Raw genomic sequence first — 121,896 nt, 5'->3', positions numbered from 1 at the left:
CTACACATCTGAAGAATCTCATCACAGAATCATCACAGAATGGCCTGGGTTGAAAAGGACCTCAAAGATCATCTAGTTTCAACCCCCCCCCGCCATAAGCAGGGTCACCAACCACCAGACCAGGCTGCCCAGAGCCACATCCAGCCTGGCCTTGAATGCCTCCAGGGATGGGACATCCACAGCCTCCTTGGGCAGCCTTTTCCAGTACATCACCACCCTCTGTGTGAAAAACTTCCTCCTCTTAAGTTTAAAACCATTGCCCCTTGTCCTGTCACTATCAGGCATGTAGACAGCTGTTCCCCCTCCCGTTTATACACTCCCTTCTAGTAATGCAAGGCCACAATGAGGTCTCCCCAAAGCCTTCTCTTCTCCAAACTAAACAAGCCCAGTTCCCTCAACCTTTTGTCATAGGAGAAGTGCACCAGCCCTCTGATCATCTTAGTGCCCTCCTCTGGACCCGTTCCAGGAGCTCCAATGTCCTTCCTGCACTGACAGCCCCATGCCTGGACGCAGTGCCCCATATGGGGCCTCACATGAGCTGAGTAGATGGGGACAATCAACTCCCTCTTCCTGCTGGCCACCCCTTTTTTAATGCAGCCCAAGATACAGTTGGCCTTCTGGGCTCCAAGCGCACACTGCTGGCTTATGTCCAGATTCTCATCACTTTCATCCTTCATTATTCATGGAAATGAATAATGGAAGATCAAGGCAGGTATTCAATCCTAAATGTCTCCCACTTGCAGCCAGTTTCAATATCAGTGTTTGAAGCCTTTACGTTAATTGCTGCACGGCCTCAAAACTGTTAGTGTCCAGACCTGTTTCTGTCTCTTCTAATTAACGCAAGTCAGCTTAAAACTATTGTATGCTGGCTTGTGTGTTAAGTGGATAAAAGATGTCTGTTTGATGTTTTCTCTTGAAAATGTGGAAATATCCTTGGTGCAGACACCCCTTAGTTTGTGCACAATAACCACTAACTTCCTTGAGCTGACTGGCAAGTTTCACTGTTTTTGCCTCCTTCCTCCCTAGTGAACATTTCCATGGTAATGTGTTTCAGTGTCACTTCTGGGCCTGATTTCTCAAAATCTGCTTGAGCAGACACTTGCATTGGAAATGAATCACATGCCGCCACTCCTTAGAAAAGCACATGACTGCTAATGAAACGTGCTGCTATTGGCCACTAGAGATTATGCCTGGAGCTAGTAATTCTGCAGCTAGGTGCTGACCCTGAAAAGAGATCTCCTGAGGACTTGTAGGTGCTTTTCTCAGTATGAGACTGAAGAAGCAGAGTTTTCCTTTTCATAGAAAGTAAAGTGTCACATATGCAGACACAGCTGCTCCCCATTAGACTTGTGCTCTAGACTTTTCACAGCTCTACTGCCCCTCCTTCAAAGAGAAGAAAGGAATATTTCCTGGAGAAAATAAGGCGTTAGAGTCTGGGTACGATGTCATTTATGGGAATCGGAAAGGGTTTATAGGTTAAAACCCACTGAAGCTAATTGGAAGGTTTGGATAAGGTATGTAGTTAACACAGAGGAAGAAATGAGTATGACTTCAGCTATGAACACTGAGCAGTATTTCCCACCCAGGAGTGCTCATTTCAAGACATCCACCTTTCAAACTCCTCTCCTTCCAAAGACCAGCCAGGCTTTACTCCGTTAAGATCTGGTGATTCAACACTTGTGGCTGCTCGCCCAAATGCTTTCTTTAAATGGGAACATAAGGACCCAGCTCATAGCACGGCTCACTCAAAAATACTTCTTTGATACCTTCAAGAACTACTCAGTATTTCTGTAGGCTCATAAAGGTCTCACTGAATGGGTGCTACTGCAATCCCTACGGCATTTTGTTCTGGACAACAGCAGCATCCCGCAGCCACGTGCTGGGCGACAACATGGCGGCGCCGCGAGGCCCCGCGCCCCCTCCGCACGCCGGGCGGGGCCTTGCTTCCCCCGCCTGCCCCCGCGCTGCTGCCCGGCCCTGCCGCGCCTCATTGCTGGCCCGAAGCCCCCTCCTCTCGGCGCTCCTCTAGGCTCTTGGCGGAGCTTCGCCTTAGGGCGCGGAGCACATCTTCGGGGTTCGCCGGAGCGGCCGTGAGTACGGGGACGGACGCGGGGGGGCGGTAAGGCGGGCTGTGCCCCCGCTGAGCCCTGCTCGCCGCCGGGAGGGCGGGGCGCGCACAGCCCGCTCTGAGCCCTCAGGCCCGCGGTCGTCTGTGTCTGCTCGTGTGCTCTCCGACTTCTTTGCGAGGGGAAAAAAACACCAAAACCCTCACATAAAATGATGAATCGCCGCAGTTCATGGGTGGTGTTTGAGGAGAAGCCTGGTGCTTGGCTCGAGCTGCCTCAGCACCCGCTCCTCGTGGCCGGCACCTCGTCTGGTCTCGGGTCAGGTCCGGGCTGGCACCGCTCGATCAGGGATTGAAAATCTTTGGGATTTTATGGCTTTTTGTTTGAATTATCTAGAAAGGAGAAGAAAACAAGGCTCTGTAATACGACCCATGCACTGCTTGTCATCACTTGCTCACTTTAGGCTTCTTTCAGCACGAGTCCTGGCTGATGGGGCTGTGTGTTAGTTGCAAAGGAGGTGGACCAGATGGCCTTTAAAGGGCCTTTCCAACTCGCACAATTCCATGATTCTGCGGTTCTTGAGGATGTGAAGGATGGCACACGGTCAGCTGAAGTCCTCTGCATGGCAGTCTGCAGATGTCAGCCTTCCAGCGCACTCCCTTACAGTTGCAATAAGTGATGAAGTTACTGTAAATATCTTTGCTTGATCTCATCCTCTTCATTGAATAATCTGCCTGTAGCCCAGGTTCAGGCTAATTTTAAATTTCTCAGTGGGCAAGGAGCCTACTCCTTCCTTTCCCGCCTTCACACCTAGCTGTCAATCTGCAGGAGTGAATTCAGGCCTTTTCTACCAGCTTTTGTACCTGTCCTTCTAGTTCTGGCAAGTCAAATGTGGTACAACAAAACTTCAGAGCAAGGAATTCCAAAAGGAGAGTTATCTTAGTGCTACATCTGTGACCATATGGTCAGGACACCCTCAGTCCTGTATTATCTCGCTGATGTTGACCATGGGGAATTACCACTGTCTCTCTGTCCTTTTATGAGCTAGTGGAACAAGATAGTGGAATGCATTGGAGAGTTTATGTTAAAGGTACTATGCACAAAGAGGTAATTTGGGTAGAATATTAATACTTTGCAGGTACTGCTGCACCAGTAAATAAGCTCCTTGCAAAGATGTTCCCATGATAGGAGGTGTTAATGTTGTCACCAACGCCTGTGGCTGAAGGCTGAATCTCTTCTCTGCCGTGTGAGTCCCTGCAGTTTTCATAAGCTCTCTGTGATCTTTCCCAGGTGTTCTTTTTGCATATCAGAAGCCTCATTGCTGGGAGCGAAGTCAAACCACCATGAATCAGAATGGAGTTTTATAGAATGGTGTCATTGGTTCTTCTCATGAAATTTAGTGAGAGTGTAACAGAAAGACAAATCGCAAGAACTTTTTGTTGCAATTTCTCTTCTCGTGAGCTCCTTAGAAATTGGTGGGCCTTTTTCAATTAAGAGAATACAAACGTGAGTCCATTGTGTGAGAATGGGATCAGAACGAGTTAGCAATCACATAAAGCATAGTAATTTGTGAAGGAGGTTATGCTGGGTGACAGCAGCTAATGCACTGGAAGTCAGTGGAAATATTCCCAGCGTAGCTTCAGGTTTGTTGCAGCCCCAGATTGCACTTCAGCAAAGCGTTGGAAGCATAGAATGACATTCTTCAAATCTTTTCTCTGCAGGTGCTGTTGAGTAATGCTCTTTGCTTGTTTATGGGGAGAACTAAGAGTAGGCCATGGAGATTTCATAGGAAGGTAGCTATCTCAATGCGAGTTGGTAAATACTGAATGAAATATTATCTGAAATGGTATTTGGGAAAAGCTAATGGAAAGCTGTGTTTCTATCTACAAAGAGTGGTTTTCTTCTTTCCCCCAGCTGATAGTAAAACATGAACCCTATAGTCCAGCCTGTAATATCTTTACTCACTTTTCCATTTTCCCACAGTCTTAAGTGTCAGCTACAATATCTTTTCCTGTTCATTCCTTTGAAGCCTGCCTTAGCTTATTCTGGCCTGTGTTGGTGATGGACAAATCCAACATCTGTTTGAGCAGGATAGGTGATTAATGGAGAATGTGTGTGCACGCTATTTCAAAGAAGATAAATGGGCACCTGGGGCAGTTTATGCCTGTCAGCTGGAGGAGGGTACAAAGGAATGCTGCCAACTGAAAAAAAACAAGTGGAAATGCCAGCAGATCAAATAAAACAACTGAAAGAAAAATTCTTGTAAGGTTGAAAATGTAGATTTTTAGAATTGAATGCTTAGCACTTCTGAGTGGTCTTTTTTATCGGTTCTCCCATGCCTTTAGCCAGTTTCTCGTATTGAAAAACTTTCTTGTAAATAGCACAATATCGTGTAGGATAAAGGAAACCTTACATGAGAAAAGATGGCAGTATTTTCAACTTCAAGACATTTAAAAGCTAGAATAAGACAATCTATGTAGCTGTTTAGCAGATGTAAGTAACATTTGTAAACAATGTATGTTCTGTTTAGCTGCATTTCTGCTAATGGGAAATAGAAAATTGGAAAGCACTGAAGGTTAAAAAAAAAAAAAAAAGTTCAAAAGAAGAAAATATGAATTGGGAATTTCCGTGGGTGAAGTTCAGAAGGAAAATTTAGTCACAGAGCTGCCAGTAGAAATATTTGTTGCTTACTATGAAATAATTTCTATTATCCCTGTATGTATTTATGGACTGTTAAAACAAGGTAATCTGTATGAATAATACTCAGTTATCTTCTGTGGAGTAAGGTGATTTTATGGTAGGTCATAAAAGGAGCCTGTGGAGAGGCAGCAGTGCTCTGCCACTGCACCTGTGTTCCTGTGAGCCAGGTGAGTCTCTGCAGGCTGCTCATTACGAGATGCTTTTTCTTAGAACTTCAGGTAAGTTGTGTAAGTTTTTTTCCTCCCTAGCAGATTAATTACTTGTGGGTGTTCTTTAAAGGATTTTTTCAGTTTTAAATTGGGTTGCTTCTTTTCTTATATATTTCTTCATTATTTGTGTGCTTACGAATTTCAGGATTACTGTAGTGGTTAAGTCTTCTATATCATGCTTGCAGTGCACTGTTCTTTACTTATTCACTGTTGCTTATTTAAGTTTTTATCCAAAATTCCATCATCTGTTACTGTGAAAACCTTTTGGGGGAAATGATAGTAACTGTCACAATTCCCAGTTTAGAGTGGAGAAGGTGGAGTGAGAACAGTATTCCTATATTGATACCAGTACTGTGAAGAGCTCCTTAAAGTGCAAATGTAAATATTTGTATCTTCTAACTGTAGTTTTGAAAAACAGATTTATTCTTCCAGGCTGTAAATGATTCACCAAGATGTTTGCAAAAGCAACACGGAATTTTGTGAGAGAAACGGACAGCGGAGGTGATTTGATCCCTGTTTCCCATTTGAACGCCTCAGACAAGCTGCAGCTTCTGAGCTTAGTTACAAAGAGGAAGAAATTCTGGTGCTGGCAGAAGCCCAAGTATCATTTCTTGGCAGTCTCGTTGAGTGATGTGCTTACTGAAGACAAACCTATAAAACCAGGTAAAGCTGTACTCAGGCAGCACTATTATTGCACATGAAAAGAATACAAAGCCTAACTTTTTTCCTTGTTATTCCCAGTCCTGTTACTAGAGGGCTTCTTTGCTCTGAATTATTCTCTATCTTTAGAACTGAGATGACTGGATCTTTTTCTCCCTTGGCTATTTGTTTAGCTAAGAACAGTACTGTTAAATATTTAATTTTTAAAAAAATCTAGATGGGCTACTGCAACCAGGTGCTGCAGGTTGTCAAGCCATACAGTGTTGGTATTTGTAACACTGCTCTCTGCAGCCTCAGGAATTCCCCTGGGTTATTTTGGGAAGTTTCTGGTACACAATAATGGCGTGAAACTGTACTGTGCTCCAGGTGAAAAAGCACTGGACAAAGGCTGGTGATAGTAGTCCAGAGAATGCTTACAAGTTTTATTGTGGCTTCCTTTCTTCTTGTAGAGACTGTTAAAATTATTTGATCCTTGTACTTATTTCACCATCCAGCTGCACCAGACTCACCAGCTAGTAGGAGCTATGATCTGGAATCCCATATTTCTGGGCATGTCATGATTCTGAAGGTAGATAAACAACAAGTCCTTCAGCATAGATGTTAACTGTGACTAACGTGGAAAATTAGCTGATTCTGAGACTGCCCTTGATTATTTTTTTTTGTCCTTTGATTTTGAGACTCAGATTTTGATTTAAGCCAATTCAGAATTTCCATTGATTTTCAGTGAGCTTTGGGACAGGCTTGTTATGAGATGTATAGAGATAATGGCAGAATATTAAGTCTGTTGCACAAGCAGGTATACTTCAGGTTTTCCTTGTAGCTGAAGTAAATTTGTCATGCTTTGTAAGTCTTGTTAGTGCTTTTTAGTGTTTGAGTTCAGTATTTGACGCCTCAGATATTTTCCTAAAATGGCAGAACATAAAAGATAGCTAATCAAAGATGAAAACACAGAGGAAGCCACTAGCATGATGTGGGACTGGAGCACCTTCCCTATGAGGACAGGCTGAGGGAGCTGGGCTTGTTCAGCCTGGAGAAAAGAAGGCTGCGGGGTGACCTCATTGCAGCCTTTCAATACCTAAAGGAAGCCTACAAACAGGAGGGGAATCAACTCTTTGAAAGGGTTGATAACAGCAGGACAAGGGGAGATGGTTTTAAGTTGAGGGAGGGGAGATTTAGGTCAGACATCAGGGGGAAATTCTTTACTATGAGAGTGGTGAGGTGCTGGAACAGGCTGCCCAGAGATGTTGTGGATGCCCCGTCCTTGGAGGTGTTCAAGGCCAGATTGGATGGGGCCCTGGGCAGCCTGGTTTAGCATTAAACGTGGAGGTTGGTGGCCCTGCATGTGGCAGGGGGTTGGAGATTCATGATCCTTGAGGTCCCTTCCAACCCTGGCCATTCTGTGATTCTGTGAAGCAGAAGTTGCAGAGCTGTGAACTTACCCGTTTATTTGCTCATTGCTGTTCTTGCCTTCACTGACATTAAATCTTTGTTTTCTCTAACTTTTTGTTTATCTGATGACTTCAGGACTGTTTTAGCACTTGTCTTAGTGGTAAGCAGTTACTTTTATTGTTTTCCTAGTAATTGTGGAATCTGACTTTGCAAAATATATGGGGAAATTTGAAGATGTTGTCCAAGGAGGTATTGAAACTTCATTTGGAAAGATCAGCCTGGGAGCCAGAGCAAAGGGCTGTGTGGAAAGCCAGTCCTCCTTTGGGAACCTGAGGAAACAAGAGGTTGACTTGCAGCAGCTTATGAAAGATGTCAAGGACAGGTATGTTTTAAATGTGGGCATTGCAATGGCCAAGAAAGATGACTGAGATGAAAAAGATTAGATAAAGTACTTGTGTCAGCTGTGATCACTGAACAGCTGAATCTGTAGCATTGGCATATTTCAAGAATTATTTTCATTGTAAACTCTCATTTGTAGGTGAAAAATGCAACACGCTAATGAAAGTTTCCAGATTTTGAAATCTTGGTGGTCAAATCTTTCCTTTTCATTTTATAAACATCTCTCTGCAGTTTCACCTTGCATGTTGGCATAAATTACAAGGTGAAACAAGGGTGAAGTCCTCCCAGCTTTGGGGGACTGTATTGAAGGAGGAAAAAAGTGGTTTGACCCCAGGATGTTAGTGAGATAAATGGTGTGGAAACTGAGTTCAGAACTGCCAGTATTCTTGTAAGGAAGCTTTAGAATGGTAATATATTTTTGTAGAGAACTTTAAGAGGAAAAGTAGTAGGTGTGATCAGTGTACATTCTAGTTATTGAACAAAATACAGTTCAGAGAACTATTGATCACTGCTTTACACTACAATAACAGAGGAAAAGAACAGATATTCCAAATGATAATTTTAATTTTAGAAAACATGCAACACTTCGTGTGCTCCTCTGGAATCTGATTGCCTTTGCAATAAGTCATGGGCAGAAGCCTACCTGGCAAGCAGCTGAGAAGCCAGAGGTTCTCTGCTCTGCGGTGGAATTCTGCCTTAGGGGAGTTGAAGGTGGTTTGTTTGTTGCAGCGTTGTACAGCATTGTCTGCAGGAGGTGGTGTAACACATTCTGATAGCCTTTGATTCTCTGAAGATGTGGATGATAACTTTTTGATGTCAGCACAAAAGTTATTCCAAGCAGTGTAATTTTCTTTAGTACCACTGATGTCCTAGAAACATTCAATTTCCTGCTCTCACAGAAATGAGAGCCAGATATTCCTTCTCTCTTTAGCATTCTCAAGTCACCCAACTTGTTTTAAAAAGGCACCTTGCTATCTTTGTACAAAATGCCTTATTAAAAGCAAAAAACATCTGGGCTAAGTGTGTATAATGTACCAGGCCTCTAAAATTAGTATGCATCTACTATCAAAAAAATACCATCAGCCAGGACTTAGAATCCTGTTACTTGTTTGTGTAAGGACTTGGAAGAGCTCTGCAGTTTGTTTGTATGCTGGAGTTGGAAACGCGTTGAGATGCTGACTTCTTATGAGGAAGGTGGGCACGTACACAATCCCACTGGGGTGCTTAGTGGCTGTGGCAGTGAAACAACCCAGTTCAGTGTGTGCATCTCTGTACAAGGAGCAGTTCCTTAGTTCACACAGCGAGTTCTATGCTCACAGCTTGTTTCAAATTTACAATACCAATTGTATAATTGATATCCAGTAAGCCCAGCTTCTGCATAACATTTCCCACTGGAAATTGTGTCATTTCCTTACAAAAAACACATTCTATGATTTATGAGACATCCTGTCCATGGCTTCTGGCTTTTGTCATCTCTGTGGATCATGCTGCAGAATTCAGTATTTGGGAATGGTGGTGCTTGGAAGCAAGTGATTTTTGGATGCAAAGCATTATGGTACTTATGTTTACCAGTCAGTCCTTGTGGGATGAGAGTCAGTTAAGTGTTCTTGATTTCATCTAATGATGTATATTGCTTGTGCTTTTTAGAGCAATTATTATTTTCCTTATTATTTCTATAACCTAATGAAAATACAGTAGAAATTGTTGTTCTTGTGTTAGGTTACTTAAGTCAAGGTTGCATATAAATAACAGAAAACACACATTAAAAAATGTTAATGCTGATAAAGCTTCTCTACCAAGTCATGGGAGCCTTCAAAATTCTGAAAACTGAAGTGCTGAATGGCAGCAAATCAGTTTCCTGTTGCTTCTCAGGTGAACCCTATAAAGGAGAAACCTGCTGGTCTTTAATTAGATTCCAGGTGCTGTATTGGCTCTCCTTTTCAGAGCGGGGCTGACAGCTGAAGGGTGTGGGATGAGATCCCACCTGATTTGCAAAGTGACATTCTGAATGCAGAATGCATGTATTAATGCAGTATGCAGTGCAGAAATAAAGGGTTCTATTAGGAATATGATCTTAATATATTTTGTAATGGATTATCCTTTCCATTTGTATTACCTTGTTGTCTCTAGTTCAAAGTACTGATACTGACTGAGTTTAGGGCAGTCTTGTGCATTTAACTTAGTTAGATTGCTGTGCATTTAAGAGTATATTTTATCTTCTTTAAGACTATCAGTACCTTCTTGCGTAAGATCCTCACAGTGAGGCTGATGAAGAATGGGTAGATGAGCAGGCTGGTTGAACAGTTGGTCCTGGAGGAGGGTGATCAGTGCTACAAGGACAGACAGTTTGCTGACAACACCCGGTTGCAAGGAGTGGCTGATAGAGCAGAGGGTTGTGATGCCATCTAGAAGGACCTTGACAAGATAGAGAAATGGGCTGACAGAAGCCACGTGAAGTTCAACAAGAAGTGCAAAGTTCTGTGCGTGGGGGGGAGTAACCTCGTATGTACCAGTATGTGTTGGGGACTGTTAGGTCACACTTGAAGTATTGGGTCCCATTCTTGTCTGCCCAGTAAAGAGAGATGTGGATGTATTGGAAAGAGTCCAATAAAGAGCCACAAATGTATTGAAGGGACAGAAGTGTGTCTCCTTTGAAAAAAGGCTGAGAGACCTGAGTCTGTTCATCCTGGAGAAGGCTCACTTGGGGATGGATTCTCATCCATGTGAACAAATACTTGAAGGGAGAGTGTAAAGATGGAGCCAAGCTCCTTTCAGTGGTGCCCAGCGACAGGACAAGAGAGAGTGGGCATAAACTGTTGGAACAGAGAAGTCTCTGTTCGACTGTCAGGGCCTGTGCTTTAACTGTGTGGGTGACAGAGCAGTGGGCAGTCTGCTCTGGCTGAGAATTCCATTAATTCATTTGCTTTTACCATCTCATGAAGTTGTGTTAGGTGATGGAGACAAGCTTTGGGAGGACAGTGACAGAAGAGAAAGAGATAGGGTGAAGTGGCAGCAAATGGCAGGCATTTGGTGCACATCAGATGCAGAAGGCTTTTTTTTGCCATTCACACTTCTGTCATCTCCTGTGAATGATTCCTAACACTCATTAGCATGTTAGTAAAACAGGATAAATAGTATAAAATATGGCGCAGTTGAAAATAAATGTTTTTCTACTATCACAGATTGCCTTTTAATTTGTACTTTCATTGATTCAATCGGTTGTTGTTCACACTGAGACAGAATGTTCGCAATGAGACAGAATCTGACTATGGTAAAAATTCAGCCCAGAGTCACACTCTCACCCAGTTTTCACTGACTTGACCTGTCCAGGCATTCTTGCAGTCTCATTCTGATGCACACCTTTTGTTATTTATTCATAACAACTCCTCAAGCACATATAGTATGATGAGAGAGCCATGCATCAGTTTTCTTTAATGTGCTGCATCAGCTGTATGAAGTCACGGTTATGAGACAGTGTTGAATAAAATCAGTTGTGTGTCTGTTATATAAAACATAAGGAAGATGCTGAATAGAAATCACAGGAACTGTCACTTGTACTCTCTAAGGAATTCTTGGGTAACTTGTTCTGTAAGGTATTTGTCAGGTTATTCTGTAGGAAAAATTGTGAAATGCCATCAATAAGCTGACTACAGCAAATACTGGGTTCTGGTAGGAGTAAAAGTAGGTCAGAGAGGTGATGTCTGAAACAGATTAACAAAAGAAATACCTGTCTCTGCTTGGTGTTATGTGCAGAGTGAAGCGTTGGTGGATTTTACTCCTTGGCACTGATCTAAAGGTCTTTACCCAGAAAGGAACAAAGCGGAATAAGGGCTGACACTGCAACAAGCAGCAGTTGGATGGAAGAAGTCAGACTGCTGATGGAAGTGAGGAAGACCAAACAAGCAGAGGGATTCTGGCAAAGCAGCTGAGAGATGTTTTGAAGGGAAAACATCCATGTGGTGTGGGTGTCAAGGGAGAATTGGTGTTTGGGCAAGGTGGTGAACACCTTACTTGGAGGATTTGTGGGATAGGTTACTGAGGAAACTAAATAGGTTTTGATGGAGAAACGGTTCTAGCAAACATTCTCTGTGCCTAGTCCAGTCTGAGATGCGTGCCCCAAGGGAAGAATGAGGTCTCAGCTCTGAGTTTGAGAAGTGTGAGACTTAAGGTGGGAGAGCCTGCTGTGGTGCTAGGTGTTGTCTGCTTTTTCTTATTTCTCTGGTTTCTGCTGTTCTCCTTTCCTGTTCCTCACTTGCAGCAGATTGCCTTTGTGACAGTTTTCTCCGCTCCTTTCCTCATCCAAGAAGGGGAAAAAAAAAAAACTGAAAAAAGCCTTTGCATTATAGGTTAGTGAAAATGTTAAATCCAATCAGATGTGAAGTGAGACCAGAACTTAAATTTTCTGCTCGTTTGATGTGCATAGTAAATCATTGACCTCAGGAAGGTTATTTGAGAAAAACAAATAATGAAACAAAAACCCCATAGTCCTTATCTTTTGAATTGGTCTTTTTATACCTACTTACACTGTGTGTGTTGATAATAGGAAATCAGCATCTCATTTTATTGTAGTGTTTCCTTTTGTGTACCTTAGCTTCTCACGAGGGGAACGAGTTCAGCAGCAGTACAAGTCACGCAGGATTGCTATGCAATAGATGGTCAGAGAGATGGGAAGAATGACGCAGGGCAGGAATAAGAGCTCCAGAATGTGACCTGCAAAATAAAAGAAAGCAAGCACTTCCATGCACCTGCATGCCTGTGTTCTCAGGGACTTAGCCCACTCGTCTTGCTCTTCTTGATATTCAGAGTGTTATGCTAGCAAATGAGTTCAGCCCTTGCAAAAATATATTCAGATGGAGCAGCCATTGCCCTGCGATACTTTCAGCCTTGCTTTTATGGTCAAACTTTAACCCTGGTGCAGTTTGCCCTCAGTGACTGTTTTCAATACCAATTTAGATAAGCCAGTTACTTGTTTACCTCATGTTGTCTCCTGTTTGAGTCACTGTCCTGTGCCTTCCTGTGAGGAGGACAGGGTGTTCTGCCTTTCCCCAGGCCGTGCTGTGATACCCATGATGTGCCCTCACATGTAACATCGGGGCCTGAGTGCATCTAGGGAAGAAAGCTTGGTTCCAGAAGTCATGGAAGGAGTTTTGAAAGAAAACCTGTGACTGTTTGTAAGGGTGTTGTTTTAAAACTCTCCATCCTGTATTCTCAAAATGCAATGGGAAGAGGCATTTCTGTCAGCTTTACAGCTGAACGCATCGCACTAAAGTCACTTGGACAGGAGACTGTGGCTTGTGGCACGCAATGCAGCTCCACGTGAGTGACCTGGAATCACCTCTGAGGCAGTGTCCCTGGAGGCGTGCTGCCCTGGGGACTGAAGCAGACCTGTGCCCGGTGCGGTTGCTGTGGCTCATCCAGCAGCAAATCAGAAACTTCTTCACTGACCCACGCTGTGAGTTGAGCCATCTCTTCTGAGGCACTCACGTCACTGCTCTGCTGTTGGCTCTTTACTTGAACTTCAGAGCCAGGAGTGTGAGGAGATGTGAGACAGATTTACCTCAGAAAGAATACTGAGGTAATAAATGGAAGAAAAAGTCTCCAAATTATTTTGGTCGTTCATTTGGTTATGATTAAATCAGGCTTGGATATGCCTCCTAGGTTCGTAGAATCATTAAGGTTGGAAAAGACCTGCGAGGTAGTCTGATCCAACTGTCAACACATCCCCACCATGCCCACTGACCGTGTACCTCAGTACTCATCTTCACTGTTCTTGCACACCTCCAGGGACGCTGACTCCACCACTTTCGTGGGCAGCCCGTTCCAATGCCTCACTGCTTTTTCATGCTCATTCAGAAACAGCAAACTTCTGTTTTATTTTCTGTCTTTGAGTGTTTTGATTCTTTTGCTCCAGTATTTGGCTTATCATGCTCTAAAGCAGTAAAAAATACATCATATGAAAGCAAGTGAGAGATTGCCTTCATACTTGTTTCTTCATTATATTTCTTCACCTGTGGCTTCTTAGGTCGTATATTAAATTTGCAAGCTCTCTCTACCTTAATTTATGTGTTCAGGATGCCTAGCACACCTCTTCAGAGTCATAAATAATTATTGTGAAGTATATGATAGGCTTGATGGAGTTCTGCGAGATACAGTGTAATTAATAGCTGTGCTTTGGCAGACGCTTCTAAGAATGGCAGTGTTTGTGATGGCGTGACAGTTCTTCCATTTCTCTTAATCCAAAGATTCATTGCATTCCAAGCATAAAGCATGGCTTTTCACCAAAAGAAAGGAAGTTCTATTAATAATCTGAGGAATGTTTGGGGGTACTTTTCTAGTGGCTGCTGCATTGCTTCAGAGGTATTTTCTTTCCTGTGTTTAAACAATCAACTTTAAGGTTTCCAGACAGTTCATTCCAACTGATTGAACTTTCATATAAGCATGTAACTCTCCAAAGATCAAAAATTGCCTCAGGCTATTTTTAATTTAATAAAGAGCCAAGCTGACTTCAGGCTTTTATGGACCACGTAAATCCCAAACTCCAGAATGTAATAAATCTAAAACTTTTTAATTAAAAGTGGAGATATCTTGATTTAAATAAAGTGGAGTCTTTCTGTCATATTTTTGGGGAATTGCCATGTAGCCTCATGAATAGCCACTTCAGTAAAATAGAGAAAAAAAAAGGCTTCAGCAAGGGATAGCAATCTTCTGACCTTCCAGATGTCTTGCTGGAGTTCTTTGCTCGTAGAAAATACTTCATCTCATGTGAGGACCTTTCTGGTGGGTATTTTGCAAAAGTATAACATAATGGACATATCTTAATCAGGTTATTGCTTAGAAGGTAGCCAGATGACTTTTTTTTTTTGGAGGATGAAGTCAGGAATTCAATATGTATATTAGGGCTTGCTGCACACTACTGACATTTACAGCCTTGCTGCTACAAATAACAAAAGAGGACATAATGATTTTGTGCAGACTGCTCAAACAGAAACCATTGTTATTTTTTCATGAAAGCTTCTTGAAACAAAAGAACATGTTTTCTCCATTCTGGTATTTGTTGTTAATAGTGTCTTTTTTTGTTTCAGAATGATAAATTTAAATAGTAGTTTACTGCAACAAGTAATAGAACGAAAGCGTGAAGTACTGTGCATCTTGAGGGAGAAGATAATAACAACACAAAGGTGTACAATATCTGAACATGTCCAGACAGAAGAAAAAGTCAGCGGTCTGCTGGGATGCAGTACGAAGATAGTGCAGGTAAAATGTATCAAATCTGTAAGGAATAGAACATTTGTCTCATTAAATCTGCAGATTATCTGAGTTGCAATTGATTTCTCCGTGCCAAATAGATTTCAGAATATTTTTCTGTAACGTTTTAAACTCTGTCAATGGCAAGAACTCACTACATTACTTAGCTGTGAAACTTTACAAATGTAAAATGTATTCCTCATTGCCTCACTGGCAAAAGACGTTATCTCTTAGTGTGGAAATGGCATTTCCATCAATGTTACAACCTTATGATTTCTCTGTAGAATCCTGTCTACAGCAAAACGTAAACCAACAATTCAGTGAAAGTTGAAGAGCAGAAAGCATTACTGAAGCAAATTCATTTGAACAGCAAAGGAATGATATATCAGAAATGCTTGCAGTGTTAGCAAGTTTAATAATATTTCTTGGGAAACTACTATATTTTTGATCATGGGAGTAGAGATTAATTGCGTAGTGAGGACACTGTGAATTGAGAAGAAATTGCCAAAGTCATAAGATATGACAAATCACTTCTATGTGCAGAGTCTTGAGTGGCAGACACTTGGGAAATGCATTTCAGCAACTCTGTACAAGTGCCATCTTCCTGCACCACTTACGAGTTGGCCAAAGGGATATCAGGATAGGAGAGGGTAGGACAGGACACCAAAGAGAATGCCAGTTTTGGTGACAGAGCTTCACATGGCAAAAGCTGCACCCAGGACTCAACTTAGAACAGAATGGCAAAGTTTGAGACCTGCACTTGGCACTTTGGTGCTCCTACCTTGCTGCTCATTTTGGTTTTTTTTTCAGATGTCAGACGTGTGCTGTGGGTTAGACATCATGAAGCATGTCCTTTCTCTGTTTTTTTTCTGTACTCATTTTTGTGTTTAAGCTGCACAACAGCTGAATGAAATAATCAATTAATGTTTTTTAGGTTTCAGTGAGTGACAGTGGAAGTATGATGAAGGATTCCAGCGTGATTCTCGAGATTCCTCCTGCAACCACTATTGCCTATGGTGTAATTGAACTGTTTATAAAGTGTGATGGGCAGTTTGGTAAGTAAAAGCTTGTTTTCTGTGATGCACCATTGAGTTGTGGGAAAAAAACCTGTTGAGCAGTGTTTTTTGCATTCCCCTGTAATCAAAGGTGATGATATTATATAGCTTCCACTGCCGTGGTTGTTACTTCCACTTTGAAATGCAACACTTCTGATCTGCTAATGCTCTTTTGTTTGTTTACCTAAATTACAGGCTCATTAAGTAATTTAGGTTTCAGGGAACCACAGGCAGTACAACCCCAATGTAGGGCCAGCTTTAAAGGATCCAAGTTCGGTATTAGATCAGATTGTTTGTGTCCTTGTCTATTTGAGTTTGGAATATCTCCAGAGGGAGATTCTATAGCCCCTCTGGGTGGCCTCTTCTCATATTTGACCACCATCAGGATGAACTTCCTATTTCCCCTTAATATCTAATAAGAATTTGTTGAATTTCTCTCTCTTGCATCTTTGTCCTGTCATCATATGGAATAGTCGGTCTTTGTTTGCTGTAGGTAGCAGAAAGGTCATCTCTTATCTTTATTTTCTTGAGGCTGAACAAATCCAGTCTCTCAGCCTCTTATCCATGATGTTCTTCAGCTCCTAGCAGTCTTGGTGGCATTGCTACAGTTAATCATAGAATCATAAAATGGCCTGGGTTGAAAAGGACCACAACGATCATGCTGTGTGCAGGGTTGCTGGCTACTAGACCAGGCTGCCCAGAGCCACATCCAGCCTGACTTTGAATGCCTTCAGGGGTGGGGCATCTACAACCTAATATACTTCTGTATACATACAAATGTCTTTCCTGTACTGGACACAGCACTCTAAATGAAGTTGCTCAAATGCCAAATGAAGAGTCACTTTGATCAGTCCTCTAGCTACACTCTTGCTAGTGCAGCCCAGAAGCAAGGAACCTCAAGAGCTGCAAAGGCACCTGGAAATCCTTCCAGGTTTGATCTAAATGTAGAGTCAACCAGGAATGTGTAGACAGCAGTCATACTAACAGAAGAATTGCTCATAAAATCTACTACTAGAATTCAGACTTTTTTTTGTCTAGTTGACACTTTTGTATATAGATTGTTCACTGAATGGTTGCAGAAATTTTCTTGCTATCTCTTTTGGTTGTGCGTTCCTTATTTTAAATGTATTTTTTAATTGGTTTGGTATGTAGATGAGGTGGTAACTCTGCTCTGTGGTATCAGCTGGATTTTTCTTTCTTGCCTGTTCTCAGTTAAACTCCCTGACTTAAAGGAGGTTTCAGGGGATGTTATGCAAAAAGGAGAGGAGTCGGGCGGGCTGAGTAGGACTGGAAGTTAAACAGTGGTGGTGTAGAAAGAAACATGAGGTACAGTTGAGAGATTTGAATCTAGGGTGCGCTTTATTTAGATAAGAAATGCACGTAATAGTCTCCATCATTCTCCTTCAGATGAATTCTGATATTAAGAAAGCAAGTAGGTTCAGGAATATGTGTAAGTACCACATAACTGTAAAAAAAAAAAAAAAATGTGGAATTGCTCTGCCGTACTGTGAACACAGAGATACCCTAGAGGGCATTGACTCCATGGTCATAACAGAACTCTAATTCACTGAAATCAGGTGCAATTAAAGCTATTGTATGATAGCATGGATGTATAGCTGATAGCTGATATATAACCATGAAGTTACAGCTGATAGCCTGCTTACATGATTTCAAGATGGAAAATCTTATCTTTCTAGCTGATAATTAATATGTGAGTGTTGTTAATGATCTGTAATTCTCTGCTTTTTTTTCTTCTGTTTTTTTTTTTTCCTTTTTGTCTCACATTGAGCGTTATATCTCAAGCTTCAGAAACATCACAGCTTGTTTCATGTTTTCTCTCAAACGATGTCCATCTTACTTTTTTCAATTAGTACTGTGTCATTGAAAAGGTTAAGTGGAGGAACTGACATCAGAAGTGGGGGTTTCTAGCAAGAGTAAGTATGGTGGAGCTCAGCCTTCAGCTTCTTAATGTCTGAGCAGTGGTCAGTGTCTGTTTATGGAGATAACAATTGTCTTCGAAGTTAAGGCTGGGGACTGATGCGGTCCTTTCTCATGGGATTGGAAGCGGCCAATAGCAGGTGTAACATAATGGGGTTTTCTTCACAGCTAGTTGTGGAATAAGGTGCATCTATCCTTGTTCCTTTTTCTTTGCCACTGACAGACAGCGTTGGAGTTATTTGCTACGGAAGTGTGGTGCTACTGGTGTGTAAACTTTCTTAAAAATGCCCTGGCTAATGTGACAGGACGTTTTTGAGCATAAAAAGAAAAAGGAAAAAAATAAGTCTGATCCCTTTCCAATTTCTTTACCACAATGTTTTCCTACACTCATTCCATGTGCGTTTGATTTCTGCAGGCTAATTTTCTCCTTGAGCTAATAGCTGTTTCCATTAAATGCTGCTCAGTTCTCTCTCTCTTCGTTTTACCACAAGCCCTCTTGTTCTCCCTTCTCAAAACAGGCTGTGGCACCTGACTGGCCAGCATTGTTCTCTTCATTGTTGTATATTTGTGATGTTCTTACGACATGCCTGGGAATTAAACTGTCCTAATCTTTACAGCATCTCAGTGCATCGTCAGTGAATCATTTTTATTGGTCATCTTTGTATTTCTTACATTTTTTGGTGATGTTTTTGCCAAGATCTAACTGCCAGTGGAGATTTGTCAGCGAGGTCTGCGATAGAATCCAACAGAAAAAAGTATCACAGTATTAGATGTATTCTTTCTTTCATGTCTTTTTCCTTCTCTGATAAAATTTATAGGTTATAAAATTAATTAACAGTCTTGTTAGTACAAAGCAAAACAGTCCTGTTACAAGATTTTACAGCAGATGTGCACTTTGCACGATACTGCGTGTTATTTCCTTTACTGTCTTCCTCTTTTTTCAGTGCAGGTAGTTTATTAGCCCTATCTCCTCCTTCAGGGTTCATGTGAAAGCCTTATCATCATCAATGAAAGTTACACGAGCATGTTGGCCTTGTGATGCCTTTGCCACCGTCCTGAGTCTTGTTGCTTTGGGAAGTTCTTTAATTTGGGTTAATCACTTTCTGCTCCTCTGTATCTTGCTCTTCTCTGTGAAGGGTTATGCAGGCATAAAGGTCTCTTTCATTTTCCGCGGCAGAGATTTCTTTGTCTGCTCTCCCTTTGAAAAAGCTTTTTGCTGATGGAGTGCTCTCCATGCTTTCTCATCTGCTTTCAATGTCCTTAATTTGGTGAGACAGGCTGTTACAACTGTGGGAAGGTTATATTTAGGTTCTGTGCCCGGTACATGTGAGCATGTGCTTGATTAGTTACGTTTTTCCCTTTGCTGTCAGGTACTACTTCAGAATTGACTTTCTCTTGCTAACCTGCCTGTGTTCTCCTTAGGCCTGCTTTGGAGTGCCAGGGCTATGGTTTAAAATCTTACACTTAACCCTCTAAAAAAATTATAAAATAATGCATAGAGCTTTGTGTTATGCCCCAAAGACTCAGAGTCTGACACGTGAGCACAGAATTCACATGATACTGTAAATTTCTCAGCAAAACTTCTACAAAGGCTCCTTCCTTTCAGGAGTCCCACAGCTTCACAAAGCTGGGGCAGTGAGGAGCAGTCTAGTAGTAAGAAATAGGCAGTCTTGCTTGGGTGAGGTAGAGCAGTGCTTGGAATCCCAAGAGAATGTTATGAAGATGCATCAGAAAGGGGAATAGACCAAGAGTATGTTATTTTCTCCATCTTCTTGCAAAAGAGACAGTGTATTGAAGGGTTAGTGAGCGTGGCTAGAAGTCCTTCAGAGACCCAGAAGAGCCAATGAATTTTCACCTGCCTGGAGGTCTCGAGTGTGGATCTGTATCTTGACTCAGAAGGAGGTGTCTGTCAATGCCAGACCAGAACAAGTTCTGCAAGGGATGCTCTGAGAGCTTGTTTTAAATCCCAGGAAGTGCTTTCATGTGCCTCCATTGTGTGTGGATTCTGTAGATGGTATTCTAGTGCATCTCTTATTGATAGAAATCACAAACAATTCCTATCTGCATCTCTTGCACGCAGCACTTGGGTTCACAGTGTCTATGAGAGGTTTTCATGTTACTTGCTGGCTCCAGTACTTCATGGAAACTGGTGTCACATTTTGTGGCTGACGGCTGCAGCACAGGGCCTTTGCTGGTGCATTAGGGCTGCAGTAATAGCACGCAGCAAGCAGCCACTGGCATTATCTCCATTTAGAAGAGATGATGTGTGGAGAAATTGTGTGAGAACACTTGATGATGTAAGCTAGCATCTCGTTCAGTTATTGCTTGTGTGTTTTGTGACATTTTTTTAAATTGTATTTCTGATTTCAGAATTCTGTCTGCTAGATGAACAGCAAGGAGGTTTTGAAAGAGAAAGCTCAGAGGGTTCGGCGTCACCCCACTCAGTGCTGTTCAGTGACACTTCGTTCCTGTATCACCCAGATGCTGTTGATAATGGGATGCACTCTGGGGCTGACAGCCCCATTCCCAGCCACGCTTCTTTAAGTGTGTTGAAAGAAGGTATTACCAGAAATGTTTTATGTGATTACATTGCAGGGAGTTAAGTGACGTGATAGAAGGAAATAATCTGGTAGGATAGTACATAAGAAATGATGTTAGAAGAACAAAAAGACTTACTTCTGTAATGGGGACATGCAGGGAACTGGTCCCTGGCAACAAACTGAATCCCTTTGCCATAAAACCCTAATATTTTAAGATTGTATTTATGTCAGTTCTGTTATATTGTGCATAACCTCTATGAAATCAGTGATAATTTGTGCTTTCATACAGAAAAGTTCACTGAAAATATTTGTTCATGATCTGGAAAAAACTCTGAATATTCCTCAATTAAAGTCTCAAAAATTACCAAGGCATCCACTCCTTCTCCTTTAGTTATTCTCTTTCCAGGACCTAAAGGGAGCCTTCAAACAGGAGGGGAGCCATCTCTTTGAAATGGTAGATAACAGCAGGACAAGGGGAGATGGTTTTAAGCTGAGGGGGGGAAGATTTAGGTTGGATCTCGGGGGAAGTTCTTTACTATGAGAGTGGTGAGGTACTGGAACAGGCTGCCCAGAGAGGTTGTGGATGCCCTGTCCCTGGAGGTGTTCAAGGCCAGGTTGGATGGGGCCCTGGGCAGCCTGATTTAGCATTAAACGTGGAGGTTGGTGGCCCTGCATGTGGCAGGGGGGTTGGAGATTCATGATCCTTGAGGTCCCTTCCAACCCTGGCAGTCTGTGATTCTGTGATTATTTTCTGACAAGCTTGAAAGGAATGTTTCATAACAACTAAGGCTGGTGAAATTAAAATATGCTACAAGTGGAAGTTTGTGAATGGATGTAATGTGCCAGGCACAACATGCTTTTTGTAGGGGTGCAGGAGGGGTGAGATTAGCACAGGAATGGAAAAAGAGGTAACAAATCAAGGCCTCTGAACACACCTTGCTTTTCATCAGTTCTGGGTTGAGCTCTTACAGCTGTTTCTGGTGCTGAGCATTATTTTTGTTATCTCTGAATTTCACCCTTTGTTCATGACTTTTCTACAGACTGACTTCTACCAAAATGGATGTCTGTTGTCCTGACAGTTCTCTTATTACTTACTATTGAGTTGTCATAAAGGAATAACTATCTCTGTGTGTTTTGGGGAAAAAAAAATTGTGAAAAAATAGTATGCCACTGTTGCAGTTTGTTTTAGCTTAACATATCTTCTTGCCTTTCTTTGAAGACTTGGAGACTTTAATTAATTAACCTGAATTAGGTAAAAAATGGAGAAGAAAATATTTCTACCAGCGCAATTTAAAGCAGGTTTCTTACGCTGTTATTTGGATGGACAGTTAGGTCCAAGTACATCGTATTGCATCAGATGCAAAAAAAATCTGCCTGTGGGTGAGCTGTTTTGTTGTCTCTTTTTTTAATAAAGAAATTTTCAGATATAAAAGGCATCTTACTGGAGAGACATCAAGCAAAGTCTCTTTGCTTCTTTAAACAAGGTTAAGAATGCTTTCATGCCCATATTTTTTGGAATGTGATAGAGCACGTTCCAGTCTTCCAGTTGACACTGTTGACTTGAAAACTTCTTTTGTTTTACCTAAGTGGTCAATTTTGATACATACATATGATATTTTGTTGTAGAGTTGTAACTGAATGGTGGAAAAGAAAAGCACTGAACTCTCTTGTGTTTCTGTTTATAACTGTAGTGAATTCAGTATTTCAATCAAGAAAATATTTTTGTCATGAAGCGTAACTGGTCTTTCTGGGAACTGAAGGTGTGTAATGCTTGGTTCCCTCTGTTGAAATAGAAGGATGCTTACAATTGAGCATCACAACAGAAGCCTCCAGTTCTGTGTGTGGACTCAGAGCATTGACTGGTAATTGGCATTAACCCGTAGTTCAAAAAGTGAGGTTATGAGCAGAGCACTGCATTCTGCCTTAGAATGGACATTGTCTGGAGATGAACATCCAGGCTGTACACTTAATGTATGGTTAATTCAGTTAATATTAAAATACTGACTTCCAAAATACAGAACGTATGGAATGTTAATCCTTAGCAGCAGTATTTTTTTCCTCAGAATTTTCGTGGCCATTCTGTTGGCTGATTAGGGAAATATATTCAGATGTGTTCCAGCCTTTCATTATAACTTGCACTGATTGAAATCAGGGTGGCAAGATGCGGTGATAAACTAGCTTATGAAATGCATAGCAAAAACATTAACTGTTTTTACTGGCACTGGTGTAGCAGTACTTAGTTTTATTTTTCACTGCTTTTTTGGGAAAGGTCTGTCACAGCTGAAGGCTCAGTTCCAACCCTTTGTGAAGCTGCCAGAAGACAAGCAAAGAGCTTTATATAAAAGTCTGTGCGAACTCCTGCTGCATGAAGAAACATTAACTGCCCTGGAAGATGTGGTAAGATAAAGAAACTTTTCCTTGCTTCCTAAAAGTAATTTCAGAACAGAGTGAGCGTTATCTTGCACTCAAACTTTTCTCTTTTCATGGAATCATAGAATGGCCTGAAAAGGATCACAATGCTCATCCAGTTTCACATAGCATAGACCCCTGCTATGTGCAGGGTCACCAATCACCAGACCAGGCTGCCCAGAGCCACATCCAGCCTGGCCTTGAATGCCTCCAGGGATGGGGCATCCACAGCCTCCTTGGGCAACCTGTTCCAGTGCATCACCACCCTCTGTGTCAAAAACTTCCTCCTAATATCTAACCTAAACATCCCCTGTCTCGGTTTAAAACCATTTCCCCTTGTCCTATCACTATCTGCCCTTGTAAACAGTCATTCTCCCTCCTGTTTGTACTCTCCTTTCAAATTTGTAAGGCCATAATGAGGTCTCCCTGGAGCTTCTCAAGAAGTTGTGTTTTTTTCTTTGGCTTCCAGTTAGATGCTCTGTGTGCAGGAGACAAGCCAGACCTGAAGGAGTTAAAACCTGCACAGCAGCAGGACCTGGCTGACTTCCTCCAGCTGGTGGGGTGCAGTGTACAGGATGAGCTATTGTTGCAGAATTATCAGCTTCAAGATGAAGAACTGCTCTCAGCTGTTCACCTCCTCATCAGTGCTATCTCTGGTATGTTGTGAATGAAGGAGAGCCTTTTTGTTCCATCCCTTCTAGAAAGTCCCTCTGCACAAAATGTGGCTCTTTTCGAGCAGTTGATGAGCTTAGCAAATGTAATTGGTTCTGTTCTTTTTCTGGGATCTGTATGATGCCAGGCATTCCTAGCTGTGAATTAAATTCAGCCCTTGATCTCTGGCAGATTTTACTTGTAAAATACACATTCCCTTAAGATTACTCTAGTTTCTGCTGAATGTGGGCATTTCCCATTTGAGAAGCTAATTTCTGTTCTTGCTGCATGCCAGAGTTCTTCCTGCCCAAATGCTGAGAATTACAAATGAGGTGGTGTCTTCTCTGTAACAGTTGAGGGCCAAACTATATTTAGCAAAAATGAATTTAACATGGAGACACTGCAATTAAGAGTTATCCTGCAGCCACTGAAAAAGGAGATTAAATATAAATGCCAACTAGGTGGTGAGGATGGCATTTATTTGACACCAGTGTTAATTACAGGTCACCTGCAGAATCCAAGATAGATTCTTTCCTGGCTTTTTCTCCTCTCTGTCAAACATAAAGGCTTACCTGACATTAAGGTTAACAAAGGAATCCAGTGCAATATGAGCTAGAATTGGTACAGTGCAGCATTTCTAGATGTGACGCTGTGCAGCAGAGTATCAGTTTGCATCCATATATGAATGGTACACAGATAGGAAAGCTTAACTAATTTGTAGATAGGGAAAAGAGATAGAAAACAGCCACTGGTGTGGTAATGCTTGTCAGATGCTATTAACAGCAGAGTGCAGCTAATTGAGCATGCTGAATTATCACCTGGCTTTGGACATGACGCCTGCTTCTCGTGTCCAGGCATAACTGCAGCTGGATTAAGATCCAAAGCTGTTTTATGCCTGTTGCTTCTCTTACGGATTTCAGTTACGAAGTTGAAGGGCACCACAGGGACCATTCAGTCCATCTCCCCAGGGCAGAATAAGCTACATCATTCCTCTCAAATCATGTTTTGGCTGAGGTCAGCATCTACAACAGGTTTTGAGAACAGAGGTTCTTGTTTCATTCAGAGCATAAATCATATGCCTGCCTGCAGGCTCCCAGAAACACTGGGGAAATACCTGGGGAGAGGAAGAAAATGCCAGGGAGGAGATCCTTCCCACCACTACCTTTCTGTCAAGGGCAGGGTTTGCTTCCACCCACTGCCCACCCCCTTTGATTCTACAATCTAGGAAGCAAACCGGAAAGGTCTGGATCAGCCTCTTCCCTGTGTCCAGCAGAGCGCTTTGTCACAGCTCTCCTTGGTGTAGAATCTCTTTGTTCCTGTTCCCAGGGCTCTGTACCTGCGTGGGCCTCAGAAATGCAGCCTGCTGTTGCTGCTCAGCAGGAGAGCCCAATAGCAGAGCTCCAGCAGCCAGCCTTGTACGCTGCTCACTGGAAACAATCTTTCCCTATTAATGTCTCCTTCACAGAGCTGTCTGATTACACTCTTGTCCTGCTGCGTGCCTGCTCTGATCTACAGGTTGTTCCGGCATTGTGTTGCTTGGTGAGTAATCAAAGCGTGCCCGTGTAGCATGCGGGCACCAGCAGCAGTAATGGCTGCGTTCCCTGGCTCACTGTGTTCCCACCCAAGAAAGCAGATGTCAGGCTCCAGTGTGAATTTCAGCTTGAAGCATTGCTTGGACAGGGTCAGAGCCTGACAGTGGCAAACAGTGTGGGTAATTTACTGCAGATGGGTACCTCATTTCTGAAGCATTTCTGTATTTTGGTCACTCTGTGAGCTGAGAGCAAAAATAATAGTAATTTTAACTTGAGTTTTAATTTTCTAGTAGTCTCCATAGCCCATTTAAAAACCTCACTAGCGATAATCACCTGCCCTTGGGGAACAGAAACTCCACTTTGATACCAGTGTTGCTTGAGCCTTGGCAGATTCTGAAGTTTGAAATCTCAGAGGCCATTCATTAAAACTATTTAAAGAAGGCACAGGGTTGACATTTGCTCTGAATTTCGTAAGGTCAGTGACAAAAATTACAGTAGAACCCTTTAGATGTGTAGAGAGAAGATGAATGCTGGAGTTTTTCAGAGTAAGAGGGTTAAATGTAATCTGTGGAGCAGCTCTTTGCCATAGTAAGTCAAAACTGTCTTTCTAGGCAGTAGTGAGTCACCTACTTCATCATGGTTGGAATCTGGAGGGTATTTGGGAATCCATTAAAACTGCTTCAGGTTTTGGTGCCTGCATCAGGACACTTAAATTGTTGGCATTTGGGTTTCCTTGGTACTGTAAATCCCAGGTCTGTCCTGGGGGTGCTGGTATCCCCAGCATCACGAGGGTGAACCAGGGCGTGGGTGCTACCAGGCTGGGGGCCATCATAAATCAATGGAGTATTTGAAACATAACTGTGGGAGGTGAGCTTTGGTTGGGGATGAATACGTTGTACTTGTCAAGGCTGATGGAACAGGGAATCTTTCCCTTTTACACTGCCTTGTACGCTCTCCAGTGGCTTTGTAAGAAAGAACTAAGCTGTGTGACACCAAACAGCACTGCTTGAAAGGCCTTTTTAATGTCTTTGTTTCTCTTTTTCTCTCTCTCATAAATACAGCCTTACATCGCTTCAGCTGATGGCACCTTGGCACTGAGCAGTCCTTTGGTGGCAACTCTCACTGACAGAGGAAGATTTGATGTTGTGCAAAGGCTTTTTGCTTCAACGAACATTAATTTGGAGAAGACAGAGTCTTCTGTAAAAGCTGTAACTATGAGAGAACCCAGATTCTTCCCACTTGTTCTTTATGTTGCGCTTTGCGGGCTTCACAGTTTGAGTGGGGCTGTAGAGGAGCTTTTCTGAGCACTGCCCTCCCTGTTCTTCCTTGTGTAGCTTTGCAGTGTAGCGCTGATGCTTGTGAGCATGTGAGAGCCCTGGGGTTGAGTTTTCAGGGCTCTGAAGCCAGGTGGCACAGGGCAGCACAGGCAAGGAGTGAGCACACTGCTGCTCTGCAGCTCCACTAAGGTTTGTCTGCAGTGGAAAATACATAAATAAGTAAATAAGGGATGCAGGGGAAGAAGGAAAAAAAAGATGAGCCTGGAAGAGAAACTGAACATAGCTATTCTGATAGTTGTCAGAACTGCAGAGCAGTGGAAGCCTGATTGCTTGCATTAATATGCGTGGGAGAAAACTGCAAAGTACAAACTGCTTTTTGTAAGCAAGCGAGCAAAAAGGCTGTGGAAATGTAGCATCGTGCAATGCAGTACGTGCTTTGCTCACTCAAGACCTGACGTGCAGAATACCTTCACTCTGGAGGATGTGAAGTGGAGGGCACTTCATTAGGTTTTTCTTCATTAAGTGTAGTTTGGCTTTATGGATGTGAGCTGCACACTGCAGGAAATAATGAACTCTTTTTTTTTTTTTTCCAAAACTGAGACCACCTTAGGGATTTCTACCTCTTTTCCAATAAGTTTTTACTAAGCTTAGCAAGTTTCAGCTGCTTACATTGTATTTTGAACTTTCTCTTTGAGATACGGTGATGCCTTCTGGTATGTGCATAGCAGAAGTCCTTGCTGCACTCCACAAAGCAATCATTTTACCCATGTGACACTTCCAGTGTTTTGCTCGTGTCTTTCACTAACAGCAGAGCTTTATAGCACAGTTAATGTAAAGCACTTTGTGCTTTGAACTGTTCTGCCTTTTTTTGATCATAATTTTCTGTGATCATGGAAATGGGACAGAAGTGCAGGAGAGATCACTGTAAATGCAGGAAGCTGTTCCAATGAAGCAGGCTCTTGGTGCTTTTAGCCAGCACTGGGGGATGGTTGACACTTAGGCACCTGGAAGGAGAGGTGCTCAGACTGAGGTGGTGGTGTTTCAGTGTCTCATTTGTAATGTGAGTGTGAAGTGAAGCTGATGGTTTTGGCCCAATGCTGCACTGGTGCGTACGGAAATGCCCTGAGAGCACCTTACCCTGCTTGTGTGAGTTGTGTGTCTGTACATGGGAAGGTTTGCTTTTGCCAACTGCTTGTAAGCAAGTTGCCTCTGTAATTGTTTTATCAGAATTTTGTATTTAATGTCATGGATGTCAGGACAGTAGAATAATTTTAAAAGTCAATTTGCGTGATTTCCATTCATCTTTTTTCTGATTCCAGTCCTTTTCTTGGCTTTGAAAGTTGGTGCGTGCAGACAGCAAGAAGATGCGTGTGACTCCACGTAGTGCTGCTGTCCACGTACCCTGATTTTACTCTTGTTGTAAACCTTGTATGTGCTGCACTTAACTGCTTTCAGGGTTGGTGGGCTGTACTGAAGGGGATGAGGGGGTTTGTGAGGGGATTTGTTTGCATAGGAAAAAGACCCCCAGGTATTCTATAGAAACTGTTACAAAAAAAAAGGCATTGGTTGCACAGGGCAGCCACCAGGCGTGGGTCTGCCCTTTTCTGTGCTCTCTGTCCTTCTGAAAGTAGCATCTTTCTGCACATGAACATTCAAAATAGCTCAGGCTGGGGATACGTAAATCCAAAGAGGCAGCAGCAGCAATGAGTCTCTCTCCATCTAAGTTTTGTTCTCCCCTTCCCTAAGCTAAATGAGGAGAGCCTCTTCAGGGACCCTGGCTGCACTGATCCAAATGAATTCAGATTCTACTCAGCGCATCCTGGCTGAAGCAGTGATTGCTTGTGACAGGCTGGCCTCGTACAGAAAGCGCTCCTTCAAGGTTAGCTGGGGTCTTCCCTAGAAAACAGAGGTGGTAAGAGGGCACTGGGGTCCTTCAGGAGAGGTTGGCGCTTCATTTCACTCTCAGCTGTCTCTCCCTTGTTGCTTCCTGATACACTTGCCTTCTGCAGAAGGGGGAAGACCCCTCAGCTTTGCATTTCAGAATCACATCGGGACAAGGGAAGGTGAGGTCAGCAGTTGCTTTTCAGTCTCTTTGATTTATTTTTTATTTTTGTCTCCAGCAGCCTCAGCCTTGATGTAACGAGTAATGAGTGCTCACCTTGTGGTGCTGCAGGCCTCAGCTGCCGGAGCTTTATGTATGCTGGTGAATTACAATGTGAACATAGGAGACTGACACCCTTAATAGGGTAGTGATTAGAAAGTAAGCAGCCCCACTTTAGCAGTGGTATTTATAGGATGGTTGAAGAGGCCCCAGAGTGCTCTGCATAGGATCTGGAATGGGTGCATTCAAAAGCCAAAAAGTCACATTTCTGAACTGTGACCAACACCTTCCTTTCACGAGAGAATCTCCATCCTGTTTTCACCCCCTTGAAATGAGTTTCAAATGTTGAATGCCATTCATTTCCCACCCTCCGAGCTGTAGCTGAGTCCCGGAGCTTAGCACAGGAGCACAGCCCTTCAATCTGGAAGGAGGGCAGGGGAATTCCACAGCACTGCTTGCCTTTTCTTCCTGGTAAGCCTTCACAGCCTGTGGAGATCATCTCTTAGTTAGCTACAAGTCACAGAAAGACAAAAAAAAAATCCAACAAAAAAGAGTGTAGTTTTTCAATATTAAATCTTTATTATATACAAAAATATTTTGTTGGGAATTAAGAGAATTTCACAATTTGTACATTAATATTTTTACGCTTGGCTGTGTTTACTGTGAAAATATTAGCTGTGAAAAAGACAAATGGGGGTTTTAGAAAACAAGTTACAATTTAAAAATGTCCTATGTGGTAGCTGATCAATAGAAAGTCAGCCTGGTATTGAGTCCCACCTCCTAGGCCTGCTCTAAAGCACTGTATTCAAACAACAGTTAGCTGCTACTAAGTCAGCTTCAGTTTTGCACTAGAAAATTTATTTAATAGTTAAGATTGTTTTGTAGGATATTTTCAGCTAATAGAAAGTGTTTCTTTACAGGAGAGCAGTTCTTCAACATTTACAAGTTTTAAATCCAGTTTAGTTTAATATTCTGTAGAAGGAAAAAAAATAATTCTTCAAAGCTTCCAAGAGGGAAAAACAGATATGAGAATAAGCAAGGGAAAGAGATGTACACTGACACTTCTAACACACATATTTAAATCAAAACACTTAAACAAGGTTTGATAGTTCTTAGCCCAGCTTGGGGTGAGAGGGTGCCAAAGTTTCTGCTTTAAAACCTAAGGAAGAGGTTCCTCCTTACTTTGGGGTACTCAAGTGTTACATACAGGAGATGCATGCTGCAGGAGTCATGGCCAGGGAAAGCTCAACATGCATTTTCAGTGGGGGAGAAATCCCTTTCTGCATCTCTCTCCATAAGTAATGGCACAAGAGGAACCAACACAAATTGGTCAAAAAAACCCAAAAAAAACAGAAGAAAAACAACCCACAAGAATTTTGCAGCCAATGATTTTGCTGCCACTCCCAGAACTGTACAAAGCGGTGTCATTAATGCTGCTCTGCACATCATACAAGATGTCAAATGACTGACAAGTTACTGGGGCTGTAGGAAGAGGTCTACCATACTCCAGGTGAGTGCTGTCTACCCATGGAGTGCTGACTTGCATCAGCTGTGAAGACAGCCGAAGCTGTAGGGACATGCATTACCATGGAGCTAATGAATAAATGGGAGAAAATGGTTCCAGGACTACTTTAACCCTATTATCATTATAGGCTGGTCCTATTCCCCATCCAACCTCTGCATAAGCAGCGAAAGAAAATCCATACCCGACTACTATGAGAAAAGGTTAAGAATATTGAGAACAAAATTCACACTTACTTTAAATGTACTGTATCCTATAAAATATAAATATTGCTGAAACTCTCCTTTAAAAAAAGAAGAAAAAAAATCTATTTGGAGGTAAAACTGCTACACAGCCTTTACCAAGCTGGCATTTTTATGTAAGCAGGTAAATTCCAGCTCCAGTACCAGTAAATGAACAAAGAATTCAGCAGTTTATTGTGTCAGTTTGTGGAACAGTATCCCACTGTGGTCCAAAATGGAGAATTCAAGTTAGCAAATACTGTTTTAAATACTTGCAGTATATTAATCCTAAGTTCTATTTATCTATTTCTATATATCTATAAATCAGTGTGCAAGTACACTAATACTATTTGGAAGCCAAAGCTGCCTCTGAAAATTTGTTAATTTTACATTTTTTTTTAATGCAATACGATTTTTTCTTTTGCATCCTGTACAGGACTGCCAACAGCCACTTCCACTGTTCTTAAGTACCAATGCTTACATTGACCACTGTGTCCTCTGAAGGAGGCAAGGTGAGAATCCCAGACAGTTCACATTAGAAAGATCGTTAAAGATGCGAAAACCAAAAAGGGTGGGGGAAAAAACAAAGAAACCAGGGCCTCTCCACCTTCAAGCATGACAGTCCAGCAGAGAAATCAAAGTCCCTTTCACTGAAGAAATCTTGTTAATGGCCCAGGAGATGTTTTCTGTAAGAACTACAGGGATATTTAAGGCAAGAGGTCTGGCAGACTAGAAGTCTCTTGTATCAAGTGACCACTATCACAGATAAATCAATCTCTGAACACTTTTGCAGAAGAAGCATTGTTAAACTTGGCAATAACAACACAATGCTTTAACACTTCAGAATTTGGGTGAGGCAAGAAACCCTGCACGAAGTAAATACTCGTATTAGCATGATAGATGTGACAGACTTCCACCTGTAATTAGTGTTAAAACTGTACCTACAGGCACAAAAAGTGACTGGGCAACTACTGCAGCAGGCACTGTACATGTTTTGAGAATTGGCATCTGCCTCCAAGTTCAATCTGAAAGATGAAGATAGATGAAGACTAGATGGGAAGCCAAGGAATAGGGAGAGAAGTTCGGGTTGGATCATGTTCACAGTAATGGCTTGTGTAAAAACATAACCCAGCTCTCCTCATTTCCGGAGTTGTGTCTACCTGTCCTTCTCCACTGGTCCTTTCTTAAACACAGCAGAGAGGCAAACTTGGCTTCAAAGGGGCCCTAGCCTGGAATTTTCTGTCTTTAAAAGTTAAAAGAAAACGTCCTGTTTATTATCTGAATCAGTCTTAAAAAAAAAACAACCATACAAACAAACCATGGAACACTTCCTGAATGCTGAGCTGCCGGCAGTTTGTACAGCAAATCACTCAGGTGGGATTTGAGAGGACACAATCAGTTAGGACAGAAGATAAGGAAAAAAAAAGTTCCATTTGAATCTACCAAGGATGTGACAGATAATACAAACACAGATTCAGAAAGAGTCAATCTGCTATCCTGCAGCTTTTGTATGACTGAGACACAGAGCTGCACTGATCTGAGAACTCTGCAGCCTGAGTGTACCAAACCGGGTGTAAGGCTTATTTCCCTTGCCTGTGTCAGTACCTGATACTGCTCCAATTTTACCTCCATTTTATGCTTACATTATTAAAGCCCTTTGTAAGTCTATGCAAGATGACATATTACACCAAACTTTAATTGACTGCATGTTGTCACATGACTTAGAACCTAAAGTAGACCTGCAGGTCTAACAGTGAGAGACAGCAAGGTAATCACGTGGGTATAAATGCACCAAACAGTATTTACATTAAGGTTGAGACTGGTGTAGAGCTTGAGGAATTTTTGGTGCACTTAAAGAAATAACTTATGGGTATTGGCATATTGACTGCGGTTTTATGTATAGCTTTTCATACAGAGGGCAACAACAGTGTTTCTTCTATAAGTCTCTCTATATGTACAGAATTTTACAGCACCTCCATGCACTGTTTAAAACATAGAAATTACAGATAAATATAGAACTTTTAGATTGAAATATCTGTATATTTAGAAAAATATACATTAGTAAACACAACAAACCAGGTTGAGAAGTGTACCAGTTCTAAAGTCTCACATGCAGGTACATTTCCGGATTAAGTCATGGGAGATAGAAATGTGGTTGCAGACATGAGCGTTTTTGTTTCACCATCCACATACATACATATACACAGACAACTATTTGATAATTCACTTTTCTAATCTACTTACTTAAATATTTATCTTGTGATACATACCACATATCTTAAACATTTAGCAGCATCTTCGCCTCGCTCAGACACACCTATCGTTATTAACAGTCAATGCAAAAGTTTTCCTGTTATCTGGAAAATGAATGCTCAGTACAGAATGAGAGACTTGACATCCTAGCTATTTATCCCCCAGGAATACTTCAAACAGCTCTTATATGAAATGGCTTCCCTTGCTCAGAACTCGCCTTTCACACCATCTTTTTCCTCACAGTGCAACGCGCAGCTCCCTGCCCAACTTCTGACTTTGCACACTATAACAGGTGGAGTCTGGCACCACCGTGTACGTGACCAACATGACATCCTCATTCCAAGACTCTCCAGGAATGCTTTGGTTTAATAAAAGTAACTTATTTTCAATCCAGTCACCCTACTGGGCAACAATAATCTAAGCAGAATATCTGATGAAAAAAATAATTCCCAAACACTACACACCTGCCAGCATGGACTCTCAGTTCGTATGATTTAACAAACAGATGCAAGGAATGTATTTTTTCCTCCTTTGAACTCGCATGTGACCATCCAGTTAAAACCTGCTCTCACTTTGATAACGGTTCTTGAATGCAACCTTAGCAACCCACTGCTTATTGCCTCAGATTGTACTTCTCATTAGCATCTATATTAACAGCAGCAAAGGGTCAGCTGCTGGGCTCCACGGTGCTGACTTAAATGTGCTTGATTGCTGAACACCGAGTGGAGCTTAAGCGAAAGCTAAAGCTTCAGGCTTCAGCAAATGCACAGCTACGTTCAGACTGCTTACTGTGTAGGCCCTTTGCACAGTGTGATCTCTGAGGTGGAAATAGGAGGAGCGAGGTTTTCGTCACTGACGCTTGGTGCCCATGTCTCATGGGATTCTTTTGGCTGAGCACCTGTCTGAAAAATGATGACAACAAGTGGTGTTTGCAATATGAACCACTGTGGGGTGGAAACTGAAGAATCATCTCATTCCATTTGTTAAGGAATAGTGAGCTCAGCCCACTTTTGGCATCACAAACAGAGTATTTTCTAACTCATAATGAAAAGGCATCGCATCTGTCCGGGAAGCACATCTTATTTACAGCACATGTAGGTCTTCTATGACACAGTATACAAACACAGTTCCATCACGTTAAGCTTATAATGCCAAAACGAAACCACTGAAATAGTCAAGCAACGGCACTGCTGTCTTTGCTGCCACATGAAACACTCCATTTCTCAGAGCAGTCTCTGAGTGACAGGATCACAGAACACATCTCTGGGAAAGGCAAATAAAGGGCTAGTGCTGATGCTGCCACACTTAAAAGCTCTACCCAGCTTAAATAAAACCAGAGCAAACAAAACCAACAAAGCAAAGTAGTGGCACAAATTTTCCTTTGAAACTTTCAGATTCCCTCCATAAGACTGAAATCTCCGTGTTCAGAGCCACGACAGCCCATGCTTACACAGCTCTGACAAACATTTTCCAAATGCACTGCGATCTTAAGCTGCCTCCTGCCAAACAACCAACTTCATCAGCTTTAAAAATCACCTGAGCATATAGGTGGGGTGGTTTTGCTTTTTGAGATGTAAGCTTTTCTTATATCAACAGATTCTCACGTGCATGTAGAAGGCTTTAAGAGCTCTAGGAACCAATACTGCTTTACAGTGTGCAGGCCTCTTTTTCTTCAGAACAACCTCTGAGGAAATTGCCTTTTAGAGTGTTCTGTATCACACTTTGGTGTTGAAAAAGAATTCAGAAGCAAGGTGCCTGTCATCAGATGGAAGAGAAATTAAGCAAATAGATGACTTCTGTTAGCCTGGAAAGCGATGGTGAATGTTGCTATATACAACAGCTAACAGGGTAATATAAAATGTGATCACAAAAAGAGCGTGTCTCAGTGACAAGCTGTATTTTCGTTTTGTTCTTGTCAAGCAGAAACTTACATTAGCATAAGCTTTGATCGATGAACCTAACGTGACTTATGTCTATGAGCCTACAAAGGGGAGAACTGTCACCAAACACAAAAAGTAGTATGCTGTAAAGCACAAAAATTATGAACAGCATGGCTTTTTAGCAGTAAGCTTCCAATTTACAAGCTACCTAATGAAAAAATCAATTAAAAACACAATGCAACAAAGAGCACAGAAATTCCATTACATCACGCTCAAAAATACAACAGTTGATCACACAAATTTTCCAAAAGAGAACACAAGATATCTCAGGAAATTAAGCCACAGATCACTATTTAAACATCAATGATGTCCTAAGAAAAGAAAATTCTAGCTTGGGTTCTTTTTTTTTGTTTGTTTTTTGTTTGTTTGCTTTTTTTAAAATCAATGTGTTTTCACACGCATGAATACAACAGTCCTAAATACTAAGCTTTACTCTACAAGGCTCCGCTATCAGGTTCTCTCTCCAGCTATTCAGCACTGCACTGAATTACCTTGCATACACGCTCCCTGCCGTAGGTACTTCCACCACAAGAGGCTTCACACGGGTTGGCTCCCAGGAACAGCTGATGAGCAGCATGCAAGGTATTGCTTCGTGTGATTTCAAGAAACACGTAAGGGAACCTACAGAACAGTTGTCTAAATCAAGAGACACCAGGAATTCGTGAAACATCGAGAATGCTTCAACATTCAGCAGAAAGAAGCTGGAGCAATGGAGCTGTGTCACTCGTTGCTTTTAGCATTTGAAATTCTACTCCTGTCAAATCATTACTTCAAGGAAAAAAAAAAGAAACTAGTGTTGTTTTCTAATAGGAGCTATAGACTTTTGACCGGTCAAACACTGACATTAACAAGTTCTACAAAAATTGTTTCAAGTATCCTCTTTTTAGTCACAGTGAAAATGTAAGACCAAGATGTAAATGTTAAAGTGAAGGACTGAAAGGTTCTCAGATGAAAAAGGCAAAGGTACTAAATCAAAACGTATAAAATGCTTAAACGCATTTCCTTCATGTGATATGAATAGAAAGGTTATCTGTAAAAAGTTAGAAAAATTAAAATAAATTACATATTTAAGTACACTTTCCCTTCAGCATTATTATAAAAAGTCAGAATAGTGTACTTCTGAATATACACAGAGTAAAAATGCGCAGGCGCCGCAGTTATCATCGCTATCTACACCACATCTTGTCACATTAGTTTGTTTCCTGCAGTTGATTTTATTTGTTACTTAAGCTCATCTTCAGCAATCTCAGTACACCCAGCTAATCGGGACCCACTGTGGTTCCAGCCTCAGTTTCTCTATAGCAGTCTGCAGCTTCTCAAAGGCTTTGTCTAGGTTGTCATTTACAATGGTCAGATCGAAGTAGTGGTTGTACGCCCTCTGGATCCGGGCACTTTCATCCACTGTTTTCTTCAGATCAGTGTCCTGTTGGAAGCATTTGGAAGTTACTAAGAACAGAAGACCTGCCACATCCTTACCAATGGAGAAGTACCAGTTTGTGATGTAGTATGAATGACTTCATTTAAAGCTTGATACTGCTACGTATTAATAAAATATTTACAATAAAGCCACAAAACCCTCAAGCTAAGATGCACTGATGGGACTGACAATTTTATATTTGATGTCAACAGTGTTAAATATGGAAACCAAATACTGCACAGCTGGCCATTTTTAAGGAAGTCAATAACAGCACATGAAAGGGGCCCTGTGTGCACAACAGACAGTTTGTCACTTTGTGGAGGCGACTGACAATTCAGTCACAATAGGTAATGCTTTGGGAGTAATTGGGTCGGTTATGTACATTTATTTATGCCTCTTTTTTCTTCCCTACAGAAAGCACCAAAACCCCAAGAATTTGAATTAGCGTGCAATGAAAGATCATGAAAGCTGCATTTCTGAATGAATCTCAGATCTTTAAAATGCCACTACAGTGGTAAATACAAAAGCCAAAATTAAGAACTATGTGAATAGCCTTCCTTTCACAGTAAATGAAGGAGGGAAGCAAATGCAGCACCACAGGAGCCAGAGTTCTTGCAGCGGCCTGGGAAGCCAGGAATGGCGTAGACAGACCCACTAGCAAACGATGTATGCAATACTTTAAATGCACATTTCTTCACTTTGTTCAGGAAGCTGCAGATGTCCAGCATCACGATGCAGAATCCGTACAGATTTATAAAGTGCATATTTTAAATGTAACTATCCTCTTTCTTATTCACAGGGGAAGTAAAACAAAAGCAAGGATGTCCCTTAGGGAATCAAATTTTAGGAAGGGCAGGAAATTACTTTTATACTTGTCTGGACATCTTAATCTTGCCTCTTGATTATACAAGGCAAAAGTCAGTGTTTGGAGGAAGGAGGAAACAAAGCACCCACAGACATACCAGAATCCATAACAACCTGAGTCCACAACTAGGGTTTCTCAGATTGTTTACAGAACAGAATCTCACAGGTTTCAGGAGAAAAAAAAAAAAAAAAGACAAATCCCACATTCCTTCCGTACAAATTAAATCTCATTTTATAGCTTGGAATGCCCCATCAGCATCACACAAGGTATTACTAGTATCTAAGCTATACAACCACAGCTGAGTTGTCAGCATGCCAGGGCTTTTCCCAGAAGGGGAAGACGTACTGCTGAGCGTAGAGAATCATTTCATTAACTGCCCAGCCTGAGCTTTATTTATTTTTTTGCACTGGTCGTGCAGTGGGAAAGTTCAAACCCGTACAGAACATTTATAATTTGCTATGCCTCTCATTTGTCTCCGCTGGGTCTCGGAAAAGGAGACAGGATCTGAGGAATAAAATGTACCACTTTGCTTTACGTGACAAATCCAAGGAACATCACAGGAGGAGAAGCTATTCAATGCTGCTTTTTCTGGCAGCTCTCAGCCATTTCTGGTGCAGCGTGTGCTGCTGCAGCAGTGCTAGTGAGGTCCAGTTGAATTCTGGTTGCTTTGTTTGGCTTTTTTGTTTGTTTATTTTGATTCTGTTTTGTTGGTTTTTGTTTTTGTTTTCCAAACAGTCTGTAATGTCTTTCCTAAGGATTACAGATTACCTTTTTAAGGCACACCCATAACATAAAGACAAACCTGAAAGAACAACTGTGCTGGGGGTGAGGTGGTGAAGGAAAAGCACTTTATATAAAAGAACTTCTCCTGCCATCAAGGTATCTATAACTCACTGTAAATAATCAAAGGTGGCCCTTCCTAAAGTATACATTCCAGGTAATTCTTGTAATCAACACTGTCTGTAAGAGGGCTATTTTTAAGGAAGAAGCACTCTGCCTTACACATAGTGTTTAATTAATTCCTAGTAAGTAATCAGCAAATATCTTGCCTTACTTTTCTTGAAGACTTCAGTTTTAGAAAAAAAAATTAAATTAAAAAAAAAAAATAAATACAGAACATCCTGTTCAAAGCAAAGTAAGTATGAAATAATCTGCTTACAGTGAGAAGTTTGGTTGTAATTCCAGCATCTACCACTGCCTTGTGCATAGCACGCAAAGTCTCCAACTCTGGAGCAGCAATGAACACTACATAGGGCATGAATTCCGAAGTCCTCAGTATTTTCAGGGCCTGGAAGTAATTAAAAAAGAGAGGGGAAAAAAAAGTATGAGAATGACTCAAACATCCCCTTTACTTAAGGGGCACTGTAAGACTATTATGTTACAACCAGAAGAAATACAAGATGGAGGAAGATTTTTATTTCAGAAACTCCTACATCGCCCTTTGAAATGCTCAGCATCATTTTTTTTCTTGGTTAAAAAGAGCAACTGCTGCTCTGCAAGGCTCCCACCTCCATGCAGAATCTGTTTTTTCCCACCATCTTTATAACTTACTCCAGCTCAGTTCCATAAACACACAAATCCAGTTGGCAGCATAATCTTTCAACCAGGTCAGAAGCCTTCGGATTTAAAGGCATGCCTCATCAACATTATACTCCACATTTTCAGTGTAACATTATGAATGATATACCTGTGGATTCACATCCAAAATGCAGGTCCTTCCTGTCTGAACAACTTCAAGGATAGAATCAATTTTAGTGCCATAAAGATTTCCTTCATATTCTCCATGCTCTAAGTATCTGCCAGCTTTAATATCCATCTCCATTTCAGCTCGTGACACAAATCTGTATGCCTGTCCATCCTTTTCATCATCCCTTGGCTTTCGTGAAGTAACTGAAAAAAATTTAAAATACAAACTGAATGTTAATCTTTTTGTACTTGGAATACATGCACAAGATTGGGCTGCCTTTAAATTATGGAGATTATGATAAGGAATTAAGTGTAATTATCATGGTTCCATATACAGAGTCATCAGTTATTCTAGCATACATTCCAGAACTGTGCACAGCCCTTCCCATTCTCTTTATTTCTGTTCTTTGCTACACACTGCTTACCCTTAGATATTTATTTTTCCTTTGCATTACTCCTACAAACCGTATACAATATGCATTTATACCATCTTCTTAATTATTGACTGAAAATAGTTATTTAAATGACTTGCAAATGAAATGGAACTTCAATGAAATGGAACTCACAAATGACAAACTGACTTCTGAAAACCAAGCAAATACACGTCAAGATCCACCCAAAATATTATGTCCTACTCCCCCCAAAATATTATCACATACGTCATAACTCACTGTTATTCAAGGCAGAATCACCTGAAGTAGCTCTAAGAAAAATTAGCTCCAATGCCAGAACAAGCCCAGCCACAGCAATGAGAAACTTGGTGGAGGCCAGCTGATGCTACTTCCCAGGACAACTTACCCTTCGCAGCGAAGAATGTTCACTGCACAGAAATTAAAGCCCACACTTAAGTGAAACATGAGCCAGCTTAGATATTGGCCCACAATTAACAGCACAGATATTATTTAAGCAAGAACGTGGAATTACATTATAAAACAAAATACCAGATTATTACCTACTTTGCTGCCCTATCACTGTATTACTGCCCACTATTTGCATTCAATTAGATTTGAACTCTGGAACGTATTTACAGTAACAGTGAATGGATCCCTTTGTAATACTGTGATACAACTAAAAAGCATTCCCACCTCTCCAGTGATTTCTATCAACTTAACTATTACAGAGAACTCAAGAATCTTCTGAAGCTGTTAGTAATACAAGTGCTACTCCAACACCTAACCTTAGACAAGATTCCACAGTCAGACTGGAAGTCAAATGATTGATACAATATTAAAAAAAAAAAAAAAAAAAAAAAAAAAAAGGAGCAGTTTGAAATAAACCTTGGAGTGTGAGCTGTGATCGCTCATAGGCAGAAGATGACTTTTGAGTTCAGCTACCCAAACTGCAGGAAAAACCCCTCAAAAAACAGCCACTTTTGCAGGATCTGGGCTCAACACTAAGGACGTGCTTTACCCTATGGCATCACAGATCCATCTCAGCCATCTTCCAACATACATAAAAAACGTCTTTTGTGAATAATCAGAAGTTTCTTCTAGTCAAAGAAACTGAGGCCTGATTACGCTGACTACTGATCACCCTACTGAAAAATCTCAATATAAAGTAGAAATGTCACATACAACAAACTGCAGATTTAATGCACACAGTGAAACCGCCAGGTGCTTGGGAAAGTGTATTTTGATACCCTGAAGGGTATTCAAGAGCTCCAAGTGAAAGCATTTTAACAGCGTTACATTATTGATATGCAGATACAGTGTTTTAGAGACATCAGTAATTTTGAGGGCTTTTTAAAAAGGAGGAAAAAAATTGAAGTAACAAAGTTTCATATTATTTGCCAGTTAATAAACAATGGCATTTCCAAAGGAAGATTTCATTAAAAAAAATAACACTGTGCCCTCAACCTTTTTATTAGTTTCACATAAGGCTTGTGCACTAGCCAGTTCTAATGGTTACACAATGAGCACACGAGGAAAGAGAGGTTCTCCCCTCACACGGCACAATTCATCTCATTTAAGACCTGTTCCTCCTCTCCTATTATCAGCACTACTTCTTACCAACTGGAAACAGGAGAAACAAATTGGCTTTGAAATTCTGAAGGGCAGGTGGCAGGAGGAGAATAGTAATGCAGCTAAGGGTCTCACATCTGTGTTCAAACAGAAGACTGACAAGTTGTGGGTTTTTTTTTAAAAAAAAGCAAACACCACCAGCACCCGTCCTGTAAGTGAGCAAAAGTAACCAACTGTAGCAAAGACAAGAAAACAAATATTTCAGTAATGGAGGAGGAGAGGAGGTTCTTTTTCTGAAGATGATAGTAAAAAAGAAAGATCACAGGTTTGAGGCCAGATGAATAAAACATCAGATAATTATACGGGCCTTAGGGATCACAAACACTCCCATTTTACTGGAAGTTTACATCTTTCCTTTCCCTACGCTTCCAATACTTCAGTAACAGTTTATAATGCCTAGGATGCTTCCACAGACAAAAAACAAAACAGCAGACCTGAGAAACTCCACTGGCTGATTATTACAGAAGACTGCTAGCAACTTCTACGGTCCCCTCAAGTGATGGCAACTGACACTGAATGAACCCAGCAGATACTTAAATAGTGGTTTTCAGCAGCAGCAGTTACAGTTAATTGGTAGTTGCAAATACCTTAACTGTTGTCATATGCTAATTCCGTTGTCTGAAAAGATGAAGAATGCTTTTTTCTTCTGTTTTCCCACAACAAACAATTCACATACTCTGAGAAATTACTTCTACCACCAATGAATGGGATAAACTTCCCGTATTTTTCAGATGAGAAACTCAAAATGTGGTATTGCACCAGGAGTGCTGACAACTTACATGGCACTGTAGTTCCAAACCTAGTAGGATTCAGTACTATAAACCTATTCTTCAAACTTCTTCGTCCCACTCCTTGGGCCCCAATTAAGACCAGTGTTTTCCTCTGAAAAGGAGGCATTTTGGCTACTTCTTCATAGATCTGGATTTCGTGACGATCAAATTCTATATTAAGAAGAATACAAAAAAAAATAGTTAATACCTATTCAGTAATGTAAGAAGAAAATGAGTTCTAACAGCCACTTATGTCCAGGTGGCTTCTGAATATCTCCAAGGAATGTTCCACAACCATTCCACGCCAGCATTCAGCCTGTGCCAGCATTTAATCACCCACAGCATAAAAAGTGTTTCCTGATGTTCAGAAATCCCTGAGTTTCATTTTGTACCCACTGCCTCTTATCCTCTTGCTGAGCACCACTGAAAAGAGCCTAGCTCTGCTGTCTCAGCTCATTCCTTCAGGTATTTCTACACATTGATGAGACCTCTGCCTTTAGCCTTCTCCAGCCTAAACGTTCCCAGTTCTTGTTCAGTCCCTCTTCATAGAGGAGATGCTCCATTTCTGACATATTGGTGGCCTTTCACTGAGCTCTGTCCAATAACTCCATCTGTCTCTTCTTCTGGGCAGCCCAGAGCTGGACACAGGACTCCAGGTGTGGCCTCACCAGTGTTGAGCAGAGAAGGATCACCTCCCTTAGTTCACTAGCAAGTTACAATTTTTTTTCTCTTTTAACACAAAGTTCTTCTCTGACTTCCACCTATTGAAACATGTGTACTTGGCACCATTTTGTCTACACTGGTCACAACTGTTTTTAAACAACAAACCTCCCTGACCAAATTTCACTGCCTAGCCAAATATTTCACTGCAAATCTTTCACCTTTGGATACACCAGACTATTCAAGTTTAAAAGCATAGAGAACTTCGATTCGTATGTAAAATTCAAAGATACCTGCATTTCTTGTAGTAAGATACATCATCTTTTTCTTTTTCTTGCTGCTTATTGTTCCGCAGAAAGGCCCTACAGATAAAAATTGAGACAAAATCAGCATTCTTGCTCAACATTTTTCCTGAAAGTATTTACATATCTGATTTCCATGAACACGTGTAAGTTTACATTAATTGCACTTGAAAAGACTATTTTCAATAAATTATTACCTTCCTTTTTCCAAAATCATCTATTCTAGGGAAGCACATTACATCTACTTTCATATACATTATGGAGTGTAGTCAGAATAGAACACAGAAGAAAAAAGTTTTCCAAGAAAGTTGAAAAATCCTAGAGAAATCTTTCAAAAACACCTATTAACTTTTAATGCGTATAATAAAAACATCTTGAATAAAAGAGAGTAATCCGTACAGCTTTCCCACCTCACTCAGCTTTTCATCAGCAGGCAGTAAAACTGATTCATGTATCTACAAAGACTAAGCACATACTTTAGCCTCTGCCCTTCACTCAAAGCCAAAACCATGCACACATAATCATAAGCATTTAGCAATATTCCCATGCAACAACTTTCAAGTATCCGAGAAGATAGTAAAAGCGAAACAAACTGAGTCAGAGCAAAACATAACCCTGAAATCTCTTAAACCTCACCTGAGTTGTCCCAGTCCCTTCTCACAAAAGCCTTCCTCTTCTCTTCCAGGAACTGGCTAGGAATGAGTCCTGCACTTCCTCCTTCTTTGACATGGCTAGCCTGAAAATTAAAAAATAGAAAGAAAAAAAATCAGAGGAGACATGTAAGAAGCATTTTTCTCATGACATCTCGATGACTGACTTTTACCCTGACCAAATTTCCCAGTGGTGAAGGTTCTGCAGTAGCTGGTTCCCATTCTGTTAGCCTCCTGTAGCCAGTCATAAACTTTCAGCATAAAAATCCCAAATGGAACTCAACAGCTACAGTTCTCAAATGACAAAACTCAAGGCACTGTAGTACACAGTACCTTTATTTTGTATTCTTGAGCAACTTCAAACAGATTCCAGCATAGCTTAATAACTGTCATTTTACAAACTGGGAATGTTACGTACAGATCTCATCAATGCCTTCAAGCTTCTGTACTACGTAACTAGAGATTTAAATCTGAGTTACATAAGTATTCCTGGTAATGAAAGCTTGGCTCAGAATTTCTAAAAAAATCATTTAGTGGCAGGCTCAATTCTCTGCAAGCTTAACGTATACAAACACACAGTTATGAGATGTTACACTTTCCCATACCCAGCTGGCCTGTCACTTGCTAGCAAGACCTGTTTGCTTTTCGAGATGTATGCTTTTACCTAGTAGTGATTCTCTGATTTTTCACAGTTCATGAATTCCCAGTAACAGTCTACAGTTTACAGAATGGCCAAGGAAAAAATCTAACTTTCTTTCCCAGTGGCATAACCTGCAACCATACTCATATATTAGTTTAATATATTTCATTTTTGCCACTCATCAAGGTGTTTATAAGCACACTGGATTTATTTCTGCTGGACACCCACAAGTTACAAGCTGAAGAATTTTGAAAAATTTATTCCAAAGACAGCACGTAAGCTAAATGTCAAACTACTCTGAAGTTTGAGATTGCTCCACTTCTGAAGTTAATTAGCTTGGCAGTAATAAATTTTCTGCATCCCCTCACATGATGAGCTGTTTATGTTTGAAACAGTGCTGAGCACTTTGGTTATGAACATGTGTGTGTTCATAAAAACAGCAGTAACAGTAAAAACACAGTGCTACATGAGCTATTTATACCACTATAATATATATATTTATATGCACTACTACTGCAACTGCTTATTTTTTGCACTTCCAATACTGAGAGCTTGAAACTGGATTACAATGTAAATATTTTTCTTCTATCTGCTGTTAAGTAGCTTAAATTAAAAAGTTTATCATAAAGGAAATTAATGAAACTTTTTCTTTTTTAGTATTGATTTATTTACCAACCTGCCACCAATTTGGATCTTCCCGGTTTACAATCTGAAGAATTTCTCCTTTAGAAAATTTCAACCCTGCTTCTTTGCATGGGATGAGGTTGTCGTTATATGGATTATAATCAAAATGACATTTCACAAAAACCTGAAATGTGGAAAAATTTACAGTGCTTAAACATTACAAAATCCATTCTTACTAACTCATCTGTCAAGTTGAAGCAGTGTCTTTACCTACAGCATAACAAGTTTGATGTGATGGAATTTGCATTTCTCAAGTAAGAGGCAAGTTATGGAAAAAAACAAAGAGCAAACCAGCTGAGAGAGCAGAAGTCATGTGCAGTGCAAACCTTAGCTAAGGGAGCTGCAAGACAAAAATAAAAAGCCAGCTGCTCGACTGGACAATGTATTTGTGCTTTCACTTCAGTATATGCAACTTAATTACTAATCTAACTTTGACTTACTTAAAAACACAAACATTTCTCAGAGCTCAAACTCTGTTCTCAAGGTTTGTTTGATCCTAAGAATTACGTTTGCTATTAACTCAATGTTTTAAGACCAACAAAATATGCTGAATGTAAACGTAACTATTATTTTCATGGGCATTAACATCCACCACCTGAAGGAGTCTTACAGGATGTTTCAAATGCTCTCATTCAGAGCAACAAATCACTTCTGCACTGGCTAAACTGACCGTCTACAGCAACCGCAGAAGGATATGGAGTAAGCACTACCCAAGTTGCTTCCTAAAGTCAACTCATCTGTTGAATGCAATATGTATACCTGAATTCTATGAAACACTACCTGGACACGGATCATTTAAAAACACAGGCACTTTACTGCAGTTCATTGTGACTGTGGCGAGGTCATCAGAGGTGAAAGAAACAGGTTTGCATGAATACAAATGCTTATCAGTCTAAGATACTAATAATTTTTTAAGCAGACATCATCTCAGTACACTGAATAATCTCATTTCTAATATGTACTTTAAAGCAAATACAAGTATTTCCCCTTTTGCTAGCATTAAATACACACACAAAAATCTCAGAACATGTCTGCTCCTAATGTTACTCACTCAAGTACCAAGTAGATCTTTTGACAGAAATGTTAGAAAGGAGCTACTGACCTGTTGAGGAATAACCGTGTCTCTGTAACTGGGGAGAATCTTCAGAGTGACACTGCCACTAATATTTTTCAGCAGTTCCTGCAATTCTTTTGGATTGTTTCCAACCTCGTGGCCGTTCACCTCTTTAATAATGTCACCTACATGCAGAAGACCTTGTCGATCTATCATTCCACCATGGAGAATTCTTGCTATAACCAGATCATTGTTCTCAACTCGAAATGTAACACCCTGAAAGAAGTATTAACACCTACTTTACCACTGTCTGAATTTCAATTGCATTTTACCATCATCTCAAGCAAAAAATATACATCTACGGGACACTGTCTCCCTCAGTGATGTCAGACAATAACACAACGTAAGAGTCGAGTAAGGTAAGTATCAAGTGACAGAGTACTTTCAGACAAGATTTTCATTGTTCGTGATTGCATGCAGTCCTGTCATTTTCTATGAAGACCCAACAGATGTTGCATTAGGCAGTTAGGCTAGCAGGTAAATCTGCCCATCGACTGCCTGTTCGTTAGGCCATGATTTCCTAGGGAGAGTAGGGTAGAGAACATACAGATCTCCCTATTCCTACCTCTCAATCATGACCCATTAAATTACACAGTATAATAAAGCTAAGAATTAAAACTTAATGCAAGAAATTAGGCACATGCAAATGCTTTCACTTACATTTTAATTTAAAGACTTATTAATCTTCAATCACTCACCAGAGGTTCTCCTGCTCTTTTGTGAATTCCAAGAATACGAATAGCATCTACTGGAACAATCTGATTGTTCACTGAAGAATTATTGACTTCTGGACTAGAAGGAGGGGAATCATAACATTTTGAAGCCACAATATCATGCGCTTCCAAGAGTGACTACAAGGGAACAGAAAAAGCTATTTTTAAAATACTGAAATAAATATTCTTAAAAGAGATTTTGCTGATAACCACTGAAAATGCCATTTTAGAATCTGATTTGAAAACATATTTCATATGGTATACACCAAAAATCAATTTTTATATTCGTATGAAACAGAAGCACTCACATGTCCTGCTAACCCTACTGGCTTGGCAAATACGTTCTCTTATGTAAATACAAGTGATTCTTCTAAAGAAAACACAGAAGAAATATAATTTTTCTGGGAGGCAAACGTGAAATTACAGGGAAGAAGATGGAAAAAGGAGTAACTGCAAAAGAGCTTCACCTAATGAAACAGTATCCAAGCAAATGGTTAAAGTAAACAAACAAGCAGCTGCAAAAAGATGAACATAACTCATTATTACATACTTGTGTTTAATGTAAAAAAGATTTCCTCCACATTAATTTGGAAGTAAGGATAAATTAAAGATAATTGCAGGTATGTAAGAATTACTAGCAATCTGCAGAATGAGTACTTTCTGCTTGCAGAATTATAACAGCAAATTAATCCAAGTTGACAGAATTCACTTTTGGAAAGCAAGAGCTTAGATCTCATAATTTATGGCATATCCAAACAAATACAATAATCTCTGGAAGAGTATGGAATTTATATTTTATTTTCTTATTAAAAAAAGTGTTTTAAGAGTTAAAATATTTCTAAGACAATATGTACAGGTAAAGCAAGATAGAACTTGTGTATTGGATGGCAGAGGCTATGTTAAGGAAGAAAAGGGACACACTACAACCACCACATAACGCAGTCCATTAAAAAGTGTCCAGTGATGCACAGTCTCTCTGACACATAGCAGAAAGAAAGCAAGCAAGCAGGAGAGATGGCTGTTAGGCCTATGTTATCGTAAGCAACATAAACAGCTTTGTTTCAAAAATGATCTGATGAGACACAGTCATAAGTTACATTACTGACCGGTGTCAAATAAGCAGATAAAGAGAACAGGACATCATAGGGGCAATCAGTGGTAGTGACACATATGCCAAAAGAAATCAGCAAACAGTACTAGAAAACAGGAGGACAGGACTTTGAATTTAACAATTTTGCTATGCAGCCTGTTCCACTTTTTTGTAAGTAACCTCTAAAAAGCTGTGCAACCACATTAACACAGTGCTAAGCTCAATGTGAAAATCCTCAAAGCGCCATTAGCAAGCAGCCATTTTACACTGCCCACTACAAAATGACCCTGCTGATGTTTTAACTTGAGATTAGAGGAGCGACTAATTCTGCTACTAATTTTGCCCCTGCTTTTAAGACCGTGAAGGCTTGTGGCTGCTCTGGTATTGTGGACATAAACCAAAGCGAATGAAACAGAAAAAACCAATTATTTCTTTAAATCAAGCAGCAGTCAGATGGTAGCAATTCCTAATTCTTCATCATCTAAGATGCATCCAATCCAAAAACCAAGAGAACAGATCTCTGTTTGCCCACATGTGTGAGCAACATGTTTTACCCTTTTTACATTTCCAAAATGAAACCGACTAGTATTAGCTATGTCTTTTGACACATTACCACAGACAAAACAAAGTAGATGGACCTGTGTGATAATTCTAGTTTTCTCTTTTGGTCACATGCTAGAAAACAATTGCTGCCAAAATTTGTGGCCACAAACCAGTCAGTTTCTCACAAAGCTCACACACAAGCATTCTGTACAGCTCACTGCCCTGAACAGTTATCTAATTTATGGATTACAATTGGATCCACTGCCAAAAAATGACTACTAGACAAACAGTGCCATTCTTTTCCAATTAACATGCTCCATAATACTCTTCAGTTCTTAAAAACTTTAAAAACTCATCTCATTGTTCACATTCTCATCCTATTTATTCATTCCATTTCATGGACAGGCATGAGTTCTTTCAACTGCTACTTAACCATCTGTCAATCACAAAATCTCTTCCCTGCTATTTCCATGATAGCTGAGTCCAGAAGGACTATCAGGGACTGTAAATTGCTGCCCATAATTACAAAATGATTTGAGACAAGAAATATATTCATTTTCAAAACAAAACCAAAAAACAACCTCATATAGTTCATTTACTATATTCCCATAACTAACTCTCACTTCCAAAACACAAGAATAGATAGTCTGGCAAAGAAGCAGCTCAGGGGAGACCTTATGGCTCTCTACAGCTGCCTGAAAGGAGGTTGTGGAGGTGGATGTTGGTATCTTCTGCCTCATAACTAGCGAGGGGACTAGAGGGAAGTTGTGCCAGGGAAGACTCAGGCTGGATGTCAGGAAAAAGTTCTACTGCAAAAGAGTGGTCAGGCACTGGAACGGGCTGCCCAAGGACGTGATGGAGTCATCATCCCTGGAGGCGTTCAAGAAACGTTTAGATCTTGTGCTAAGGGACATGGTTTCATGGGGAAATATTGGTGGTAGGTGGACAGTCGGACCGGATGATCTCGGAGGTCTTTTCCAGCCTCAGTGATTCTATGATTCTACATCAGGTTTAAAGGACTGCTTCCATCAAGATGGGTCATGGTGTATTGTCCTGAGGAACATTTACAAGAAAGACATTTACTTGGCAGGAGAAGCCAAGTAAATATTATTGGATCACTCTTCAACATTTGATGTTGATCACAGTTACTTCCTTATTTTAGTAATACAGTTGAGCGACTGAAGAAACATAGTTACATGGATTTGACTTTTTTCCTTCCTACGGTATCTGAAAAAGTGATATCTTCTGCTCCTGCAACTCCAATGCTCCCCTGAAATCTGACCTTTCCCATACTGGTGATAGAACATTTATAATACCACAGGCAAACTCCACAAAACAACATGGACTGAGCAGTCTGCATCCATAAATGATTGAAGTTTTCCTAAGTATATTATAAATAAACAGCATCAGTAACTAGCCAACACTGGGTAACTGTGGAAAGGTTCTCATGGAAACAATAGCAGTGGTGCCTGAATAAGGCATTTAGAAGAGTTCTCAGCACTTCACAAGAAACACAGAACACTGGAAACAGTACTGTGGCAGACAGTTTGGCTCCTTTCTGCAAGATACTGTCAAAAAATAATCCATTAACTTAGAACATATTCTTTGGTTTTCCGTGGCTGTACTTATTTGCCAGGTAAAAAAGAAAAGCACAGTTCTAAATTCTGTAAACAAAGTAATATTAAGCATTCAAGGCTCTCTTCAGCACTGAAGCCAAATTCAAATCTTTGTTTTTCAAGCAAAATAAACAATAAAATAAAAATAAAATAAACTTTAAAAAAAATCAGAAATCCAGAATCAGAAACCTCCCAGCATGATTTATGCAGGTTATGAAGCATTTCCTGACCTGCATGGTAACTATTTGCCCAGCTATGTTCCAATTCCAGGTTCATTTCAAACTGGCTTGGGGAGATGTTTTAAGATGAAGTATTTATTGCCAACAGAATTTACTATTAAAAGCAGTTTGCATAACTCTGAGAAAGGTGAAAGTAACTGAATGAGCTCTTCCATAAACAGCAGAAGTGATTTTTCTGCATGTTTAACCTCTCCAACTGTGCAATGCTTCCAACTCCTCGCTCTTTCCTCGAGGCAAACTCTCTCACCACTTCTGCTCTCCAACTACTGTCAACACTTGCTGTAACTTTTCCTATGCAGTGTATGGCTTTTTCATGCATACTGCCCTGACCAAAAACCACCTATACTGTGGAACTCACAAGAGCTTAATATTTTCCACACTCTGACTCCTTTAAAAAATGTAATTTAAACTAATAAAAAGTAGAAGGGAAGAAAAACCAGGATGAAATGGGAAAAGAGAAAAGAAAGGGAACAGATAGTCAAACGTAATAGTATAATCATAAGTGCATGTATACTCCATAAGCCAGTCCCTGCCCAATTTATCTTCTGTGAAAGTGTTAAAACAAAAAGTGCAATTCCATAGTTTAGTGTTTTCAGCACTATGCATCTTAATATGCTGTTGCACCAAATACCTGTATATCACATTTGACACTTATATGCCAAGGTAGGTTACATGTGTAAGATGATACTGTGGTGAAGCAGTACTACTCACTTGCTAAACATAGATAACCAGTTCCTAAAAGAGTTACACAATAGAATCCATGAAACCTTAAGTTATGTTCTTCCTGGCGGCTTGTTACACAACTTCACCAAACTGGATACAGAATGAAAATTACATTTTCTGTTATTACAAATCACATTGAATTTTTTCCTTTTTCTCCTCCTTGAAGAATTGGGAATATGAAAAAAATGAGGTGGAAAGGATAAGTAACTACTCTAAAAGAAAGTGCTAACTTTCAGAGAGAGAGAGAGAGAGAGATCTCAAATAAAAAAACTTACTTGAAATAATGCAACTTTGTCCTCAGGGATTTTTGTTTTTCTGCCTGCCTCCAGATGGAAACAGAAGCACAAAAACTTAAGCTGCTTTAGACTTTTCTTTTTTAAGTGAACTCAGTAATTCTGAACTCCTGAACTCTGACAAAGCGAGTGATAATTTACTTCTCAAAAGGCAACATTTAACTACCTTATCCATTAAGTCGTATTTTCTTTTAGCTTCCAACCCGATTCTTTGCGTACCATCCAGTTTTTGCAGCAAATGAAGCAGAGAGCCTAGAAATAACTAATTTCTCATACATGCTCATGACTCACCCAATGGAACAGTGTAAGAGGGAACATGCAATCTTCTTCAAAGCATGCAATAAATACGACGTGCATTTTTAAAATGAGTTTCCAAAAAAGAATCAAACAGTATCACTGTAGGTCTGACAATGATACGAAATAAATTAAACTTTCTAAATGAAAACACAACAAGAACAAAAACAGAATGACTGCAGTACTTTTGCACTGTAATTAACAATTCCTCCAAACTCAACCTTTCCTTTTCCAGTCCCAATTTTTGCTAGATCAAAGACTGATTTTAAGGGTCACTCACCAGTAACTTTCTAAATCAAAGCCTTTGGTCCCTTAGTAATGATGCACAAATAAGAGCACAAGGGAGGCCAACAAACTACTCTTCAGAACAGCATTCACCAACAGTTACAGCATTGAAAGTTGAGGTAATAAAGTGTTCCCTAGTTCCAACAGGCCATGGCACAGTTTGTCAGCCTTTCCAGTGCCTACCCATGTTAAGCAGTAATGCACACCATTACGTCTGTATAGCATACAACTGAAAATTTAGAAAACAAAAACCAATCAAACATGACTTAACACGTATAACAAAAAATGTTTATATGGCTCTGTACCTATCTAAGAAAGGATGTGTTTATGCTGTGGCAAAAGCTTTGCTATCTTTTTCATTTAAGAGACCTACTGCAAAGTACCAAAACAAGTTGAAGCTGGCCTAGAAAGTCCAAAATCCAATGAGGATTTACAAATCCTAATCCTTAAGGGCCAACATGGAAACTGGTAATAGAGTAGCAGAAATGGGAAAACAAAAATGTCAAAATTTCATTTATGTTTAGTAGAACATCACGTTAAGTGGGAAGGACGTAAAGTTGCAATTTAAGCTCAATGTAGATCACATGGCGTAAGAGAATCAAGGTAATTCATTCTGCAAACTGTGCATCTGACATGAGCATGAATGCAAAAAGCTGAACTGAAATGCAGAATGTATCAGGAACTGAGACTACCTGGACAATCTAAGAATAAAGCAGTGGAGTAACCTCCAGTACGCATTGAGTCTTACAATAGAGACACCACCACGAATGAAGATGTACTTGAAGCGTTAAAGGCTAAAGTCATGTTCATTCTTAATCCATGCAACTACTTCTTTACCCTGCATCCAGAGTAAAATCCTACATTAAAGTTGGCTATAGTTTAGTTTTTGTTTCATTACTGTACTAAGATCCATGTATCACAGTATCCATGTATCACAGTAATGCTGTGAGTCATATAAAGTGAAAAGGAGTAAAAGGGAGGCACCTGAAAATGAGGTTCCTTGAGTATTCCAACCAACTCCGCAATATTTTCATCTTTATTTATTAAGGGACTGATGTCTTCAAGAATTTCATTCACCAGCTCCAGGTTGTTGTCACTGACAGCCTCAAGTTTAGAATCTTCTAGTCTCTCGTGAGCCTGTAAGATATAATAATTACATACGACTGTAACGTAATTAAGTTTCAAGTAAATAGTACTTCTAAATTTTAAACTTTTTAATTAATTTCTTGGTGTATCCTTCAGTGGGAAAACAGGAACCATTACCTATATTCTAATCTGTACATTTTGTCTTTGTAACTGCTGAAGGATTCTGTGTCCTTAACAATGTGACATGAAAAACCTTAAAAGCAGCACCTGTCAGATACACTTGCATGTCCATGTTTCCTATGGCCTCCATGCTACATTCATCAAACAGCCCTCTCTGAACAGTATCAAGCCTCAGACTTTTTCTGCTTCAGAACCCAGGACAAGCAGACCTTCTAGAAGAACAAAAACAGAACTATGCAATTGGCTTGGAAAAATACAGTCTGCATTTGAGAAAAGTTTATCTGAGGCTTCTCCTAGTCAAATATATTTGAATGGCAAAGTTGAAAAGAAAGTCTGATGATTGAAAGGAATTCTGAAAAACAATCTGCAGAAAAGGAGGCTAACTCTGCTGGGCTGTATTAGTCAGAGCGCTGCCAGCAGACTCCCCTCAACTCAGTGTTGGCAAGGCCACAACTGGAGACCCGTGTCCAGTTCTGGGCTGCCCAGAACAAGAGAGAGGGAGTTATTGGAGAGAGCTCAGTGAAAGGCCACTGAAATAACAGAATGGAGCGTATCTCCTATGAAGAAAGACAGAGAGCTGGGAACATTTAGGCTGGAGAAGAAAAGTCTTTAGGGGGACACGCTCGTCCATGTGTACAAATACCTGAGAGTATGAAAAAATGGAATCAGGCTCTTTCCACTGTTGCTCACTGATAGGGTAAGAGGCAAACTGAAACAGTTTAAGAGGCTGGAGGGGTCTCTGGGCAACCTGGTCTAATGGAAGATGTGGAATTAGTTGGTCTTTGAAGTTCCTTCTAACCCACACCATTCTATGACTCTGTGATTCTAATAAAGGAAAAGGCTTTTTACATTTCTGGCTGGTCTGAAATTAATGTGCAAATAGTCTGACAATCTCAGAGCTCTCTGAGAATTCACGATTCTGACAAAACTAACTCTTCTAATAGGGAAACAGATTTGATACACTTTTAGAGGCAAATGTATTGGTACAAATTCCATGCATGTCATTCATGAAGTGTGTTATCATTTTGACCTTGTCCACATTTAGATCTACTGTCTGGGATGGAAGTTCAGGGTTCAATGCAGAATCAGAAAAAAAAAAAAATTGAGTGTGATCATGCCATACAGACTCAGTTAAAGCCTTCCAGCATTCTTGAGAAAGCAAGTTTGTACTTAAGATCATGTCTGTTTCTATTACAAACACTTTGTTTTTTTTTTTAAATCTGCTTGTTAAATTCCTGCTAATTAAATGTTACATTATAATTGGACAACTACAAATTCTTCGGAATTATTGGAAAACTACAAATTCTTTGCAATGAACATTTTCTTCATGATAAATATTATAGATGAAGTATGTAACAGATTCTGCAGCTAGAAACAACTCTAATCAACAAAGTGGTTTAACTTAACTCCAGTAAATTTAGCACACAAATTCTCCCCTCTGCAGTTCTCTCACCAAAAGATGAGAACACTTCCACTGTTTCTATTTTTATTCCTACGCAACTTCTTCAACATGTAACCAATGTTTTTGAACAGTGTGGTGGTATGCTCTTCTTGACCTGACTTTTACTGACTTTCATTTGTCCTGCCACTGCTTGAGTGATAAACACCATGGATGGTTGTGGTGGCTGCATCTGACTTCAGCAGATAACCACCAGTGACAAATCATGATGGGTGAAACTGGTTATGAAGGCTGCATCTGGCTGAGAGCAGACTGACGGGAAATAGAACACAACAGCCAACGGCTAATTTGAGCTATCTGCCCACCTAACAACTGTGCTAGTCTGTGTTTGACTCGAGACAAATCTGAAAGAGACTAACATCTGTAGTCGGTACGTAAATGTGAGTGAATCAGTCATCTTAGTCCATAAATAATGAGCAGCCCAAGAGCTTGCTGAGCTCTCCTGCATGGCAGCTGGCTGCATAACAGATCTGCCCACAAGTAGGGACAGTTCTTGAGGGTACCACTGCTGCAGAGACCCCTCACACTTCAATGCTGAGAAATTCCTTGCTGCTGCAAACCCTCAGTAGGTGAATAATAGTTTGCTAAGCTTTGCAAGCTTGCTAAGATTAAATCGTAGATTGATTGTGCACACATAACCACGGACCAAGTCTGGGGCTAGGAGTGAATTCAGCCACACCTAGATCCCTTACCTCTGCTGTCCAAAGACTTTAGAAAACTAGGGGATCCACTCTGAACCTTGTGACTCAATGGAAGTGTCCCTTGGATGAGTGTGTTTAATCTTATTTTCTATGAAGTAAATAATCAAGTGTACCTTGAAATCTCAAACCCTGCGAAATCCCCATTTTATTTAATCGCTATTTTATGTCAATACACATATTGCTGCTTCTCTCTTCTGAGTTGCATTCTATTTGTAACTAACAGTTAAACAAAAGTGAATTCTTATACAAACTCTTATGTTGTCCTTTCCAGATTTTTATAGAGCAAAATGATACTTCAGCTGTACAAGATATTTCCTGGCTGCCCACAGGGCATTGCTTCAGACGTTTATTCATATTAAAGAGACAGCTATATTTCAGTTAACTCTTTTTTCTCTTGTAACGAACATATTTTTATGAAGAATAAGAAAGAATGCAAGTGCTGTATGATATTGGCTGCATTTTCTTATGATAAAATAAGCTACATTTTAACTTTAGGGTCTAAGGAGTTTTAGGGTCAGCATCATCTTAGATACTTATAAATGAATACTACCACCTATGAATAAAGTAGTTGCATAATGTAAGACCAAAACTAAGGCTAGCCCATGTCTGACTGCTGCCAATCAAAGGCCCAACTATTACTCTGAGATCCAGGAAAGGGTTTGGAGAGCATATTTCATTGGGTTGATCAGAAAGTCATTCTGAGCCAAAAAGACGACTTGTTTATGCCATGGAGGAAAGAAGATTATTACTCTCACATTTCATCTTTGGAAAAAATGCTAGAAAACAAGGGATATAGGTTTTGCACACAACATGGGTCACAAGGCTATTAAAGCCAAATACCTCTGATTTCAAGTATTTTGACATTATCTTCATAAGTAAAATTAACACAATACTACCAAAGTCTCTGAGTTTTACTCTTTCCTCTAGTTCTCCATGTATCAATAAATCGTTGTACACAGAAATTATACCAAATATGCTCTGTTTTCAAGAACACCTTCAAGCCTTCTAACAAGACATACCATACATCAAAGGTACACAACAGTCCATACTCAGTGTTCATGTAACAGTACCAGTTACAACATTTTCAGATTCTACTCAGAGCGGGAAGTTGAAATACCTTAGCAAGAGATCTTACAATGGGGTTTTCCATGATTCCTTTGAGAAAAATTAGGTCTATTTCTTCAGCGCCTGTCGACGTCGGCAGATCAGTAAGGTTATCCAGTACCTGCTGCATGGCTGCTGACAAGAGAAAAAAAAAGACAAAAAAAATAAAATTAAAAAAAAAAAACCCTAAGTATTGAGCAAAACAGACTTGGATAATCAGCAACAACTCAAGAAAACCCACCACGGTATTAGAAATAGAGATTTTAAACAGCTAACTACTGAGCGCAAGCAGGCAGAATGGATAAACTAAAATTCTTTTATTTGAAAGATGGAAATAAGTTATCTATCTAAATCCTTAGCATCACAGTCAACCCGAAGGAATGTTCTAGGTCTGGATTAAACATTAACTATTATTTAGACTGAAAAAAATCTCACGTATAAACTAGATATGCATAATACCCAACTACAATGAAAGCAACTAACTCATGATTGTTTTGTTTCATCTCTCCTTCACAGAAAGCTTTCAGCCCTCATACATAAACCAAACAACACTAAGTTTTAGAATGCTTCTATAGGCAGATGTCACTGTTCTTGAAATGAATACAACTTCAATTATTTTTTTTTTAACCAAAAACGTATTGCTAAGGAAGCAATTGACAACACTTGCACGCACTCTCAGCAGTCATTTACAGCCCCCAGTTCTGACTTATTGCACTCTGGCACTAAGTGCTGTAAATGCTAGCACCAAGCTGGCTCCACAACATACTTATATCGGGAAGTATATCTTAGAACTTGAAGCATACTGTATTTGCATGGTTTTCCCAGTGGAGATATTCTTGGCTATCAACAGCCCGCAGAGAGAACTACAGTAACTTGGGCTGAAAGGGAACAACGGTGCTCAAGGAAAGCTCTGTAAATCCCACTATCCCCACTGTCCTGTCTCACAATGTCATTTATGAGGTGATGAGAATTTATTGTATAACCACGTCCTTCAACCCTTTCATTTAAGATAGAACTGAACAAAACAGACCCTTTATGTTAGATAGCAGTCAGCACATTCACACACTGCAGAGTTCTCGTGCATTTGAGCGTGTGTGCAGTAGCCCTTTGCAGGCACTTCCTAGGCTAGCTTCAAGTCCGCAGAGATGAGCGCATGCAAGCTCAGGCTCAGCACAAAAGGGGACATCACTGAAGAAAATTATGAAGTCCTTCACAAGGTAAATGATTTTTTTCACCTCTTCCAACACACAATTAAATACACTCATCTTGTTAGCATTACCTTAGTAGTGAAAAACCTACACTGTTGTTTTTTTTTTAACAGTATGTTGTCAAACTCTTGCACAGTTATGTTTGCATATTCAGACACATACATAGGCCTACTACAAATTTTTCTGTCAAGCTCTTCAACAAAAGTATTAGAAAAAAATACTGTGTACGGTAATACTCTGCATGTTGCATAGCAGCATATGTCAAGATAATCAGAAAGCCTATATGCCCCCCTCCCACACAAGAATTTACCCTCCACTCTCCTCATTGCTTTATAATGAAAGTTATTATGAAACACGGCAAAGCAAGAGAACAACAGCATTTCTCAACACCTACTTTCTAATTTGAATGTTCCATAGACAACTCCATTCCAAGAAAATACTTTCTGGCTGTACTTTCCCTCAAGTAGAGCTGACTTTTCAACAATCAAATCATCTTGGAAGGTACATTTTAACTACAGCAGCGAATGTCAAGAGACTTTTTTTTTTTTTTTTTTCATGCTCTAACCAAGCTTCTTGCTTCCAAAACATGAATCCTCTGTGAAACCACGGGAAGGAAGAAAAGTGATACTTAAACTATGCTTTCAGATTCTGAAGCAATACTATTTCTATGTTTTCAACAGACAAAGTGCTGTTAGTGATCACACATTGGATAAAGTCACCAAACCAACCTGGAAATAGTCCCTGCCTTCCTCACACTAAGTATGTCCTACACCTTGAGGAGTTTAGCTACAAATGCATAAGGCACTCCTTATATATATCCATGTTAATAAACTGTTTCCTATGTAACCCTTTCAGAATTCAGCCTAACTTAGATGATCAAATTTAAAATTAAAATTTCTATTTAAACATTAGCATCAAAGAGAAGCTGTTGAGAGCATCATTTAAGCTTCACAAGAATGACTTCCAGGCTTTGTGTAGGATATTTTCAAATGAATATTACATTTAATAACTGTTTCACAAATTCTACCATCAAAGCTGCCAAAGCATACTTTAGTGTTCTTGGAAGACAGCAGACACCTTTATATAAAAAAAATTCACAAAAGCAGACTTGCACCCCAGGTGCTCAAAACATTGCCGTGCATCTAATGGTTGCCTTTTCTCACCCTAATGCTCTCTAGTGGTGAGAGCTCAGGAGTGCTCCATGTCGTTGAATGCTTTGGTGTCAAACAAAAAAAGAAGTGTCTGCTTTTCTTTTGGGGGAAATATTAACTATGTCTCTTGTCTCTGTCATTCCATCTCTTAGAGGAAACTGGTAAGAACATATTAACTTTAAGAGCTGCACTATTTACTTCCTTCTCCCTCCAAACAGAAACCTTTCTGTATATTCAATGAGCCGCCTGGGTAAAACTTCAAATTTTCATCACAACAAAGGATTTGCTCTTGTGAGAATGATAGGTAATAAGCACAGCTGAAGGAAGGAGCAAGGAATAAAGACATTACAAGAAACACACCTTGACAATAGCCTCCAGACAGCATAGGAACTGAGCAGAAGAAAGAGGCTTTCAGGTGAGACAAGGTGCTGAAGTAAAGGATTCTCAGGAAGAAGTACCAACAGAACAGAGCATGAGATAGGACTCCTAAGAGAAAATGAGTTTACAATGGGGCACCCTCCACTACAGCCCCTGGCTTAGTGACAGGGAAAATACACACACACCTAATTCCCACAATCAATTTTCAAAGAACATCTTTATAAACATTGGAAGTTTAAAGCCTGAAGCAAGTACTCAGCGGGAGTGTACTATTCTGTTGTGTACATGCACTGAGCAATTTATTCCTGCTGAGCAGGTGAGTCTACACTCAAAGTAACTAGTTTGTCATTTGAACCACATATCAAAAAGGGAAAGGAAGATGCAGGGGGAAGGCATGTAAACAGGTCTTTGTAGTAGTTACCATGCATCCTCATGTCTAAGAATGCAGAAATTTCACTTACCAACGCAGAATTTACTAACCAGAATTAACTCATCCTAAATTCATGTATGGCTCTTCAGATAACCAAAGGCAGATGCTTCAAAGGCTTAATCTACATACTGTACCTTACAATAGTAAATTCAGATCAAACAGAAGTGAAAGTTACTATGACAAACTCTTCCTAAGGAAAAAAAAAAAAAAAAAGACATTTTCAACAAGCTCTCAACTGTGACTCTTCCATCAAATTTGATTTTTACTTTTTCTTTCAGTGCCTAATTCTTGACTAGATTAATTCTATGTAAAGGAAAAAGGAAGCATACATTTAAATAAATTTTCCAGATTTGTGGACAGAAGACAAATGTGTCTCTCACTGGGGAAAATGAAAGCTTTGCAGAATGAATACCCTGCACAGATTTTTTAGCTTAATTTCATTTTATTATTCTCCAAGCTAACAAATGAATGGGGAATTAAAAGAAAATTCTGTAATATACTTAAATAAATGTATGCATAATTATTTTCCCATGACCCACTCATTTGGATAGGGAGGTATGATAAATACTTCAAGACTGTTGCTGAGAGTAGTGGTGGAAATCTAGAAAATTAGATTAAAATCTTGTCACATCCACAAGTTTGGAAACAATTTCTCACGGGGAATGAAAATCTTTTCAACAGGGATATATCCAAAAGAAAAGTTTCATAAGACATCGAAATACATACAGGAAAAAAAAAGGAGGATTTATACTGCAGGTTATTCAGTTATCTGAACTGTCCACATCTCTCACCATAGGAATACCAATGAACATGCTAACATTTTGAACTGGCACAAATTACTCACTAACAAACTATTCATTAAGAATATATGAAATATTAACTAGAAACAGAGGGCTTTGTCAGTGTAAGGTTCAAAAACCAGGATAAAATAAAAATCTCTGGGAAAGCACTGTGCAGTGAGCACAAAGGGCATTGCGCTCGCACTGCCACTGCCAGCAACTGAATACACCAAGCAGAGATCAGACTTAGAATCCAGACAAGAGCTACACAGAGAAACCAGAACTGCGGTTGGTCTCTCTGCCACATTACAAATCAGTCACATAGTGCCATGCGAAATATGCGAATGCTGTTACTGCTGTAGGGTACAGTGATGCTTAGGCTCTCAACCATCCAGAAATTGAGCCCATGCAGCAGTGTGAGGTGTTCTCCAGGCAGGTAGCACTGGGCCAGCGTGGCTGTAACCCTACTGATAGCCCTCTTAAGGTTTTCTGGGCAGCACTCCACTGTAACATCATGCAGGCACGTTTTCTAGGCAGGACCCCTTCCTCATTCAGTAAAGAATGGACCTCCTCTAGAAACAGCCAGATTGTTTAATTAAGGAAGCTGCCGTCTGCAGCACGCATACCTCCTTCACTGCAGAATCAGAGAAATGAATAGCATAGAATTAGGAAAAGAAGGAACAATCTAATTGATAAGACTGAATGCTCCCCTGGAAACTTATGGTCTACTCACTGAATTTTTGCATGTTGAAAAGAAGTAACAAATGACTAGAGATGTTCTCCATTTTTTTTAACTTCATTTTCTCTACATCTCCTGACAAGCAGAGACTAAACTATTTTAGCATAACTGTAAATAGAAGCTCGAGCAGCCCACAGCCTTAACAAACCCAGCTCAAGTACATTTCATTTCACTCGCCCATTTTCTGTCATGGATCTTACGGTCACAAGTCATGGGGGAAATCAACACGTCCACATCCTAAATACTGCAGCCCCACTTCTTTCAGGCTATTCAGTTCAGCTACAGAATGAAGAAACATACATTTTTTGATGAACAGATGGACCTCACAGCTGCATCTTTTGGATAGAAGAGCAGTATTTTAAAATTATTTCAGTAAAGATAAAAAGGGAACACATACGGCATCACACCTCCAAAACTAGCAGAATTAAAAGGCTGTGTTTCATTTGTAGAGAAATATCCTGACCAACAATATGATACTGCCAATAGCTACATTGAAATTCAGTACCGAGGAAGTTGTGATGGACTTCTTGTGAAGAACTGTAAAGAAATCATCTCAATCGTAAAGCACAAAGGCAGCTGCCTTAATGTGAAGCCCACTAATGTTGATGCTTTGATGATAAGCCTGTGCAGGTGTTTAAACGACAGTAACATCAGAAACCTTGGTAATACTCTTTAGAGAAAGTCCAGTGCAAGATTCAGACACAGATGATGAGGAACCTCCAGTACTGTGTCCAGTTTTGGGCCCCTCACTGCAAGAAAGACATTGAGGCCCTGGAACGTGTTCAAAGGAGGGCAACAAAGCTGGTGAGGGGTCTGGAACACAGGCCATATGAGGAGAGGCTGAAGGAGCTGGGAATGTTCAGCCTGGAGAAGAGGAGGCTCAGGGGAGACCTCATTGCTCTCTATAACTTCCTGAAGGGAGGTTGTAGTGAGCTGGGGGTCGGCCTCTTCTCTCGTGTCATTAGTGATAGGACCAGGGGGAATGGTTTCAAGCTACGGCAGGGGAGATTCAGGCTGGACATGAGGAAGTATTACTTTTCAGAAAGGGTGGTCAGGCACTGGAATGGACTGCCCAGGGAGGTGGTGGAGTCACCGAGCCTGGGGGTGTTCAAGGAAAGGCTGGATGTTGTGTTGAGGGACATGGTTTAGTGGGAGCTACTGGGAATAGGTGAACGGTTGGACTGGATGATCTTGAAGGTCTTTTCCAACCTTGGTGATTCTATGATTCTACGATTCTATGAACTGAGAAGCAAACATACAAATACGCTGAAAGTCTTTTCTGATAGATAAAAGGCATTTCATGAGATAGTTTGTACTGGACAAGTCTAAGCCCACAGCTGAAAGTTCTCTGCATAAAAAAAAAAAAAAAAAAAAAAAAAAAAAAAGTAGAGGAAAATCAGAATCCTGCATGGCAGTTTCTTTTTTACAGCCTGAGCCACGTAATGAATGTGCTTCTTCATTTATTTTTGGCATTTTTGCCACTGAAAGAGGCAGGGAGGCATAACATACCTTCTGAAAGGTTCAGCAGGTGCAATTAAAAAGAATTCACTTTTCCATCTTTCCGCTTAAATAGCTTCCAATCTTCACCAAAAATAAGCAGCATTTTTCAATTAATTAAAACATAAATAAATGTTTGAAAAAAAAAAAAATCAGTTAAAACAAACAATCACTAAAAAGTAAATATTTTCTTCCCAAACGTACACTTAGGAAAATAACAGAACACAAGAAAATACTTTCTTTTACTATGGGGGTGGTCAAACACTGGAACAGGCAGCCCAGAAAAACGATGGAATCACATCCCGGGAGATACTACCTTCAAATAAATTTTGGTAACTCATACTAATAACTGTATTGAAAGATAGAAATCTCCACTCTTTCCATGATATAAGAGGTTCCAGTTTAAGCCCTCAAATACCACCAGCTCATTTATGGATGCCTGCATCTCTCTAGGGCATCTCAGGTGACACTGAAGAAGATGTACTACCATTGGTGGCTTTGAGCTAAACATAAGAGTTTTCATAACACTGAGAAAAAAAAAAAAAAGAAGCAGACCTATGCCTCCAAATGATTTATGAAATGATACTAAATTGCTAATATGCTATTTTACAACTTCTAAATACTGCTCATTAGAAACGCAATGACTACAGAAAGTCTTTGCTGAATATCTGAACATCACCACTACCAGCTGGCAACAAATAAATTCACTTCCACAATTTCTGAGAAGATTACACACTGCCTTAAATATATACAGCTTTTGTTCTAGCTGAATTTTTATGACCATGTCAATCCTCCTAAAGGACAGTACTAAGAAAGGAGCCACATTTTCAAATCAATTCAGTTTCCCCCTCAAAATTTCATATTACACAGTTAAAATAAGACATAGCTTAAAAGTAACCACTACTTTTCTTCTCACTATAATATGTTGCCATTTTGATGAAATATTTTCTGAGATCTTTAAGAAAACCTTCTGCATGTGTACATTTCTTTGAACCTGTTGAGCTACAGATACAAAATCCAAACATTGCAGAGACTGAAGAAATTGCTATCAAGCACTTGAGTAACCCAGAAACCTAAATCTGTTGCAGGCCATGGAGGACAGTGAAAGGAAAAAGAGATATTCCATACTTCTGAGAGCCACTCCTGTAGTCTAGACAAGTGGACAGTATATGTATTCCACTGCAGGAAAAAGCAGATATGTTTCAATAGAAAGATGGGAATAGAAAAGTAGTTGAAAACGTGCAGAACCATCTAACCACGCTGATGTCCTAGCAAATTGCAAATCAGTGAAAAGCTCTTCCTAAACCAGATTCCCTCTTCAAACCTAGGCATTGTGCCTCAAACTGCAAAGGCAGTAATTGATTTTGAAATGAAATACTGGATTTGATGTAAAAGCTTCAATCATATAACACAAACTACAGCACATACAAGCAAGTCCAGTAAAAGCTTTAACAAAAGGATGAATTAAACTGCTTCATTTTCATAAGTGTTCCTCCTTTCCAGCCACAGATTTTAGAAAAGTATGTAATGATGCCACACAAAGACAACTGAACTTTAAATGAACACTAGCATACATCCCAGAACAAATATCAATTTTGGTGAACAAAGAATATATTACCTTAGTACTTGACCAATTTATACTTCAGGTTCTAAATAATATTCTTTCTACTGATTTTTAGATGAAGGCACAAAGGATGATATGCAGTCTAAAGGTACCACTTTATACACAACATTCCAGTAGAAATTCAACAACTTTTGGGACACGTACGCTTCCCTCCACTTCTAACAGCCAGAGCAGGCTGAACTCACGAGATCGCATCAATTACTTTTCCTACTATTTTGAAAGAAACAGCTAGATGAAGAAACGCGTTTTCTCTGCAGTCACACGCACAGGCAATTAATGCCACCATTTATAAAGTTCGAAAAGCCAGCGTAACATATGCAACAAAGCAAGCACATCCTTTGAAGTGTGGCCTTTCCTTTCTATCTTTTCAGCTTCCTGAATCAAAGTTTTTTAATTTCTGTATTTTTGTCACAAAACTAACTGACAAAATACTAAAATCGTAAGCAAAAACTACTTTTCACTTACATATACCCAGGAATAAACTACAAGATATAAATTAGTCAGATCACGGTACCATTTTTCTCAAAGGAAAAGGAGCTGAAGATGTGCAGAACCATCCACCACTGATGTCCTAGCAAATTGGAAATCAGTGAAGAGCTCTTCCTAAACCAGATTCCCTCTTCAAACAAACATTAAACTCAGGAAGAGAAAAGAGTGAATAGTCTCCCAAATGGAAAGAATTCTACTTTGTGTGTGTTACATACTTTCATCCTGTCACTGGTTTCAATACTGTGTTAGCGGGTAAACGTGAGCTGTGAAGCTCTGAGATGCAAGTTCTGCTGCACTTCTAAGCGCAGACACTTCAGAAACAACAGGCAGCTCAGGTCTTGCTATGAACACTTATTGAAGCATTTATCTAGGCACACTACACAGGCGTACATCCAAAGGAGAAAGCCAGAATTCACAAGGACTGTAAGGTACTCTGCTGACAACGTGAATGTCATGACAGAACAATACGCAAGAGCTATTAGGTAACGTGCTTTGGGTAAGTCTGCCAACAAGACATGGAATCTGTAATAAAATGAGTTACTCTATATAGAACAAAGTAACAACACTATGCCCACTTGTAGAGTAGAGAGGCTCTTCCAGCCCTAGCATCTCCAGAGACCCATGATGAATCCCATTACTGGAGATCTTGCTGTTCTTGCTGAAGTTTGCATCCTTCACGTGCAATCACCTGATCACTCCTACCACTCAAAAAAAAAAAGCCATTGGGCATTTCCTGAATCTTTGTCAACATGTAAAGGAGTTTGAGCAGATCTTACTTAACCCAAACCTATTTACAGCTAGAAGACAATGCTTCAACATTCATTTCTCTAACATAAATAATGCAGTTGAGCCTCTCCTATATTATAAGGCAAGAAACAAAACTTGAATAATTTCTCCTCTTCCTACAGTCTCTTCCAATCTGTACCTCCTTCCAGCACGGAAGGACTGTTCAAAGTGAATTGGAAGCGAGTCTCACGAGCTCCTTGCAAAATATGCCAGTCTTTCTACAGATACAGGCAGATCATACGGTCTATTTTGTCTTACATTATATGGTCAGCTCAACTTGCTGGCTTGACACAAAGGAGTATAAAACATCATTTTGAACTTGTCTCCTCTAAACCTTAATGTGTACCTGAACTGCCCTTTCCTTTAGGTGCAAAAAACTACACATAAATTTTGTCCCGTTGCTGAAGCAGGCTTCAAATGGCTTTTTTTTTTTTTTACATGGCTTTCAGCATTTGAAAATTGCTCAACAAATTCATAAAATCAGAACACGAACAGGAACAAGCACAATATAAGCTGCTTTAGAAAAATCTCAACATACTGTTTTGTATCTAGAAATGAAAGCCACTCTAGTTTACAGTAGAAAATACATTTGGTTATTATATGATTCCTACCCCATTTGTTCTAGGAGAAAAGACCCACCATGCAAGACTGTGTACGGTGCAATTTTCCATTAATTCAAAACCTGCTTACTTTCTCTCCAGGTTTTCCCCTGCAAAGCCACCTGTGAATGTAAGGTTTAGGACACAAACAAAACTGTAAAAATTATTATATTTAAAGTAGTTATCTCTGGACGAGGACCTCACTTTCACAGCATCACACAGTACACTTTCCAGAAGTCTCATCTGCAGTTCATTGCCAACCTCTAACATGCCCACTAAAATAATCATCCCATCACTGCTAGCTGTGATGTATTGCATAGAAAATGGTTTTTCCAAAATTTTTTGTAGAATGACATTGCTGATGTTTTTAAAATGGTGAAGAACAACACATAAAACTTTTCATACTTCAAAAGAGAGACGGCAAAATATAATGGCTTGTTAAATGATTGAACTGCATTACTGTCCTAAATGCATCTACCATTTGAAAAACATTTTCCCAGCAAGATTCTATTCCACAACTTTTCTTTCAACTAAACGCAGTCACATTTTGCACAACTACTCCTTATTCTCAGCAGTTACATTACTCTAGCCCTAGGAAGCATATGCTCAAGAACCCTGCAAAAGGAATAAAGAGAATCACCTTGACACTCAAATTGTGAAGGGAACTGAAAAATTCCATGGATAAACTCACACTGCCTTTAGTTATGCATTTTAACTCCCAGACTTCTTTTCCACAGAACGCCATCATGATTTATTCAGGTTCACAAATGTTTGATTAAAATGGGAAATTAAAGTTCAATTTAAGAATATCTAGGCAGAGCTATGATGGGAAATGTTATTTCTAGTGGTCTTCAGACAACCTGCATTAAGAATCACACATTTTTAAGAAAATGGCAATTTCAAATGTTTGCCACCTTCACTCTGAAGTCATTTTGCAACTTACTGCTGTGAACACTGAAAGACAATTTTCCGCATGTTATAAGGCAGATACAGACACAGAAACTGCAAAGGGTACCTTCAAAACAGTGCTCTGCACTTGTACCTGTGATGCATACTGACAAGGTTGAAATTTTCTACTCTATTTCCTCAGAATACCAAGTTTGGTTACATCAAGTTCTGCACACTCACTTCTGAATTTTCAATCATGCACTAACTCATTCGAACCAAAGCAAAAAACAACAATAATACAACCCAAACCACAGAGCTTTTGAGCAAAGGCTTACAGTAAATAATTAGTGACTAAATGGTTAAGAGTTTTTTAATTACACAATAAATTTGAGATTCCTGTCCACCTGTCCACTCCCTTTAAACAAATAAGTTGGCAGAACCTTGAGAACTTAACTGGCACTTCAGAGTAGCAGAAGGGCTGCAGCAAATAAGAGGAAAACAAACTTCACGCTCTGAAATATAATATTCAGCTTTGTATACAAACACCTTGCTTCAAACAGCTATCAATCCCCATTGCTCAAAGAATGAGCGTAAATTGAGTATTAAGTACAACTAACTTCCCAAACGAAACACTGAGAAGTCAGAAACATGTTATGTGCCCAGATATAATCTGCTGCTATTGTACCAGGCCCACAGGCGACATGAAAGTAAGCAAAGTCTGGTAACTCCTGTAGCAGAAGACAATCATCTCATTTCAGTTTATTCCTCATATTTGATAGCAAAGAACATGCTTCCAGTCACCTACATTACATGAATTCCTCCCGTCATTACTGTAACAGAAGCCAAATTCTGCAAATCTTCTGTTCAATTCACCACTCTCCCCCCCTCCCCCCCCCCCCCCCCCCCCCCCCCCCCAAAAAAAAAAAAAAAAAAAGAAATTCTGGTAAATGCAAAGGTAGCTAAACTTTCCATCTTGGACAGTCCACAGCACTGCAGAACTTAATCAAAGAATACAGTCTATCAAGGCTTCATGACCTCTTTCATAACATGCTTTCATTTTAAAGTGACGTCACTATCAAATTGTCCATAGTCTGAAACATGAGAGAAACATGAGAAAAACTACAGAGAGGAAGAAATTTAAAGAAACTTCAAGAACATTTCTTTCTAATCTGCAAACTCAAATTGCTGTTTCTTTAAAACAGCTCACACACATCCGTGTATGCTATCTTCGATCCCATTTACAGTGGCATAGTAAAAGCTGTCTGACTTTCTTGTCTTTGACCCTCAGTTCTATTGCTCAGGGGTCTCAGAGAAGGTTGGGGTGGGAAGAGAGGAGAGAGACAGATGTTAGTTCAAGCAGTACCTTCATAGAGTGATGATCCCCATTGGTTTCTTGGCTATGGAATCTCTCAAATTTGCACAAGTTTCCAGGCCCAGTGAGTGACTTCAGTATCAGTAGTCAGAATGACTTAGAATATAAGTCCATCAACAAAAAAGTGGAGAAGACTCTCAAAATAGCCAGTTAAAATCCCCCTATGCAAAATCAGAAACAGCAAGTTAGGTACTATAACTCTTCTCCATCCCCAATTTTGGAATCCCACTGCAACAGATAAATAATTTCATGTTTTGGCTTTTCCACAAGAAGGTTTTATGAAGCCAGGGTCTTGACCTAGAAGAGTAATTGCTTTGCCAACTGTCTTCAGCATGGCAGTTAAGAGGACTGTTTCATCACACTAAATGAGTTCTCAGGGCAGTCAGTCCCATCCACAGTAGTTTCTGCTTATTATACTCCCCATTAAATTCCTCTTTACCAGAAGTGTATTGGGCCTGAGAGATATATAAAAAGAGAGCAATGTACCCTCCTGTGGATAAATTGGTTTTTTGAACAGAACTAACTCTAAGATGGTGGAATAATTTAACATAAAGTTATTGTCAAGTTCCTGAGTGAACTTAAAAGGGCAATGATGTCTTCTTCCATAATGCTAAAATACTCAGTGTTTTCTGGATGTTACAAGATGAAAAGTCATTCATAACAATCATAGCCACTGGAAATGGAAAACAAGTACTATACTGACCAGCTATATTGGCCATACAGAACATAAAAGAAGCAAGAATCAAATAGATGAAGTAGTCATTGGCTATGCAAATTCAGCATTGAAGTTAAATGACCTTATTTTTCCCCATCATTTTGAAAGGCCTGAAACAAAACCTAGTCTATGAGATTATGCATTTTCAGAAAGTGCAAATCCCTCTTCAAAAAAAGCAAATCAATCTGTTTGATTGGTTTTGCTGGTTTTCTTTGGTTCCACTCCCTTTTCCCCACTCCCTCGAAATCTCTATTTTTCATTGATTTTCCTCTAGGAAATAGAAATAAAACACAAATAGAAAGGTTGTAGGGCACTGGAAGAGGCTCTCCAGGGCAGTCATCTCACTACTGAGCTTACAAGAGTTCAAGAAGCATTCAGACAACACTCCCAAACATTTGGTCTAATTTTTGGGTCATCCTGTGTGGAGCCAGGAGTTGGACTCAGTGCTCCTTATGAGTCCTTTCCAACTCTAGATATTCTATGATTCTATGAAATCTGAATTCTGCTTCAACTTTTAGGACACCATGTATGTTAGCATGGCCTGCAGCATACCTTCACACACTGCACTGGTCATGGGGTGGAAGAACCAAGACTAACATTCGAGACTGAGACTGGCCAGCAGTCCCCTCATCAAAAAGCAGCTGCAATTTCTAAGCAGCTTGAGCACACACTTCTCTTAATTAACAGATTCCAGCAGCTCAGCTACAAGCATGCTATACATAACCCACATGTGTGTGCAAAGCCAGACCTCAGTTTGCTTTCTGGCACAGCTGGGGAGGGAAAAATAGCTTGAGAAAATGGATATAAATAAACTACATGCAGATAGCCAGAACATCATCTGTGGACAAATCCAATGGCAGAGCAATAAAAGCACAAGCTCAGTCACCAACCACTCACTGGATAACTGGTCCACATCACAGTGTTTGTCTGCACATAGGGAGCCATTAAAAGGAGCAGAGTGTCATGTTGAAACTCCTTTAATAACATGCAATTTAGAAGAGTATTTAGCAGCAATAATAGTACAGTACACTGCTTGAATTTTTTTTTCCCATTAATACAATACCATTTCCATGAATCAAGCTTACTGATGGCACCAGGGATTTCTCTATAGAAACTTGCCATGGTAGCAAATAGCAATGGCACTTGATTCCATAAGAAGGAATTTGCATTCAGTGTCTGAAGCAGCTGAAACATGAAAGAGGCTTTCTCAACTGCAGAAGTGCTGGCAGAACGTCTGTTTTTCTAAACACAGTGTCAGGATTTAAACACCACATCACTCCTCAGCATAAGTTTTCAGACCCACATAGGCCAGCTTTCACACAGAAGGAATCAACACTTACTTTTTAATACCAGAGAGACTGGTCTGAAAATAGCTCCTGCAGCACTGGTTCAAAAAAAAAAAAAAAAAAAGCTAAGTCTCTATATTTAAAATTTCATTTTTCAAATTACAATCTTCCTGTCCAGTACAGTGGGCAATAAGGGCTATGAAGGAAAAAGATACTATCAAGTATGCATCATTTTTCAGCTCGACATAGGATTAAATCAAGGCCAAAAAGGTTGAGAATTAAATAGTCTTGTGAATATTTTTAACAGATCGTAATTACTTGGAATTCAAAATGCAATTACTTGAAATTTTACATGCTCAAATTTATTTTATTTTGAGCGTGTGCATTTGTGTGGGCACACATGTGTATGCGTGCACACTTAATGAATGAATTGTGAGCATATTTATCAAGCTCAGGCAGCATACACCAAGGTGCATTGCAATTTCTTGGTCCCATGTGCCTGGTAACCATTTTTTACAGTGATGGAATCTGTAAACCCATCCTTGCTCTCCATGTAACTCCCCTCACCTATATTATCAGCATACACTGGACTAAAGGAAGAGAAGGAAGTGTAGGAAGCAACTAGACATGCAGACATCCAAAGACAAGACTGGACATGTGAACTATGATTCAGAATCAGCAATTCAGATTTTTTACCATAAGCACTAAATTGAGTTTAATGCCAATGGATTTTACACCTCTTTCTAAAGGTGTCAGCCTTCTAAAGAGGTGACAGTCTTCTCTGTTCCTACAAGTATGGAGTTCAAATAAAATTAAGTATTAGCAAATCCACTGATTACCTCAGGACAAACAACATGCTTGAATTACCCACAGCTGAATCCAGCATGCTAACAAAGCTAACATACCACACAGTGTTCTATATTCTTCAAGGAGGGGATATAGATTCCAGAAGACACAGTACAATAAAAGCACCCAAAACAAACTTAAGAGATGTGTTATTTTTGATACCTACTACAAAGAAGCTTCCAATAAAAGATCTGGCTGATTTAAATCCTTCGGAAGTTTTCACTGATAAGACATTTGGGAGGGATGGAAAACATTTTTGTGAGTTTGATCATCACTGGGATGCAGCAATTCAAGATGGTCTCAGTGTAAGATTATCTGTGGTGGTTTTTTTGCAGCCATCTGCTTTGTGCACTTCGAACTTATACAAGCTATTACACAAATGTATGTGCTCATACTCCACCCACCATAAGTGCTTACAATATTCACCCAGAAGTTAAACCCTAGTACAAACTGAAGAAGCTGGTCACCTCTAACACAAAGAGTAAAACTGTGTTTGAGGCCCCAAAGCCCTGGACAGCTATTTAGCAGTGAATAATTTCAAATTCTATTAAATAAAAGGCAGAAAAAGACTAGAAAGAAAATAATACATTATGATGAAGTTACTAAAACTAGATACAGTAGAAGGAGTGGCTGAGAAGGAAAAAAATAAATGTAAATATATGCCTACAGCCCGTTCCAACTGATGGCACAGGAAACACAGCTGTCCTTTTTGTACAGTCTAGCACTGAAAAAGAGTGCTTTCACTATGCTGGGAAGGGGAGCACTCAAATGGGACTGCCATCTGCTCCACCTGTCCATGTATATAGCCTGGCATTTCTACAAGAACAATTACATTATGCTGACTGCACAGGCTCCCAAAAGCTTAGGGTTCAATTTGTCACCACGTATCATCATTTCAGACTACCGTCTTAAAAAAAAAATTCTTTAGACAGTATTAGTAGGAAGTGAGATTCCATAGGAGGCATGAGTTCTTGCTAAATATTGCTGAAAAGATGTAAGTGTATGCTCAGCTGCAAGCAGATAAGTAGTTCCAGTGACTCCAAAGTTAAGGTATTCACTACAGTTGTTTCTGAGAATTAGGCCAGAGAAAATGAGCAAACAAGAAGGAAGCGAATTACTGAATGGAAAGTTCATTCTGAGGTTTACATTCAGATCCCCTCAAGAGAAGCTGATGAGGTATTTGCATACATTTAACTTCAATCTGTGAAATGTCACATAGCGTAAGTAAGTCCTGATTAACCCACTTGGTTCTCAAAGGTTATTCATACCAATATATCCCTAATAAAATGCTATCAACTATCCTTCCATTCATTGCTTATTTCTGTTTACCTAAGAAAACTCTCTTATTTCCAAAGTACACCTAAATTCTTAGGAAACAGTGTGGAAGCTAAAATCAAAATGGCTTCTTAGCTGCAACTAGAAGGATAAGTATTTTGATTAAAAACAATCTGTGCTACAGACATTTGGAGACCTGCCTAACATGCTTAAATTCTATTTTAACAAATGGCCAGTATTTTTATAGTCTTGATGACTCTTCACTTTTTTTTGCCTTTTTTCATCCAGTTAACTCAGGCAGAAGTTGCCAATTAACTCTAAAAACAATGCAATAAAAGCTTTAGTAGGACTTCAGTCTTGATTACAGATAACCTAGTAATTCTAGAGAATATTTGCTGAAATTTTTACTGCTTCCCATTTGCTTCCCACCCCACTTCTATACAAGAAGTATATGCATGTTGCATTTCACCTCAGTTTTCTTCCCAAGATTATGTTACTCCACTAAGAGAAAAAACACCTCTACATGGCCCTTACTTTCAGAAGATCAAATTCAGCTATTTTGAGAATGGAACAGATATAACATTGTCACTTCTCTCAGCGACAATCAATGGTTAGAGGAACACTTGACCTTCTAGTGCAATTTCAGCTGCTGTATTACTTATAAACTTAAAAAAGGACTATTTGTTTTATCCAATGCAATCAAAATGTCTTATCCCAAGAAGAAAGAGCACTTCAAGAAGTCTAATCTTGTTCTTGGTAACTGAACCACTGGTACTTTTATACACTTGACAACTTACGTCAAGGCTGAGAACTTACATAGAATATATTCCACTTATCCCAAACTACAGTTCTGCCAGTGACATTTCTTGTTCAAAGGCAGTAAGAACGTCACCTTGAAAAAATATTTTTTAGCATTTTGTTGGGATGCTGCTTCTTTCTTCCACTGACCAATGAAAGGATTAAACACAAGAACTTTGACTTTTGTCAATAAGCATGAAAATGGGACTTTGCTGAAAAGCAAAGAGGAAAAAAAAAGCCCTGTCTCTCTGGGTCAATGTCATCATATTCCCACAGGTAGTAGAAACTATTTCTATAACACTATGGCTCTATTTTGTACAGCAACCACTGGTCGGGTTCTAAGATCTCATATCAGGCTGATTTCACTGATCAAAGTACATTTCCTGTTCACCTTTAACACCAGATGGTCTAGAATTCCTATCTCCAACCTTTTCAATTGCATCAGAGGACTAAACCAAGAACTTACAAAAATGTATTTTCTGGCATCTTAGAAGTCACTATGTGTTACTATAAAAATGGAAGTGTTTCCCAAACAATACTGAGCGTATCAAACTGCTAGTTGCCTGCAGAATGATTAAAGTAAAAGATAAGCCAGCTGCTATAGTTACACAGAATCACAGAATTCTAGGTGTTGGAAGGGACCTCAAGAGATCACCGAGTCCATCCTCTGTGCCAATGAAGGTTCCCTATGGCAGGCTGACAAGTGGGCATCCATGGGTCTTGAGTATCTCCACAGGAGACTCCACCACCTCCATGGGCATCCTCTTCCAGTGTTCCCTCATCCTTACTGTAAAGAGGTTGAGTCTAAATTCAGGAAAACATAAGGATGAACTTCAGGAAGAATGTTTTTCTTGCTTTTTTTTATTTAATCACAGCAAACTGAAACAGATGATTATTTCCTTACTGTCCATGCGTTTCCACAGGATGATTGAAAAATCTGCTTCCCGAGCACAGTGCTGCCAGACAAACTTAAAGGAGTATTTCTCTTGCTAACCTAGCTTCAGATGACCACCCATTATAAGCACAATGGTTTCTGAGCACAGTAGGTTCATGCAGGACTTTATGACCCACCAATCCAAAACTCAAACTACTAAAATGATCGACTAACCCCACCACACTGCATCATTTTGTGTTCATTAAAAACACACCTGTGGCACAAAGATGATCAGGGGACTGGAGCACCTCCCCTGTGAAGACAGACTGAGGGAGCTGGGCTTGATCAGCCTGGACAAAAGAAGGCTGTGGGGTGACCTCATTGCAGCCTTTCAGTACCTAAAGGGAGCCTACAAACAGGAGGGCAATCAACTCTTTGAAAGGGTAGATAACAGCAGGACAAGGGGAAATGGTTTTAAGCTGAGGGAGGGAAGATTTGGGTTGGATGTCAGGGAGAAGTTCTTTACTATGAGAGTGGTGAGGTGCTGGAACAGGCTGCCCAGAGAGGCTGTGGATGCCCTGTCCCTGGAGATGTTCAAGGCCAGACTGGATGGGGCCCTGGGCAGCCTGGTCTAGTATTAAATGGGGAGGTTGGTGGTCCTGCATGTGGCAGGGGGGTTTGGAGATTCATGATCCTTGAGGACCCTTCCAACCCTGGCTATTCTGTGATTCTGTGGCACAAGAGAGCCTTTAAAACTACACAAAGATATAAGCCAAGGCTAGGTCCACCTCACATACAGGATGCCTGTGTGGAAGATGTGTTGAGAAGAAAGAAGTCCTACAACAACAGACAGGTTTCTGAAGAGCAGGTAAACAGGCAAACAGGCTCCTGCACTTGGAGGCTAAGTATCCTTCTGCTGTTTCAACTGGACACATCATAAGGCAGCAATAGTCAATGACAACAAAATCCGTGAGACATCTTGTCAGCCTGACATGTTTCCTAAGTTACATATATGGGTAATCATTAATCTGTTGCAAACTTACCTCCAGCTCTATTACCAAAATGAAAACCAGTACAGGCTCAGTCCTCATAGTAGGCTACAAAGATACAGATATCACATCTCAGTTAGCAAGTGCTGCAGAGAAAATCCATATCAATTATTTAAAGAAACTAAAGAGTAATCCAGGATAAGAGTTTCTCATGTTTAGTCAAATAGATCTCCAGTGCACAACAGCAAATTATGTATGAATACCCGTCCAGGAAGAAGTTGAACTAGTTTTGCATGGAAGCATCATGAATAGTAAAAGTATACCATATAAATAAAATGAACAGTCCACAGAAATCCAGTTTAAAACATCCTCAAGTTACACATTAGCTAGACTCTGGGAGATTGCTTAGGGAAAATAACTTGTACGCTTAGTTCCTTTTTATACTTTCATACAATCATTAAAGTTGGAAAAGACCTCTAAGATCATCCAGTCCAACTGTCTGTTCATCCCCACCATGCCCACTGACCACGTCCCTCAGTGCCACATCTCCATGGTTCTTGAACACCCCCAGGGACACTGACTCCACCACCTCCCCGGGCAGCCTGTGCCACTGCAGCACCATTCCAGCAGAGAATAATGTTTTTCCTACATCCAACCTGAACCTCTCCTGAGGTTTCTTTCCTGGACAGGTTATGAATGCTGGGCTTTTTCTTTAAAGACAAGAGCTCTGTTTTTTTACACATATATATGTTTGCACATATTCTTAACATGTATATAAAATACTATATAAAAAAATCCACTGTATATGTATGCCCGTGAGTATATGTGTACAAACACAAACAGTAACAAACATGTATTTTTAAAGAACATTTAATGGACTGACTGCTTGCTCCAGCCTATTAATCATAACAATCCCATTCTGTTCAGACAGATAGGTAACAACATTGAGCAAAAAATGAAGAAGAGAGGTCTTGCAGGGTCTTTCTTTAGAGCAGCATTAGTAATTTGGAATTCTTTCCTCACAGGCAGCCACTCCTACAGCTGCTTACTTGCATGCAGTGTTTTAGATTATCCTTTTGGATTTACATTTGCTGCCCAGTGACTCATGTTAAAAAAAAGAAAAAAGAAAAAAGAAAAAGCAGAGCAGCAGATGTGTTGCCTTTGCTGCCCACTAGGTGGACTTTCTTTCTGGAAATTTTCAGTTGCGTGCCTTCAGCACTGTCAGTCTTTTCTCTGCCTTAGTTTCCAATCCCCACCAAAAAAACAAAGATCAAATCTCTTTGGAAGTTGGTCATGTGTAGACCCAGGGCAATTACATACGATGTTATTTTAGTTATGAAAAACACACTAAATTCTGCATTCTGCCACTGCTGTAGATTAGCATAAAGAAATTTCTCCGAAGTTTGTTGTTAATAGTATTTAGATACTTGGGAACAGTTACACAGTTCTTTATCTGGAAGCTGAATTTAAGGCTATTCAGACACTATATGTTCTGGCCCCAGCTCTCCCTTATCAAGAGACACACACATCCAAAATAAACATGTTACAGCTTCTCTTTTGTCTTCTTGAAAAAACTATTCAGAAATAATGTTAAAAAGAGCTCCCGATAGACTCTGATGGTTTCAGAAGCTGCACTGCATGTTGGAAGTAAGATATGGAGTTAGATGGACCTTTGGTTTGATCCAATGAAAACTCTTTATCATTTGAACACTTACCTTATTAAAGAGCAAATACTTCCAAGTTTGTAACGTATTATGTGCTAGGCTGCAGGACTTCACCAACAATGCAAGTAGAAACAGTTTTATCCACTAATGTTGGATTTAGCAAAAAATAACTTGCACGAACATATAATGTTCCTGCACTGTGACAGCAGATGCCAGCTACAGAATTAAGATGGACTGCCTCTACCCATGTTCTGACTACAGAATGTCTTTACACCAGAGAATGACAACATTTTCCTTCCGCCTATTTCAAAGCAGCACTGTACTCTCCAACAAGGTTCACATATATTCATCTTTGCAGATTTCCCTGTTAAGCAGTTAAATGCACAGCTACTTTTGAAACCAATTAAAATCAAATATAAACAGGCCATTTATATAAAGTTATAGACAAGTACTTCAGAATTATTTTCCCATCATGGCTCACAGTCAGCTACCCAGAGAACTATCCTTCCTGCTGAAGCTCATGAACAAAAACAGGGAAAACATTTTCTTGACTGTTCTTTCCAAAGACCAACCCCTTTCCTCTATTTATTTCATACTAACATCTTTATGTCCCTAGACTTCGTAACAGAGGTAAAAAGAAATTACATATTTTGTTCACACAGCTTCTTACCAAACTACTTCAGTTTGTCAGATCCAGATCTGACAAAAGCATCACTTTAGCTAGACTTACTTGAAAATCAGAACTGATTTAGTTTGCTTACTCAGCTTATTAAGTAAATATTTCTGATATTTGCAAATTAAGAAACTCTGCTAATAAGACTATAAATTAATGTAACCTTTAAAATACAGGTATCTTTAGCAATGCTAGTCAAGAAAGAAGGAAGAGTAGCAAGCATTAAAAGCGAACTGAATTTTGAATTAATTACAGAAAAATAAAACTCAAAACTTGCCCTGCAGAAAAAAAACCAGTAATCTAATTCAAACTAGTCTATGGCTGTCCAGAGAGATTACCTTCTGGAAGTACAGTAATTACATTTGTAAAGTAAAATCACTGACGCCTGGGGTGGGGAGGCCCAAAGGATTATTTTCTTTTTTTAATTTTGAAATGTGTATAAGTTTCATAATGCCATGAAGACTGAGAAAAGAATTTTGAGTACAAGAGTATACGTTCTGAGTAACGGGCTTCTTTGGCGGTAGTAATCAGATACATGTAACGAGTACAATCACAGAGCCCCAGAAGTCACCTATGAATGAATACAAAGTTCCACTTTTCCTTATGAGTTTTCATTCCAAAACAAATAGCAGTGTTTGGGGAACTTCTTGCAAAGGCACTTCTTCCAAATCTGTAATTAGACTAATCCTCACAACTCCGAAGAAAAACTCCTACTGGTTCCACTGGACGTTTCCCTACAGGCTTTTAGCAGTACCTTACAAATGAGATTACCTAAAAGCAAAACAAACTCCACAGTGTATTCTCATAAGCTCTGGCTTTCCTACTGGTCCACAAAAAGAGTTTTAATCCAACTACGTATCCATTTACAGCAAGACCTAACAGCACTATTCTGGCAGTCCCATTGTGACACAAAAGTGTCACAAAATAGTTTGGGCATCTTTACAAAAAAAAATAAGATGCACAGTCAAACAAGGTTCTAGACTTATGTCTTATCTACAAAAACTCTAGATTTTCTAGAATTTTCTGGATTCCAGAAGCTCAAGTTCTGGACAGCTAGAAAGAAATGATGTGAAACACTGGAGGCTTTGAATCAGGTATGAAGCATTTACCTCTCTTGTGATTATCACATAACTCAGGTCAATACATCTGACATCTTCCACTTTATTAGCATAGGAGTCCAGCTGCTGAAGTCAGCCCACCTCTTTTCCATTCCTCATTCATTAGTACCAATGCAGTACTTCTTTCTGAACTCCGTTCAACAGTTTTTCTGTTGCTGCTTACAGCTTTCCTGGCCTGCAGTAGCGTGTTCTGCTGCTGTTAATGTAGGCTGTGCTGTTTCCAGAGCTATTTGCCACGATTTCCCCGTTCAATGCATATCCTTCAATTCACAGCCAATAAATTCCCTTTAGCAGTAAACTAGCATGTTCCCAGCACAGAGTAATAAAAAAAGTTCCAGCAAAGAGAACACAGTGACCTTTCCAAGCAATACTCTACTCGGACGGAAGAATCCTTGTTAAATCCAATTCATCAGATCAAGATTCTGAAAAGTACCAAGTTTTGGCTACAGCGCATTTCTTCAAAGCGTTGAGCCACTTACGGCTGAGCAGCACTGGCTGCGCCTGCACGGAGCACACGGGCAGCCAGCCGGCTCCGCTGCCACGGCGCGGCCAGCAGAGGGAGCGCTCGGGCCACATTTCCACAGAGACACGGCGGGGGCTCCGGCCGGCCTTCCCACCTCCCGCTCCGAGCCGGAACAGAATCGACCCAACACCATCTTCCCGCTCCTTGCAAGCGCCCAAACGTCTCACCTTCTCACCAGCGCGCACCTTCAGTCACTCTCCCATTCCAGTAGCTACGACTTCCAACGCTGTCTTCATCCCAAAGACTTGTAACTCGAGGGCAGGGTGTAATCACATGTAATTTTTTCCTATGTAATTACATGTAAAAATTAAAAGAACTCGATGGCCAACTCAGTGCCCTCCTATGCCTTTCCTAATGTTTCTTTTAGCGCATTTAGGGTCTGTCCTCAAAACTGCCCAGACAGGGGCAGCAAGAAACAGACACCATCCCGGCAGGCAAGAGCAGCAACTCAACTACAGTTGTCCTCTGTGAGACCAGGTAATGCTAGAGAAGTGTTGTTTGAAACCCAGTAGATCTGGCTACCAAAAAATAGTGAGTCTGCTTTAGACCATCTTACCACTATTGAGCCAAGACACTCACAAAACCACAGAGCTAACATCAACAGATAGGATGGGCAACTTCTTACACAACAGGTTCATGCAAAGGTTCAATTTTGTCTTGGAGGCAAATGGGCCACCCTCGAGAGTCGTGAAAGAATGAAAAACCACAGAGCCAGCCCAAACATCACCAGCATCTCACTTCAAAATGAAGCTTCCCCTGAATATCGCTTTCAATAGCGCACACAGCAGCGTACACGAAATAGAACAGTATCCTCAGAGAGAGGATCGCATCTGACAAATGCCAATTACATCAAGTGCTTTGGGAAGTTGCTCCTCTACTGCACTGAGCAAATCCGTGCAGAGCTTCACTGATCAGAGCTGACCAAGTCAACTACTGCTCATCTCAGTTTGCCCTCATTTACCAAATCTGACGTAAACAGCAAAACCATCTCAGCAGATTCACAAAGAAAAAGCAACTATCTGCATGATTTGCATTCAGATGACTGCCTTCCAGTCATATAAACAATACGTTTCACTTAACAGTTTCTCCCTGCCAGCATGTTCTTTACCAACGAATGCATAAATTGAACTTTCAATTGTTAATTACACCTCCTCCTGCTCCTCTACTGACACAAAAGATGAAAGCGAAGCTGTGAGAAGCAGTATGACTACAGGAAACTTAGGACCGTTCAAGTAATTTCTAACCAGCAATGCAGCGTTGCTACAGCACAACAGTGCAGTACACTGTTAAGCCAGAATTGCTTGGAAAGGTGAAAAACTTTTCATTCCATTCATTCGCTAGGCTGCAGTTTGTCCCCCCAGTTTTAGAACTTCTGCTGGATAAGCAGTTTCATCTTGCCAAAAAGACTTCTGTGAACCTCCAACAGTGGATCAGGAAAGGCATGGGGAGGAATTTTAATAGGAAGGCATGTAAAGGCTGACTTACCAATTGGCCCACTGACTTGTTAAAAAAAAGAACTGCCACACAGAAAGTTGCTGAGATGTCTTAAATACAAAATACACAAAGGCTCCCATTTGACTATTGCATAGCTATCTCCAACCATCAGATTGGTAACAAAGAAACGAACATGGAATCAAATATTAAAAAATAAAACATAAATGGAAGTACATAATAACAAGCTTGAATGACTGATATATTTTTCCTTTCACTCCGCACAGACCTACTTGAGTTCTCCCCCACATTACGTTACTAGCCATAACAAAAAGCTTGATGCTGTTTACCCTCAGTCTACTTACCCTGCCTATTTACCCTCAATCTACTTTCCTCTATCCCATGTTTAGGTATTTAAAGTGATATCCCCTTAACTTTTCATTAATGCACATTTGTCCAGTGGGTGGAGACAAAGCTTTAATTAGAAAGCTAAAAACAAACTATTTGAGTAACTACTCTTACTACAGAAATGACACTTGAATGCCAACATTACCTCAGCAAAGAGGCTTAAATGAAACGATCTTAAAGTTTTTCTCTTACCTTCTAATTTTCATTATTTGGAAAGTATTTTGAGAAAAATGTTTGAAATAAACAGATAAAGACTAAAGATACTTTGGAATCAACAGCTGTGTCTCCACCTACTGGAAAAGTGAATTCAACTGCAATATTAATTTGATCCTTTGAAATGCAGATATGCACAAGCCATTACAGCAAGGTACCAGTGCGAGATGCTGAGAACCAGTTCTCTCCCCTCTACCAGAAAAAGTTTGTGGAAATTACTGACTTCCCCCAAGGTCAGCATGGATTTCATAAGGTTCCTATTCTCAAACGGTTGCCTAGTCAATATATTCCAAATAGCACAACCAAGTCATTTCTTACATAACATTTGCTGCCAATAAATGTGAAGAGTCACCTACTTGCAATATCTTACTGGCTTCCACTGTTTTCATGAGAGCCAGACATTAATGTCAGGACGAGTTCTTTAGACAACTGACATGGGTTAAACACACAGAACTGTTAACATGGAGCATTTTCAACATGTAACACTCTTTTTTAAAAACAAATGAACAACAAAACCACAAACATCTTGAAAATAATTAAACATAAGAATCTTCAATGTTTCAATCTTCAGTAATTGAACATGAATAGAGAATCTTCAACTTTCAATGTTTTATTTTACTTATTTAACACAGCTATGATACTACTCATCACTTTGCTAACCAACACAAAATAGCAAGGTAAATGCTTTCATAAGAAAAACACCTCTCTCAACCTCTTTTTCATGTCAGTTATTCTTGTAAGAATGACATCAGCCATGACTAAATAATTCAGGCTTCCTTTATTCTGTCAAAAAGAAATTTTTGAGCCACAGAATGGCATATTAACATCATGATGTCATAGCTTACCTGAGATAAACTTGATGGTTAGCAATAATGACCAAGGAACCAAATAAAGCCTTAACTTTGAAGAGGCCTTAACTGCCTCCCTCACAACTGAACCCGAACCATTCTTCTGACAATTTGCTGAGCTCAGGTTAGAAAGATTTCAGTCACACCTGTACCGAGTTAGCCAAAGCCAGTGATTGGCCCAGCTACCTGGCACTGCCTTCTTGCTAGCACACACTGAACTGAAATCCTACATCAAATTGAAGCTCTGAGACAATCACTGCCTACTATTTGTCCCGTGACAAAAAGGTCACACTGATAGCTTCATGTCCATGAAAACAAACCATTACGTTCCTCCAGCAGCACCTGTGGCCTGCTTGTCTGTATTTCAGCCTGCCTCTCACCTGTAAGACTTAGCCAAGTTCAGTTTTTCTTCACATTATGAGTATTTTATATTGTGGAGGACACTAAAACTACGTTCCCACAGGCTCGCTTTTCATCCTGTGATCATATTCCACCTCATCCTTCCACACAAATGACCCCAGTGTTGTCTGTGCCGCTCTGGTTGCAAGACAGTTCTAAAAAGTCATTTTTCACCACTTATGCAAGGCCAAACACGCTTCAGTTTGCGCGGCACTGAGTTCACATAACATAGGCTGTGTACCACTGCAGCGAGCTGTTTGGCTTCCTCTCACGCTTCACCTCCTCTACTGGCTCTTCTTTCCTCGGGAGAAAAACACGAACATCTCATTCAAAGCCAAGTCAAAGCAACAGAAAGAACGGGCAGCAAAAAGCAAGTTCAGGTGCACGTGGTGTTGAGAACCCATCTGTCCATGCTACAGTATGCCTTCTGCAGCAGATACTTTTCTTTATCTTGTAACACAATTACTACTCAGTCAATTTCTCAAACCAGGGTGAGTCAATTCTTACCTGTTTTTACCTTAAACACAGAACACAGACCATATAATTTAAGCTTCTGTGACTCTGTTATTCTTTCCAATCTGAGGACAGCTTAATTCATTCCACATCTAAGTGGACACTGCAACACCTAAAATGCTACCATAAACACTGCCATGAATCCAGCCCTGTTGTTGCCTCTTAAAGCAAAGGAAATTCCCTCTTTCCTGCAGCACGAGGAAAGCATCATTTGTCTACAGATCAGTGTCCTGCACAGTGCATCAGAGGGCACTCACAAGAGCCTGCATTGGTTGTATCAAGCATGGTTTTAAAGGACACAAAACTTTTTAAAAGCTGTATTCTACAAATAAATACATTTAGAAAAATGGTATGATTCAGGGACTGAGTCACTGCATGAACAGACTCACACTGAAGGCTCTTCTGCCGGTCATTATGGCACTATGAAGTTTCCCTCAGATCACTGACCTCTGTTTCTACACACAGACGTACCCAATGCGAGGACCTAATACCAAGCAGGAGCCTGATTGTGACAGCATAAGTTGAGTGTTTGAGGGCAATGCTCAATCACATCCTTCAAAGCGTAAAACATAGCCAGCCAAATCATTTGGTAGAGTATTTGGATTTCCTTTTGTACTGTGGGGAAGCATCAAGTAGAAATGTCAGAAGTAATCAGATTGTCCAGATTTCCATTTCTTTATCTTGTTGAGGTTTGCATATATTCGGAAGAAGAAAAAAAGAAGACTAACATTGTATGCTTTAAATAAGCAGCTTTCTACAAATTAGTTGATTTTTTTCCCTCTTTTTTGAGATTCAATTTCCCTTTTAGTCCTCTGTAAGACTCCTTCATGTTAGCTAGACATATTTTCAGCACTTTCTTCATTATTTCTATTTTACCTAAAAACCCATATGTGATTACACCATGATTTATGTGCACAGCTTCCATTATTTGCTTAAGAAAAAAAAGCAACAAGAGGTAGTTCAGGAAAGGTCCAATTGCACATATGTTGCAACAGCTTTTCAATCGTTTTGGAGGCTTTGGGTATGCACAGTTAGCCCACTAATTTAGCAGCAGAACAGGCATCATTCTGAGCTGGTACTGTGTATTTGTCAATAATTTCTGTATTAAGCAGCTTTGACAAACGGAAACTGCAGTGATCCACAGCATCAGAAACAAACGCACACAGAATCCAGAGAAGCTGAATATACACACTTCTGGCAAGATGCTGAAGGTTCCGTAAAAATTAATAATGAAGAGAGTAGTATTGTGTCTCATATAGAAAAGAAATGAAAAACTAATAATGGGAGCAGCCTTACGGTGACATCGTGCTCGGTACTGCAGATTTTTCAGAACAATATGGATCTCAAGTCATCTCTGTAGTGCAGTGCTCGAGAACAAAATAAGGAAAGCGACATCATCAATTCCAAACATTTCAAGGGAGGAAAGTAGATTTCATAGATTTCTCTGAACAGTTGCTTAAAAATCACATTACCATTAGTTCAAAGTAGACATCAATTGTCAGCGCTTTATTTAAACGAGAATTTACAGCATTTTCAAGAATTTTGTGACAAACATTGAGCAGATCGATGGTCGCATGGCAAAGTGTTAACAGCCAGCCACCTCAGCAGAAATAAAAAGAAACATTACGATGCTACTGTCAGGTTGAACAGACACTATCTGTACAGAAGCAGTACGAAAGATTTGTTCAAAGCTTCCTTTAAGTCCGACATCTATTTATAGCCACCCAGCCTCTCTACAATTTCTCACAGTCCCTCCTCCTCCCCAAGCCAAGTCGGGGAAGTTTAATGGATGCAATCCTGGGCCTTGTGCCGCAAGGAGCTCTGCAACTCTCCTCCTGTGCAATAAGACCAGAAATGATAATAAGAGAATGCTCTAGTGTACGCAGGTGCCAAACACACTGGATAAACCTTATCTGCGCTCCTTAGGAACGAAGTTGTTTTTTGTCTGCCAGCACACTGACAGCAATAAACCACACGAGCATCAGAGCTGATGTAAAGGTACCTTCTCTCTGGCCACAGACAGAGCCAACCACAGCTGTCCAAGTGCGCTCTGACCCTCGTGCAACAGCAATGTCACCCCTGTACCTCCCCACTCCTATTTCAGTGTCACAACCGTACACTACACCTTCCTCCAAGAGACCCGTCTTCTCCTGTCACACAGCTTGCGCGTTAGACTGGATTTCCACCACCCAACCACGCACGTCTCCATGGAGCGTTGCTCCGGATGGGCTCTCCTCCATCAACCGGCATCTCCCCGACAGCTGCACCACCGCCGAGCGGTGCACCCATCTCCCCGCGGAACTCCGCCACGAGCGGTACCGCCCCAGCACCGCGTCCCTTCGCCCGCAGGGCTCGCACGGAGCCCGAGGAGGCGAATGCGCTACGGGAACTCTGCCCAACCCGCTGCCCCCGCGTTTCCCCCGTTCCCGGGCAGGGGCGGACGGAAGAGGAGAACGGGCGACTTCCTCGGAGGGACGCGGCCGCGGACGGGGCGGGCAGAGATCAGGAGGGGAGGAATCATCCCGAAGGGAGCGCGGATAATCCGCGGGGCACGGCGGGGCGCGGGGCGGGGGATAATCTGCCGGGAAGGGGATAATCCCCGGGAGGGGGGCGGATCCCGGGCGGGGAGGGGCGGGAGCTCCGGTAATCCACTGGAGGAGAGAAAACGCGGACGGGGGTGGGTGGGGGTAATCCGGGCCGGGAGATGAGGCGCGGGGCTCGCGGGGACACGGCCGGGGGCGGCGGGAGGGAGGCCGAGCCCGAGCCCGCTCCGGGGCCCGCAGCCTCTTTCCCCGCGCCGGGCGCTGCCATGCCCTGCCGTGTCCGCCGCCCCTTAGGCCCGCACGGCGCCGCTACCTGCGGGCGGCTCCGCCCGCCCCGCGTTCGGGGCTCCCGCCGCCGGGCAGCGAGCCGCGCCGGATGGCCGCGGGACCCCGCCTCCCGCTCCATTTCCCCGCCGGCTCGCCGCTCTCCCTCTTCCCCCCCCCCCCCCCCACGCACACGCGCCGCCCGCTATCGAAACTCACCGGCCGGCACCGGCTCCCGCTCCCCGTCCCCTCCTCAGCGGGCGCCGCTCAGCCCCATCGACGGAGCCGTGGCCCGCGGGCCGACGGTTGGCGGAGGCGCGAGCCGGAGCTGCCGCCGCTGCTTCCCCCGCCGCTTCCCCCGCGGCTCCGGCCCCGCCGCTCTGCGCCCGCCTCGGCGCGCGCCGCCGGCCTGCCAGCAGCACGCGCTCGCGCTCCTCCTCCCCCGCCCCCTGCCGCCTCCGCGGCGCGCGCGCGCGAGCGCCTCCTCTCCGCTCCGAACCCCCGCCCGAGCGAACGGCTGAGCGCGTGAGGGGGCGCGCGCCTCTGCCGTCCAACCGCCCCGGGCAGCGGCCCCGCCCCTGCGGGTGTGCGTGTGTGTGAGAATGCGTGAGTGCGTGAGGAACTGCGCGTCTGTCGGCGTGTGTGAGAGTGTGTGTGTGTGTGTGTGTGGAGGTGTGAGGGAGAGCGAGTGAGGGCGTGTGCACGAGGGTATAGGAGTGTGAGAGTGCGTGTGCAAATGTGAGCGCACGTGTGTGTAAGAGACCGTGAGACTGAGCGTGTGGATCCGTGTGTGCGACGGGATGTGTGAGGCTGGCGTGGCAGCGTGCATGAGGACGCGTGCAGGAGGGTGCGCTTGTGTTGGGGAGAGTCAGCGTGAGCACAGATGTGTGTGTGTCAGCGTGAGTGTGCGGTGTGAGGGAGCGGGGCTGTGTGTGTGTTTGAGTGTGTGTGTGAGCCTGTGTAAGAGCTGGGCCTGAGGGGATCAGCAGGCATCCCAAAGAGGGAAACTACCAGCCACCAGCTGCATCCTCAGCACCAAGGTGCGAGCTGCAGGAAAAGCGGATTTTCCCATGGCTGTTGTCTAACGTTTCATTTGTTCTGAGCCGTGATTATAGACTAGCTGTCACTTTCTGCTTCTGGTTGATTTTGTGAAGACTTTCACCTTTGAATACTCTTGGACTTAATGAAATTTGAGTTGCAAATGCTAAGGCACTTTTGCCTGCAGAATTCTCGTGGAAGCTGAAGCGTGCTCACAGGTCAGAGTTTGCCCCAGAAAAGAAAGCATTCCTATCCAAAGCAATACCTCATTCCCCAGCACACTTCCATTTTTTTTTTCCCTTCTCTCACCAACTTTCCAAACATTTTAAAATCCAAGTGTACAGGTCAACAGTAATTATGCTGTTTTAAAAATATGCGATAGCCTGCTGCAGCATATGGTAACTCTTAATAATAGCTGTCTGCAATTCACACTGGCCTTTGCTGTGGAAGCCATGGGGGAGGAGAAAAAGCCAGAACTTCGTGGGCATTGAGTGCATTTGAACAGAAAATCTGCTAGCTACTGATTTGCATTTCAGCCAGTTCAGGTTGTGCCTTCCTACCAGATAGCAGATAAGCTGATTGTTACACAACCAAAGATGTCAAAGAAGCAGCATATGACGGGTATAAATAAAGAATGGTGGAACAGCAGCCAGCTAGTGAACAACCTTTCTCAGGTTGACCAGTAAATCATAGAATGATGGAATGGCCTGGGTTGAAAAGGACCACAATGCTCATCTAATTTCAACCCCCTGCTATGTGCAGGGTCGCCAGCCACCAGACCAGGCTGCACAGAGCCCCAGGGATGGGGCATCCACAGCCTCCCTGGGCAACCTGTTCCAGTGCGTCACCACCTACTGTGTGAAAAACTTCCTCCAAATATCTAACCTAAACCTCCCCTGTCTCAGTTTAAAACCATTCCCCCTTGTCCTATCACTATACACCCTTGTAAACAGCTGTTCCCACTCCTGTTTATATGCTTCCTTCAAGTACTGAAAGGCCACAATAAGATCTTCCTGAAGGCTTCTCTTCTCCAAGCTAAACAATCCCAGTTCCCTCAGCCTTTCCTCATAGGAGAGGTACTCCAGCCCCCTGATCATCTTAGAGACCCTCCTCTGGATCTGCTCCAAGAGCTCCATGTCCTTCCTGTACTGGCAGCCCCAGGCCTGGACACAGTACTCCAGATGGGTGTAAGATCTCATCAAGTAAGATCTCGTCCTCATGTAGTTATGAGTTATTTTCATTTAGTCTTCAAAATACAGTAGCTACAAAAGGCTCTACACTGACGAGTGACTGTGCCAAGAACTTCACAAGCACATGGTATTACCTATCCCTGGGTCCAAAGAGATGACAGTCCTCTTGCAGTTTCTCAAAAAAATGTCCAAGTTGAACATATTTTTTTATAAAATTCTTCACAAGCAGTTATCTTATTTAGTTGAAGTGGAATTGAACATGACTCGAGGGCTTCTCAGCCATACTTCTGGTGTTCATATCCCAGCAGCTACAGTGGAAAAACTGACAGGAGTAGGAAATTCTCATTCCCCCAAAATAACTCCACATCTTTCTCTCTTCTCTGTTCCTCGCTTATTTTCTTGTGATATACTAATGGAAAAACTTTTGAGCCAGAGTTACAAAACTCAGAAATGTCATCTCATTCCGCATTTCACAACATCATGTTGACGTCTCTTTCAGTCCCTTCAATTGGGAGGCTGTCCTCCAGATAAGGAGAAAGGGTTGTGTGAATTTATGCTGATATCTTGAATGATGTCCTGACTTTACCTTCATGGCCTATGAAAGGAAATCATTTTACTGCAAAAGTCTAAGGTTCCTTATTACAGTTCAATTCAAAGCTTGAATCCAAAACTGTGAAACATGGCAGCTCATTACTGACTGTAACAGAAATATCTAAACACAAAGTACTTTGACTGCTCTGGAGTTTTTTGAATGTTTTTCATTCTGGCCTCCACAGCTGTTATTTGGCTATTAAAGCCCTTCAGGGAATGTGCCCCAAATGCTTGCACATCACCTCTTGTCCAGTGCTTAATTCATTCAAACCCATTAAGGTCAAGGAAAACAAACAAACAAACAAACAAACAAACAAACAGAGATGTGTTGTTTAAAAGGAGAATTTAGAACTTCAGAACTTAGCCTTCATCCTCTGGTAGGAATTATATCTTTCAGGCTTTTTGTAACTTACATTCATATGCCATGCATAACAGAAATGCCCTATCCAAGGCTGGCCGTTAGGACCTCGGTGATGCAGTTCATTCTGATTGCTTTACGTCCTTCCTGACGTGCAAAATGACTCTAAATCCTTTTTGCCCATACAACAGGCCAAGCATCACTGTTCCCATTTTAGGGCAGAGAGGGAGTGGCCCCTGGTCAGGCCTGACTTAAGCTCCAGCGAGTTCTGACTAGTGGTCACAGGCAGCCAGGCACTATAAAATAAACTATAAAAGCTGAGTTGCTTTATGTCATGGATTATCTCGGTTTCTGTCTAACCACAGTCTTGAGGGAGCATAAAGGCTGTTTGGCATTGCTGATCAGCTCCAGCCCTCATGCTTCAGGGCTGAGCAGTTGGATTTCACTTGAAATGGGGTTTATGACTCTACAAAGCTTTGAAATTTGCCTTTGATGACATAGATCTTGCTCAAGTAAGTGGCTTCTATTAAGCCTGATGCTCTTCTCAGTAAAAATGCAGAGACTGGATTTGCTAATATTGTGACAGTTCCCTGCTGTGCTACAAGTTGCACGGTACAGGTGTGCCTCCAGAGTCTTCTGCTTTTGCTAGGGCTTCTGCATGGGTATTGAAGGTGTAGAGGAGCAGGCACTCCAGTGTACAAAATGTTGGAATGAGTATGGTGTAGCTTTCAGTCCCATCACAGTTCTGGGTGTAAAACATAATGAAGAACATAAACAAAACAAATATCCTATATTTGCCATCACCACCGCATTACTGAAATAATTGTCTACTGGCAAGAGTAAACTTCTCCAGCTTTTGCTTTGTCTTAGGGACTGCACAGTTTCTGGGTCTAAATTCTGAGTGTCTTCATCATTGCTCTGATGACTATTTTAATGACAAAAGGAACAGATGTGCCCACAGAAGAGCTTTTTCTTTGAGTTAGTTTCTTTTGCCACTGTGGGGAATTGTTGTTGAGTAGTTCAAACAAAAGACTTGGAGACAGTATATTTTGTAAATGACGTTTTAAGCTGATTGCTGGTGGACTCTTCAAGTCTGGCGTTCTTTGTCCTTCAGTTTACCTATGTCTGACTGGCAACAACAGCTATATCAACCTTCAGACTACTGGAATTCCAGATTATTTCTTTAGTTGGTAATCCCTAAAATATATTGTCTTAATCACCACATAAATTATATACAATATAGCATCAGTTTCTTTGCTGTGTTTATCATCGTTACTACCAATCTCATAATGATGATTTGTGCATCCAATGGCATTCAATGCAAGTGAATTTTTTTAATGAAGTTCTTTGTGTCCAGGAAACGAACTGAGGTTTTGTTTGGTTGTATTTTGGTGGCTGTTTTTTGGGGTTGTTTTTTTTTTTTTGGTTGTTTGTTTCTTTGTTGGTTGGCATACAGCATAATTTCATGTCTGTGCAGAAAAAGTTGTTCAAAATATTCTGAAAGATTCAGCCAAGACAGCAAAATCTGTAAGCTGCACTTCATAAGAAATTGCATAATTTTCCAAGCTATCCCAGAGGAACTCATTAAACGATCACATGGATGATTACAATTATTGAAGGTAGAATAAGAACTGTTTTCTTTTTAGGGGGGTAAGCAAAACCACAGTAATTAGGACAATGTTGATTTACATAGAAAGGCAGTGTGAAAGAATAAAAGGAGACTATACCTTCAAAGTTAAAAGTCTATGCATCAATTCCTGTGCTATTTCCATCACTGAGGTCTGTTTGCACATGAAATTCAGCTTCACGGGAGGAGATAATCAAGACAAATAGTATGGCTTTATTTTTAAAAGGGGTGGATAATTTCATGGCAGCTTACAACGTTGGTAACTGGGCAAGCTAAGATAATAAGGCTAATCAAATCTCATGCTCCACAGCACTAATTCCCTGTGGGGTCAGGAAAAATCTTTCTACTATATACAATACTATACAATTAGCAAGGTTATTATTGGGGAGCAGAAATACAGCCTTCTAAAGCAACAACCTGTAATCATTACCAGAGAACAGAGGTTGCACTTGGGCAGATAGAGAAAATAGCATTATTTTCTATATGCCACTTCTGCTTCACTTTGCTGTCAGATCCACTGTTTTAGAATTACAGTACCTTATTTGCTAAAAAAAAATAATAATAATATTTTCCCTGAACATGATTACCTAAATTCATTACCACCTGAAATCTGTCACAAGCTCTTCCACCTGTCACTATTAGCCCAGTTAAAAAATATCTGGCACCGAATGGTCACAACAATGGTATTGATTAAGGTACTGCAGGTTGCAACTGCACATTGCCCTCTGGTAAGGTCACTACTGTCACAGAATTTGCTTCTCAGCAGTGGATTGGGCAGAAAGACACAGTACCAAATGATGATCAGCTCTTAGCTAGAAGCTGAAATAACACGTTTGGAATATTTCGTTTTGGAAGTTCTAATTTTCTTTAATTGCCTGAACATATTGTTGTAGGTGTTCTGTCTGTATACTTGAATTTTATTTTCATTCAGTGTGTGCATCAGAGAATTTATATTAGTGGCAATTGAAAATATTTTGCTATTTTTTTCTGCAAAATTTACAGTCTGCATGTGAATGTGATACTCTTTACAAGTTTTCCTTTTTTAATTTATTTTATTTCTTACAAGACAGAGGAAAGCCTATACTGAAAGCTTTCCTTCTACAAGCTATCCCTCAGACACAATGAGTAGACATTTTTTTAACCCTTTACCTCACATATATTTATTTTAAAAGTATTAACTGTTCTCAGATGACTTGTTCTTTGCTCCTCTGGACAGCATATGTGCCTTCTTGACTCTCAGCCCCACACACTATTCAGAGGGGGAAAAAAAAAAGAATACAAGGAAGTCTAAAAACCTAAGTGGAATAACTCAGATTAATAATAACTCAAAATAACTCAAATAATTTCAAGCTTTCTTTATAGACGCAAAAGTGATGATTTTATTTAGGTGAAAAAGATTCAGTCTCTTTCTTTCCCTTGACTGCATGGCCATGAGCTGTATGTAGAAGGCTCAACTAAAAGAGATACAAATAAATGGATAAATAAATAAATAAAGTTCATGTTTACTCTTTGGATCTCAGAAACAGGTTCAGTAAAGGACCTGCTATCTACAGACTAAAAAATCCCCAGTACAGGACCAAGCACAAAAAAATCCACAGAACTTGAAGAATAAAAGCGTAGGTAAGTTGCTGAATAGAGTACATGATTTAGTTAGAACAGGCACAGCTAAGTCTGACGTAGTTGGTACATTCTTCCCTTTGTTCTTCACCAACAAGGTCTCCCAGACCTCTGTGCAAGGAGGAGAAGTACTAGAAATGCATGAAGATTACGACAGGATTATTTGCAAGCACATAGCTCATACAGTTCCATGGAATCAGATGGTTTCTCTGGGAGAGCTGAGAGCTTGCTGATATCTTTATAATGCTGCTGTCTGCCATCTTTGAAAAGCTGTAGGGTTCAGAGGACGTCCCCAACAAGTGGAGAAAGAAAAACATTGCACCTGTCCTAAAAAAGGCCAACAGGATGATTTGGGAAGTGAGTGTCAAGACTTCAGCAACACTTTAAAAGACTTCAGCTAGGTTTTTGACATTGTCTCCTATCATGGGCCGACAGGAACCTCATGAAAATCATCCAGGATGAAGACTGAGTCCTGCACCTGACACAGCCCTTGTGCCAGTCCAGGCTGGGATGTGTCCGAGTGGAACAGTTCTGCTGAAAGGAGAGTGTTGGTAGACAGCAAGCTGAACCGGGGGTGTTCTCCGGCAGTGAAGATCTACAGCAAGAGGAAGTCTGTGGATTAATACCTCCCTCTGCTTGGCACTTGTTAGACAACAGCTAAACAGTGCTTCCAGTCTTGGGTCCCCAGTACAGAAAGACAGTTTATAAACTGGAGAGAGTTCAGCAGAGGGCTGGCAAGACGACTGGGGGCTGGAGCACTTGGCTATTGCAGAAAGGCTGAGGAAAGCGGGCTTGTTCAGCCTCAGAAAGGCTGGCTTTGAGAGGGACATCTCAAAGCCTGGCTTCACCTGTGAGGAGGTTATCAGGAAGACAGAGCAGGGTTCCTCAGTGGCCCGTGACTGGAGGATGAAAGACAAAGGACCAAAATGGAAGCAAGAGAAATCCAGGCTTTAGATACAGAAAACCTTCTTCATTGTTACAAACTAGAGGAAGCAGTTGCCAAGAGAAATTTTTCAGTCTCCATTCAGGGAGGTTTTTCGTACTCAGCTGGATGAAGCCCTTAACAACCTTGTGCACTCTTGTAGCTGTCCCTTTGAACATGACTAGAGACCTTGTGGGATCCTTTCACACCCGAGTTACTCAGTGATTCAATGACTCAGTAAGTCCACCATGGAGAAAATTAGCTGTGTCTGCAAAAGGAGAAGACAGTTCTGGCACATATGGTTTATCTAGTGACTTGATAAATATTAAACTATACTGAGAGCATGAATGAGAATCCAGGTTACAACTGCTCCTTTGTGCTGTAATATGTTGGCTGTAGTTCAGTATTCCCTCGTTTGCTCTCATTTTGGCCTCAGCAACCTTAGAGTCTTGGCTGTACACCTTCAGGAGGACCGTTTGCATGTACGGAAGTCTTTTATGGCCACCAGCAAGTTTCTAGTTTTTCCAGCTCTTCAAGTTTTCCTTTTTTGCTATCTCCTTCCTATAGAAGGAGGTCCACAGAGCGAAAGAGACGCCACAGGAAAATTCTGCAAATAATGCTTGACCGGTCTCTTGATAATGTCAGTAGTACTCATATCTGAAAATAATTTTCTTTAAAGAATGCAGAAATTCCCCTTGCTTGTCATCCTGTCTTCAGTTACTCAAAAACTGAATTTTTTTTTTTTTTTTTTTTAAAAAAAGGAAATACAAATATTCTCATAGCCGCCAAAGTTTCCTTTACGTTGTTAAAGTGATGTCATTTACACTTACTTCAGAGTTCTCTTACACTACATGATGGCTGTAAAGCAGCCTTGGTTTGAAAAAAAAAAAAATTAAGTGCCAAGAAATCTTTGTCATATTCAATAAAATCGGAGTACCAATACAGGAAATTTTAATTAAAAATGTCAAGGAAACTCGAGGGAATCAAATCATTTGTGAACCTGAGCATATCAGAAAAGCCATGGCTTCGTGGCCTACATGAGTAGACTGAGTTCATTTCCTAGCAGTGTTCTCCACTTTATAAAAATTATTGTCAAAGGGACTACGTACCCTCATGCTTCAAGTTAAAATGAATAGTTAGCTGTGGTCGAGAAGAACTATCCCTTACAGCAGAAAAACAAGGAGTACTGGCAGCTTCAGACTGCAAAGCTCTTTGCTCCTTTCTCAAACTATTTGCCTGCACATCTTTTCAAGATGAAGTACCCTGCTGTTCGTATCTTCAGCTCAATGGGATACCAGCAAAAAAACTGTGTTTCTAGTGAAAATCATGTAGAATATAATCACTGTCAGTTGCAAGCATTACTGACTGTTCCCTGCTCTCTGCCCTGGCGAAGTCATTGAAATAAACTCACAGAATCTGGCAAGGATGACATCAGCATTGGAGGACGATTCTCTGCCTGATGAGGAAATAAAGAAGAAATGGAGAAGACAAAATATGAGGTGATAAAAGGCATGCAGTTTGGAAAGAAGAACAAAGGTGAAGAGAAATGCTGATAGGTACTTTATTTTTTTAGAGATAATTAATTTTATTAGTAACATATTTACAGATCAAATTCTCATTTTAGACAAGTTTAATGTCATGGGAAGAGTAATTAAGAAATTATTCTAGTAATATTTATCTTATAGTACTCCTTGGTTCCTTTCATTCTAATATCCATATGTTATAAGACTCTAATATGTAGTCCTAAATTTGAGTCCATTTGTCATAAAACTACTCGAAAGAAATCCAATTATGGCCACTGAAGAAAACCAAGCATTAAATAAAAAAAAAAATTTTTTAAATCCTTAAAAATTGATTGTAGGCACATGCAATACAATATTTCCATTTAAAGTCTAATTATACTGCAGTGGCTTAAACAAACCCCCAAACTGTACTTTCTGAAGTTAATTTATTTCACAAAATTACTTAACATTTCAGAAAAGTTGGCTCATAGGACTAACGGCATCTTTTTGTTCTGTGTTTTATGTCTAGCTAAAGCACCACTTCAGCTACGAAGCACGTTTCGGAAGGCCAGGAAAGAACTGGGCCTTCTGCACCCATTTGTTCAGTTTCTTCTGTGGCAAATGATGATTACTAAGTAGATATACCAAGCTCTACAATTCATCCATGGGAATTATGAACAAAGCTCTCATTTCTTTTACTTCAGACAAATTTCTGGCAGATAAGACAGCTGACAACAAAGCTTACTAAACATGGGTATCACCTGCCAAAGGAGAAATACAAACCAGGTAGTTTTTCTCCTTGCAGTACAACAATGGTTTCAGGGCTGAATTTCTGGTTATTGGTTAAATACTGCCATGTAAGATACTATTTTTTCAGATTACCTTGGAGGTGTAATAGAATTTCCACCATCGTTAGACTTTGAGAACGGTGTCACAGGAATGGCCCATCCTGCCTTGAAGCAGGGACATGCACTATTTGACTTGTGAGGGCCTTTGCATTCCTACTTTTTTGTCCTTTATGGAGAATATTTTATAAACTGAACAGAAATTATATTTATCCAGTGTTCTACCTAGCACTGGATTATTAACGTATCAGCTAGGATCTTTTACACAAAGTAATTAAATATTTTAAAGAAGCTGCAGTTTAAGAAGAATCTATCATTTTCTTATGGTATTTATAAACCATGTATCTTTTTCCTTTTCACGTTTATTATGTTTCTTTACATTTCATCTCCACAAAGCAAGGATTATCTTCATTCTTTATCTGAAACGAACAGTACCTATTCTGTTAAAACTCTACTTGTTGGTCGCTAGGCACTTCCATAAATAAAACTGCTAAAAATAGTAAATTATGCTTCTTAGTTTTTTGCAACACTATGTAATGGCCCTTTTTTTTGTTGTTGTTTTGTTTTTACTCTAGATTTTATCAGACTGTCTCTTTGGTGTTTCAGTACCTTTTTGTGCCTCTCAAAAGCCATGTATCCACCACACTGCTTCCCTTCAACACCTTCAATATTTTACTAAAAAAAAAATGGTGTAAAGCTGGGGAATTTTTCTAGAGCAGAAGTTAGAAGAAGCAAATGGTAGAAGTCTGAAATCTACAGCAGAGTTAATGCTATCAGACAAGGGTGGAAATAATTTTACTTTTTTGAACAGACTGCTGGTGGCTTTTAATATCTCTTCCTTCCTACCTGGATTTTCATTTCCTATTACAGAAATTATCAAGAAATTGAATACTTACTCAATCAGAATTCAAAGTTGAGAGCAGGCATGAGTAGTCTCCCATACTACTCAAAGTAAAGCCAGATATCAGTGGTAACTGCCTACCACCTTGTCGCAGGTTGGGCTTTATCCTAAGAGAGACCAAATTACTTTATAAACTCATATACATGTTATGCAGAGATACTATTTAGACCACCAGTCAAATACTGGAATCTGGAGCGGGGAGGGGAAGGAAAGAGGACATGCCATTGATGTTTAACAGTGTACAGCTGTTTCAGGAAAATAAAAATAAAAATAAGAGGATGTAAAGAAACTATTCAGCTGCAGGTTGGATTAATGAAGGTGGCACACCAAATTTGGCCAGATCACAAGGCCATGTGGTTTCTTCTAGTCACAGTCAGGGATCAGGTTCAGATTTTGTATCCTCTTTAGATTCCTATCCATATCTGAAGAATGCAAACCAGTGCCTGAAGGCAGAGGACAAGTGACTTATAGCAAGGCTAGGCACTTCTACAATTCTGTAAATGCAAAGGCGTACATGGCCACGTGCTGTTTCTATATTATACAAGGTCAAAAGCACATCCTCCAAATGCAAGGCAATCAATTGCAAAATCGGGCTCCAAAAGACAAATACTGAATTCCAGCATCAGCTATTTAAATAACTTGAAATGTGTGCTTATCAGTTGTGACCCAAGGTTTCTGTTCTTTCCCCAGTGGTGAAAGCTGACCTCTGACAATTCCAGCTCCTTCACAGGGAGCAACACCTGAATTCTTCACGACAACAGCTTTGTGAGTAAGGCCTACCTTACAAAAAAAGGTATGCCAAATCATCACAGGGGTATGCCATAAGTTGGTCCTTCCAGAGTTAGAGAATTGCTTCAGTGTAATACTGAAAGGCAATGTCGAGTTGGCAATCCCTACTGTGGATCTATCCCGTTGCTGGGATGTGCAGCTGTCTGCTCTCTTCCACTCACAGAAACAGAAGGGAACATATGGTTTAGTATATCTATCTTCTGTGTCATGACCTTTTTTCCCTTGTGTAACGGAAAAGGAGTGTTAAAAAATCCTATCCCTGTAGTGGTATATAAATCACCAAGTGCAAATTCACGACCCAAACATTTGAGGTTGGTTTTTATTGAGAAGAAATCTTAGCACAAAGGATATTATTTGTGATTATCACACTTCCAGTGTACTGGAGAAAATTGACACCTCTAAGAAATCACTATGGAGTGCAGTAGGAGCCCTTTACTTCCTTACTGCAATCTATTTCCCCCTAAATAAAAATATGAATTCATTGAAATGTATTCCATTAAAATGGTTGTTTATTGATAAATGCATTATTATAGCAATAACACACAATAAGGCAAGTATTAATTGACCATTAGTACAGTTCTAGGGAAGATGAAGTTCCTCTACCTTGAGATTCTGGAATAACACAAGGTGCATTTTAATAGGCTGTTTAAACATGGCATGTTGTGCCCTACTGCTGAAGCAATGCATTATGGAATTAAACAGGCTGCATTTCACTGAGAACATATTGACTGCTTGTAGCCTGAAAAATGAATGAGAACACTGTGTTCCTTACATGTTGGGAGAACCAGAAAATTGTGGCATTTCTCCTCAGTGGCACAGAACTTCATGGAAAGGTTTGAGTCATACTGGGTGAGAATCTGTTGCCTAAACTAAGGCGTTTTTGACACAGCAGGCAGCCTGCATGGTGTCCAGCTTTCTCTCCAGAAGGTGCCAGTCTCTTGCAGGTCTCTCTTTGCACTCACTGTCATTTCTATGAAGATGTCTTACGTACCTTATGCCATCTGAAGGACTTTAAATTCCTGCTTCTCAGCACCTGAATTGCACCACTGCAATCTCCAGCTCCTGTAATAAACATGCTAGATCAGTATGAGATACTTCAACCACGACCTATGGATGGACAGACATATGGATAAACAGATGGATGTGTAAGCTCTCTGCAGGACAATTTTCCAGATTTTCCACAGAGCTTTGTTGTTGAGGCATTCTAGTTCTTTCAAGGCAATAGGAAGTGGGTAACAGAACTGGTCTCGGTGCAGTGGTCGCAACTGATTTTATGCATTTCTGACCAAGGCTTTTACTGCCTCAAAGGTTAACTGCTGCTCAGCTTTCTCCAGGAGCTCTTAGCCCTTCCTCAGAAGGAGATAAGTTAAGGAAAACTAAACAAATGCCTCATGAAGCTTCTCAAGCATCTGTGTCCTGCCTGTGGATATCTAACAAGAACAATTAAATTGTTGTGGCTGGCTGCATAGCTCTTCTCCCAGTCACAGTTCAGACAGCGTGAGCAGAGCTCCCAATTAGTTACCACCACTACTGCAGATAGTGGAAGAGAGAAAAAAACCTCTTACACCAGAACTGATTTATTTTAGAATGGTCTAAATTTGTTTCCTGCATTAGGGGTCTCAGTACATTTTTTCTTCCACGTCTTTTCCTGTATAACCTTTTACAGTAGAGAGCAGTCTTTGTATTTATTCCCAGTACTTTATCTGGTCTTAATAAACAGACAGTAATAATAAATAATCCCAATGTGGCATGCTGTGATAGCTTACAAGTAGTGCAGTGGATTCTGTTTTCTACTGTACTCAAAAGAGACTACATTAATGCTTCAAAAACAGTGAGGTAAATAAAATATGACAGTATAAAGAAAATAGAATCAAGTTAGTAGAAGAGAGCTTGTGTTTATTCAGAGCAGAGTTTGATGTGCTAACTATTAAACATTAACGTATTATCTTGATGGATTTTGTACCTGAACGCTCTAGATTTAAAATCAGTTTTTTTGAGATACATGTTTCATTTATTAACAGTGGGCAAAATTGATTGCATTTTTCAACCTCTTAACATTGTTGTCTTTGTTGTCACAGTGAAAATCACAAATTCTGTTGTAAAGCTGAAAATGAATGGTAGTTGGCATTAGAAGTGGGTATTTACAGATGTTATTAATTGAGAAAATAGTATGCTGTTCTCAGTAAGAGAAGACTGCATTTGTACTCTGGAGAGCTGAAAGCTCCCTAGAAGGAGAGAGGAACCTTAGCAGCTTTTGAGACACGAAGCACATGGCCTATGAAGAATGTTCTCTCTCACATACTTTTTTAAAATTAATATATACCTCAAATAGTATTTAGTGAGTTGCGAATTACTTTTACCAAATTTCACAATCTTGGTGGCCAAAACAGGGATCTAATCCTTATGTGCTTTTAAAATCTCTTGCATTGAAAGTACTGGAAGTAGGTGATGTCCAAGGCAGAACATGGAACAGAGCACCCAAAAACTTCTCCTGTCCCTGTCCTCCATCTCATCCTGCCAGTGGCTGCGCCACAGCAGCATCCATGGATTTCAGCAGGTGCTCCAACTCTCATTGTCTCTCAGGATAAGGCATGTCATTTCATGTTAAAAAAAAAAAAAAAAAAAGAGAGAGAGAAAGAAATTATTTCCTATTTTCAAAAGCATGTTAGCTCATATTTCCAACCTGATCTGCTTTGTATCCATATGGGGGAAATCAGAAGCAGCGCTTTTAAGTTGTGAGAGAAAACTAAAGGCAGGATTGGCCTGTAATTGTCTTGTTCATTCCAAAATGATCTGAATTTTAAAAACATACTATTGAGTCTTCTCTTTCAGGAATCAAAATACAAGCTATTAAAACAGATGTTCCATTAAAGCAGTATGTGGTGAATTTTGGCATGTAACTGAAAGTGGACAAAGTACACAATGAGCAATTTCTCTCCTTAATTTTGAAATTGGCATGTTGGAGATTTTCAAAATGTTTCTCTTGTTTCAATAGGAAAACATAGGATCTTTTGTGATCGAAACATCATCTTTTAATTCCCTGGGTTCTAACTTAAACCAGTAGTAGTGGAGTAGTAACAACATTTATCATGTGTACATTTCAATAGCACCAAATTAAGTCTAGCAATGACTAACTCATGTACCAAGATGTTGGGCTTTTTTTTTTTCCTAATACGTGTTTTTTTCTGTATCTTGCTACTATATGAAATACAAATATAAAAAAAAATTGACCTATGTAAGTGAGTAAAAAAAACAGCACAGCATGCTAAGATGTGTAGCCCAAATTTGCACCACTTCACATTGTGCAAAACCACTTCTCAGCATCACGGTGCCTTATAAATGTGTGTGTGACAGCTCGCTAGCAAAGTGCATTCCCAATTTGGATGGACCGTGGAAATTCTGTGGGATGTTGGTTCATTGTGAGCTTGTCCAGCTGGCAAAGTAATTAATGTCAGTCTCCCAGAAGAGTTATAAATATCCTCAGACACCACACTCCTTCTTTTGCTTCTTCAGCCTTTCTGTGCACAGCGGTTTTAACCAGGGCATGATCACTAGGTTAGCTTGAACAGTGTCTAGCTTAGGTTCATCATTTAAGCAGCCAACTCCTGCTTGATGTGGCAGCTCATTATTGAGGGATATCTCTTAGCACATTCCTTTGTGGCTCAGCAGGGCTTGCGGGCAGATGGTAACTGCTTTGGTGCTTGAAAGAGCTTGTAAAATCATGTAACAAAAATGTTTAAGCCAGTATCCTAGCCCAGCCAGGTCAGATTTCTGCCAGGACTCTTCAACTCTGGTTCCTGAACCAGCGATCTGATGAACCTTGTCAGAAAAAGACTTTACTGGGCTTACAAAATACTGAGAAAAACAGTTATTGCACCAAATCAGGCTGTTTATTCTTTTGAGATGAGACGACAGCAGCCCAGTGCCTGTAGGGATGGAGGGGTGAAACAGTTGTGATCATGTTTTTGCAGCAGCATGGCAAATTTAGGGCAGCAATGGCCTTTTATCTGCATTTAACTGGTCTCTGGTCCATATAAACTGCAATAGGCAACACATATGGCAATTCTGTGTCACCGAGGGACTGGGTATTGGCTGGCAACTCCAGAGCTGCACCCCCAGCTCAGCCTGGATTTAAACTCTGGAAATTTCAGTTGGAGGCATCCAGACAATTCTTCCTGTGATCTGTTTGAAAGCTCAGGCCACCTCTCTTGTTTGAAGGGGAAATGCTGAGTGCTGCTCAGATCCCTGCAAAAAGCAGGTGGAGGTATCAGAGCAAGGGATGCAAGCCATGACAGCCCCCAAAAGTCAGCCCCAGTGCTACCTGCCCTGCAGAGCCTAGGGGAGCATGCTCTCTTCCCCCATGCTGTGGCAGGAGCTCAAACACTCACCACACTGCACAGCCTCCTGCTCTCCAGGCCATGTCCAGGAGAAAGAGGCATTTCAATGCCAGAGTTTAATTACCCACGTTATTTATTGGCTCCCACCCCTTTTCATTGACTGTGTGTCAGAGCCGCATTTACCAGCAGTGGAGTGATAGGGAACAGAGGGCACCCAGGGACTTAAGGCACTTGCATTGTTTCCCTAAAATATCCTCAATCACACTGATATTATCTCTCTAAGGGATGGGAGAACATACATAAAAATCAGGAATAAACATTTAGACACATGGTGTCAAGGAGAGCTGTGCCATCATCTGCATTAGAGCATGATTAAACTGCAGCTGACCAGCTGCTAACAAGGGGAAAATATGCCCATGTGTTAATACATTTTCATGATGTCCAGATGTGTACATTTACAAGCATGGGAAAGGGCATGTTTGCAAGCCTGAATTACAGTGTGTCTTTTCTAAATTGACAGAAGTGCCACCCTTGGTGTTACTCTTTAATACGGAGCAGATCCTGTCACCTGCCAGAGGGATATCTATTCTCCCTGTTCCACTGGATATTTGAAATATTTATGTGGGGTAATAAGTAGGGAAGAGCTTTGTCATTAAATAAAACACGTCATAATAAACAGAAACGTTCTAGCCTAAAGATACGCATTCAAGGGGAAAGCCTAGATTTCCTATGAGTGCAGTTTTACAGAGCAGCTGAACTCCAGTTATTATAAATATGAACGAACGAAGAGTTTATCTTGCTAAACTAGAGACTACTCTGAGTACTGCAAGCCAGTCAGCATCCAATAGACTTTGGAAGCATGACCCTCCTGCTGGAACGAAATCAGATTCTTTCGTATCCCCAAATTAAGATTATTTTATTTGTATGTAAACTGCTGTATCACTTCTGTGGTGCTAAAGAGGAAGGTGAGTCATTAGGAGAAACAGGAATGCGGGGAAGGCTTGGCAGTCCAGGGTGGAGAGGATGGGTATAATAAAAATAATGAATATGGGGGAAGAGATGGGAGGAGAAAGCAGAAGAGATGAACAGAACACTGATATTACCTGCAACTGACAGCCTCACAAAAACTAATTGGGGCTGAAGAAGCTGATGAATTACATATGAGAAAATTGAGTTTGAATATTAATAGGCACTGCCCCATTATTGTCCAATTCTAAATCCATTAAATTTGAAGGGGCTTAAAGTTTGGGAAAATACATTTTCTCACTCCAGTGACAAGATGAATAATGCAAGGATTAGAGATGTGACTTTTCACCAGTGTCCAAACCCACGTGTGAAGTACAGCTAGCACACAGCTAATAGGCAACTAAAGTCCCACTTAAATCTTTCCTATTTTGAAGGTTTTCATGAAACGTAGACAGTGAACCAGGCTCTATTTCTGCATAAGCTTGGCAGTGTCACTCAGCATTTGCCTTCAGACAAGGAAAAAGTGTTGAACAGTGTATTTTCCATTTGTTTTGCTATTATGGTGATTTAAGAATAATGATTTGCTATTGCTTGGCTCTGTGATTCATTTGATTGTTTTCCCTCATTTCAAGTTGAATCTTAGTTTTTAATCCGTTTGCTGTCATCTCTCATTTCACCAAAGCACACATATTGCTCATATTACCATGCAAATAGGTGCTATATAAATGAAACGTATTATTACGATCATTAAACTAAAAGAACCCAGAGCCATTCATTACACAGTGTGCTCTTGGCCAGCCCCTCTGCATGCACACACAGCCTGGCTCTCCATCTCTGCTGGCAGAGCTCTGGATGGTGGTGTTCCTGAGCATCCTCACAAAGAAGTGTTGTGGCAGAAGGGCACGTAGAAGCAATGCAGCAGATTTATCACCAGTGGATTACGATGTGCTGACCTCAGGCAGGAACCAGGGATGAGAACATAGCCATGAGCTTCAAGCTCATCAGTCTTTGGAGAACTGGAGGGAGCAATGGGACAGACAGCATCACTGAAAGCTGAGTTAGAGCAAGGCCACCTGACACATTCCTTCTAGAATGACATCTGCTCAAAGGCAAGAAACCTCCAGGAACAATTTTTGGAGTGCTCTCTGCATGTGTGTGCTAGGGGGAGGGCAGGCAGAAGAGATCTTATTCACATTCTGTTAATTAAGTTCCTCTATAAAAGAGAATATATATTGTGCGAAATTAGGTCAGAAAAATTAAGTGTATCTGCTGAATGCCTGAGTAGGAGGGGCTGATCTATGCTTTGCAAAGACACAGGGATTCATTGTCTTCTCCAGAGTCCCGAGAGAGGTGAGTCCACCAACACTGGCCACGTCTGTTGTTGTTGCTTTCTTTGCTGGCATGCTACATGCCTACTGGCTCTAGATTTCCTAATGACTTGTGCTCATACTGCAAGCCAGCTGGTTCCCGAGGGGGAAAAATATATTCAGCCTGTTGAAGCTGCATGCTCCCTTCTCTTCTTTAAGGTTTCCTTATCGCTTGCTCCAGCCAGCAGCTGAGATACAGAGTGATCAGCTTCCCCAGGGCTTCTGGTGAGCAGCCTGCAGAATTTTGGATGTAGGGTCCACAGCAGGGAAGTTGCACAAACATCGCAGGGATGGCCTAGGGATTGCCCAGAGAAGCTGTGGATGCCCCTTCCCTCGAGGAGTTCAAGGCCAGGTTGGATGGAGCTCTGGGCAGCCTGAGCTGTGGCAGCCCTGCCCATGGTGGGTGGGTTAGAACTGCATGATATTTAAAGTCCCTTCCACCCCATGCCATTCTATGACTCTAAGACTCAGTAGCTCCTCATGACAGATAAATGTTATTTTAAAGGTTAGGGCAGGAAATGCAGAGGGCTTCAAAGCCCAGCATATATTGTACCGGGCAGGTGAGTATGGAAAAGAGGACAGCTACTTAAGGAGACTTCATAGGACAGCGGCAGGATAGCTGTTGACTCTGAATGAGGAATTAGGAATTAGAACAGGAGTTTCCTGAGTAAGCTGGAAAGAAGCAGTGTTTGAGAGCAAAGAGGACTAGAGGCTATAACATATATGTATGTTGCCCTTTAACACAAATCCACACAGACCCACACGATACCATAGCATCCCCTGTCCTTGTAGGAATCTAACAGCCAGTGGTGGCATGATCAGACTGGGAAAATCTCCCCCCATTACCTGCTCTGTCCCCCTGCTCTGCCATCACACACATCAGCAGCAGTGGCAGCGTGCAGGACAGCACACCTGAGAGCACCAGAGGCTGATGAGAAGTGTAAAGGGCACAGGAAGTTGGAGAGCTGCCACATGGGCCAGAAGGCAGCTCAGCCTGGCTCAGAATTGTTCGCAGCTCAGTGAACGCAGCTGGCAGAGTGCACTTGAGTGTGCACCGAGTTCTGCATGGTGAGGCCAGGAAATGGTGCTCTCCCAGATGAGGCTGGGGGAAGCTAATGCTGGAGAATGGATGGAAAACAACTCCTCTGGGGCCTCCTCTCCGTATCAGTACTATCCATCCTAACACGGATAAGAAATTACCAATGTTGAGATCTATCTTGGAGAAAAAGTTGTGCCTTCCTTCATAGTATCACAAAAGCTTTTTGTCATCATAAGATGAATACCAGATTATTTTTTTTTATTTGTGAGGTTTTGGTGAGGTTTCTCAATGCAACTAGGCAGCATTTGATGCAAGGGAAAAACTATCAGAGAACAAAAAAATGGCTCCGGATGTGTTTCTGATCTAGAAAAGCTGCTGCTGACTCATTGCCAACTCATGCAGAATGGAATCACAGAAATTTACAAATAATTTTAACAGTACGCCTGTTAAGTACAAAGGCTGAAGGAGCTTTACAAGCCCACTGAAGTGCGGTGTAGAGTGTCGAGGGACAGATCAGCGCAGCTCTCAGCTGCTGAGCACACGCGAGGCATTTGTGCTGGCCTGAAATAACACTTGGTGTCTCAGGAACACCATCTTACCCTCCACAGGAATTGTCTGGGGACTCACTTTCTGAGGTTTGACTGTTTTTTAGAAATTCATCCGATTCTTTTCATTTTGGTTATCAGAGAATCGAAACAAACAACTCCGACAAGATGTACCAAGCTAGTCTTAGAAACAGCCTGCAAGAATGAAAGCTGAACAAGGAGGATTTGTGGTAAAAGGGCAGAAGTCATCTGATATAGGCAGTGCAAACACCCCTGCAAATGGCTCTGACGGTTCAGAGCTGAATCTACAGAGCCAAGTGGCTCTGCCTGGATGGATCCACAAGGACTGCGAGGGCCAGACTGAACAATGAGGAGGGAGGGCCTTCCTCTGTCCCTTCACAGTCAATCCTGTCTCTTAATGGAAGTGGTTACTTGAGAGCATGCTAAGTCCCACCCGAAGTTTCCATTCACAAGCTATCCTTAAGGCGGTCAAAGATCTTTTCTTATCAAAGAATGAAAAAGAAAAAGGGGAAAATGTATCTGAAGCTGTTAAAATTTTACTCACCATTGAATCTTAAATATAGCTTCATAACCTCATGCCCCAACTTTGTGACTGCTTCCTCAAGAGCAAGGAGATCCATCGTGAAATACATGCTCAGAAAAAATCCCTCAGCAGAAGTTGAGCTCCTTCAGCTGAGCAGTTCAGACTATCTTTATCTCAGTAACATCTGGTAGATGTGTTTGTTGCTCAGCTTCCGTTTGTAAATATGTTTGCTCTTAGCGCCATGTGTTAATATGATTTTCCTTGTAGGGGTGGATTATTTTCCACTGTGTTGTACAGTTAATATCCCATTTGTAAAAACATAACTTAGCAGCTTTGTCAAAATATATACAGTCATTAAAAGCTAATAGGTAACTGGTATTAAATTGCGATGAGTGTTGGTATGTTTGAGATTCAAGTAATCCTAGATAGGGGCTATTGATTTTACCAAGCCAGGAGCGCTCAGCACTTCTGAGACACAGGTCCATAAATTGCTGTTAGTTTTATAACTGTCCAAACTAACAGTCTTTATGCCTAAGAATTGTCTTTTCCTCTCCTGGATGTAACAATCACATTCTCATTGTGTCTCTTACACTCCCTGCATATTTGTTTGCCAAAAGTCTATACAGTCACTAGCATACCAAAATTTAAAAGCAGCATGACAACACCCATGTCTGTACATACTCCATCTTCATCACGTTAGAGGCTGAAACTTCCTGGCAATTGGAGAAAAAGCCATTAATACTCATAGCCTTTTATTAGCCAAGCCAGATTTGTTTTAATTTTCCTTTGGCAATAGCAGGAGCTCCTTCAGACTGCACAAGCAGCTACACCTGAGCAGAATCCAAACAGACACTCTGCTTCCACCGCAGAAATGTTAACTCCTGCACTGTGCCTGGGAAAGAGCCTCAGATAATTCAGTCTCAGGGAAGTCCTCCTGACAGTCACTCAGCTAGAAACAACTGTAACTTGCAATGCAACCACTATTTTAACCAAGGTGTAACCACAAGCGTGAAGGTGCATCCAACCTGCACCATGCACCACTGCTAAAAAGCTCCCAGAGCTCAACATAGGGAGACTCTTTTGCTTTATGGTCCTCAAGAGAGAAGGCGCAACACCAATCCGAATGCAAAATTTACTGGTGGTATGAATTCAGCTGTTTGCGGAGAAAACAATAATATCATGAGGTAATGATCAGGTTCTGATTAAGCCTATTTCTAGCCCATTGATTTTTGCAGTCTGAAGCACCTTCCCCCAGACGTGATTTTTTTGGACCTTGTTCCATAGCTCTGAGTTTGCAGAGGGAGAGTCCCTCCCTCTTGGAATCAATTCACCTGAAGTGCTGGGTGATGGCAGCTGCTCTGGCATTTCCCCTCTGCCGGTAATGTCAGAGCTACCTTTAACCAGTTCTTCCCTCCCCACCAAAACCACCTTTATTTGTATTCTGTTCTCATCTCAATTCTAGCAAGAACCGTGCCTTGCAAACCAAACAGGGGGAAATGCAGTATGTGCTCCATTTGGTTTTATTTTCTTCATCATCTAAACAGGCATCTTAAAAACTTTGAGCACTGAGCTGCATTTGAAACCGGTACATTAGAGTTCATTTATGCTTACAAAAATGTGTACGTTGAAGTTGTTGTCTCCAAGAGTACCCGATTGTTATTCTTTGACAGAGCTGTCACTAGAGGGTCCATTTTGAGCTCATTCATTGAAAGCTGTGGCAGCACAGCAGCCAGCCTTAGCTCTACTCTGCCTCCAGAGATTTGCAGAGAAGCTATTTGGAGTTTATCACACAGTTTTGCAAAACACTACAGCCTCTGCAAGCTGTCATAAAGAGGCTCTCATTCCAACTGGGCTCGTTTAAAAGAAGTATTTTATTACTCTCTGGTCTGTTTTACCCCGCACCTTGCAAAATCTTTCTTCACCTCTTTTACTCTGCTGATAGACTAAAAAAACTTGAAATAGGACTCCAAAAAATGCTTGGTATTTTTAATGCATTTATAATTCAAGAGCTATCCAGCTCCACTCAGAGCAGAGTTCTTTGATGCTAAACTGTTCCACAATCCGAGCGTGCACAGCCAGGGTCTGCTACACAGAGCATTGCTCTTGCTTCCCCAGGCTGCTCTGCAGCGGCTCGTTCCCACCGGTGGACATTCTGCGTGCTGACAATCAGCCCCTTCCATTGGCTCTTTTTAAACCTGATTTTTAAACCTTTTCAGATTTTTAAACCTGAGCATCCAAAGCTGCTGGTGTCTGAAAAGCAGAGTGCTTTCCATCTTGCAGGGTGGATATCAGAGCAAACACAAACATCCGTGAGGCTGATTTTCCCCTGCACTTTGCTCTGTGTGCTGGCTCTGTCCCCAGCCTGCTTTCCAGGGGAAGGCTGCTGGCTCCATGCCAACTTCCCTTGGCATGGCGTGACAAGGGACAGGAGGGTGTTCCAGCTGGGAAGTTCAGATTTGGGATTGTATCGGACTTGTCATCTTAAATACATTAAACTGCAGCAATAAAAGCCTAGGTGTGTCTTTCCCACCAAGCACTGACGATGCAAGCAGCAGCACTGCCAAATGGTGCAGTTTTATCTCAGGATGTACAAACATTTGGTGCTTTTCCCAAAGTCTCAGCTTGGTGAGTCAAGCGATTATGAGCATATACCAGCTTCCAAGGTGTGGAGCCAAGTCCTTGCCACCACTCTGCCCTTTCCAGCAGAGCTGAAATATTGTGGGAAGAGAAGCAAAACGCACCGTTTGACACAAGCACATCACTGAGGCCACGAGCCGCATCCACCTGGAGCAAAGGCCAGAGAGGAAAGAGCCAGATCCATGCAGCTGCCTGCCTCCGGGATGCTCTGGTTTGGGTTCCATGTTTGATGCAAACCCATTCCACATCAGGGAGAGGAAAGCAACTGCCACCTCAAAGCTGCTGTGTCACACATGGCTGCCTGCAGGCTGAGCTTTCCTCCCATCCAGTGTTCTGCTCTCCTGCCCCCCATCACTCCCAGAGGCAGAACTTCCTCTCATTCTTTTCTGGTTGAGAAGGAGTTGGTTCCTCCAAGAACATTGATTTCAGCAGTCATAAGAATTCCACGGAGGCTTAAAAATCTTGGCTTGTGTGGGATTTTTGTACCTGTTTAGTGACAGTAATTTGGGTGATTTTTCTCTTCCACTTCTTGTTCATCCATATTGATGGATGACAGCCTGTAACAAATGCATCCAAACCTGACAAATATTACTTATTAGCATAAATTCCAGTTCCTTAGTGAGGTAATTAATACCAAATTTTTCCGTCATTTCGTAAGATCACAATTCCAAGAACTATTTTTTAACCCACATAAAGAATGATTTACAGTTTTGCTGATAAGTGATTGAAAACAGCTTCTCGTTTTATGCAGAGGGGACTATCTGTAAAACAGTTCCCCCACAATCTGGTCTATGCAAAGCAGAGACAAACCACATTCATTTACCTTTCCTCAAAGGCTTTCTCATACTTAAAATAGCTGCTGCTTTTAAAAAAGCCTATCTGTGTCTCTGACATAGCAGTAATTTCACATTAGCTGGCAGTAAGTTTTGTAGGTGACTGTGCCAAGAGTCACATCCCTCTATTGGTCAGAAGAGTATGACTTCCTTCCCCAGCCCAGCTTTATCTTTCTCACTTTGGAATTCTCTTCCCCCACGTACACTTCATCTTCAGGTAGCTCAGAGACCCTAACAAATAGGTCTCACCTTCCAAATAGCTTTTATGGAAAATAATAATAATAATAATACAGAGTATCACCTCTGATTTAGAAAACATTTCCTATTCTCCTAAGACCAACCTTTCATCCCTCATTCTGAAACCTATCAGAAGGTTAGCACTTTGTGATAAACGTTAGCCAGAAGGTTTGTGTTTCCTCTCCTTCCCCTGCTGTTAGCAATTTCTGCCTAATGAGAAGCACAACTGATGGTACTGCTTGCGGTGCCGAGAGGAAGGGAGTGCTTTGCCAGCCATACGGATGTGTTTCTGGGTCTCACTACTCCTGCCCTCACTGCAGCTGGCAGCCATGCAGCACAGTGGCACGCATCATCTCTCAGAGCCAGCTGCCACTAGCCCTGTGGGTGCAGATGCCTTCTGTGGGGACACAGGACCCATGGGGGTGCTCTCCTGAAATCCACCATGCCCACAGCAGTTGGGTGGTGGAGACAAGCCCCGGGGCTCCTGGGGACACTGCCTTAGAATGAGGCCGCTCACAGGGATTTCGGCCGCAGGGAAGAGCTCATCACAGAGCAGCTGCTCATCACTGCCCGCTCTGGACTGAGGCCAAGGGCAGTGACGTAGGGATGAAAGCCTCTGTATCCCAAAAGCAATCCTCTAAGCCATCCAAGTCCCTCTAAAGCTCTGGTGAGCTGAAGACTTTGAGGCTATCTATATAGCAAGGGTAGGATGAAAACATTCGTGTAGGGAATCCTAGTGCTCACTTTATTTTTAATGTGCAGTACAGCTCCTTCCCCAGCATTTCTTTTTACCCTTTTAGAGACCCATGCCTACTGTATAGAAGGGGAATGTGGCTGGATTCGTGTCTAAAAATATTCCACTTTCATCACCTCTTCCATTACCTCAACCAGCAGGGTCTTATCAATATACACTGATGTATTAGTGGTCTTTTCCAACCTTAATGATTATATAATTCTATGATACTATGATTTACATGTTTGTGCTGTTTGAGTTTATGGACTTACATTAAATTTAATTCTTACACTGAAAAAAGCAGTAAAATAAAGCTGCAAAACATCCATAAACGCCAGGGTCAGATTTTTCAACTGAACTGCTAAGTCTGCTTTGGCCTTTTTGGTAAATTACGATTTATCCTTCTTCTAAAATCACTGGAGGAGTAGTATTACATGTTTGTTTCTTTTACCTCTTTGTAACAATCAGTATTTTACAGTTGTACAGGAGGCCAAAGTCCACAAAGCACTTACACACGTTCAAAAAAATCCTCAGGGGAGCTCACGAATGAAGCTGATCAAAATCTGGTTTAAGAGGCAGAACATATTCAGATCTGGCTGATTATTTAATCAGCCTGTTCTGGGAGATGGCCCAGGCATTCTGTGTCATTTCCCAATGAGGATCTCTGTGCTACACTACTGCAGGGTCAGTGAAGTGCTAACTATAACTATTGAGATCAATAGGAATTTTGCTATTGACTTCAGTGCAGATTCACTTGTGATAAAGCTGAGGATTATCTCCTTCTGATTTGACTGCTGCAGCATTCACCCATTTCTCATACACACCCAACATGGGTATTTGCACATATCTGACAACTGTCAACATCACTGCCTTTCACCAGATAACTCCAATATAAACAGTGCTGTCATTTAACCATTAGAAACACCATGTTTAAAATGATTCTATCAGTACAGGTCTAATATGCAAATACCTGTAAAGCCATTTCCTCCTCGAGCAAATGAGTTTTTGTGAAGATGTTTTATGATCTGCATGAAGATCACTAGTGTCACTGCACCAGAGCAGCTCCCAGACCTGGACCGTAATGCCACGTTTCACATTTGCAGAGCAAAAGGTACTCAGGAACTCTCTAACAGAATTTCACATACACTTATTTTCTAATCACATGGCTATTTAAATAAAATCACACTCCCTAGTGATCTCTGCATCCACTTACAACATCTAGAAGATGCCAGTAGGAAGGAAGCAGGCAGCTTGCTGTTGAACATCATGCTCTAAACTGGGCTGCTTCTCAGCCCAGTCAGGCTGCTGTTGGTAGCTGCTGGAGCTGCTAAAACTCCTTGCTGCTATAGTTCAGGGAGTTGGGAGAAACAGCCCTATACTGGGAATCATATGAGGTGAAAACTATTTCGTTTACAGTGTATCGGTACTAGAATCATAAACATAATTAAATTCATTTTTAAAATCATTTGGCTACATTTGCAACCCCCATTTGTGCAACCCCATTAAGAGCTCTGAGTCAAGTTCTAAACAGAAAGTTGAGGAAGGCTTTTCATTCAGTTTAGAAGTTTTTTTTCTGTGTGACATCATTCTGCAGTGGGCCGTGTGCTGTTACACCTGAGTGATTTCTGAACCTCCGGCACTTTAAAAAAGGTGATCAGTACATCAGTACTCAAACATGGACCTGACTCCAGTGAGTGGTACAACTTTTACTGTTTAATGTTAATGAAAAATAAATTTCTAGTAAATATTAAGCATGCTAATGAAATTCATTCTAGTGGCAGTGGATTTATGCTCTATTTGTTGTTTTTTATTCAAGTAATTGCAATTACCTGCAGAGAAATGGAGATTCCTAGGAAGTTATTAGCTGGAGTTCCTAAAGATAAAACCCTCAAGAACCTATAAATCTCTCTGAAATTTCCTTTAACTTTAGATTCCTATCAGGGAAAGAATTTTAATGAGGAAATGAAAGCGTAAGTCTGTCATATATGATGTTTTAATTGAGTTTGTTGTTGATAGTCTAATAGCACAAGCATCTGAACAGAGAGCAAGAAGGGACTTTGAAACAAAGGGAATGAGCCAACTAGTTGCTGAATGGCAGCTTATATGCAAGTGAATATATAAACATATTTTGAATATGTTGCCTTGCTTACATTAACAGAAATTGGGGGGTGGCAGGGTGTGCACATGTACGTGGGGGTGTGCACGTATGTGTGTATTCAGCTTGAGACTGAGCCTCTGGATTCTGCATCCACAGCTGGGCGAGACTGGAAGTGGCTGGGGTTGTGGTTCATCTCACACTGACTTCAAGATTTGTAGGACACAGTGGACTGTTTCATTCAAGCTGGACCAATGGAGGCGATAAGGATTTGGCAGCGAAGTCACAGTTGCCTGTGCTTTGGTGATCGAGGATCTGCTTCTCCAGGTGGACACCCATGTTATCGGAGTTGCATTCATCTGTGCTTCATTTTAAGGACTGACGCTGCTTTTCAATATGTTTGCTCTACATGATTGTCCAGGATTCAGGATCTTTTCCATTGTCCAAGTTACATGAGCACTTTAGCTCATTTAATCATCTGCACCCCAATCATCTGCAAGGAGGATATGGCATCAAAATACTCTACCATGCATAACTAAAAGCACTGCTCAAGAAGCATTCAGCCTAGCTCTTCTCATCACCCTGAAGAAAGAAATCTGAAAAATACTGCATGTTATCTCCGAACATCACCAGTGGTGTTTCTCATGCACAGCCAGCCAGGATCAAAATAAATTGCCAGAAAGATCAAACCATTTACAAGTGTTAACCTTACTAACCAGATAACTTACAGTTCAGTCAAAGGAATAGTAGTTTCCTCAAGATTCCAAGCCTCACATAAAATATTATCTACTTCTGACTTCTGAGTAAATATGTGCTTTTGTTATCAGTCACCTGACATTTACAAGATGAATCCTGTGTGAATTTTACAATAGAGAATGAAAGTGAAAATCCTTCTTGTCTGATGACTGGGAAGATCATGATTTTCTGCTCCAGAAAAGAAACACCTTGATATTGTCAGGGCAACTTAATTGTCTATTTCCAGCAGATAACAAGAAATGAACATACAAAGCTCTGTTTGTGCACCAATGCAAATCACAAATCTTTTCCATAAAATTGGTCTTTGCTGAGATTACTCAGAGAGATACTTCACTGTAGAAAGAAATAAAATTTCTTTGAAATGCTCTGTTAAAAAACTTCCAGGCCTGTGCAACAAGATACCTCAGAAGTAATGACAAATATCAGTTTCTTAATTCATTAGATTTTCAAATCATAACTGCAATAATTACTTCTCTCTTTTTGTGTTGCTGTCCTAAAGGATAGACAATGTTTCTGGGCAAACAAGAAAGGTACGAAGTAGATAGCATTTAAATCTTGTTTGGAGGACCTCATGAATTTCATGTCACTGTCACCACGGACTTGAAACCATTGCCCACTCTTACCACAACAGAGAGAACAAGCTATTTAAATTGCATTCTTTACGATGGCAGATAAAACATACAGAGGAGAAATGTTGGCATGATGTCGTGATTCCACTGAGGGAATCCAACTGAGAACATGGCCATTTTTTGCTCAGGAGAGTAATACCTGCCTGTACAAAAATCCCCACTGCACTCTTGGTGCTGCATTTTCAGGAGATAGGGGCACCCAATCTTACATTAGAAGTGTTAGTAATGGCATTTCTGGTGGTACGGTGTTTCAGTGCTTCTTGTTTCCATCCCATATCCTACCGGAGTAATAACCACAATTAAAGAGAAGAAGATAGGTTTTGCTCTATTTAGTAGTAAAATTAGTGCTGTGTTAATGCAAGACCTGTGCAGCTTTGCAAAAACATAAGCCCTTGTGACATGAGGTTAATATTCATGTATTTAGACTGTTGTCAGCTCTCAGGATTTAAGAAAAGCCTGAGATTTAAGAGAACGGTGAAAGGAATTGCAAGAAGCTGCTGTTAGAAACTCTGCATTGAGCTAGAACTGCCAATCACTTCTCAAGGCAATGTAGATACATAGACAAGGTTATCAAGTGGCCATAAAACGTCTTTTGTCAGCAGCTGGAGAAAGCTTCAAGACCTTCAGGCTCCTGAAGTGGCGGAGATCTTGGAAGCTGGGTGGAGGAAGGGCTCAGATGGCTCTGCAGCCTCAGGTCTACAGGAGGAGGACACACTTCGTTTTCCTGGATGCTTTTGCAGCAAGTGAACAGGCGGTTGCAGATAGAATAATTCTTCAGCAGCATCTGTATTAACAGAAGTGTCATGTTTCTGCGAGAGAGTCATGGTGGGAAATCTAAGCTGCCTTCAGAGAAGAAATTTAAATGCAGCCATGCAGCTTTTTGGGAAAGGAGGGACATGATTGCTCTGACAGTATCAGATATAAAGCTTCACGCAGAGAACACTTTTGTTCCAATTGGCTCATGAATCAATGGATAATAATAGGGAAAGTAAAAAAAAAGAAATATTAGAAAAAAATATGTGGAAAATACGTGGAGAAAATAAAATACTTGGATTTAAACTGCTGAAGCTTCAGAATCAAGCTGTTCCTTCCAGCTTGAATGGAAGGGCTGGAAACCTGACATAATCTGGGACAGTGATGGGGAATGTGAGTCCTTCTAGCCCTGTCTATCAGTTAGATGTGATACCTCCAGTTACTTCAATGGGTCTGGGGCACTCTGTGAGGAGCAGGGACAGCTTAGGGGAGCAACTGCTGTCTGTAGTTCTGTCCTCAGCTGACCCTAGGGATTTCCGACTGGCAATCAGAGCTATGGCTAATGCTGCTTGACATAGAATTAACTATCCTGGGGCCTCCTCTTTGGTTCTGCAGAGCTGCTGTGGAAAAAATATGAGTTGGACTGCGTGCTCCCCACGGTGGCATGCTGCAAGGAGGACTAGGAAGATGGAAAAGAAGCAAGAAAGGGGAATTCCTTAAAAGATCCATCTTGCAGCCCCAAAAGGTACAGACTGAGGGAGAGTTCAGATTTCTATAAATATCATATATCTTCCATATTTCACCACCAGGAATAATAATGGTCTGCAGCAAAAAGCAGCAGGAGCTCTGTATCATCTGTCATGCCAGTGCATTTGGATATGAACTGGAAAATAATCTGTTTCATCAGCTTTTCAGATATCAAGCGTACATACAGCACTGCTTTCTCTCTCTTATGATTGCAAGATGAAGGTGTTATTTTATCCATTACAACCAATTTAACACCAGTCAGCAGCATGAGAATGACTTCTCCCTCAATCTTTTTATCATCTTCTATTTTAGGCACAATTTGTTTTTTCGTGGATTTATTAATCTCTCTGGTGAATGACAGCATGAAATGTTACATCTAGAAAGCCACGGAAGAGCTCCAAACTCTGTTCCAAGACATGAGAGAGACAGGCACAGTGCAGGGCCCTTGCAGTAGTGCCTCCACAGCATCTCCTTAGCCCTGGGATGCAGGTTCATACCATACGAGGCCCAGCCCCACACCATACGAGGCCCAGGACTATACCAAACAAGGTCCAGGTCCTCACCACATGAAGCCAGCCTTGCCAGTCTCCTGGGGCTCCTCACAACTGGCCCTGCTCTGTCTGTCATCAAAGGAAGGGTGTTTCTTAAGGGCAGATGGGAAATAAAGCATAAACCATTTCAGAGTGGAAAAAGTAGCCCTTGCCAAACCCGGGCTGGCTGAGAGGTATGGAGGAACCACAGGCAGCGCATCCCTCAGCTGGATGTCTTCTCCCTTTTGCAGACAGGTCAGTGTTTCTGCCTGGTGAACAACTACTTGCCAGGAGCTCAGTGCAGTGCTCTGGGCAACTGGAGCACGTCAACATACATGGGTTAACCTTGGTCCAAGAAGCCCAGGTTCAAACCCGTTAAAATCCACAATGAGTAACTCAATGGCACAAAGTCTTCTACAGATGCAGAACAAAGAAATTCTGAGGGATGCTGAGCAAGTTATGAGTTACACACAGCCCTGGAATCCTCCTGGTCCCTCCGTTCACATACTGCATTTCTTTTTTTCCTCCTGAAAAGGAGGTATTTGCAAGCCATGGGAATGAGTGAATGCAGCATGTGATTTCAGAGCAGTCTGCAGCTCTTCTTTTTCCTCATACACAGACATTGGTTTTAGTGCACATCGTCGCATTGTGATTAATGACAACATGGCTTCTACTCCAGGGAAAACAGCCAGCTTAACCATGAAAACCCACATTGACTCAGAGGAACAGACAGGCACACAAACTTTACTTATTCTGCCAGCCAAGCAAGCAAACTGTAAAAATAAGAATACAAAATCTGCTCTGATGTTTGCTTTGCTGGAGGATAACATGATTTAACAGCATTACCAACCATTTTTCCAAACAGTGTCACTCACATATCCCAGCCTGCTACCACTGCTGCAGCTATGCTGCCCTTAGCCCAGGTACAAAATGAACACTTTGTCCTGTCTTTGTCACTCTGTTTCAGTGCCCTCAGGGGGGACCTTGAAGACACACAGGCCACAGGAATAGCCCAAATTACAGTTAAACAGCAAGTAGCTTGCAGCAGCATGATGCCTTCTCCTCGCCCAGTATCCTGTGGCATAAGCCATCACCCCAGGCCCTGCCGAGATGCAGTCTCCTCTGGAGACCCGTTAAGTTGCTTTATGACCCTTTCTGTTACATTGGATTTGCAGAGGGACTATAATACTGTAAGACTAACGCATCGGTCTGGTATTTGTATTCCCTTTATATTTCATCTTTCACAGCTGCTGGAGGCTCAATCAGATGACAAACTGGCTCTCCAGGCATTAAAGGTTTAGTGCCACTGATACAAATAAATGAAAAGGACAAAGGTTTATGCTATCAGTATGAAACATGGAGTGCAATTGAATTATGTTGTTTTTACATCTTAGATCAAAATGGTCCTTTCACCTTAAATTTTCTGATTTTAGCTTAAATCTTTCAAGGTCCGTGTTCCTCAGGGGCAGGTTTGTGTTATCTGATATGCCCTTTCCATATTTTCTCAATGGTGTTCCTCAAAAGGCTTTTCTCCTAACATTTTCATCTTTTTGAATACAGGACTTTATTATTATTATTATAATTTTCTGCAATAGCTTCAGGAAAATTAGATGAATCTTTTTAATTTCTGACAGCTCACTTTCTGTCAGAACCATTCCATGTATCATAGCATTGTAATTCTTTTTTTTTTTTTTTTTTTTTTTTTTAGATAGCTACAAAAAGAAGCAATGTAAACATCTGTGATCGGAGTTTGAAAGGACAAGAGAATAGAAACCAGGATTCAAATGCCATTCGCACATACTACTGTGTGTAATGTCTTCATGATCTTTCTTCCCTACTCTTTTGGTCTAGATGGGAGTGCTGTAAGAATAGTACCAGAAATCTGACAGTCCTATTGATAGAACATATATGCAGTGTATTTGGTTTACTTGAGATTACATGAGCATATCAAAGGCAGCAACACACACAACAAAGAGAATTTCATGCCGGGAGAGAGAGAAATCATTCATTTGAATCACCAGAAATATTTTAACTATCCATTCATGGCTGATTCTCAAAATATCTGAAATCCAAGCGATTCAAAGGCTAAAATAAAACCCCTTGCACGGTTCAAGCACTATGATCCATACAAGCATTTGTCTGTCAAAGATAATTTTGCTGGATTGATGTTTTAAACAAAGACCACACAGAGAAATAAGACTAACCAAACTGTCATACTGTGCTACATCTCTTTACACAAACACCACCACAATTTTTAGCAATGATCCCAAGATAACGGGAAATGATAATGAACTCTTTTATAATTTAAACCCCACATTCTGTGCATATTGCAAAACTACCAGGAAGACAAATTTCTCACTAGTATGTTATGGACTTCTCAGCTATTTGCAAGCAGCAAGGATGTTGAAATAATAGTATTTTAAAAATAGGCTCACATAATATTTTTTAGTATAATCAGCTGCGGATGAAGCCCATCTGTCATAGCTAGTCTGTATGACTAATTGTTAGTGGTCTCTAATTGAAATTTAGATTTATTAAATAAACAAAGATGCCATTATAAATGCACTAATTCAATATGTGGAGGAGCGAGGGCAGGATATGAAATTGGGCGGTAGCTTCTCTGCATTGTTTATGTTCATACATATTCAGATGAATATGTTGCCATCTACCACCAGCAAATCCCTCTGCAATGCACATCAGAGCAGACTGACAGATGTTGAAATCACAGTAAACCTTCTCCTCCTCATCTTTCCCCAGTTCAAAGAGGGCTGTGAATGGAAGACAGGCTCAGGCTTTCAGGAGGTTTATATTTCCTAGGAGCCCCTAGTCACAAAGAGCTCCTTGCTTATCATTATGAAATACAGTGAGCTCCAAAAGATGACCTGTGGTTTTATATACACCATAAGAGTAGCCTAGACCAGCAGAGCATCCGAGAATCTACAGAAATCTATATGCAGGTAGCAGACAGATCTGGTTTATAGACCTAGCATGAAATCCTAGCCAGATTGATAGTAAAACTCCCATTAACTTCAAAAGTGTCAGGATTTTGCTCTTTGGGAGTGAAATGCAATTCTGTGATGTGCTAAGTGTCCTCAGCTGGCAGCAGGTAAGTTCGTTGAGGAAGGAGGTTGCTCAACTCCTTTAAAATTGAGTTCATCACTAGAAAGCAAAGCAACTTCGTGCTCTTTGAAAATGCATTTCCAGAACAGCTATCTGCCTAATTTTTGTTCAGCGGAATAAATAACCACCAAACATACACAGATGTCGTCGCCAGAAGCGATTTCTCAGTTGGTGTCACTGTAAAATGAGAAGTTGAAAGACCACAGTTTTAGCCAGAAGCAGAAAAGCTCACCGGTGAGCTCCATGTTGCTTTGTTCTTGTTTCGCTTTGCCACCAGTTTTTGCAGCTCTGCATTTCTCCACTAATCTCTTTCACTGTGGTATTTTAGTTTTCTGGATGGAAAATAAAGCTGAGCACTAGATTTAATCGTGAGGATATAAGATTGTGCCTTCTGTTAAAGCCTGTAATTCTTTCATGACTACAGCAGTTGGGTATGTGTAGAGGCAGGACACATGGGATCTTTTTTAGCAGCTAGTTGCTTGATCCTGCAGCCTCCTGAGCATCCTTAAATCACAAGCACTATCCTGAGATCTGAAGGCACCCGGTGCCCCGTGGGGCTGCAAAGCGTTTCACAGAGCTGGCGCTTTCAAAGGAGTGCATCTCTGTGCTTTCTGAGATGGGTTTTGAGACTTTTGCCACACGGAGGTTTTTTTTCTGTTGGTTTTTTTTTTTTCCATGAGCTTTTTTTCTTGTTGCTTTTAAAGTGCCGCTTTCTTTTTTTCTCTCTCTCTCTCAGAAGAGCTAAACCCAATCCACTCCAAGTTTAAAAATGCTCATTTAAATAGATAACCACTTACAGCAGATCTAGAAGAGAAGCAGTTTCAGGAAAAGGCTGGAAATGCTGGGCCTATTAACATAAGAGTCCAGATCAGACATTGCTCACACATTTGACAGAGCCTCCAAAAGCAGTTTATGACCAGAAATATCTCCCTTTTGCATAGGTATGTTACTGCTGCTTCTCAGCTCTGCCTTGACCCTGTTTATATTGGCCATGGCAGAGCTCCTTTCCAGAGCACACTTGCAATTAGGGTAGGAAATTCTGTGGGGCTTCTAGGGGACTGCAATCAGTTCTTACATTGAAATAAGCAAGTCTGAGAGCAACGTTCTGGAGAAAAGAATGGTATATGAATATGAATGTTGTTGTTGCTCAGTTAAGAGGAGTGAGGAGCTTTTGTGGAAAGGAGTCAGATCCTATCTTTGTCTAAAACATTAATGCCCTGATTCTGACTGCTAAACATAGAGCAGAGTCCAGAGTCATTTTGTTACCCATAATTATAATGATCATGTCTGTACGGTCACAGCTTAAAAGGATATTTTTATATTTTACTGAATGTTCCCACTGTTGATGAGGAACATTTTTCTTTAGGAGTGATCAGCACTGTCTCCAGAGTTCAGTTGTTGTATCAGGTCAAGCCATGGATAAATGCTGCACTCCTTCCCACCTAATCACATAACTAGAGATGGAAAGAGCAGAATGGGTTTTTGTTGAAGTCAAAGCACATCAAACAACTCCATTTTCCTGCTCAAACAATTCAAGGCTGCAGTAACTGTTTGCTTTATGGTCTGGCAGGCATTCTCCCCACTCTGGGTTGTGCAGCCTTCCTCTTGGTGCAGTGCTGGTGCAAGGCACTGCTCTTGCCTAGCTTTGCTGAACTGTTGTATATGCCATTCTGGCTGGGGAAAAAGGAAAAAAGAGTGAGAGAGTCTACAGTTTCAGGTATTCCTCTGCACATTTTTCTCTACATACTTCTTGTTGGCTTCCTACTTTCCATGGTTGATTATGCTTCTTTTGTTTTAAGCCAGTATCATAAATGTTAGGAGTTTAGGTCTGGTCTTCATTACTCTTTTGTTCCCTTTCCAAAAAGCAGTTTTCTCTTCTTGGCTCTTTATCACTTTTATGATGACTTGCTCACATTTTGGATCTTAGGATTTTGCTTGCTTTATGCTGGCAATCCCTTCTTGCAACTTGCTGTAAATTATGTATTATTGAAACAGCCTAATATTTCAGAAATGTGTGTGGGATGAACAGAGGGAAGGAAGGCTTTTAAGTCTCTTTGTTTAAAAAAGTCGGCCTGCTTTTCTGTTGCTCTTTCACCAGGCTCTGCCTCCTCAAAGCTGAGGTGTACTCATTTAAAAACCTTCTACGCAACTCAGCAGCAAATCGTAAGGAACTTCAGATGCTCAGGCAGCTTACTTACAACAGCATTTGGAAATGTTACTGTCAGCCTCAAAGAACACACGGCTCTAGCTGCTGCTTGGGTGTCAGCTCATGCCATCCACCACAGCAGGAGCGAGCTGCTGCCTTTCATTGCATGGAGCCACAGTTCCACCTTCCTCTGCCCGCGGTCCTTGCAGGATCCGCTGCCTCTCACCAGCACCCAAGCAGAGGCCAAATTCACCTCCTACATTCTGCAGGCTGGATGTGCAGCTATATAACCTGACATCACTCTGCTGACTGGAAACTGTAAAAGATGTGAGGAAAAAAGAAACATAGTATTTTAGACAGAAGAGTTGTGAAATACAGATGTAATGGTCAGGGTTTGGAAGATCTTTCACCTTACTCCTCAGTCTTTGCAATGTAGCTGAGATCTGTTGCATCAATAGGCCTTGAACGAGCTCTCTGATACTTTCTGTAGCTATTTTGAGTTCGTTTTCCCAAACGCCCCAGCCCGCTTTCAGTGCCCAAGCCACCTGCTGGGATGTTGTGTGCCCTGCAGCTCGCCGGCTCTGCAGCCTGTCAATCAGTGTTTGCTGTCACAGGGCATCAGGATCCTGAGAGCTGGTAAATAAAAATGAGGTCAAGCCCACAACGTTTTCCACTGAGTAAAAATACATAAATGTTGCAACAGTGATTAAACTCTATCTTCTCCCCGCTTGTCTCAGGGATTTACAGCTTACACGCAAGCTTAGCAGAGCTATAACTTGTTCCCTTTTGCACCTATGCCTTCTAGTTTTTATTCAGTTATTTCAGCTCTCTGGTTTTGTAAACTTTTATGTCTTGGGCTGTGCCCTTTCCCATCAGGAAATGTCTCCCAGGGTCAGTTTTGAAAGCGATGCACAAAGATTTATCCTCATGCCTACCATTAATGTCAGTGGGAATCAGGCTGCTGAACCTCTGAACACTGTCTTTAAAACATACCCTGCAGTATTTGCTCTCTCTGCATTATAAGCATTTCTTTATAGGATGCCTCATGTCAGAGAAATACATGCTCGCAGACTGGCCAATGAAAACGTACGCTTTTTTTTCTTCCTTAATTGAACTGGCAGAGGAGATGAATGAAAGCCCGGGGGGGAGCGCAAATAAAAGGGTCGGGGTTGGATAAAGAAGGTTAATGCTTTCTGCAGGATCTCATCGCAGGGCTTAGCAGCACTTCAGCGCAGCCATTGAGGTGATTACGCAGCCTGGTCAGTAGCATGCACGCAGCAACGCCGTCAACACTGAGCTGATTAAATGAACACAAATTACGACAGCTCCCAGAGTCAACAGCTCTGCTTGTAGTTTGTGTTTGAAGCAGATTTGAAATGTTAACTGAATGAGCAGCAACATAGAAGATAACGTACAAGATGTTTACAGAACTGCCTACTGTTTCCTTGTGTCCCCCCCGCCAGCCTACCCGGAGCTCGCTTATGGAAATCTGCATAAAGCATTTGCTCTTCCTCGCTAATGTTTCTGTAATGATCAGCTGGCCCAGACGTCCCGTCCATCTGACTGGGGAAATTGCATGAGGGAAAAATCCTAAAGCAGAGAAAATGCACATTTTAGGAGCTTTATGTGGCATTTACTTGCATCCCAATAATCAGCTCTGTAACTGTGCATTTTATTAAAATCTCACATTTTATATGAGCTGCTGGAATCATTCTATTTAATTAGCAAAAGAGAGAAAAGCAAGGCCCTGCCTTAAATTTACATGCCCAGACTCAAACCCTGTGAATTCCTGTGTATCCACTTGCCTTTATTCACCTGAACAGCCACTGCACCTGCAGCCCCAGGCTGGCATGCACTATGCTAGGGGGGAAACTGAAGCCCCCAAGAGTGGTGGTGCCATGTGGCCAAGGCCCCAGGAACTGACACAGTGCCACAGGTGC

General features: G+C 40.9%; 2 protein-coding genes across 17 annotated transcripts; one reads left to right on the top strand and one right to left on the bottom strand.

Moving 5' to 3' along the window:
- Window positions 1–1,888: 1,888 nt before the first annotated feature.
- On the top strand, window positions 1,889–34,897 carry GSDME (gasdermin E). Of its 8 annotated transcripts, none has more exons than XM_048950746.1 (11): window positions 1,889–2,090; window positions 3,788–3,859; window positions 5,408–5,638; window positions 7,214–7,406; window positions 14,506–14,677; window positions 15,603–15,723; window positions 20,032–20,220; window positions 22,471–22,598; window positions 23,080–23,266; window positions 24,727–24,800; window positions 25,855–34,897. In XM_048950746.1, exons 3-11 carry the CDS (start codon window positions 5,428–5,430, stop codon window positions 26,095–26,097), a joined length of 1,518 nt encoding a protein of 505 aa, XP_048806703.1. In that variant the 5' UTR covers window positions 1,889–2,090; window positions 3,788–3,859; window positions 5,408–5,427; the 3' UTR covers window positions 26,098–34,897. The 8 variants fall into 8 exon arrangements, 7 of the variants coding, with proteins under 7 accessions (XP_048806703.1, XP_048806704.1, XP_048806699.1 ...); XR_007378065.1 differs by lacking the exon at window positions 3,788–3,859 and having other exon boundaries at window positions 1,890–2,090; window positions 25,855–27,949; window positions 28,191–34,897; XM_048950747.1 differs by lacking the exon at window positions 3,788–3,859 and having other exon boundaries at window positions 5,394–5,638.
- A 126-nt stretch (window positions 34,898–35,023) lies between these two features.
- On the bottom strand, window positions 35,024–84,960 carry PALS2 (protein associated with LIN7 2, MAGUK p55 family member). 9 transcript variants are annotated; one of them, XM_048950737.1, is made up of 13 exons: window positions 80,841–80,927; window positions 67,174–67,343; window positions 55,256–55,377; window positions 51,697–51,849; window positions 45,615–45,767; window positions 44,905–45,132; window positions 43,795–43,926; window positions 42,465–42,564; window positions 41,820–41,888; window positions 40,876–41,037; window positions 38,077–38,279; window positions 37,549–37,677; window positions 35,024–35,530 (listed from the first exon to the last, which is right to left on the bottom strand). In XM_048950737.1, the coding sequence occupies exons 3-13, from the start codon at window positions 55,370–55,372 to the stop codon at window positions 35,354–35,356; spliced, it is 1,623 nt and encodes a 540-aa protein (XP_048806694.1). In that variant the 5' UTR covers window positions 55,373–55,377; window positions 67,174–67,343; window positions 80,841–80,927; the 3' UTR covers window positions 35,024–35,353. The 9 variants fall into 9 exon arrangements, with proteins under 9 accessions (XP_048806694.1, XP_048806692.1, XP_048806693.1 ...); XM_048950735.1 differs by lacking the exon at window positions 80,841–80,927 and adding an exon at window positions 69,238–69,255; XM_048950736.1 differs by lacking the exon at window positions 80,841–80,927 and adding an exon at window positions 69,238–69,254 and having other exon boundaries at window positions 55,256–55,374.
- Window positions 84,961–121,896: the final 36,936 nt, after the last annotated feature.

Source organism: Lagopus muta, chromosome 7, assembly GCF_023343835.1.
Source record: "Lagopus muta isolate bLagMut1 chromosome 7, bLagMut1 primary, whole genome shotgun sequence".
In the NCBI taxonomy this organism is placed as follows: Eukaryota; Metazoa; Chordata; class Aves; order Galliformes; family Phasianidae; genus Lagopus; species Lagopus muta.
The sequence above is the reverse complement of the archived record's forward strand: the minus strand, read 5'-3'. Positions and strand labels throughout refer to the sequence as shown.

Excerpts from the sequence above, each read along its gene's own strand:
- GSDME (XM_048950747.1), top strand. The coding sequence starts at position 5,428 with ATGTTTGCAAAAGCAACACGGAATTTTGTGAGAGAAACGGACAGCGGA. Across the intron at positions 5,639-7,213 it reads AGACAAACCTATAAAACCAG|TAATTGTGGAATCTGACTTT; the intron begins GTAAAGCTGTAC and ends TTGTTTTCCTAG. Across the intron at positions 23,267-24,726 it reads CCTCATCAGTGCTATCTCTG|AGCTGTCTGATTACACTCTT; the intron begins GTATGTTGTGAA and ends TCTCCTTCACAG.
- PALS2 (XM_048950733.1), bottom strand. The coding sequence starts at position 55,372 with ATGCAGCAGGTACTGGATAACCTTACTGATCTGCCGACGTCGACAGGC. Across the intron at positions 51,850-55,255 it reads TTGTAAGATCTCTTGCTAAG|GCTCACGAGAGACTAGAAGA; the intron begins GTATTTCAACTT and ends TATATCTTACAG. Across the intron at positions 41,889-42,464 it reads AAGGGACTGGGACAACTCAG|GGCCTTTCTGCGGAACAATA; the intron begins GTGAGGTTTAAG and ends TTTTATCTGTAG.